We start from the raw sequence: 144,179 nt of genomic DNA on the forward strand, positions 1-144,179 counted from the left end.
TGATTTTTACAATGTTATGAAGATTCTTGATATGTTCATCCAACAGGTTTTGGAGTTTGACAGTGTTCATGAGTCTTGGGCATAGTGACATCTGCAGGAAATTTACCTCAACTACACCATTAAACATTTGTTTGCAATTTTGCATACAGCATCATGCAATTTAATTGTGACTGTTTGAAGTTCATTCCTGTTTTGAAAAGCTAATAATCCACTAATACAGATTTATGATACCAATATCATTAGATTCATTATAGATTTCTGGGGGCTTTGAGACTCGTCATACATAAGTTAATCAAAGAGTTTATTATTGAACAATAAAATAGTTTAAGTATCTTCCGTTCATATGATTTCTGTTCTTGCATGCAGCAAACATTCAGCATCATGGAACTTAGGAACCACTGATCATATCTTGTGCAGCCTAGTATCTAGCCCCAATCATGCCCAAACGCATGTGGCTCACCTAATCCAACAACCTTTCCTAAACGATAACCTTACAAGATAAGTTTAACCTATGTATCACGAGTATCAGAGCCCCCAGAAATCTATAATGAATCTAATGATATTGGTATCATAAATCTGTATAAATATCAGTATCATCCCTATGGATCATTCACATAACTCGTCCTCAGGTCTCTAACCGCTGCGTAACACGCAAGCATGAGGTTGGACACGCAGAACCCTCTTCCCATGACGTGCGGGCGCGGGGGTTTATTCACGGCATAAATTAAAGCCGATAAATGTCAGGCAGACACTCCGCTCCCAGTGACACTTACGAGGAACGAGCCCAGGACGTGTTTGTGTGTGTGTGTGTGTGCTGTGTTCATGGAGAATGTGTGTGTGTGTGTGTATATGTGTGCAAGGTGTGTTTATGGAGAGTTTGCGTGTGTCTTATCATACAGGAGATGTGATAAGCCTGCAGACCAGTTCCGGCATCGGGAGTGTGATTACTGCTGATTGTCAATTAGTCTCCACTGGTAATTGGTTTATGATAAAAGCGACAGATGATTAATTAAAGGGGAACATTAGGTAATATGGTGATGCATAGCAAGTAACAACCCATTCCGCCTTAGGTTTGTGTTGATATTGGGCTCTCTACAAAAATATCTTGAAAACAAAACACAACTTCACAAACCTAAAACAATACAACGGTTTACATTTTCATGAGATTTAATTTTACTGCATTTTGCTTTAATACATAAATCACAACACCAATGTGACACTAGTTGAGTCTTATGGGTAGATTGTACCTTTTCCACGGTATTGTAAGAAATGGTACGTCTTAAAAGGCAGATGTTTAGGGAGCAAACTAACACTGGTAAAGACTGAAAGAAAATAAAAAACACTACAGACGGACTGCCATACTGTACAGTACACACAACGTTCTATTTTGTTTTGTAATGACATAACTATAGAGTGCTGGTAAGGTTCTGAGCAGGCAGTTGTTGGGGCAGCCCGGTTGGGGCAGCGGCATCCTGTCGAGAGGAGTGTCGGGGTCCTGACACAGGGAGGTCCAGCAGGGCTTGGACGGTCTGGGCGACCCGAGACAGACCCTCACCATCCAGGATCAGCTGGGTGGGACACAGGGTGTCCTGGGGTGGGGGGGTGGGGGGGGGGGGGGACAGAGGTCACACACTGTACCCGAGCGTGCACATTAACAAAGAAAACACGCAGCGCACTAAAACCGCCTACCTAATGACTTAACATGTAGTCAAACACAACCATTACTCACACAATCACAATCAGTTACTCAAGGAGCAAAACACAGACGTTCACCATTCTACTTCAATACTTGTGTACTGTACACTCATGTCCACGTCCACTGCATGCTCAAATAAGAACCCCACTATAGATGAAGAACCCATTCCTTTATCCATGCACCATGGAAGAAGAGAGGGGAGTGGATACCATAAGGGGTAGGGTGAAAAAAAGGTAAATTTAAGCTCTTTTTCAATAGTATTTTCTTGAATTCTCCCGTCCTTCTCAAATCATCAGTGGAAAGTCAGAGGACACACACTTCCCACTTACCCTTTGAGGACGCGAGGGCTTTCTCAATTAATCTATCCTCGATTCCTCGCATCCTTTCTCCTCGCCTCCTCAATCGAATTGGAGGAAGTCCTTCCCCTCAGACCTTCTTCTCCAATGCATGTTGAGAAGTAGAGTAGAGAGCGAATGCAAGGAATTGATGAGCGATCAATTGAGAGAGCCGAGAGCTCAGTGGAATTTGAGGGCAAATGTGATTGGTTAGATAAAACAGCAGTCAGTGGGTGGAGCTTGTGACCAGTGACACGAGTGTAAAATAAAGCAGGGTTTCCCAAAACGTGCACCAGGGGAGGCACCAGGACCGGGTTGGCAAATCCTGAAATAAAGAATAAGCTTGTAGAGAGGCGGATTGAAGGTGGATGGAGGGTGTTAAACACGCCTGGTTTGAATCCCCATGAGTCTACTAACCTTTCTTTCCAACTTTCCTTTGTGTATTACCCAAGACTATTGATAAAGCTCTCTCTAATGGATCACTCTACTTAAGGCAAAATGCTCGGAGTGTTGGGTGAGTGGCAGAGGACGTAAGCCATGGGTTGACACACAAGGTACACTACATGACCAAAAGTATGCGGACACCTGCTCGTCAAACATCTCATTCAAAAATCATGGGCATTAACATGGAGTTGGTCCCCCCTTTGCTGCTATAACATCCTCCACTCTTCTGGGAAGGCTTTCCACATTGCTGCGGGGACTGATGTTGGGCGATTAGGCCTGGCTCGCAGTCGGCTTTCCAATCCATCCCAAAGGTGTTCGATGGGGTTGTGGTCAGGACTCTGTGCAGGCCAGTCAAGTTCTTCCACACCAATCTCGACAAACCATTTCTGTACGGACCTCGCTTTGTGCACGGGGGCATTGTAATGCTGAAACAGGAAAGGGCCTTCCCCAAACTGTTGCCACAAAGTTGGAAGCACAGAATTGTCTAGAATGTCATTGTATCCTGTAGCGCTAAGATTTACATTTTACGTTTACATTTTATTCATTTAGCAGACGCTCTTATCCAGAGGGACTTACAGTTAGTGAGTGCATAATTTTTTTTTCATTTTCATACTGGCCCCCCTTGTGGGAATCGAACCCACAACTCTGGCGTTGCAAGCGCCATGCTCTACCAACTGAGCTACACGGGACTGTAGCTTCACTGGAACTAAGGGGCCTAGACCGAACCATGAAAAACAGCCCCAGACCATTATTACTCCTCCACCACACTTTACAGTTGGCACTATGCATTTGGGCAGGTAGCGTTCTCCTGGCATCCGCCAAACCCAGATGAATCCGTCGGACTGCCAGATGGTGAAGCGTGATTCCTCACTCCAGAGAACGCGTTTCCACTGCTCCAGAGTCCAATGGCGGCGAGTTTTACACCACTCCAGCTGACGCTTGGCATTGCGCATGGTAATCTTAGGCTTGTGTGTGGCTGCTCGGTCACGGAAACATTTCCTGACGAACAGTTCTTGGGCTGATGTTGCTTCAAGAGGCAGTTTGGAACTCGGTAGTGAGATTTTTACATGTTCACAGAACGGCGGTCCCGTTCTGTGAGCTTGTGTGGCCTACCACTTCGCAGCTGAGCCATTATTGCTCCTAGATGTTTCCACTTCACAATAACAACACTTACAGTTGACCAGGGCAGGGCAGAAATTTGACGAACTGACTTGTTGGAAAGGTGGCATCCTATGACGGAGCCACGTTGAAAGTCACTGAGCTCTTCAGTAAGGCCATTCTACTGCCAATGTTTGTCTATGGAGATTGCATGGCTGTGTGCTCGAATTTATGCATCTGTCAGCAACGGGTGTGGCTGAAATAGCTTAATTCACTAATTTGAAGGGGTGTCCACATACTTTTGTATATATTGTGTATCTGGTTTAAATCCAGGTGTAGCAATTCACACGAAACAACCCAACTCCTAACCATAACAAATTGTGATTACTTGCCTAAACATACTTGCCAATCACATTCTTTGCCTAAACAATTCCATTCATTTCTGCCCTCGAGGCAGAGCTGGAGTCACCAATTTGTGGAGGGCTCAGGAGGACATGAGGAATTGATGAAGGACTATTGAGAGCCCATCGAATGGATCATCACCACCCTCTGCTAACCACCACAATCCAAACATGCAGGGTGCAGTCAAATTCATGTCATTACCTCTGCTTTGCGAGCTGCTTCACAAACTCACCTTTTCCACTAGAGGGCAGCACACAAAATTACAGTGGTAAACCTGGTATCAACAGGGCAGAACCGAGCTTAAAGCACAGGGCAGAATGGGTTTTGGCGAGATGGAATACAGCTACAGACCAAAAGTTGCATGTTCGAGTCGCGTCGGGGACAACTGTAGCTAACCCTTTTCCTAACCTTGACCCAATTATCTTAACCTGCTACATTAATTATCCTAACCTGCTGCATTAGTTGTCCTAACCTGCTACGTAGTCACTTCTGTTTGTAGCTGTACTCCATCTAGCTAGCCAAAACCAGCAGAATGCAACAAAAGCTTTTGACTGGAGGAATACAACAAACATGAATAGATTTTTAGCAGCAAGCGGACAACATAAAAGCAGACGATGACACCGGATATGGTCAAAAAGTTCATTTTTTTAATAATTTCTTTACAGCAGGAAAAAAATACGTTATAGATTTTATATAAACTCATATTTATCGTCTCATTTTAAATACATAGGTATAATATAAATATTACAAAATACAACAGTATTTCTGTTATTTTAAACCTTTTTAAGAATATAATTAAGTTCTATCCACCGTTTTTGTTTTTATAAAACATACATTTTGGTTGAAGCATTATTGCGAATTCAATTCCAACAAGGCTGATGACTATGTGGTTATGCACAAAACAATGGTGTAACAGACAAAGATAGGGAAAAAGACATGTCTACAGATCCCTTATGGACCCAGTCTGAAACAACCTAGCCTTGACCACCAAAATGTCCGCTCTTCTTGCCCACTTCACGCAAGGTGAATAAGCCCCATCAATATGTACAGTATATATTACGGTCCTCTGGAAAGTCCTGACTACAGTATTAGGATGACACCTCTGCAAGACACACACCTCAAATACAAGGTGTATGTTGAAATGATGCCTTCCATTTACATTGTGTGTGTGTGTTAAATGTAGTACGCCTCAGTATTTTTTGCTTGGACATCACATTTTTCACAGAGCGCTCAGTAAGCTACAACATAGCATTATGCTGGAGAAAGCAGAGGCCTCACAATGCACTAAAACTCAGCTTCCCAAGAGTACCCACAGCAATAGTGTACACAATAGGGCTGATGGGAAATGTAGTGACTAAACTGTAAGAAAGGATCACATTACAGTTCATTCAAACTTAAGTTAACTATCAGACTAACCATGATCTTTTCTTTACCATAATGGCTATTTGTGCAAGCTTTAGAAAAGTGGTCCCAATGAACAGCTAAGACAAGTAATCTGACTCAGTCAATCAGGAAGTGAATTAACCCAATTGATTTCAGTTCGTTTTTATCTATGAGGCCACTGCACTCTTTCAGCGAGCACTGCAACAAAAATAAAAAGGTTCTTAATTTTCTTTATAAAAAGACAATAATAATTCTATGAGTTGATTACGTTTATACAAACATGAAGAATGTTAAGCCGACCAAACAAACAAAAAACAGCACTAACCACAAAAATAAGCTTTGAAATGATTCTGTACCGTCGGTTTACACATTTAAAACATTGGGCATAGCAGTCGGTGTCCTGTGGCGTGTAGCAACACTACCCCTGGTGGTCACAGTCAGACATAGCAGACAAATAACAGTAGAAAGCATTGGTCAGTGAGTGGTCTTATAGTCAGTCAGTCATAGGAAGCACTAGTGATTTGTCTCATTTGCACAAAGTGGCTTCCATGAGAAAATGTCTTAACTCTTTCAGTGAATTTTAGAGTCTTAGTTACAAAATGTCCTCTTATTTGAAAGACATCGGGTGATATTGTCCTATTCTACCCTTTCTATCACCTCAAGGGTTACAACGGGGTGTTTACAGTTCTCTAAGTAGCTTTCCCTCACTGGAGACAGGACATAGAGACATTCTGTGCATCAGAGGGGTAAATACTAGGGCACTATGCTAAGGTGGTCATGTGGGGAAGCCCTTTAAAATGTCCATTATAGTGTTTAGTTTTACTGTTCATCTGTAGTGTTTTCACAAGTGTATTTCTCTGCTATTCATTCACATAGGTTCTCATGTCAGAAGGGACCTTTAAAGTTGGGTATTTTAGCTTATATAAATGCCTTTTCGGTGCCAATGGGCCAGAGGAGTACTTTTAACTTTAAAGGGCACATCTACTCAAAGGGTGCTGCTTTTAATATATGGTTTCATGTTGAGCCCAACCACATCAGCTGTTGTAAGTATACACAGTGTGCTCTACTGTGATGTGTGCAGTGTGGGTTGTGTATGTCATGTGTCATGTACACATGATGACATACAAGAGCAGCTGTGGGGTTGGAGGGAGCAGCTGACAGTCCTTCCTGTGTTGTGGGCCTCGCTCTCGCCCTGCATACCTCATGCCAGGGCAGTTGCATGTTTGCGTGTGTGTACGAGTCTGTTTTGCATGTGTGTTTTTCAACCAATTCACGGTGGATCATTTCAATCCTGGTTCTCTGAATGCTCGCATTAGGTGGTCAAATTCACGTCAGTGTCAGTCCAAGTGCGTATACGCACTCTCGCGCCCTTTCTCTCTCACACACTCACACGTAGCACACACAATCCCTCAGTATCTATGCAACCAGGTGGTAGTATAGTGTGTAGATCAGGGTCATGGCCAGGCAGTAGAAGACCAGGAAGCCCTCCGAGAGCAGTGAGAGGTGGGGGGGGTGGGGGGTGACTGTCTGGGGGGTATGAGTCTCACCCTTTGTCTCCCCCTCTGCCTCATATTTCACGAGGGCCGCCACACAGCGCAGCACAGCAGGCAGCTTACAGAGAAACACGTCAGAGTACACACACACCTCCGTCTGAGGGAGAGAGAGGGAGGGGGGAGATGGAGAGGGGGAGGATGAAGAAAGAAAGGAAGATTGGGTTGGCAGGAAGGTGGAGATGGAGAGAGCAAGGACGATTGGGTTGGAAAGAAGATGGAGGAGAGGAAAGGTGAAAGAAAAAGCAGAGAAATGGCGAGAAAGAGATGAATGGAAGATGATGGAAAACAATGAGAGATGCAAAGGCAAACAGAATTAGCTTTAAGCACATAAGGACATTGCAGCATGAAGCTAACAAAAATAGTTTGTAAGCATTACTGGATCATTGCAAAGCTGCAAAATATACTATGAACATAAGTGATCAGGGGGACGGGATCATATTTTTAGATCTGATGAACCAAAGAAGTCGACAAAAGGAGGAAAGAATGGGTGAAAAAAAATTACGAGAAAGGTGTTCTTACCTCAGGGACCCCCAGCTTGCGACAGGCAGCGATGAAGTTCTCCACATTGAGACGACACTTGGCAGTGCTCAGCTTTGGCTAAAGGGGCAGAGAGACTGAACATCAGACTGAGTCGACTACACAGTCACAACACAAATACTAACCATAACACAGACACAACATTAAAACAAATACCATATTCTTTACTTTTTCTTTTACCGGTACTCAAATCATCCAAAGTCCCTGTCTACTCATTGACAAATATATCCTAAGCTGAACCGAATTTTACAATAAATGTCTGATTGGCTCACCACTGCTGGGGAGGGGATGTGGATGATTGACACTGCGCGGGGCCGCACGTGATTGGCCAGCTGGCAGAGGACCGTGCCATTGGACAATGCCTCCCCTAGATCCTCTGGTAGGGTGGTCTTCAACCTCGGCTCTAGAGTCTGATAGAGAGAGATGGAGGGAGGGAGAGAGAGAGCGCGAAGAGAGAAAGAGAGAGAGAGTACAAGTGAATAGGAGAGACGTTAAAGAGAAAGAGAACTGTAGGGAAGGATATGATACAACATATACCTTGCGTAGCTGTATGACATCTAGTCTCTCCTCTCCTCGCAACGCGGAGCGCAACTCAGTACGGCCTGCCTCCACCGGACTCTGTGTAGAGCCTGAGATGGACACCTGACTCTTGACGCTGCAGCGAGACGAGGTGCGGAATAGGAAACTGTTGGGTTTCTGGGTCAGGCCTGGAGGGGACGATGCCTTGGGAGACGACGGACCGTCTGATAAACACACAAACGCATTTTGTGTTGACTAACATCGGAGTTGTCAATACTTGGAGATTGAAGGTGGACTGTTGGTGTTTGTGTCAGTGTGTGTGTGTACCTGATCGGCTAACAGAGCACTGAACGGGCGGCGTATGAGACGATGACACCTGATTTGATGTGCACATCTGATCTGCACTCTGTTGGAGAGGGAAAGACCAGTTACATTATTTACTTCATGTGTGGATTATATAGCCTGAGTGCCAGCCTGTTTATGCTATGATGCCAACTCCCTGTCTCTCATTGTCAATGTTTGGCTTGACAATGACAGCAATGGAGTTAGCAAGAGCAAAAACAGATCTGGGACCAGGAGTAATAAAGTCAAAGAATAGTAGAAGATAAATTGAGTATATGCCAGGGTTCCCTAATAGGTAGCCCGCTGGCCAAATTCGGCCCGCGGGTGATTTTATTTGGCCCCGCAAGTTCTGAGCAAAAAGATTAACAGGAAATCAGCTCAAAGTGATTTTAATTTAGGAAATCTATTCCCACGCATAATTAGAGAGGCATATGTGATCGTATCCCAAGGTTTGAAAGGATTCTGTTTTTGTCAAATACTGTACAGTATCTGTTTGGGCTTCTTGCAGTCAACTTGCAGCATACAAGTTATTTATAACTATGTTCTGGCCCCCCAGACTATCCGCTCAAGAAAACAATTGGCCCATGGCTGAATGTAATTGGGGACCCCTGGTATTTGCTGATGAAAGTTTTAAAGAGTGGGAAAGGTGGCTGAGAGACTGACTGCACATCGTTGTCGGAGGCTGTTCTGGGAGTGGCGGTTGTCTGGTGAGCCACCACTAGAGGGAGACAGAGATAACACAATCAGAAAGGAAATACTCTAACCACAACAGTCAAGCGCCGTGTACATTTTACATTTTAGTCATTTAGAAGACGCTCTAGAGCGACTTACAGTTAGTGAGTGCATACATTTTCATACTTTTTCCATACTGGCCCCCCCGTGGGAATCGAACCCACAACCCTGGCGTTGCAAACGCCATGCTCTACCAACTGAGCTACACGGGACCACATTCATCTGCTCCTAATACATATAGCAGGGCCTTCGAAAACACAAATACATTTAACACATGCATCAATTCAGGCAGTACAATTTCTCACTCCCTGGACTAGCTTGTTTCATGTAGGATATCTTACCTTGAGCTACTTCCCGTTTGTGAGAGCGTTGCCACATGACTTCCTGTTTTGGCCGTCGTCGTCTTCAGTAAACTGGAAGATGATGTTTATAAAAATCAGATATAAAAAGGAAAGGTGGTTGTTTCCATAGAAAGACCACTGTGATGTCTATAATCTGTGTTACGACTGTCATTTTGTTCACCGTTTGAATAAGTGAAATATTCACACACAGATAACCATAAGTCCTCCACCCCCACATAAATTGACTAGCAGCTGGTTCGATCTAGATTAGATGGTAGAATAACCCAAAAAAAACTATTTCATCACAACTTTTTAAAGTACAGATGCGGTCAAAGATATTGGCACCCTTGCACTTTACAATGGAATGCAATTTTATTTTCAAAACTGGTTGAATGGCTATTTTCACCCTGTAGGCACTTGCAATTTACCACAGGTGACAAGAATCATTGCCTCCAACCAAATTAATTTGCATTTTGAATAATTTATTCGAATTTTGAATAATTTATTCCAGGCCAGGGAGTAGATCAGCTTTTATATTGTAGATAGATTGTGGCTTCTGTCAATGTAATTTTCTACATAATTTACAATCCCCCATATATACAGTTGAAGTCAGAAGTTTACATACACTTAGGTTGGAGTCATTAAAACTAGTTCTTCAACCACTCCACAAATGTCTTGTTAACAAACTATAGTTTTGGCAAGTCGGTTGGGACATCTACTTTGTGCATGACAAGTAATTTTTCCAAAAATTGTTTACAGACAGATTTCACTTATAATTCACTGTATCACAATTCCAGTGGGTCAGAAGTTTACATACACTACGTTGACTGTGCCTTTAAACAGCTTGGAAAATACCAGAAAATGATGTCATGGCTTTAGAAGCTTCTGAATTGACATCATTTGAGTCAATTGGAGGTGTACCTGTGGATGTATTTCAAGGCCGACCTTCAAACTCAGTGCCTCTTTGCTTGACATCACGGGAAAATCAAAAGAAATCAGGCAAGACCTCAAAATTGTAGACCTCCTCAAGTCTGGTTCATCCTTGGGAGTAATTTCCAAACGCCTGAAGGTACCACGTTCATCTGTACAAACAATACTACGCAAGTATAAACACCATGGGACCACGCAGCCATCATACCGCTCAGGAAGGAGACACGTTCTGTCTCCTAGAGTTGAACGTACTTTGGTGCAAAAAGTGCAAATCAATCCCAGAACAACAGCAAAGGAACTTGTGAAGATGCTGGAGGAAACAGGTACAAAAGTATCTATATCCACAGTAAAACGAGTCCTATATCGACATAACCTGAAAGGTCGCGAAGCAAGGAAGAAGCCACTGCTCCAAAACCACCATAAAAAAGCCAGAGTACGGTTTGCAACTGCACATGGGGACAAAGATCGTACTTTTCAGAGAAATGTCCTCTGGTCTGATGAAACAAAAATAGAACTGTTTGGCCATAATGACCATTGTTATGTTTGGAGGAAAAAGGGGGTTCCTTGCAAGCCAAAGAACACCATCCCAACCGTGAAGCACGGGGGTGGCAGCATCATGCTGTGGGGGTGCTTTGCTGCAGGAGGGTCTGGTGCACTTCACAAAATAGATGGCATCATGAGGAAGGAAAATTATGTGGATATATTGAAGCAACATCTCAAGACATCAGTCAGGAAGTTAAAGCTTGGTCGCAAATGGGTCTTCCAAATGGACAATGACCCGAAGCATATTTCCGAAGTTGTGACAAAATGGCTAATGGGATGTTTTTAGCGGCAGGGATTCAGAGACCAGTCAGGATGGAGGGAAAGATCAACGGAGCAAAGTACAGAGATTCTTGATTAAAACCTGCTCCAGAGCACTCAGGACCTCAGACTGGGGCGAAGGTTCACCTTCCAAGAGGACAACGACCCTAAGCACACAGCCAAGACAACACTGGAGTGGCTTCGGGACAAGTCTCTGAATGTACTTGAGTAGGGGTGGGCGGTCACAAAATTGGCAAGCAAATAACTGTCGGTCTTAAGGTAATTGACCATTAATTAACATAAACACATTTAGCATGTCCTGGCTTCCACACATAGCCTTCAAGCCACTGATACAGACTTTTAGAACATCTACATTTTAGATGTAGTCTAATAAATAAAAAGTCTAATAAATCCATGTAATATAGCCTACACCTTCACAATAAATCCATGATTTATTTTAGACAGGTCTAAAGAAGCATGATATGAAGAACAGAATAGCATACTCTGAGTTGTCCTTATGTTAGGTCCTGATGTGGCTATGCCAAATGGCTGTGGCCTACACTAGTTCATTTAGCAGACAAGATTTGCTTAGAATTCTGTGGCATTATTTTATATTATTTTATAGTATTGTCGTTGGGCTACATGTTTTGATTTCTAATACATTGTAAGGCTGCATGATGCGACTAATGATGATTTGAAAAAAGTCGCTTGAAAGGCATGAACTCTGCTTGCTTTGTACACACTTCATCAGTCTCTCATTCAGAATTTGACAAGCAGTTGAAAATGCCTCGAATTTCACTGCGGCGTCGCCTTTGTATGGCCGTAATGCAACATAAAAAAATCCATGCCTTTTGTGGCCAGTGGCCGCTGTGCCCTTGGTCTGGAGTGCTGCGTTGTGCCCGTCTCCCTGAGTGCTGCGTGCTCCGAAGCACCTCTCACTCACATGGCTCTCCATCACGTGATCGGGTCTTTCTCATAAGCTACAATTGAAGACATACACTTAGGGGACGCAACTGCGCTCGTCCTTATCCAATTTCGAGGTGTATATTGAAGTTATTGGAAGAACTGTCCACATTTACTTTTTGTCAAGCTGAGTAGGCCTAAAGAACAGCAAAAGCACTAGCCTATGTCAATCTACTATCCCCCATAGTACAAAAGTTGACCTATTCTATTCTGTGCGAGTAAATAAATATTCCAAACATAGTCTGGGACAGTTATGGGATGCTATAGATCCCAAATTAATACAACCACTAGCATCAAAAAACCTTTTTTACACAATGTGGCTGACGCAACAGATCAGAACGTTTAGCTTAAAATGTTGATAAACTATTAAGCTATTTCTTTACATTATAAGCGCAGCAATGCGCACACAGGCTATAAGCAAACATTTTCCATTAGCGGGAAAACAACATTATCAAAAGTGACCGCAAATGAGATTATGCATGTAATGCTTTTATTATAAAGGTGCATTTTCATGGTGAAACTTGTCTTCCTCAAACTGGAAACTCATGCGCTGCTTATGTATGCCAGTTAGGCTCTACACCCCTTGTAAAGTGGATTCATGTGCTTAAGTTATTTGGCCACTTTAGTTATGATACAAACCTTATCAAAACATATAGGCCTATGGGCTAGGCTACATGAGGTGTGCGACTATGATTAGAAAAAGTCACACAAAAAAAAGCTGTGTTTCTTGCCTTATGCTGGGCATCATTCACAAGTGATAATATATAATTCACAAGTTCACTGTCACCCATCACACTATTCTTGATTTAATCTTGTCTTTACATATACATACCGTATTTTCCGCACTATAAGGCGCACCGGAGTATAAGCCGCAGCAGCTAAATTGAATGATATTGAATGATGTGACCATATATAAGCCGCACTGGACTATAAGCCGCAGGTGTTTTAATGTTTAATTACCATATGTAAGGGTTCGTGCACAGAGGGGATTGTCGGGAAAGAGACAAACTGTCTTGCTCTCGTAATGTCTGTCTGTCTTGCTCTCGTTCTGTCTCTCGTACCACTCTCGGTTCCACTTTTACGCGCTACCTGTCTCACTCTTTTCCGGCCTCCAGCTTTTCCTGCTGGAGCCCGCCGCTTAAAGGTGGGGGGCGCGGACCGGTCATAGAGCCCATAGAGTTAAAGTTGGTGGACTGTAACCTGTAAAATCCATAGATTTAGGAGGTCTTCTAGTGGCCGTTAGCTGTAAAAATCCATAGATTAGCCGCACCGTTATATAAGCCGCAGGGTCGAGAAATGGGAAAAAAGGCGCGGCTTATAGTCCGAAAATTACGGTGTATATATATATATATATATAGATATATGTGTGAAATTTGTTTTGATTTAGAATGGACCATTATCATGCACCTGTCTCGAATCAGGGGCAAGGGAAAAAATACATGTAATCTATGCACTTAAATAGCGAACGGAGGACGCTTTTCCCGTGGTTCATCTTCATGCCAGCCAGGTAGGCTATACTCCTGTTGTAAAGATAAGCAATGTACTTAATTTTAGGAAAGTTGAGAAATAAATATAGTAGGCCATCACTCAATTGCATTGCCTATAGAAATGTTGAGCAACATGAGCTCATGGGCTCTCATGAAGTGTTTGATTAGATTTTCGATTACATTTGCTTTGATGTCAGAATGATTAGAGGGACAATAGAGTGCGGAGTACCAGGCAGTTAGTAAGTTTGGTAGGCTACTAAAGACCATCAGCAGCATCAGAGCTTGGAGAAGCCTAATTACCGTGACTAAACGGTCACGTGGAATTTGACTGCGTTCATGACTCGTGCCCACCGGTGTGGCGGTAATACGGTCACCACAACGGCCCTATCCTTGAGTGGCCCAGCCAGAGCCCGGACTTGAACCCAATCGAACATCTTTAGAGAGACCTGAAAATAGCTGTGCAGCGACGCTCCCCATCAAACCTGACAGAGCTTGAGAGGATCTGCAGAGAAGAATGGGAGAAACTCCCCAAATACAGGTGTGCCAAGCTTGTAGCGTCATACCCAAGAAGACTCGAGGCTGTAATCGCTGCCAAAGGTGCTTCAACAAAGTACTGAGTAAATGGTCTGAATGTGATAGTTTTTTATATATATATATACATTTGCAAAACTGTCTAAAAACCTGTTTTTGCTTTGTCATTATGGGCTAGTGTGTAGATTGATGAGAGAAAAAACAACAATTTAATCAATTTTAGAATTAGGCTGTAACGTAACAAAATGTGGAAAAAGTAAAGGGGTCTGAACACTTTCCGAATGCAATGTAAACATCTTACATGTCACCCAACAGTGCTATTTGCAGAGTTAGCTCCAAGTAAATGTTGCATTTTTTCACCCATTTCTGAACTTGAGACCAGAAACAAGCTACATATGGGCAGTACCAAAACAAGTGATCTAATGATTCTGTCTCTTCGCAGCAAAATATGCAGAGCTGGGATGGTTGTATCCCTTGTATATAGAACATTATATTTGTTGCAAGAATTTTGTATATAATTTAAATTGAAAAACTCTACATTTTGAATCCGAAGTCATTTTGTGTATCAGTTCGTAAACCATGTGCCATGGAATCAGTACATCGAAAATCTCCTCCCAACTATTGTGCAACCTATATGGTGCAGCTGTCAATTTTTCGGTCCTTAAATTAAACTGGTATACTTTTTTTATTTACTCCAATTTTCTTTAGCCAATTTTGGTCTTTAATGCAGGGCTGACCGAAAAGTTCCTTACCTTCTCCCCATTCAACTTGGCTCCTCCATTTTTGCAGTAATGCTGCAATCAGTTGGTTGTATTTTGGATAGAGCAGACATTTTCATATATTTTTGTTAAATGTGTGATATAACTCCACCAGTACTATTTATTATATAATTTACAAAGATTATGGCGTAAAAAAAATAAAATAATCAATTCGTATATTTGAGTTTAACCATAATATTTGTTCAGTTTTTTTCTGGTCGGTTAAACTGAATTTACAACCAGCTTTCTATTGCTTGTTATAAAAATCGTAATATTTTGGAGATGATTTAAATTTTAAAATAACCAAAAGTGAGAGGTTGTAATCTGAATAAAGGGAAAAAGGCCATTCTTGAACATGGGTTGAGCCATTCTTATTAATCTGCTAGAGAACCAGTTCAGATTTAAGTATAGTTTTTGTATGACTGAAGCCTTTAGTGAGAGGTCCAATGATTTAATATTTAATCATTATATAAATAGGCCCATTTAATTTTGTCTGGCTTGCCGTTCCAAATAAAGTAGAATATTTTTGGCTCATATAATTTAAAAAACAAGTCGTTAGGTGTAGGCAGGGCCATAAGTAAATAGGTCAACTGGAATATGACTAAAGAGTTAAATCAGGGTGATTTTTCCACAAATAGACAGGTGTTGTCCATTCCATGGTAGCAAAATATTATCTAATTTGGATAACATTCTATTAAAATGTATTGTAGTGAGATCATTTCTTTCTTTCGGGATATGAATACAGAGTATGTCCACTTCACCGTTGGACCATTTTATTGGTAAACTACACAGTGATGTAAAAGTTATATTTTTTAGAGAACCAATACATCATATGGTGCACTTCTAATTCGGTTTTAATCCAGAAAGGTTAGAAAAAGTATCTTGATCCTCTATGAGGCTGTGCAGGGATCCGAATTGCAGATTTAAAAGAAAACATGAATTGTCACAGCGTACAATGACACCTTTGTTTTTAAGCCCTCTATTTCTATCCAAGCCATTTTTTTTACTTTAAAGTGAAAATCTAAATTTTCATATTTTCTTTGTCATGTGCAGTTCTAAGTCAAACAAATCCACGTGTAAACACCAAAAGTTCTCAATGTCAACTTATTTGAAAATAAATATGGAAATCATTAAAGGGTGCCGATATATTTAACTGCAACTGTATATGGGTTTGTGTGCAGCCTCAAACCTTCCATTGTACAAAGGATGATAAAACTCTCAGTCGCTCCCTCTACTAACCCGTTGTCTCTGGCCCGGTGGTCTCTCTTCTGCTGCTGGGCCCTCTCTCTCTCTTGCCAGATGAGCAGGGTGCCTGGTCTCCTCCTCTCCTCCAGGGTGGGACTGGAGGGGGGCAGGGGCCTACCTCCACAGCCCCCTACCTCCACACTGATACTGGACCTAGGGGGTGGGGGGGGCGGAGAGAGAGTGCGAGAGCAAGAGATGGAGAGAGAGGGAGAGCGAGGGAGAGAAAAAGGAAAAAAGGGAGAGTGATGAGTGATAAAAATATTGGTCTATGTGTTACAGAGTGGACTGATGGCAAACACCAAACATTGTATGACGATGTCATATTTTGTTATGCGTCAACATAGCCTCCTATTGAGTTCAAAACTGGCGAATGGTGGCTGTTGGTTGCAGTGGCTTTATGTCAGACAATAGTGTCAATGTCCTGCTAGCAGAAGCTTCTCACAGTCACAGGACTCCAACCTGTGACTCTTCAATCCACACTTTAACCACTGCAGCCAACAACCATAGGCAAACAGTTGGACCCCTCTGAATACAGCCTAAGACTACAATGTAAATCACTCATCCCCAGTCACCAAAATGAACACAAACTGTAGAGAAAGTAAGTAAGCAGAATTGTTGCGATTGCTCTTTATAAGCCTAGCAGTAGTAAGTGAATGATTTCCTCTGGTTGTGTGTGTGTGTGTGTGTGTGTTCCCTTGGTTAAGCCAGTCAGTCAGTGAGTGGTGTAAGTAATGGGAACCGCAGTCTGTTGACATTTCACAGCTCCTCAAACACTCCCTGAGAGGATGACCTTGTAAAACAAGGCAGCGAGAGAAAAACAGAGTATCTATCCTTTCCACTCTGAAAGACTGACTGTGGTTGCTGTGTATGAGACTGTGTACACAAAGCCAGCCAGTCAAACTGTTGGATCCACACTGAAACTGTCACAGGAACAGAGAAGTCGAAACTCATTGGCATTGGCACTGACACACAAACACACCACAATCACACAACCTTGTGGGAACATGGCTGAGGGTGCATTTTCAATGGTCACGCGACAATATGAGTGTTGAGTCGTGTGTGTGTGTGTGTGTGTGAGACTCACCTGCTTATAGAAGTGTCTTGTGTTTGGGGAGGTGGTGAGGACTTCTTGGTCTTCTCCTGAGAAAAACACCATGTCGCTGTTAGATACCCATCTACTCGCCATAAGACATTTATAACATGTTTATAATATTTAATAAAGCGTTTAAAAGCATTTATAAAAGGCGTCCTCCTAACCTGTGGGGGTGCTGTGAGCAGGGGAGTGGGATGATTCGTCCTGCACTCCTCTTCTTCCTCCTCGGTGACACTGCAGTCTATGGAAACCACCTGCTCTGCCTCCCCATTCACTGTGAAAACAAAGAAAAGAGGGGGAGGGAGGCGGGAGAGAGGGGGGGGGGGGGGAGGATGAAAGATATTCTAGACAGTAAAATAACATTAAGGATTGTCTGGGAGGGTATATAGACAGTATAGCCTTTATTAGAGGTCGGAGAGGAGGATATTAAGAAGATTTTGGAAAACAGAGTGCTGTCTGTCTGAAAATAAAATCCTGTTTTGTTACAATAAGCTTCTTTCTCCCTTTCTTTCCTCAGTGAGTGGGATAATATCAAATATCTCATGGTTTTGGGAGTGTATCAATACTGTGCATCTTTATTAGGGGATTGAGTATATTAACTATATGGCATCACAAGGAGACCAGTCTGAAAGATAAATCCCATAATTGACTCCTATGAGCTTCTCATTCTCCCCTCAGAGTATGTTTCTTTCCCCTAATGGTTTTATGGCTTGTTTCCCAGAAACATATTTCAATGGAGAATCTCCAGTGAGCATGCTTTTTAGTCCAGGAGTAGGCTTAATCTGTGTCTGAGAAAGCAGCCTATAATGTCTGATGGTTTTAGGGGGTTAGAGCTTGGCTGGAACCAAAGCCTGATCACCATGTAGCTCTGCAGGACCAGGGTGTGTAACTGACTGATGTCGTAACGTGTGACGGTTTTAAGTAGCTGGAGCCCGCTCCTCACCCCTGTTTGGGGTCTCGGTGAGGGGAGAGTCCTCCTCAGCCTCCACCTCTTCCTCCAGGTTCCTCTGGTCTCTGGTGAGCTCAGCCATGCGTAGGGACCGCTCTGAGAAGTCATCTGCAGACTGGACACACAGATATGGAGGGAGAGAGTGAGACACACAGTACACAACAGGTGAAGAGGGAGAGAGTGAGACATGTAGGTCTGAGACATTTGACCTAAGGTTAAAAACATCTGTGTAGACCTCTAACTGTTATGACTGTTCGGGCTATTATGATGGCCTCACAATAATAGACACAATATAAATTGCAAGGTATTAACACCACAGACTCTCGCTCTCTCAGATCCCTGTTGTCTCACCTCATTCCCAGACCATCTCTTGCTCCCACTGTCCACACTGTTGAAGCCAGAGTCCAGACCAGAGAATAGCTCCTGGTCCGACAGACTGCAGGGAGACACGGAAGATAGGACACGTATCAGTACATACACTGTATACCAGACACACACTGAACACCTTCCTAATATTGAGTTGCAACCCCCCTCTTTTTCCCTCAGAACAGCCTCAATTGGTCGAGGCATTGACTCTACAAGCTGTCGGAAGCGTTCCACAGGGATGCTGGTCTATGTTGACTCCAATGCTTCCCACAGCTGTGTCAAGTTGGCTGGATGTCCTTTGGGTGGTGAACCATTTTTGATACACACGGGAAACTGTTAAAAACAGTTGCAAAACTCAGCAGCGTTGAAGTTCTTGACACACTGAAACCGGTGCGGCTGGCACCTACTACCATACCCCATTCAAAGGCACTTAAATATTTTGTCTTGCCCATTCACCCATGTCTCAATTGTCTTTAGGCTTAAAAATCCTTCTTTAACCTTTCTCCTCCCCTTCATCTACACTGATTGAAGTGTAGTAACATCAATAAGGGATCATAGCTTTACCCTGGATTCACCTGGTCTGTATACACACACATATCAGACATGCACCCACCAGTACACACCCACCCACCCACACACCCACCAGTACACACACACACACCCACCCACAACAGTACACACACACACCAGTACACACACACCCACAACAGTACACACACACACACACAGCCACCAGTACACACACACACACCACAACAGTACACACACACACACACAGCCACCAGTACACACACACACACACACACCACAACAGTACACACACACACACGCCAGTACACACACACCAGTACACACACACCAGTACACACACACACCAGTACACACACACACCAGTACACACACACAGCACACACACACACACACCAGTACACACACACACACACACACACACACACACACACACACACACACACACACACACACACACACACACACACACAAATAGAGGTCTGTAATTTTTATCATAGGTACACTTCAACTGTGAGAGACGGAATCTAAAACAAAAATCCAGAAAATCACATTGTATGATTTTTAAGTAATTAATTTGCATTCTATTGCATGACATAAGTATTTGATACATCAGAAAAGCAGAACTTAATATTTGGTACAGAAACCTTTGTTTGCAATTACAGAGATCATACGTTTCCTGTAGGTCTTGACCAGGTTTGCACACACTGCAGCAGGGATTTTGGCCCACTCCTCCATACAGTCCTTCTCCAGATTCTTCAGGTTTCGGGGCTGTCACTGGGCAATACAGACTTTCAGCTTCCTCCAAAGATGTTCTATTGGGTTCAGGTCTGGAGACTGGCTAGGCCACTCCAGGACCTTGAGATGCTTCTTACGGAGCCACTCCTTAGTTGCCCTGGCTTTGTGTTTCCGGTCGTTGTCATGCTGGAAGACCCAGCCACGACCCATCTTCAATGCTCTTACTGAGGGAAGGAGGTTGTTGGCCAAGATCTTGCGATACATGGCCCCATCCATCCTCCCCTCAATACGGTGCAGTCGTCCTGTCCCTTTTGCAGAAAAGCATCGCCAAAGAATGATGTTTCCACCTCCATGCTTCACAGTTGGGATGGTGTTCTTGGGGTTGTACTCATCCTTCTTCTTCCTCCAAACACAGCTAGTGGAGTTTAGACCAAAAAGCTCTATTTTTGTCTCATCAGACCACATGACCTTCTCCCATTCCTCCTCTGGATCATCCAAATGGTCATTGGCAAACTTCAGACGGGCCTGGACATGCGCTGGCTTGAGCAGGGGGACCTTGCGTGCGCCCAGCTCTCTTCAGGTCATTGACCAGGTCCTGCCGTGTAGTTCTGGGCTGATCCCTCACCTTCCTCATGATCATTGATGCCCCACGAGGTGAGATCTTGCATGGAGCACCAGACCGAGGGTGATTGACCGTCATCTTGAACTTCTTCCATCTTCTAATAATTGCGCCAACAGTTGTTGCCTTCTCACCAAGCTGCTTGCCTATTGTCCTGTAGCCCATCCCAGCCTTGTGCAGGTCTACAATTTTATCCCTGCTGTCCTTACACAGCTCTCTGGTCTTCGCCATTGTGGAGAGGTTGGAGTCTGTTTGAATGAGTGTGTGGACAGGTGTCTTTTATACAGGTAACGAGTTCAAACAGGTGCAGTTAATACAGGTAATGAGTGGAGAACAGGAGGGCTTTCAAAAGAAAAACTAACAGGTCTGTGAGAGCTGGAATTCTTACTGGTTGGTAGGTGATCAAATACTTATGTCATGCAATAAAATGCAAATTAATTTCTTAAAAATCATACAATGTGATTTTCTGGATTTTTGCTCTTACAGTTGAAGTGTACCTATGATAAAAACTACAGACCTCTACATGCTTTGTAAGTAGGAAAACCTGCAAAATCGGCAGTGTATCAAATACTTGTTCTCCCCACTGTACATCAGTACACACACATACATCAGCACACACACGCACACACACACACACACACACACATCAGTACACACACACACCAGATATTCACAGTACACCCATCAGTATAAACACACACACACACTTGAGAAAACACCCAAGGTTTTTGCGCTCTGCTGCACTCTATAGTACACCGACTCTTCTTCAAGACAAGTTTTTCCTAGTGTCCCTAGTTCCCAACAGTAAGCACATTGATTTCTTCAAGTTGTTTCTCTTTTTGTCCCTTACCCTACTTTCCGTCTTTTTTCTTCTATTGGCTTACTAGCTGTTGATGCCAGTATATGTTTTAGTACTCACTCCAAGTCCACCTGGTTTTTCTTTCTCTTGTCCCTTACTGACCTGTTATTCATTCACTTTATCTTAATAATACATTTCCCCCCAACTGGGCCAGCCCCCTAGCAATTTGAATTCCAGCCAATGAAATTCAGCCCCTCACCATTTGAGTGACAGCTAGCAAGATGCACACACAACAGAGTGAAAGCAATGACGTGGTGCACATATCTGCACATATATGACGTAGCACGCAATTTTTGGGGACCACTTTTGGCTCGTTAGCACTACTTTCAGAACTATTGGTAAAAAAGTATACAAAAGTACAGGAGAATCTAAGTATTTGATCCCCTGCTGATTTTGTACGTTTGCCCACTGACAAAGAAAGTATCAGTCTATAATTTTAATGGTAGGTTTATTTGAACAGTGAGAGACAGAATAACAACAAAAATATCCAGAAAAACGCATGTCAAAAATGTTATAAATTGATTTGCATTTTATTGAGGGAAATAAGTATGAGACCCCCTCTCAATCAGAAAGATTTCTGGCTCCCAGTTGTCTTTTATACAGGTAACGAGCTGAGATTAGGAGCACACTCTTAAAGGGAGTGCTCCTAATCTCAGCTTGTTACCTGTACAAAAGACACCTGTCCACAGAAGCAATCAATCAGATTTCAAACTCTCCACCATGGCCAAGACTAAAGAGCTCTCCAAGTAACACACTACGCCGTGAAGTACTGAAATCCTGCAGCGCCCGCAAGGTCCCCCTGCTCAAGAAAGCACATATACAGGCCCGTCTGAAGTTTGCCAATGAACATCTGAATGATTCAGAGGAGAACTGGGTGAAAGTGTTGGCATCAACTCAACTCGCCGTGTTTGGAGGAGGAGGAGGAATGCTGCCTATGACCCCAAGAACACCATCCCCACCATCAAACATGGAGGTGGAAACATTATGCTTTGGGGGTGTTTTTCTGCTAAGGGGACAGGACAACTTCACCGCATCAAAGGGACGATGGATGGGGCCATGTACCGTCAAATCTTGGGTGATAACCTCCTCCCTCAGCCAGGGCATTGAAAATGGGCCGTGGATGGGTATTCCAGCATGAAAATGACCCAAAACACATGTCCAAGGCAACAAAGGAGTGGCACAAGAAGAAGCACATTAAGGTCCTGGAGTGGCCTAGCCAGTCTCCAGACCTTAATCCCATAGAAAATATGTGGAGGGAGCTGAAGGTTCGAGTTGCCAAACGTCAGCCTCGAAACCGTAATGACATGGAGAAGATCTGCAAAGAGGAGTGGAACAAAATCCCTCCTGAGATGTGTGCAAACCTGGTGGCCAACTACAAGAAACGTCTGACCTCTGATTGCCAACAAGGGTTTTGCCACCAAGTACTAAGTCATGTTTTGCAGAGGGGTCAAATACTTATTTCCCTCATTAAAATGCAAATCAATTTATAACATTTTTGACATGCGTTTTTCTGGATTTTGTTGTTGTTATTCTGTCTCTCACTGTTCAAATAAACCTACCATTAAAATTATAGACTGATCATGTCTTTGTCAGTGGACAAACGTACAAAATCAGCAGGGGATTAAATCCCTTTTTCCCCTCACTGTATCCTCCCATCCTCTCCCACTCGTCTCTCCCCTCCCCCTTAATCATCTCTTATCTTATAATGCTAATAAGATTAAGAAATTAAGCCATTTAGATAATCTCTCCCCAAATACCCCCCCTCCCTCCCTCCCCAAATATCTCCCTCCCTCCCTCCATCTCACCAGCTGTTGAACCCGGTGGGTCTCAGGGCTCTCTCCAGCTCCTCCTGGTTCCTCTTGCAGGCCTCGATGTTGAGGAACTTGAAGATGTGGTACTTCCCCTTGGAGCAGACCTGGGCAGGAGGCTGCTGCAAGGGGTTGTTGTCCAATACAATGGTCTGGAGTTGGCGCAGGTGGCGGTAGCACACGGGCACGTGGGAGATGTGGTTACAGGAAACATCTAACCGGACCAGGGGCAACTCGGACAACTCTGAGAAGGGGGAGGGGGTTAGGTGTAGTTTAGTATCGAGCAGATATCTAATAATCATAGAAATTAGCATATCAAGGGAAATAAAATACACTTGTCAGTATCAATTCAAATCAATGCATGAAATTTAAAAAAATTCTGTTTAATTAAATTCAAACAAGGCCTCGATCATCATTTCTCAAACCGCGTTGACTCATATGAAGGAGGTGCTACAGTGGTGGTGGTATCCTACGTTTTCTTGCATTGAGAGCCTGTAGTCAATAGGTTGGAGTTTTAAGGAGAGCTCAGGATTGGAGGATGGGGGGGTGCTGTGAGGCCAGAGCTATACTGGTATCTTACAGGGCATACCGTCACAGGCAGCCAGGTTGTTTTGCTGTGCAATTTCAGTGCTATGTTGTTTAATATTACTGTATGGTTTGTTTGGGCTAAAGCTTCTGGTAGTGGTACTTAGGCCTATACTTCTGGGGTTGTCTGGTGTGTTTAACAACAGAGTTAAAGAGTGGTTAAGCGTTAGAGAGGAGTCAGTGGTGGAAGTAGTGCGTCAACAACTAGGTTAGGAATTTTATTTTTTATTTCACCTTTATTTAACCAGGTAAGCCAGTTGAGAACAAGTTATCATTTACAACTGCGACCTGGCCTAGATAAAGCAAAGCAGTGCGATAAAAACAACAACAGAGTTACATATGGGGTAAAAGGGTGGACTTATAGGAAAAAAGGGGTGACAGAGTTTTCGGAGGCATTATAGAAGACTCGGAAAGTCAAGGGTCCAACTCTAGGGTCAACAACAACATTAGGTACCGAGTAGCCCAATTCTGAGAAAATAAGTTAAAAGGGTCAGACGTTCACATTTTAAGATTTGTTTTAAGAAGATTAGTAAATATACATGTCAGTAAATGTATTTAGGCAAAGGGGACTTTAAAGGTTTCAGAGAAAGACTACCATTTAGCTTGGAGAACTATCAAGGACATGGATGAGGTCTGTGTAGGGTTAGTGTATACAGTGTGTAAAGTATAGTGTCATGAAGTTGGAGCCACGATGGTATGCTTACTGTATGTAAGGGGTCAGAGACTGGTAGTGAGAGACTTAGTGGGGAGGGGGTGGATAGTGGTACAGTGAGGGAAAAAAGTATTTGATCCCCTGCTGATTTTGTACATTTGCCCACTGACAAAGAAATGATCAGTCTATAATTTTAATGGTAGGTTTATTTGAACAGTGAGAGACAGAAAAACAACAAAAGAATCCAGAAAAACGCATGTCAAAAATGTTACAAATTGATTTGCATTTTAATGAGGGAAATAAGTATTTGACCCCCTCTCAATCAAAGATTTCTGGCTCCCAGGTGTCTTTTATAAAGGTAACGAGCTGAGATTAGGCGCACACTCTTAAAGGGAGTGCTCCTAATCTCAGTTTGTTACCTGTATAAAAGACACCTGTCCACAGAAGCAATCAATCAGATTCCAAACTCTCCATCATGGCCAAGACCAAAGAGCTCTCCAAGGATGTCAGGGACAAGATTGTAGACCTACACAAGGCTGGAATGGGCTACAAGACCATCGCCAAGCAGCTTGGTGAGAAGGTGACAACAGTTGGTGCGATTATTCGCAAATGGAAGAAACACAAAAGAACTGTCAATCTCCCTCGGCCTGGGGCTCCATGCAAGATCTCACCTCGTGGAGTTGCAATGATCATGAGAACGGTGAGGAATCAGCCCAGAACTACACGGGAGGATCTCGTCAATGATCTCAAGGCAGCTGGGACCATAGTCACCAAGAAAACAATTGGTAACACACTACACGTGAAGGACTGAAATCATGCAGCGCCCGCAAGGTCCCCCTGCTCAAGAAAGCACATATACAGGCCCGTCTGAGGTTTGCCAATGAACATCTGAATGATTCAGAGGAGAACTGGGTGAAAGTGTTGTGGTCAGATGAGACCAAAATAGAGCTCTTTGGCATCAACTCAACTCGCCGTGTTTGGAGAAGGAGGAATGCTGCCTATGACCCCAAGAACACCATCCCCACCGTCAAACATGGAGGTGGAAACATTATGCTTTGGGGGTGTTTTTCTGCTAAGGGGACAGGACAACTTCACTGCATCAAAGGGACGATGGACGGGGCCATGTACCATCAAATATTGGGTGAGAACCTCCTTCCCTCAGCCAGGGCATTGAAAATGGGTTGTGGATGGGTATTCCAGCATGACAATGACCCAAAACACACAGCCAAGGCAACAAAGGAGTGGCTCTAGAAGAAGCACATTAAGGTCCTGGAGTGGCCTAGCCAGTCTCCAGACCTTAATCCCATAGAAAATCTGTGGAGGGAGCTGAAGGTTCGAGTTGCCAAACGTCAGTCTCAAAACCTTAATGACTTGGAGAAGATCTGCAAAGAGGAGTGGGACAAAATCCCTCCTGAGATGTGTGCAAACCTGGTGGCCAACTACAATAAACGTCTGACCTCTGTGATTGCCAACAAGGGTTTTGCCACCAAGTACTAAGTCATGTTTTGCAGAGGGGTAAAATACTTATTTCCCTCATTAAAATGCAAATCAATTTAGAACATTTTTGACATGCGTTTTTCTGGATTTTTTTGTTGTTATTCTGTCTCTCATTGTTCAAATAAACCTACCATTAAAATTATAGACTGATCATGTCTTTGTCAGTGGGCAAACGTACAAAATCAGCAGGGTATCAAATACTTTTTTCCCTCACTGTATATAGGCCAGGGAACTTTATTTTGGGGGGTTTCAGGGAGACACTGAAGCACGGCGGTGGGGTGTATAGGGTGTATGAAGGGGTTAAAGGTCAGGTGTGTGTGTCTTACCCTCGGGCAGCGTGGTGAGCCGATTCCTTCTCAGGTTGAGGTCTCTCAGGCACTCCAGCTGACCCAGCTCCACCGGCAGACACTGCAGATCATTACAACTCACATCCTACAGGAGAGGGGAAACCAAATCATCAAAAAGTGTAACTGCAACCCAGGCCTACACCCCAAAGACAAAGAACAAGCGAGGGGTGGGGGGGGTGAAGAAGCGAGAATGAGGAAAAAAGGGCTAAGTCAGAAAGGAGACACAGTATGACAGAAATGCAGGTGTGAGAGGAAGAGTGAGACAGGACTGTGAGAGCCAGCCAGAGAGGGCAGAGAAATAAAAAATGTAGAGCAGGAGAGTGTGAAGAGAGGAACAGATAGAGTACCTAAAGTAAACATGACCAGAGTTAAAGACTGCAAGAGATATAGCTAGAGCAAAGATAGCAAAACGGAGAATGAGACATAGTGAGAGATACCTAGAGAAAAAGAGAGAGAGAGAGATCAGAGAGCCCTGTGTGGTGGTGAGTAGTGGGTAACCTGAGGCATGGGTATGTGTTACTACGTACCAGCTGTCGGAGGTGTGTGAGGGTGTGTATGGAGGCGGGTAGGGCCGACAGCTTGTTGTTGCTGACGATCAGGACTCGCAGGAGGGGGAGCTGACACACCGAGGGGGGCAGGTTGGAGATAAGGTTACGGCTGCAAGGACGGACACACACAGAACAATGATGAAAAGTCATACACGCACAAGCAGGCAACTGAACGGGTGTAACGACTTGAAAAGGTGTTTGTGTGTGTGTATGCGACCGGTGTGTGTGTGTTACCTGAGGTTAAGGTAGGTGAGAGCCTGTAGGTGACAGAGAATGGGGGTGAGGGAGCGAATACAGTTGTGGTACAGGACGAGCGTCTCCAAGGAGATGAACTGGCACAGCTCCTCTGGCAGCTCACACAGACGGTTCTTAGACAGGTCTGAAACAAGAAGGACCAATCACAGTCAATAATCCAGATATATTGGACAACGACAACCACTCACATTCAATAATATTGCCATGAGAAACAAAAATAATCAATAACCATCAATGATACCGAAATAAGACAAATAGAACGAATCACAGACAATCATTATAAAGCCATGAGAAACAAAAAGGACCTATCACAATCAATGATACTGATGAGACAAAAAAGGACCTATTACAATGACACAGGAAAGGGGAAAAGGAATCACACTTGATTAAATAGGAGAAATGAAAAGATTGTCAGACCAGTAACAATCTGCGAGACAAAAGAGACCTACACAGAGGTCTGGGAGAAAGTCATCATTCACCATTGTCATATGGGTTCATGGGTGAATGAATCACTCAGGGAGAGACACACACACTGGCCGCTGACTATATCCATATAGCAGGGTTTCCGTTAAGAAAATATGGCACCCGGACAATGTGACCGGCAAGAATTGAATTTACCAGACATTTGAGAAGTTTACCGAACATCCATATGCATCCACCCATGGTGCTCAAAATCACATTTAGATTATTGTAATTCATCTTAACAGAATATAAATTCGCCTGTAAAGTTGTAATAAAATGAAGTAGAACGATGTTCTTATACCAACATGACAGGTTTTATTGAAAAGCAAAAAATTGCCTGTTGAGTCTTCATCCCTGCTACAAATCATAAATGAATTTGGGGCACAGAACAGGGGTTCCCAACATTTTTCACTCAGGCCCTCTTCCAGCTTTGGGAAACATCTCACGCTTGGGTGGCATACTGTATATAGCGGGTTTTTTGTAAATAGCCACAGGATGGTTTTTCCAATACCGTCAAAACTATTTATTTGAAGTTTTTCCAATACATGTTCATATGTGTAGCTACTTTTAATTAACATACCTGCAGTCAACTTGTGCAATACGTTAGGAGATAAAGCAGATCACGTTATTCATGTCACCTGTCTCATTCATTTACATTATGAAGCTTACTATAGTTCCCTAGAACAGTTGAGCCAGTCACATGTCTGTTTGTAAATAGCACAAATGTAATCTTGTATATCTTGTACCGGAGAAAAGTAGGCTGGCTACACCGAGAAAAGTACAGAAGGAAAAGTCGCTACACATCAGTCAGAGCACGGTCTGCTGATAGAATGCCCGTTCGTGAATTCAACTGAGTGGAGAAGTGCAACTGAAGCAACAATTTAGTCTAATGCCGAGCAGAAATGACAATAAGAAGCATCTTAGATCTGCGTTTACAAAATGCAGCAAGAGATCTTATGCGTTCTCCTTTTTTCCTGCGTAAAATATGACGAATTCTGAAATTAATGCGACCCCTAAGTTTAACTTCCTACTTATCTAAGTTACTGAATTAATAAGGTGACGGGTCATCATATTGTGTAAGCTTCTGCCATGTTTGAGAAGTCAAAACCCTTTGGATGAGTTATCTGTACAGCTGCCACTGCTAGCTTTTGATTTCTTGCCTTTTTCTCCTCTTCGTTCTTGGCCAGTCTGCTCTCCTCCCCCATCTTCTCCTAGCAGAGCATGCAGGCCCACTGCCCTAGCGACTCCAGATTCTTCCTTCGTTCATTTGCACGTCTCTCATTCACATCCGCTTGTAAACATCCAAAATGACATTAGATACCTCCTACCTATGTATAACTTCATGAGCTGATTTGCCGGTCTTTGCAATTTGTTTATTTTTGTTTGCGCTCGTTAGCATATTTAGCCAGCAGCCTCCATGGAAATTCGCTATTATTTCTGCAAATTTTGTTAGCATTCTAGTAACAGACGCCCCCTTGTGTACTAAGCCTGTAATACCGTAAATCCCGGGATGAGAGAATGACGGTATGAAAATCTCGAAATCGACCAACTCTACTGTTCATGGAACAAACTGTTCACACCCCTCTTGTTGGCGGAGAGAACATTTAGCAGGTTTAAAGCTTATTTCCTGCAATTCTACACATTTTGTCATGGGGTGCAGATAACATTTTGCCATTTTGAAGCTAATTTTCTTGCAATTCTATACATTCTGCCATGTCTAATGTGTATTCATGTGATATTTGAGTGAATCAAATATTACAACAAAATCTATGGGCTAAAAAACGTTAGCCGACATGGGCTAGTTGAGCTGGACATTTCTGACAAGTTATAAATAGCTCTCTAAGGTATGCAATGACATGCCAAGAGGAAAACTGATGATTCACTACGTAATTTTGAAATTGCACCTTGTGCATTCTACTATTACACCTTTCAAGAGTAAGGGTGTTTTCACATATAGTCCTCTTTAAAATAACCCATCTCAGAACTCAGTTCTCTTTGTATTCACACTGCCCTTTGTTATAGGCTTTGGTTTTTCCATTTATGTTTTGAGGTTGGACTTTAGCACGTATAGCTCGTAAGGCGCACCGATTGGTGTCACCTCGTTAGTCAGTATGTGTTACACCTGTGCTGGTTGCCATCTTGTTTAGTGGGAAGGTGTTTCATCTGTGCTGGGCCAGGTGCTATTTAAGAGTGGCTGGCCAGTGCTCCAGTTGTCTTGATAGATGCGGAGGGTTAACACCTTTAGTTGGCTCTCCCTATTTTTATTTCTAGACAAACAATCCTTTAACTGATTTCCCTGATTTAGTTTTGCGCCACCTTTTGGGTTCACTTCCTGTCTTTAAGTTTGTTGTGGGTTTTAATTTTGTTTGCCTGTTAGTGGGCAAATGTAGTGGGTAGGTAGGTAGGTGTCTTTTAGGTTCCAATTGTTGTTGCACACACACGTGTCTTTCAGACCCCCTCCTAAAACCCTGCCTATTTCGTTTTGGTTGTTGGTCAGTGACTTTGTTAGTTCCCCCTTCTGTTTGTGCGACATTTTTGGTTCTTGCTGGGGAACGTAACACCTTGCCTTTGAATGAGGACTCAACTTTTTTGCCAGTTCACATCACCTTTTTTTTTTAGGTCCGAGTCCTCTTTGCATTCACATTGCTATGTTTAGAAAGGAACCAAGATCTTTTTCCAACATTCACTCAATGCACTCTGTGTTTTTACAAAGTGCAGGATGCAGGACAAGCCATTCCATCTATACCTACTTACATTTTGGAAGCTAATAGATTGCATTTAGTTAAAAGACAGACCATGTAATCAAAAGATAGAAGCTAACTGCAGATTAAATAATGCTGTAATTGAAAATTGTACACCCAATGTAGGCTACTGCCCCATTAAGAGCTAGAATTGATTATGTACCCTACGTTGTTGTTTTCTCACACTATTCAAACCCCACAATTGAATAAATCAGCAAACGAAGCTCTCAATTTATAGATCACATATTGTAAACAAATAATCTTAACTAAAAACATTTTGGACAACCACTAATCAATATAAAAAAAAAAGCACACGTTTTTTTCTGCAAACCTGCTCTTCATCATCTTCACTCTTTTGTGGTACCAATGTGAGAGGTTATGGCAGGGGAAACGGTGTTGCAGTAGTCTAGTGTGTGGTGCAGGAATAATGACAAGCGAACCTGGGGAGCTTTGTGTTCAAATTGCCCTAAAAAAGGGAACCGGACAGAGGAATTCAAGCGAACCGAACTCAGACCACCTTCTCGAGATGGTCTCAGTTCAGTTCGGGGGCTCTTTTGAAGGGTCTGAGTTCCTTTGGAGTGTTCACACTGGATAAAAATGTAAGCGAACCGCACCGAGTTCACACTCTTCCATAAAGCCCAATTCTGTGGAGTGTACGGCTTAAAGTAATCCTATGGAAGATACTAATATCTCCGCTGTGGAGCTTTGCAGCTCCTTCAGGGTTATCTTTGGTCTCTTTGTTGCCTCTCTGATTAATGCCCTCCTTGCCTGGTCCGTGAGTTTTGGTGGGCAGCCCTCTCTTGGCAGGTTTGTTGTAGTGACATATTCTTTCCATTTTTTTAATAATGGATTTAAAATATGGTGCTCCGTGGGATGTTCAAAGTTTCTGATATTTTTTTATAACCCAACCCTGATCTGTACTGCTCCACAACTTTCACCCTGACCTGTTTGGAGAGGTCCTTGGTCTTCATGGTGCCGCTTGCTTGGTAGTGCCCCTTGCTTAGTGGTGTTGCAGACTCTGGGGCCTTTCAGAACAGGTGTATGTATATATACTGAGATCATGTGACAGATCATGTGACACTTAGTTTGCACACAGGTGGACTTTAACTAATTATGTGACTTCTGAAGGTAATTGGTTGCGCCAGATCTTATTTAGGGGCTTCATAGTAAAGGGGGTGAATACATATGCATGCACCACTTTTCCGTTATTTATTTTTTATACTTTTTTGAAACAAGTTATTTTTTTCATTTCACTTCACCAATTTTGACTATTTTGTCTATGTCCATTACATGAAATCCAAATAAAAATCCATTTAAATTACAGGTTGTAATGCAACAAAATAGGAAAAACGCCAAGGGGGATGAATACTTTTGCAAGGCAGTGTAAGTAAGCATTTTACTGTTAGTCTATATATGTTGTCTACGAAGCATGTGACAAATAACATTTGATTTGATTTGACTGACCTGGACAAATACACACAGAAAAAGGAGGGGAAGACAGAGACACACACAGAGTTGTTCCTGGGCATCGCCAGCAGTCATACTTTGGTATATCTGATTCCTCATCATGCAATATAAATGAATCTGCGCCCAAAACATAAAATAATAAATCCCTTTCCAAAACACTGGCCAAAAATGAGCAAAGCGCTCAAAAACAGATTACTGACAGATCCTGGCATCCTGGACTCAACCAAGGCCATTTGTGTCCATTTTTGACCAGACACACCATTTGGGCTTTTCCAAATATAGACCCCTTTGTCTGATTCTCAGTCTAGAATAAATAATGCCCTCATCCATGTCCTCTCCCTTTTTCTATCTTTTTCTGTCTCTCCTTTTCTCTGTCCGTCATGTTTTTTCTTCCTCATCCCTCCCTCCCCCTCCGTCCTGTAGCCCGCCTTCCCCTCGTCTCTCTGTAATGACAGCGGTCCTGGCAGTGAGTTCTCCACACTGAGCAAGCTCCGTAGAGGCCCTGTAATTAGCATCGCTTCTCTGCTCTCCAGAAATATCTCCATGACCCCCAGAACACACCGGGCCTGTGCGTGCATGTATGTGCCTGTGTAGGCCTACTGTACATACTTGTGCATGTGTGTATACAAGCAAGAGAGAGATAGAGGTACAGAAAGAGGCCACGATTTAGTTGCACAGCAGCACAGTTGAAAGTGTGCGCGCCGACATTCCAACAGAACATGCTATCCTCTGACTGTGTATGTGTGTGTGCGTGTCTTGTGGTCCACACAGTAGCTGAGGGGACTGGGGGAAGCCTATGCTAGTGTGCGTAAAGCAGCACAAAGGCTAGGCACTCTCCCCTTCTGTCTCGGACTCCATTGTCCCACTACTAGAGGGGTGCTGTGTGAACAATGGATTGGAGAGGGGTGAGTGGGGGAGTGATCCTCTGCGTCCCTGCACTCCCCCCAATAAATCCCTCCTCTCCCCACCACCCCCCCCCCATCTCTGGCAAGGATCGACACTGCGCTATCACACCCCAGAGCTTTTGTTCTGCTGTAGGGCCCTATACATTCATTTAAATGTTTAGCCCAAATTCCGTTTTGGTTTTCCAGGTTTCCATTTTTTCCTCTCCAAATCACACTTTTATAATAGAAAAACAACTAAATTGGATGTTCTACGTCAACAAGAACGCTAAAATCACATCTGGAGTCCACTTTTGGTTGTAGTTACCCTTTAATGCAAGTGTACACCATTAGCGGTGTTTCTGTAGCACTCATGTGATTGCAGAAATAGCTAAACAAATGGCCACTGCACTGATTCGAATAATCATGATATTATTCTGCCAGGTAGGCATAGGCTACTGTGTAGTTAACATTGAATTGGAGGTTGTAGGGAAAGCCTTTCCATCTACCAGCAGACGGTTATCATTAGCATCATCATGGCTCCACAAAGAGTAGACTAGACAGACGTGCGCAACGCACACAACACATACAGACAGGGGCATTCCTGTGCCGTTTCAGAAAAATACGAATCACTGATGCATTTTGTTAATATCTTATTATTAACTTGGGCAAATTAATGAATTGTCTATTAAGTTCACTACATTTAGTTGACAGTGAGCATTGAAGTGTCCAGCATCCGACTGGCCTTCCAGAGCAGAACAGAGCTGGAGAGGGAGAGAACTAGCCAGGGCAACGGAGGAGATCTAAGGCCATGTCTTTTGGAACAGGGTTCCCTGGAGACCAGAGATGGAAGTATTGAGTTTACTCAAGTCGCTACTCGCTAACATGACCAAAACAGAAAAGCTATCTACGGAACAAATGGATCACAGTGTGACAGCGTGCAGACTAGCAAAGATTAGCCCGAAACACCAAGACACACACACAAACGGTACAAACCCACTGTAGCGTGTAACCATCACAGTTACACACACCATATAGGCTAGCATGTAACTACACTAATCTATAGGCACTTTAAAAGCTCAGTTGACCTTGCTTGACCTCATACTGCGTAACCATGGTGACGATGCAGGTCATTTGATGGGCTTAACACCAAGATCACATGATTGGCCCTCGAACCCCAACAGACTGGGGAAGAAAAAAATCTTGACAAATGAGCTAGCTTGGTCCAATACCTTTTGGCTCTGACACCGTCCATACGCTAATTTAATCCACAGCCTAGTCCTAAATCATGTTAAACAACTAAGCTAACGTGGCTCAATAGGTCTACATCTGTCTCTGACACAGACACAGGCCTACTCACATTACAATCAATACACTAAATAATACAGCCTACATAACTAATCAACATTTTCCAACTGTCAAGGACTGTGTTATGCTATTCTAAAACACCTATTAGTTGACAAGGGGTTAGCCTAATTAGACAGAATTACAGAATTCTATGGTTAATTATAGGTTGACGAGTGTAGTGAAAAAAATTACCCTCATGTATCTGAAATTACATGATCAATTGATGTTTACTGATCATGAAAAGCATGCTGTTACTTGCTGTATAACTTACTACATTTGCACACACTGTATATAGATTTTCTATTGTGTTATTGACTTTACTTTTTGTTTATTCCATATGTAACTGTGTTGTTGTTTTTTCACGCACTGCTTTGCTTTATCTTGGCCAGGTCGCAGTTGTAAATGAGAACTTGTTCTCAACTGGCTTACCTGGTTAAATAAAGGTGAAATAAAAAATAAAATAAAAAAATAACTACGATAAAGCTAAATGTGCGCAATTGTTTTGCATGAAATGTGTAGTTCTGACTATGCTCTTCAAGAGGTGATGATATTACAAGCAAAAAGTTAACATTTATTTAACAATGCCTTAAACAGCACGTAGTTGTCAATGGTTTTAGCGGAGCTGGGGGTCTGCTTGCCCCCAGCAAACGCTCTGCACCATATTGTGACATTTTATTGATAACGACCTATACAAAGGCAGCCATTGCAAGTGTACCCATGAATTTACCACTCAAATTGCCAGGGTTAGAGGTTCCAAGCACATTCTATTCATTATTTTTCTATGGCCTAGCCTGTCAAGTTACAGCCAAAAACAACTTTCAAATTTCTACAGTATTTGCTTCATTGAAATGACCGGAGGTTGGGGAAGGATGTAGGCTAGCATACAAATAGAAGGAACATGACTATTCTTAATTGATATGACAATAGTTGAGTGTTACAACTAGTTACAGTTATTAGGCTAGCTAGGCTAAGTGTTCTTGAGCATCCTATGGTTATTGGTATGTCTTATTGAATTGGAAGTTATGCCCACTGCCATCATACCACTTCACAGCAAAATTCAAATAGACTTCATTACTGAAATAACTGTAAGTGGCTGTAAGTGTCAAAACAAATACTCAATCCATTTCAAAACCTTTTAAGCTTAAAGCAGGTATCCGCAGGTCATGGGCACCCCCGTGCCGCTTCTTGTATTGCGGTTTCACTTTTAATAAAAACAAGGGGGTTGAGCTCTGAGCCGCCTTGGGCTGGCCTTCTGGGCAAGGTGTGTCTTTGCTCCAAATCATACCTACTCGAGCGACCCTGCTGCACCATGGCCCCGGAGCTGGAGAGGAAGTAACTTGTAAGAAATAAACACAGAGCCGACGAAGCCAACAAGCAAGCTAACTTGTTTGCAGATAAACTGTCCTGGTAGCAGAGACAACATTTTCAGAAAATGTCGACATAAACAAGCATCATTCTCAGATTTTGGATCTGAATCAATTCGATCCCAAATAAATAAATAAAATATCCAGAAACTGGATAAACATTGGAATTAATTTTGAAAGGTGGAAGAATGACGCCGAAATGGCCACCATTCTCATGGACTGATAGGTAAGTGTTGGGTTGCATTTCTAGCCTGCTAGCTACATTACCTGCTAACCTTAGTGTGTTCAATGTTCAAGCTAGCTAACATGGCTACTTAGCTAGCTAACATCTTCTGTATTCGGACTGTTTTGTAACGTTAATCTAACGATAGCTACATCATGTAGCTACACTGCATAAACCCCACAAGATGCTCAATGCCTTTATTTCAACTAGCTAATGTTAGCTAGACATGCTGATTGTTGACATGATAGTGTGTTTGGTTTGTAGACGATAATTCTAGCTAGCTAGGCGGTCGACATCATTTGTCTGAGCACCACCCCAAAAAATGCATCTAGCTATAACATTTGGTACAGTAACATCACAACAAACATGTATTTCTCAGGGAGATACTGGTGGAGAGTCTGATTTTGACGGAACCTGAGGTTGTAGTAAGGCCGGGACGATTGCAGTATCGCGATACCCGTTAGTATCGTGGCAAGGAAACAAAACACAATCCGGATTTAACTTCTTTAGGAAAATAGCCTTAATGTTGGAAACAAACATCATTATGTTGTCATCCAGAGTCACCTTTATTTATTTTCCAAGCTATAGCACACAATATTTTGCATAAAGAGTTTAGTCTGCTTTTGTTTTCATTTCTGCCATGGAAAAAATATTGTGATTTTGGTATTGTCACAGCCCTAGGTTGCAGTAGTTGTGGAAAAATCAACACCAAAAGAGAGGTAAAAAAATGCAATGGAATTTGTTATGCTTTGTGATTCAATCATTATTTGGTTGGTAATCGATCAAAATAGTTAGCTACATGAAGCTGTTTGCCTGTTCAGCACATTGCCTATATAGCACTTTACTTCTCATTATTTCAATTCATAAGATAGAATGAACGCACGCCATTGAGAATTGAACCTCTGTAGCAGAGCCGTAAGGATGCATTGCTGTCATACCGGCTCTGATTACCTCCTAGTAAGGGGTGAAAGGTGGGAACCAGGAGCAGCACATAACAGTTTTAGGCCTGGAGGTGTGGGAACTGGCAACAGGGTCGTCATTCCAAGCTGCTGTTTGTGGTGAGTACTGGCTCTTTCTGTGATCCGCTGGGGCACCATGTAGGCTTTTTTCTTGGGAGCTGGTAGCTAGCTGTATATATGTCTAAGAAGTGCGGATTCCATCTTAACATATTAGGCTAACAAACAACCCCCTCTCTAAACTGATTGTTTGGACAAAGAGGTTTAAAAACTCTGGGATATGGATGAGGGTTTGGTCTCAGGCATCACGGAGACCTCAATTAACATCAAATAAAGTATTATTTGCCTTTAAGCTGTGTAACATAATGACACGTCTACAGTCTCTGAAGTTGCTACACAATGTATCCGACTCATATTTGTGCAGCTGATGAGACAAAGTGACAAAGTGAGAGAGTGAGTGAGTGAGCGAAACCACCTGCCAATCTCAGATCCTCTCCGCGCGCTCCTCCCATCCCCCTCTCACAGATGAAAGGGTGATTACTCAAAGCTGATTAGCCAGAACAGACTTAGATACACAGCATGAGAGCATGACTCAGTGAGTGTAAGTGCATGTGTTTGTGCATGCATCCATGTGTGCGGGTAGGTAGACCTACATCTGCGTACGTGTTTGTGCAAATGTCTGCACATGTCGGTCTTTGCTTCAATTACTGTGCATACGCATGAGTGTCGTCTGATCTGAGGTGTGTGTATGTGCGCTGACTGAACATTCGTGCAGTGAAGTCAGTTTCTGCGGTAACATGGACACTTAACGTGATTCAACTTTGTTGCTCCTTGCTGAAACAAGCAAGGTGTTGTAGCATACGAGTCTTTTGTTGCCACAATGCAGCAGCAGCATACATTGAAATAGAATGACTACAATGGGTTTGGAACCTCTAACCCTGGCAATTTGACTGGTAAACTCAAGGGCACACTCAATGGTTGCCTGGTATTGTGATGCAATAATTCAAATGATGTTAACTGATGTGGCTAATGCAATGGAATGTATCTTGTAATGTCAGTTGAGTAGAATGAACAAATCACAGCACATATTGATGGGTACACTTCCTGTTTTTACTTCCTGCTTCGCTCCTATGGGTAAACTCTCATTGGCCGCCAGTCCACCCATTATGTAATCATTGACTTGAATGGGGACGCCCGTTCTATTTCTATGGCAGCACATGCAGTCAGGAGTAAAGGAGAGGAACATGTATGTAAAAAAAAAAGAAAATGTGGCTGGCCAATCACCCTAAATTCCATGACCGTCATAGCCCTGTGTGTGTGTGTGTGTGTGATCTCAGCATGCTCATGCTGGCCCTGTCCATGATTAAGGAGAAAGAGCGTTGAGTCCAAATACGTCAGGACAGCAAGGCAATGTGATTTACTCTCTATCCCACAGCCAAGAAACTTCTCACTCCACTCAACCCTCAGCATGACACTGAAATCCAAGAAAATAGGGAACCGGGGCCTCTCATAATAACGAAAACTACAGTATGGGCTTTTCATCTGATCTTCCGTTACAATCACCATCATTACAATGATTCCAGACTGTCTTCTCTCCAACCCCCATCCCATTCACACCCTTTCCTTCACTGTACAGCAGCCTGTATGCATCAGGGGAAGAGCGAGCGAGATAGAGAGAGTGCCCCGCTCAGGAGTGCTATTATATGATCTGCTGCTGTTGTGTTTACCTTGTTTGTGTCAAACGTTGCCAATGACAATATCAGCCCTCAGAAACCTCCCAGACATTGATGCGGTGGAATTACGAAACAGGATGTAACAATGCTGTCACTTCCTGTTACAGTGGCTAGAGAGACTACATGAAGAGAGAGTACTGTACAGACAAGACCCAACGAGTGTGTGTTTATGCATAGTGTGTGTGTGTGTGATGTGAGTGTGTATCAGTGGTGTTTGATGCTGTTCAAGATTAGGGAGGTCACATTTTCTTTAATGAGCATGGCCTTAATTCTATTACAGCATATTGGATGACTGTCATTCATATTCCATTCACCCAGCTCAATGTAACATTGACAGGTTTAGGCTACTACATGATACTCAAAGTTGCTATACCCATCATGAGGTTGCTACAACCTAGCCTACAAATTAAAGTTTATAACGTAGGTGCCCAGGTCGAGAGAAACTGGAGTAATCAAGATGAAAGACAATGACACATTCAATACCTCTTTGCACACTCTTGCATGTATAATGAGCTTCTATTAGACAAATTCAGGTAGTTTCCTCCTCGTTCCGTTTGCTTCCGTTCAAGAAACGTTTCGCAACAGAACCGGAGGAATGAATACATCCGATCACCCACACACACAGTTCACTTTCATAGCAGCCACATACAGCATCATCACTTTGCTCGTTGTGTAATTCCTTCATCTCACCTTCTCCCTTCACTTGCAGCCAGGCGCAAAAACCTCTCCAAGCCAAACCTTCATACCATAACCGCTAACCGCTACACAGCCTATATCGTTGTTACCATATTAACGTTATAGTCCACAAACTAGAACTAACACATTAGTAAACCCACAATCCATGTGTACAATCACGTAGTACAGTGTAAAACAAGCAGTTTAGTAGTTACACCGGTGGCAATAAATTAATAAAACCGAACGTTTACCTCGACTTGGAAGAGCTGCAGTGTTGGATAGCCTTAGCCAGCTAGCTAACATAAATAGCATTTTTCTCTGAGTCAGATTGTTGAGAAGGCTAAATTAACTGCATTAGCTAAGTGAAAGGTAAACTAAAAATAATTTTAAAAATACAATGAAATAGACATCTTTCTGCTGCTTCTCCTTAACTTTGTAAGAATCTCTCCCTCACCACACTTTATGCACTGCAGTGCTAGCTAGCTGTAGCTTTCAGTACTAGATTCATTCTCTGATCCTTTGATTGGATAGACAACATGTCAGTTCATATTGCAAGAGCTCTGATAGGTTGGAGGACATCCTCTGGAAGTTGTCATAATTACTGTGTAGGTCTATGGAAGGGGGTGGAGACCATGACCCTCCTAGGTTTGTCCTCTGGCTACACTATGGTGCTACCCTAGAGGGTGGTTTTGAGGCTACTGTACAACTTCATTGCAAACCAGTGTGTTTTAAAATCAGTTACTTGGAAACATGACTAAAAAATTATATTTAGTAGTCTTGGGCGGTATACCGTATATCGGGTTATTTGGAAAAAGCTACGGGATGTTTTTTCAAAACCGTCAAAACTATATATTTGAAGTTTTTCAGTAAATGTGAATATTTGTAGCTACTTTTTAAGTTAATACCTGTAGCAAATGTGTCTGTTTTAGCGCCCCCTTGTGTGCTATGCCGGTAATACCATACATCCCGGGATAAGAGAAAGACGGTATGACAATAAGTCAGATTGGAATCATTGGAACATCAGCGCAGCAGCAGCAGTCAAGGGTCAAGCTGTGGGATTTGGCCATCTAAACATTCCGGAGGCCAGGGACTTAAAGTCTCTCCCCACGCTTTTTTCAAACACAAAAGATGAAGAAAATAGACTACTTTAAAATGGAGATAGCCTCAATGGTGCTGCCCCTGCGGCCACAGACACCATAATGGCACAGATACAAAGATGAGTCCTCCATCTCTATGAAATCACCTCACCAGTAGCAGGCTATACAGAATGGATAATAATAATAATAATAATAATAATAAATAATAATAATAATAATATAATATGCCATTTAGCAGACGCTTTTATCCAAAGCGACTTACAGTCATGCGTGCATACATTTAGGGTCTAGTCTAGTGGCAGAACATAGAGGTCAGATTAATCAACTGCTTCAACCAACTGTCAATCGTTGTCGGCTACATGTTTGGGCATGACAGAAAACAAGAGAGGAGTTGGCTGGAACACACATTGATCTGCTAATAGACTAGACGAGGACAGCAAGCTCACTAAAATAAGATATAGATCTAACTGACTGACTGCATGCAGATTAATTTCAGTTCGTCATACAGTGATTTGATGAAATATCACACTTAAATATCAAACCCCATGGACAGAACTGCAGAGGAATGTGACACCATATTATAGACTGAATCAGTGTGAACAGCCTCCAATCACCATGACGACTGCTGGCTAGCGTGCACAGTGGCGGGGTGTCAAAACTGGTTAAGCAGCAGGAGGGGAGAGTAGTGGAAAAAACTGTGGGGGAATTATTTGACATCATCGTCATCAACAACTGTTGTATCCCCTAGTCTCTGGCCGGAATTAGCTGTTGCTTTGGTTCCAATGGAAAACAGATGCGCGTTGTGGCCAGAACACTCACTCACCCCCAGTTGTTGCTTAACTTATTTTATTTGATCAGTTTCTATTCAAATCTGGATTAATAAGAAAGGGGTTATTGCAGATTTACAGAGTGTGTGTGTGTGTTGTTGGTTTGATGAACAGAAAGTGAATTCATTATCCTCACTATGGTAGCCCTGTAATCCTCTATGTTCTGTCTGACTGAACTAAGCCATGGCATAGGGCTGCTGGTGTGTTGGGGTCTGATTGTCCATACACACACACACGCACACACACACACACACACACACACACACACACACACACCTCTTTCTCTACACCCCATACCCTCTGCGCAGACACAGGCAGACACACACACCAGCCTAAACCTGCCCCGGCCCCGCCCAGCCCCCCTACAGTCTCTCTCATGTGGCAATAGAGGTGGCACAGAGCCCCAGTGAATTAACCCTTATACTACCCCAGAGGCATATTAAAAAAATCATGGCCCAAAATTCTTCAAATGTTTCATGACTTTTTCAATAAACTTGTTCTTAATACATCTAAAATCATTGTTTAGTGTTTCTGTTTTGGGGTCAGTTTGTATGGAAGCATTTAGCTGCCGAAACTCAATTGGAAAAGCAAATGGTCAAATGATGAATCCTTTTCCTAAATGTGTATGCATTTTTTTGACAAAATTCTTAATTGAAATGCAAAAAAAGATATTGCATTATAATTTCCATGATTGAGTATGCATAATGTCTGATAATTTGAAAAATAAATAGCAAAGTGTGTTTCATATTTAATTTCCATGGTACAATACTGACACATTTAAAAATATAATGTAAAATGATTAAATTGCTAATAATTTCTCATGATTGCCATTTCATTGCCTTGTTGTGATAGCATGAGTTGTGACAAAAATAAAAAATACCTCCCAATTGGCAATTGACAATGTTTTTCCATACTCCATGTGGTTTAAGACTGTTCAAATTCAACAGCTCAATCAAATCGGGTTAATCAATTTGGGTTATCGTTTTAGACATGTGTTGATTGTCAATCAAACACTGTGGGCAGGGTTTCGGTAATGTGAGGCGGAAGAGGCTGCCTGTGCTTGCTGGCAACAGTCACTTTCGGTCGTAACTGTATCGATGTGGCATGTTTTTAGGCTGTCCCGGCAAAAACAGCCAGTCTGAAACCCCACAGAAGAAGAACAGCCAGTGTGTGTGAGGAGTTTGCGGGAGGGGACTATAAAGCTCAGTGGAAGGGACACGGTGAGGTACTAGTAGCTAGGTAATATGGCTCATTAGCTATTATATGTAGCTAGCTACCGGTAGGTTAGATAGCTAGCTAGTAGTTAGCTGGTTATGAAGAGGCACTACTGGCTAACGTTACTGGCTAACGTTACTAGCTAACATTAGCTAGCTAGCGCACTGTCTAGCCTAGCTAGCTAGCTACCTTCACAACAAGACATTGTGGAATACCTTTAGGTACGATAAGTGGCTTGTAATTTGTTTTGTAATTTCACATTTGGAAGGTGCATTGAAACAATTAGCTGAATAACTAGCATGGTTATTTATTTTCTACCACAGACAGCTAGAAAGCTATGATGCACTAAAGTTACTCTAGAGGGGATCACTAATAGTATGTGTCTATTCAAAAACAACAGAATTATCTGAAAGCATGTCATCAGACTATATAGTGTAACGTCACATCCACAATATCACATTTTGTTTTGCTTTTGTTTCTTTTTTTGGCCCAGCTCTCAATGTGCATACAGTGGGGAAAAAAAGTATTTAGTCAGCCACCAATTGTGCAAGTTCTCCCACTTAAAAAGATGAGAGAGGCCTGTAATTTTCATCATAGGTACAAGTCAACTATGACAGACAAAATGAGAAAAGAAAATCCAGAAAATCACATTGTAGGATTTTTTATGAATTTATTTGTAAATTATGGTGGAAAATAAGTATTTGGTCAATAACAAAAGTTTCTCAATACTTTGTTATATACCCTTTGTTGGCAATGACACAGGTCAAACGTTTTCTGTAAGTCTTCACAAGGTTTTCACACACTGTTGCTGGTATTTTGGCCCATTCCTCCATGCAGATCTCCTCTAGAGCAGTGATGTTTTGGGGCTGTCGCTGGGCAACACAGACTTTCAACTCCCTCCAAAGAATTTATATGGGGTTGAGATCTGGAGACTGGCTAGGCCACTCCAGGACCTTGAAATGCTTCTTACGAAGCCACTCCTTCGTTGCCCGGGCGGTGTGTTTGGGATCATTGTCATGCTGAAAGACCCAGCCACGTTTCATCTTCAATGCCCTTGCTGATGGAAGGAGATTTTCACTCAAAATCTCACGATACATGGCCCCATTCATTCTTTCCTTTACACGGATCAGTCGTCCTGGTCCCTTTGCAGAAAAACAGCCCCAAAGCATGATGTTTCCACCCCCATGCTTCACACTAGGTATGGTGTTCTTTGGATACAACTCAGCATTCTTTGTCCTCCAAACACGACGAGTTTAGTTTTTACCAACAAGTTCTATTTTGGTTTCATCTGACCATATGACATTCTCCCAATGCTCTTCTGGATCATCCAAATGCACTCTAGCAAACTTCAGACGGGCCTGGACATGTACTGGCTTAAGCAGGGGGACACGTCTTGCACTGCAGGATTTGAGTCCCTGGCGGCGTAGTGTGTTACTGATGGTAGGCTTTGTTACTTTGGTCCCAGCTCTCTGCAGGTCATTCACTAGGTCCCCCCGTGTGGTTCTGGGATTTTTGCTCACCGTTCTTGTGATCATTTTGACCCCACGGGGTGAGATCTTGCGTGGAGCCCCAGACCGAGAGAGATTATCAGTGGTCTTGTATGTCTTCCATTTCCTAATAATTGCTCCCACAGTTGATTTCTTCAAACCAAGCTGCTTACCTATTGCAGATTCAGTCTTCCCAGCCTGGTGCAGGTCTACAATTTTGTTTCTGGTGTCCTTTGACAGCTCTTTGGTCTTGGCCATAGTGGAGTTTGGAGTGTGACTGTTTGAGGTTGTGGACAGGTGTCTTTTATACTGATAACAAGTTCAAACATGTGCCATTAATACAGGTAACGAGTGGAGGGCAGAGGACCCTCTTAAAGAAGAAGTTACAGGTCTGTGAGAGCCAGAAATCTTGCTTGTTTGTAGGTGAGCAAATACTTATTATCCACCATAATTTGCAAATAAATTCATTAAAAATCCTACAATGTGATTTTCTGGAGAAAAAATTCTCAATTTGTCTGTCATAGTTGACGTGTACGTATGATGAAAATTACAGGCCTCTCTCATCTCATCTCTCATCGCAAGTGCACACCATAAGAGAAGGGTGGAGAATTGGGATTTAGCCCTCATGTGAGCTCTCAACCACCTATACACCTTTTCCCGTAGCTGAGGGTTACAGCGACATTACAATGAAGGGGGGATTCAATGAGGGGCCCGGGTGGGCGGAGATTGCACCAGGTGAAAAGTGATTGTTTTGAAAACAGGGCTGCCTCCCGGGCGTGAGCCAGGTGCCCCGTTCAAAGCCCACGGTGAAGTCAGCTCAAAACAATGTGACCTATGGCAAGAACGCAGAGTAATGATTTAGGGTTCAGTGTTTACATGAAGTGTTGTTTGCTCTTGGTTAAAAAAAAATATATGTACTTCAAGTAAAACTAGTACAATTGTAACATATACTTTATGGAAAATACCTATTGTATGTTTCTGAACCATGCTATCTTGTTGTCAATATGACCTGGTGGCGCAGATTACTGTTCGATTTGAGCAGGGAGCTCCTCCCTCACCACTTTGCCCATTCACGTCACATGCCATAGCCCGGTGCATCCCGGTCCAGCTTAATTAAACTCCCTCAATATAAAAAAGGGCTACTCTACGACATGGTAGTGTCCAAAGCAAAATACAAAATTGTATTATATTCATATTGCAGTCCCATGATCCTCCCCCACTGAGTTCTTGTATGTGACATTTTGTTTATTACAAGTCAAGCTATTGTTTGCATGCCAGTAAATATTGTTAACCTTACAGTATTGAATTATTATATGTCAAAGGGGTCAGTAACAGAGACTATGTAAGTGGACAAATTATCTATGACATGGACTGGAATCAGTCTGATTCTTATGAGTTCCTGTTGTCTGATTTGAAGGCTACAATAGTTATTTTGGGAAGAAAAGCCTTTTCTATATTATACTGAACAAAAATATAAAACGCAACATGTAAAGTGTTGGTCCCATGTCTCATGAGCTGAAGTAAAAGATTGCAGAACCACAGGCACAAAAAGCTTCTCAAATTGGGTTTACATCCCTGTTAGTGAGCATTTCTCCTTTTCCAAGAAAATCCATCCACCTGACAGGTGTGGCATATCAAGAAACTGATTAAACATCATGATCATTACACAGGTGCACCTTGTGCTGGGGACAATAAAAGGCACTCTAAAATGTGCAGTTTGTCACAACACAATGCCACAGATGTCTCAAGTTGAGGGAGTGTGCAAATGGCATGTTGACTGCAGGAATGTCCACCAGAGCTGTTGCCAGAGAATGGAATGTTCATTTCTCTATACAAGCTGCCTTCAACGTCATTTTAGAGAATTTGGCAGGACGTCCAACCGGCCTCACAACCGCAGACCACGTGTAACCACGCCAGCCCAGGACCTCAACATCAGGCATCTTCACCAGCGGGATCGTCTGAGATCAGCCACCCGGACAGCTGATGAAACTGTGGGTTTGCACAACCAAATAGTTTCTGCACAAACTGTCAGAAACAGTCTCAGGGAAGCTCATCTGCGTGCTCTTCGTTCTCACCAGGATCTTGACCTGACTGCAGTTCCGTGTCGTAATCGACTTCAGTGGGCAAATGCTCACCTTCTAATGGCCACTGGCACGTTGGAGAAGTGTGCACTTCACGGATGAATCCCGGTTTCAACTATACCGGGCACATGGCAGTCAGCGTCGTGTGGGTGAGCGGATTGTTGATGTCAACGTTGTGAAAACAGTGCCCCAAGGTGGCATAAGCTACGGACAATGAGCACATATGCATTTTATCGATGGCAATTTGAATGCACAGAGATCCCGTGACGAGATCCTGAGGCCCATTGTCGTGCCATTCAGCCGCTGCCATCACCTCATGTATCAGCATGATCATGCATGTCGCAACGATGTGTACACAATTCCTGGAAGCTGAAAATGTCCCAGTTCTTCCATCGCCTGCATATTCACTAGACATGTCACCTATTGAGCATGTTTGGGATGCTCTTGGTCGACGTGTACGACAGAGTGTTCCAGTTCCCGCCAATATTCAACAACTTTGCACAGCCATTGAAGGAGTGGGACAACATTCCACAGGCCACAATCAACAGCCTGATCAACTCTATGCAAAGGAGATATGTCGCGCTGCATGAGGCAAATGGTGGTACTGACTGGTTTTCTGATCCACGGCCCTACTTTTTTCTTTTTAACGGTATCTGTGACAAACAGATGCATACCTGTATTCCCAGTCATGTGAAATCCATAGATTAGGTCCTAATGAATTTATTTCAATTGACTGATTTCCTTATATGAACTGTAACTCAGTAAAATTGTTGAAATTGTTGCATTTATATTTTTTATTAACTCTCAACATCTCCTCCCTTCGAGAGAATCGTTACATCCTTACTGGTTAGGCTTGGGCGGTATCCAGATGTTCATATCGTCATACTGTTTCTCTTATCCCGGGATTTATGGTGTTACCGGCATTGCTCACAAGGGGGTGCTAAAAACGCAAGAAAAGCCCATTTGGCCTCTATTACCAGAATGCTAACAAAGCACAAACTAATAGCGAAATCACAGACGCTGTTAGCTAAATGCTAACGAGCTGAAATGAATTACAAAGACAGGCAATTCCAGCTCATAAAGTTATACAAGCATAACTCTGTAGCTCAGCTGGTAGAGCATGGCGCTTGTAACGCCAAGGTAGTGGGTTCGATCCCCGGGACCACCCATACACAAAAATGTATGCACGCATGACTGTAAGTCGCTTTGGATAAAAGCGTCTGCTAAATGGCATATTATTATTATTATTATTATAATAACGAGTAGCTACTGAATGTCATTTTCCGTGAGTGTGGACATTTACAAGCGAAAGTGAACGAGAGAAATGTAGCAAATGAACAAAGTTGTGATGCATGCTTTTATGAAGGAAGAGCAGCATGTGTACATGGAAAAGAATGGAGAAGAAACAAAACGCTAGTAGGAAAAACAGGGAAAGAATGACAGACGTACAGATAACACATCCAAAGCTCTTTGACTTCTGGTATTCAGTCCCCTTGACTTTTCCCACATTTTGTTACGTTACAGCCTTATTCTAAAATGGATTAAATAAATAAAAATCCTCAGCAATCTACACACAATACCCCATAATGACGAAGTGAAAACAGTTTGTGTTTGCAAATGTATTTAAAATAAAAAACTGAAATACCTTATTTACATAAGTATTCAGACCCTTTCCTATGAGACTCAAAAATGAGCTCAGGTGCATACCGTTTCCATTGATCATCCTTGAGCTGTTTCTACAACTTGGGAGTCCACCTGTTGAATATTTAATTGATTGGACATGATTTGGAAAGGCACACACCTATCTATATAAGATCCCACAATTGACAGTGCATGTCAGAGCAAAAACCAAGCCATGAGGTCGAAGGAACTGTCCGTAGAGCTCAGAAACAGGATTGTGGCCTCCATCATTCTTAAATGGAAGAAGTTTGGAACCACCAAAACTCTTCCTAGAGCTGGCCGCCCGGCCAAACTGCACAATCGGGGGAGAAGGGCCTTGGTCAGGGAGGTGACCAAGAACCCGATGGTCACTCTAACAGAGCTCCAGAGTTCCTCTGTGGAGATGGGAGAACCTTCCAGAAAGACAACCATCTCTGCAGCACTCCACCAATCAGGCCTTTATGGTAGAGTGGCCAGATGGAACCCACTCCTCAGTAAAAGGCACATGACAGCCTGCAATGGAGTTTGGCAAAAGGCACCGAAAGACTCTCAGACCATGAGAAACAAGATTCTCTGGTCTGATGGAACCAAGATTCAACACTTTAGCCTGAATGCCAAGCGTCACATCTGGAGGAAACCAGGCACAATCCCTACGGTGAAGCATGGTGGGGGCAACATCATGCTGTGGGGGTGTTTTTCAGTGGCAGGAACTGGGAGACTAGATGAAGGATAGAGGAAAAGATGAACGGAGCAAAGTACAGAGAGATCCTTGATGAAAACCCGCTCCAGAGTGCTCAGGACCTCAGACTGGGGCAAAAAAAATCAATTTTAGAATAAGGCTGTAACAAAATGTGGAAAAAGTCAAGGGATCTGAATACTTTCCTTAGGGAATAGGGTGCCATTTGGGCCACAACCTAGGTAGAGAGGCCTAGATAAGCCTACATAGTCAGAACGAGTAACTGTCTAGCTAGTCTATATGACTACCCCTCTAGAAACCTGCAGGGCGTATAGACATACAATGACTACTTACTACCTGTCAAAAAGCTGGTTTGGGGTTTTGGGTTGCCAGACAACAACCCTTTATTGTCATCATGACTATTCTCAGGTCAGGGATGACCTTTCCAACATGGCAACCCCACAGAGCTACAGCAAACAGGCTGAGTGATGGGGAGGTTGTTGAAGGTGCAACTTCAGGGGCCTGTTCAATACGACGTTGCAGAATGTTCAGATATACATGTATGGTGTAGATGAGAACAGATATGATTGTCATGTAGAGTAGGGAATTGTCTGCTATAGTCATTCCACTTCTATTTGCAACGTTGAGAACATTTCACATCACTTACTGAATACACCCTTGGTTGTTCTGTTCCTATGGGGCTGGCTGACACTGACTGAATCCGAGTGTCCTGTCCAAGTCTTCCCTCTCTCCCTCCATCTACCGCCTCGCTCTCTTTTTCCCCTCTCCTCTTAACTCCCCAGGGAGCAAAAGGGATTCCCCTCACCATCTGCTGTGCTGTGAGAGAACAGACCAACAGGGCTTACAGAGAGAGAGATAGGGGGAAAGAGAGAGTGGGGAGAGGGAGAGAGAGAGTGAAACAGAGAGACAGAGCAAAATAAAAAAATGTCCACACCCACATGTACAGAATGTATGCCTACAGATAAGACAGTGAAACAGACAGAGAGAGGGAGGTAAAGAGCGAGAGAGACGAAGGACGATTCAGTTGAAAAAGGGGAGAGAAAGCAGAAGTTTGAGTGAGTGAGCATGCAAACCCACATCCGCAGTGTGACAGAAACAAGAGTGGAGGGAGAAGATGAAGAACACTGTGCAAGAGTTAAAGGCCCAGTGCAGTCGAAAATGTGATTTTCCTGTGTTTTATGTATATTTCCACAGTGAGGTTGGAATAATACTGTGAAAAGGATGATTGTGCCCTTTTAGTGTAAGAACTGTTTGAAAAGATGCATACACAGACGTTTCAGATTTACAGCTTTGTTTAGTGTGTAGGTATAATTTTCTTTTAATTTAAAACAGCATTTGTAGGGAACAACCGATGAGCAGCAGGTGCTTCTAATCAGTTGCCACTCATCTGCCAATCACGAATGTGGCTTTTCTGGTCTACCTGTATACAAGTTAGTCACAAAGAAATACAGAATTTTATACAATGGGTGGGTCTAATCCTGGACGCTGATTGGCTAAAACGGCATTCCAGCCGGTGTCTATTCCACAAGTTACCACAGGCTAAAGCTATGACGTTGAAATGCCTATTTACACAGTTCCATCTCACTGTGCTATCCACTGTCATCAGCCCAGCCAGACAATTTATAAACTTGATCTCCACTGTAAAAAGCATCTACACATTATCTCCCATTTCTTTTAGACTAGCAATTGGTTTTCAATAGCAGAGATTGTATAAGACTTGCGGTCTATCTCTGATATTTACAACATTGTTTCAATATTGAAATTCGATCTCCAGCTGTCCCATAGTAATGATTGTGTAGGGGTCGCGAGTCAGGATGAGACAGACAGGCAGCTTTTCTCAGCCAGTCAAAATCATGAATCCGCATCCTTTTTATGGACAGAAATGTCAATAGAAAACCAGTCAAACTAAACAAAATGCAGCTAGTTTGCAGTCTTTCCAGCTTCAGTTTGAAGTGATTGTGTTAGCTGTGTTGTTGGCTAGCTCCTCTGAACAACAGTGTCCTGATGAGAGCGCACATTTTTTATGCCAGGTGAAATTGTGCATCATTAGCTCATTCTTATAGGCTAAATGTATCCAAATAAATGTCACTAGAAACCACTTAAACAAATGTAAATGCAGCTACTTTGCTGTTATTCTGGCTGCACGGTTTGACGTGACTATAAGTTAGCCGTAGTTGGCTAGCTTGCAAGCAAGGGATAAGAACGTTGCCAGCCAGTATGGCAATAGAACATTTAGAACGAACGATTGGGTCGCGTCCATAGACACAGAACAAAGACACTTAACGACTGGGCCGTGTCTCTGGCAACCGAACAGATAGAATGAACAACCAACCGGCTTGGGTAGCAACCATAGATTTGTGTCAGGACTATATCTTGTGAAAGGATGAAATAGTATGAATAAATTAATCAAAATGAAGATTATGAAAATATATCAATCATTATTTGAATATGTTGGTAACCTGTTGTATAAAAGTGATAATGTCCTCAAAGCCAGTGTTTGGAGGATATATTGGCATGGTTTGCCGGCACTCAACTTTGTCTCGGGTCTAACGACACCCGTGCCAATATATCCTCCAAACACGGCTTCTTGGGCATTATCACTTAAATAGGGTATGGGAGCGGGAACGAAGAGCAATTCTTGAATCAATTGCCTTAAGTGTCTGCTCACTTGGATTCATTATATTAATTAATGAAATAGCTTACCACAAAGGAAATCAGGCTCAGCCGTTCATAAATATGTGGGGCTAACTCATAAACGATACGCAAAATCTGATATGGACAGTGTTCTTGTATAACAGTCTAAATTTGGCCTTTAGGAAGGTGAAATCTAAATTTTCGTTTAAACCGTCAACTAGTACAGTTGATGTGTCAAAAATGGAGAACATATTTTTTATAACAGACATTCCCCTCCCCATCTTCACAACAACTTTGTCAATATGACTTGCCCATGATAATTGAGCATCCAATATTATACCTAGGAGTTTAGCTTCCTCAACTTGGTCAATGGTCACACCCTTTATATACAACTCCAGTTGAGATTTAGGTCTTAGAGAATGTTTTGAACCAAATAAAATGCTTTTATTTTTATATGCATTTAAGACCAGTTTATTATTAAAACTCCCATTCTGACACTGACAACTCTTTATATAGAATTTCAGTGAGCTCACTGGCTTTGGGTGCTGACATGTAGCGTGTGGATACATAGTCATTCTAACTTCGTGTAAGACCAGTGGCAATTCATTTGTAAAAATAGGAAGAGTAACGGGCCAAGGCAACTGACCTGACAGACACCGCACATATCTGATGTTAGAGAAGCTTCCATTGAAGAACACTCTCTGGGTTCTATTGGATAAATAACTCTCCAACCATGTGATGGCAGGTTATGTAAAGCCATGGCAAGTTAGTTTTTTCAATAACAATTTATGATCGATAACATCAAAGGCTGCACTGAAATCTAACAATACAGCACCAACTATCATCTTATTATTTATTTTAACCAATCATCAGTCATCTGAGTCAGGGCAGTACAAGTTGAGTACCCTTCTCTATATGCATGAAAGTCGGCACTTAACTTGTTCCCTGAGAAATAGCATCGTATTTGGTCAAACAATTCTCTCCATCAGTTTAATAAGGTTACTACATGATTCCATTTGTGTTATTTCATTTATTTTTATTTAACCTTTATTTAACCAGGTAAGCCAGCTGAGAACAAGTTCTCATTTACAACTGCGACCTGGCCAAGATAAAGCAAAGCAGTACGGAAAAAAACAACAGAGTTACATATGGAGATAGTTTTGATGTCTTCACCATTATTTTACAATGTAGAAAATTGTAAAAATAAAGAAAAACCCTGGAATGAGTAGGTGTGTCCAAACTTTTGACTGGTACTGTATTATCTTATCTTTGAGATGATTGTGTCTTTGTTACGCAATCCATCAAATAGGGAGGGAAGCCTCCTTGATATATTCCCCATTAGTAAATGGTTTTAGCAATCCACTGCACAACTTTGTAGCTCCCCTCTGTAGCTTGATTTTAGCTTGGGAACTACAAAATTGCAGTGAATACTGGCGAAAAATAACTGCGATAATGAATGGCAAGCCAAGGCTTAGCACACCACAAAAAAAATTATAAATATATATATATATATATTGTGATGTCACGAGAGGCTGTGTCCTGGAGGGACGTTACATCCCCCTGAGGTGGCTGCAAACCCAGACAGCTATGGCTCCATCTGCTGGTATGGTCGGGAACTCCACCCCTCTATGGCCAATCTTCCCACGCAGCTGAAACAAATGAGGAGCTGATGAGCTGAAGGTTTGGGAAGGGAAGAGACACAGTCTCCAACCTGGGCTCTCTGGAGGACAAGAGTGCTGCACGTCCACTTCCATGAGGAATATAAGGATTTGAAGATACTTACCTTTGGGAAATACTCACCTTTGGATATATGCACCTGTGGAAATACGTGAGAGACATTTGGAAGGACTTTTTGCTGGGTTGGCCACTAGCTGCAACGTGGACTACAGTAAGGCTGGGGAAAAGTTATCTGAGCGAGTGAGAATTATGACTTTGGATGTGGAAGAGACATCCCTGAACTGTTAACCCTTAAAGAGCCACAAGAGAACAGAATTTTGTTATATTTTCGTTAATTTCCCAAGACCTATAATAAAATCCTTGTTTTGTTTGAACCTTGTCTCCTTGCACTACTTGAGCAATCCCGCTGAAAGCTGTGTGAGCCTCTCGTGACGCTCACAGATGGTGGAGAATACGGGCACGCTCAAGCGTTAATAGTGCATGTCAGAGGAGGATACCGAAGGTTTGATCACCCAGTTTTCCAAGTTGGCCGTAGGCTCCCCACGACTGAAATGGAGGACATATTGAAAGCCCTTGTTGCTGGCCAGCAAGCCCAGATGCAAGTAAACGTGGCTCTCTTGGAGGAGCAAAAGAAAGCCAACCTTCTGAAGGCAGAGGAATTGCAGTTGCAGAGACAGAGGGTGGTCCAAAATACCCGCCCAGTAAAGGCAAGTGACTTTATATCTAAGATGGGAGCTACCGATGACATTGAGGCATACCTGCATGCATTTGAGGCCACGGCCACTAGGAAGCCTGGCCCAAGCAACAGTGGGTTGGTCTGTTAGGCCCCCTTTCTAACCGGGGAATCGCTGAATGCTGTCCGGGACCTGGGCCCTGACCAGGTTACTGACTATGATGCCCTGAAGTCTGAGATCCTCAGCAGATATGGACTCACAAAGTTTGGTATGGCCCAGCGCTTTCACGGCTGGACCTTCCAACCAGACCAACCTCCTCGGGCGCAGATGCATGAACTTGTCCGAATCGCAAGGAAATGGCTGGATCCGCAGAGGAATACAGCAGCGGCGGTGGTGGGAGGCCGTTGTGGTGGATCGTTACCTACGCGCCCTGCCTTATGAGGCAAAACGGTTCATCAGTCAACAGGCCTTGACCACGGCTGATCTGACCGTGGAAGCTGTGGAAAAGTACCAGGCCACAGCGGAGATGCTGAATGCTTCCCGAAAAGACCCCAGGAGGGCGGCCCCACCACAAATGGGAAGAACCCGTCCAAAGGACCCCCAGGTCTCGAACCCAGCCACGTCAGGACTTATCCCGGCTCCAGGGGGAGCCAGAAACCCGGCGGGTCCAAGAAGAGTACACCAGGAGGGGGAGACTTCGACAGTGTTACCGGTGTGGGGGAGATGGGACATATCTCCTGGCAGTGTGGGAAACCAGCCGATGAACCTATGCCCACTGCGGAGTCCTCCAGCTCAGCACCCACACACCGTTTTGCCTCGCTCTTGGGAGTCGTAGATGGGCCCAGATCGACCCCCCACCTGCCCGGTAACTGTGAATCACCATGATGTGGAGGCCTTACTGGATTCTGGTAGCCGGGCCACCCTGGTGCGTAAGGATTTGGTGGGCCCAACGTGTCTGACCCCGGGGAAAGTCCTCCCAGTTTCCTGTGTCCATGGGGACACCAGAGAATACCCCATTACTGAACTTACAATGACCAGCACACGGGGAACCATACACACGACGGCGGGGTGGTTGATTCCCTCCCCGTCCCTGTCCTAATTGGACGAGACTGCCCAGCCTTTACCCACTCTGGGAGAGTCTCAGGAGAGGATAACCCGAGTACCTCGGAAACGGAGAGGCAAGACTCATCCTGGGAAGGCTCCGGTGCAATCCTCCGAGTTACTCACTCCCGCCCGGGCTCTGATAGGGATGGCAGGTGCCCAGACCGACACAGAGACGGAGCTACAGAATCTGGACAAAGAACTGTCTGGTCTGAAGGGGACCGCTGAGAGGTATCGTTTGTTAAAGCAACAGTTAGACATGAAGACAGAAGAGTTAGATATCCTCCAGGCTAAACTCCAACAGAGCTCCTTCCCTAAGCAACAGGAGGAGCTGGAGAGGCTGCGCAGGACCATCGAGGAGTGTGAGGAGACCCTGCGCAGTAGTAAGGAGGTCCAGAAGAAGGCAGAGGAGAAGTACAAGGTGTTGGAGAACAAGATGAAGAATGCGGAGGCAGAGAGAGAGAAGGAACTGAAAGCTGCTCAACAGAAGCTAAACTCTGCTAAAACCAAGGCTGATGCGTTCAGTAAGAAACTCAAGGAGAGACAACAGGAGGCTGAGTCCCTGGTCCTAGAGTTGGATGAGTTGAAGAGAGAGCAGTCTGGCAAGCACCACGGCAATGCGGACGCCCTCTCCCGGCGTGATGCCTTCTTCGCATGCCTTTACCCGACGAGGACGTCGGTCCCGAGGGGGGGATGTGTGATGTCACGAGAGGCTGTGTCCTGGAGGGACGTTACATCCCCTGAGGTGGCTGCAAACCCAGACAGCTATGGCTCCATCTGCTGGTATGGTCGGGAACTCCACCCCTCTATGGCCAATCTTCCCACGCAGCTGAAACAAATGAGGAGCTGATGAGCTGAAGGTTTGGGAAGGGAAGAGACACAGTCTCCAACCTGGGCTCTCTGGAGGACAAGAGTGCTGCACGTCCACTTCCAGGAGGAATATAAGGATTTGAAGATACTTACCTTTGGGAAATACTCACCTTTGGATATATGCACCTGTGGAAATACGTGAGAGACATTTGGAAGGACTTTTTGCTGGGTTGGCCACTAGCTGCAACGTGGACTACAGTAAGGCTGGGGAAAAGTTATCTGAGCGAGTGAGAATTATGACTTTGGATGTGGAAGAGACATCCCTGAACTGTTAACCCTTAAAGAGCCACAAGAGAACAGAATTTTGTTATATTTTCGTTAATTTCCCAAGACCTATAATAAAATCCTTGTTTTGTTTGAACCTTGTCTCCTTGCACTACTTGAGCAATCCCGCTGAAAGCTGTGTAGCCTCTCGTGACGTCACAATATATATATATATATCTCTCCCTGGATTGTAAACGATCAAGGTCAAAACATATTGTTACAAAAGTAGCTAAGATGGGGAGAAGTATGTCCATAATAAAGCGCTGCTCTACCTTCTTAACAGCACTATCAACAAGGCAGGTCCTACAGGCCCTAGTTTTGTTACACCTGGACTACTGTTCAGTCGTGTGGCCAGGTGCCACAAAAAAGGACTTAGGAAAATTGCAATTGGCTCAGATCAGGGCAGCACGGCTCAAAGTGGAGGAGAGATTGACTTCATCACTACTTATATTTATGAGAGGTATTGACATGTTGAATGCACCGAGCTGTCTGTTTGAACTACTGGCGCACAGCTCGGTCACCCATGCATACCCCACAAGACATTCTACCAGAGGTCTCTTCACAGTACCAAAGTCCAGAACAGACTATGGGAGGGAGGTGCACAGTACTACATAGAGCCATGACTACATGGAACTCAATTCCACATCAAGTAACTGATGCAAGTAGCAAAATTAGATTTAAAAAAAAACAGATTAAAAAACACCTTATGGAACAGCGGGGACTGTGAATCAACACAAACATAGGTGCAGACACATGCATATACACACACACACACACACACACACACGTACACATGGATTTTGTACTGTAGATATGCGTTAGTGGTGGAGTAGGGGCCTGAGGGCACACAGTGTGTTGTGAAATCTGTGAATGTATTGTAATGTTTTTAAAATTGTATTTACTGCCTTAATTTTGCTGGACCCCAGGAAGAGTAGGTGCTGCCTTGGCAGCAGCTAATGGGGATCCAAAATAAATACAAATACAAAAGGAAAGATGTAGCAAAAGCCTTCACAGATCATTTTGAGGAGAGGTGTCGATATTCAAAACATATTCACTATTACAACTGACGGTGCCCCCGCTATAGTGGGGTAACAAAGGATTCACAAAGCTGATTGAAGATAAGATTGGCCACCCCATGGTTAAATGTCACTGTATCATTCACCAAGAGAATTCATGTTCCAAGATCAAGCCAGACAACTTTGAGGAGACCGACTGGATCTGTTGGTGTTTCAGCGGATGGGTATCGATGACTTTGAAATGCAACTGATCGAGCTCAAAGCGTGCCCCTCTTTGGTCATCAAAATTCACAGAGCTGCGCAAAGAACTGGAAGGGACAGAGAGAGATAGGGGGCTACATTATCGACTGTTGGGAGAGCCTGCCAGTGAAATTTGACAGTCTGAACTAGGTCGCATGTGCAATGCTTTCAACATTTGGATCCACGTATCTACAGTGAGGGAAAAAAAGTATTTGATCCCCTGCTGATTTTGTACGTTTGCCCACTGACAAAGACATGATCAGTCTATAATTTTTATGGTAGGCTTATTTGAACAGTGAGAGACAGAATAACAACAAAAAAATCCATGTTATAAAATGATTTGCATTTTAATGAGGGAAATAAGTATTTGACCCCTCTGCAAAACATGACTTAGTACTTGGTGGCAAAACCCTTGTTGGCAATCACAGAGGTCAGACGTTTCTTGTAGTTGGCCACCAGGTTTGTCCCACTCCTCTTTGCAGATCTTCTCCAAGTCATTAAGGTGTCGAGCCTGACGTTTGTCAACTCGAACCTTCAGCTCCCTCCACAGATTTTCTATGGGATTAAGGTCTGGAGACTGGCTAGGTCACTCCAGTACCTTAATGTGCTTCTTCTTGAGCCACTCATTTGTTGCCTTGGCCGTGTGTTTTGGGTCATTGTCATGCTGGAATACCCATCCACGACCCATTTTCAATGCCCTGGCTGAGTGAAGGAGGTTCTCACCCAAGATTTGACGATACATGGCCTATCCATCGTCCCTTTGATGAAGTTGTCCTGTCCCCTTAGCAGAAAAACACCCCCAAAGCATAGTGTTTCCACCTCCATGTTTGACGGTGGGGATGGTGTTCTTGGGGTCATAGGCAGCATTCCTCCTCCTCCAAACATGGCGAGTTGAGTTGACGCCAAAGAGCTCGATTTTGGTCTCATCTGACCACAACACTTTCACCCAGTTCTCCTCTGAATCATTCAGATGTTCATTGGCAAACTTCAGATGGGCCTGTATATGTGCTTTCTTGAGCAGGGGGACCTTGCGGGCGCTGCAGGATTTCAGTCCTTCACGGCGTAGTGTGTTAGCAATTGTTTTCTTGGTGACTATGGTCCCAGCTGCCTTGAGATCATTGACAAGATCCTCCCGTGTAGTTCTGGGCTGATTCCTCACCGTTCTCATGATCATTGCAACTACACTTGTGGTCCTCTGTAGCTCAGCTGGTAGAGCACGGCGCTTGTAACGCCAAGGTAGTGGGTTCGATCCCCGGGACCACCCATACACAAAAAAAAAAAATTATGCACGCATGACTGTAAGTCGCTTTGGATAAAAGCGTCTGCTAAATGGCATATTATTATTATTATTACACGAGGTGAGATCTTGCATGGAGCCCCAGGCCGAGGGAGATTGACAGTTATTTTGTGTTTCTTCCATTTGCGAATAATCGCACCAACTGTTGTCACCTTCTCAGCAAGCTGCTTGGTGATGGTCTTGTAGGCCATTCCAGCCTTGTATAGGTCTACAATCTTATCCCTGACATCCTTGGAGAGCTCTTTGGTCTTGGCCATGGTGGAGAGTTTGGAATCTGATTGATTGATTGCTTCTGTGGACAGGTGTCTTTTATACAGGTAACAAGCTGAGATTAGGAGCACTCCCTTTAAGAGTGTGCTCCTAATCTCAGCTCGTTACCTCTATAAAAGACACCTGGGAGCCAGAAATCTTTCTGATTGAGAGGGGGTCAAATACTTATTTCCCTCATTAAAATGCAAATCAATTTATAACATTTTTGACATGCGTTTTTCTGGATTTTTTTGTAGTTATTCTGTCTCTCGCTGTTCAAATAAACCTACCATTAAAATTATAGACTGATCATTTCTTTGTCAGTGGGCAAACACACAAAATCAGCAGGGGATCAAATACTTTTTCCCCCTCACTGTATGTGAACAGATCTTGTCACACATGAAGTCTATCCTGAGCCCCTCATGCAGTCGGCTGACAACGGACCACTGGGAGGCCTATGTGCAGCTCAATGTCTCCAAATATAGGTCAGATATGAAGTTTATAATAATTCAGTTATGTTTAGGGCTGTTGGTAGGCCTAACGGTCATCTCAGTTGTGTTTTTTTATTGAACCTTGAACCTTGTATCTTTCAATAAATAATGTAATATTTGTATGTATTATTTGTCCTTTGTAGTTATGTAGCCTATATTGAAATGGGACTGTTCCACAAAAATACATAAATGAGAAGCAATTTATACACAATATTATTATAAACGAAGATGTATAAATCATATTTCCAAGTGTTCTAACAAAATGCCCATATATAATCAAATCGGAATGTCTGATAAATGCAATTGAAAACATCATAAGTGTCGCATCACAACCAAATCTTGATAAAACGCACCAAAGGAATATTGTCCATAAATCAAAACCATAAATAAAACCAACATTTAGACAGCTTTACGAAAAAAAATATACATAAAGCCACTACTACAGGCAATCAAGTCAAAATAAGGCCAACTTCAAATGATGACAACATTAAAATGACCATCACATTAAAACTGCTGACCACAACTGAATTTCAGACAAATACACATAATGCAATGGAATATGAGACATAACATCGAAATAATGACTTACAATTATCAAGGACGCTTGCCAAACAAACTCGACCAAACAATGGCGAACATCAGGAAGTGCATTTTAAAAGGAGCGAAGACCGCGCCGGATTCAACACCTTGGACAGCGCCTTGGTGCGGCATCGCTCATCTGATGCAGGCAGGCCTATAGTGGAGCTCCGTGGTGCTGATGGACAGCGCCTCTGTTTAGCGATTTATGCAATTCTTCCGTTTGTGGGCAATTAGATATTCAATAGACACAATTAGTTGTAATGCACATATGAAAATCATAACTGGCACGCAAGATCGTTAGAAATGGTAGGATAAATTGTAAATTGGCACTCCACACAAAATAGGTTGCCGACCCCTGGTGTAGAGTAACTTTACATTAGAAGAGGCGTTTGTGAGCAGGGAGGGGGGGGAAATAGAGGATCAAAAGTTTTGTAGCGAGGAAAAATGACTTTATGTTCTCGAGCCGGTACACACCTCCTCCTGTGGGCAATGTTCCCCTGACGGCAGGCTCGACACGACCAAAGCTGAACCTGAACACACTAGAATTGAATGATCTTGAACACATGCGCCATCAAAACCTAGCAGTGTTGCACGGTATACTGAAACCTCTGTACTTTTTTGATACTAGAACATGAAAAACGGTTCGTACTCGAATGTGTGTTACTTTCGTTACTTTTGTCAAATGTGTCTCATGGATGAAGCCTGTGTATCAGCGCAGCCAACCCCTTATTATAGCATGCAATGTGCCTGCTCATCTTACTCATTGCTAGCCTACACTGGGTGTCTGGGCTGCATCATGTTAGCTCCCCACTCATGCTGCACAGAAGTTAACACACTTGAATAATGCGACACCATGTAGAAATGTTGAAACTGTTAATTACTGTTTGCAAAACAATGTCCATACAGGCCAGAACACTTTACAATGCAAGAAGATACTGGTCGCTTCCAGCTATTGTAGGCTAACTTTCCTTGCTAGCTGACAGCTTAAGCTATCATCAATTCACTACTGTAGTACTTTGTGATAATATGCAAACCTTTATGCAAAAAATGAAGATTTCAAAGCTGATTGCCACCAAAAACGTTATTCATTCACTCTCTCATGTCTCTCCCAAAGATTATATTATCTATTTCCTCAGAAAACTGACAGGCCACCACCCCTCTTGCCTTGACGTCATTACTGGTTAAAGAGACAGCGCACATTTTTTCTATGCAAATGTTCAGTACAATAAAAAAGGGTCCCAAATGGAAGGGAAACAGATTGTCTGTAGCCCCATGAAATCAGCCAAAACAAGCTAGCTCAATAACTCAATGTATGCACACTCCTGTATTGTGGATAGGCCTAGGCTACATCTTGATTTACCCAGTTTATCAAGAGATTTACCATTCAAATAAATGATTACCATTATGTTGTTCGGTAGTTTGATTGGTAAAAACTAAGTTAAATTGATTATATGATTGATTAATTAATGCATACATGGCTGTCTGAAAATTTTTGACATAGAAAAGTCAAAATGTAATGATATTTAACTCAAAAGATGCCCAACGATTGAACAGAGCAGTAGATGAGTTTATCTGGCTGCATCAAGCGTTATTCTGTGGCTAATATGTCTTATTTTTTTTGCTGTGGTATCATTTTGGTATAGAGTATTGTGATGGTATCGAGTATTGTGATACTAAACCTGGTATAAGTATCAGTCGAAATTCTGGTATCGTGACAACACTAAAAGCTAGGGTTGTGAAGGAAGCTTTAAAAAAGGTACAGACAACTAGCGCAAAAATAATATTGCGATTTCTTTCCCCCATCACTATCAAAACTAATGCCATCTATTCTGTTCTGTGTATGAGATGTCATCAAAACTCCTCTACTTTGTTTAGTAACTGCCGAGACGTGATGAAAGGAAAACTGGCAGCAAATAGGACAGACAGACCACACGTCACTGAACAGAGCGATAGACAGACCAGACTGTGCTCTTTCTGGATCAGAGAGAGATGAAATGGGATGGGGGAAGGAGAGGTAGAGAAAACCAGAGTGGGAATGAGAGAGCCTGAGGGAGAGAAAAAGAGAGCCAGCCAGACAGAGCATGTTGAGAGACTGACAGAGAGCACAAGGGATAGAGGCCGGCACCATAAACTGGGAGAGCCAGGTTAAAAGCATGACTCAGACAAAGAAGGGAGGCGAGAGAGAGATAGATCCTGGCTTTAATGGTGAAACCCCTTCACGGGAACACGAAGAGCACAATGCGAGCAGCGCCAGCCCACTATCAAAGGGCATCCTTCCCCTCGCCGCCCATCCCTCAATCCCCCCCTTCCCTGTTCCCCTCCTTTTCATTAGTTCATATGTCAGCTGCTAGGGTGCTTAGTTGTGGTATGAAGTGTATCTGCGGTCATTCCAGTTCTCCTCTCCTCTCGCGGTCTCTCTATCGGTGTCACACACCCCTCTCTGTCTCCCTCGGTTTCCCTCTCCCTCTCAAAAATAAGCTTGTCTAAGAGTGCCTCAGGAGGTCATATGAGAGTGGATGGAGGTCCCAGCATTTATTAACTTTGTACCCACTCACTCCCCTCTCTCTCCCACTCCCTGAGCGAACATTATCACTACTAATGTTGCTACTGGACAACAGGGGCAGGGTCAGGTCACAGAAAACCCCTCCTCTCACTGTACCCCGCAAGCTATGTTCATAAAGTATGTCGTAATTCTATTTGGGTTAGGCACTGTCCCCTACAAGCTTTGTTTTGCTTAGGCCTAATTCTGTTTGGGTTATTGCTAGTTTTCAATGTCAGCTTGGGCTTGGGGGGCTAGAAACACTTGAATGATGAATGGGAAGCGCGCTTCAATTACCAGTTGAGTTTTTAACACGCAATTGCCTTTAGAATTGTTACGCAATGATTGGGCTTATAAAAGCACGTTTCACTCCAGCAGCAACAAAGGAGCTGTTTGAGAATCTGTAGCAGCAGCTCTCGCGCTGTCTGAAAGATTTCTGCCCATAGGCTCTGTATCTGTATGCTGTGCATGTGTGATGAACATAACGACTAACGAAAACACACACGTGCCAATTTAATTCCACTAAACTATGCAAATTAACCTCGATAAGCATGACTGGTCAAATGTATTTCCATCGACTGGTATTTCCATCAATGAACATGCTAAAAATAATTATTTTGCTATTTTATTTTTTATTCCAGACAATTGGCCGGCGCCTGTTTTATTTATCGCCTATTCATTTATTTTTTGGGGTGGGGGGGCACAAAAGCTGGCTATTGCCGGCTAACGGAAACGCTGGTGTGTGTGGGGAGAGGAGGGGGAAAAGACTGAACCATGACCTTCCTGAAGGGAAGTTGCTCCACAGTGTGTGTGTGCGAGAGAGAGACAGTGAGCGAGAGGGGGATAAGAGAGAGGGAGACTGTCACTGTTATCATAAACACCATAGGGCCTGCTTGGAGCCTTGTCCCAATTCTGCAATATCCCCACTTTCCATCCATAAGCCCTCGCTAGTGAGCTTCAGTAGGCCCTTTTCCAATATACCCATACAAAAATGGCACCTGAAACTAATTGATTCTGAAAACTCGTCTGGATTAGGACACAGAGCTGGCCTCTGATGGCGCCGGAGGGGGTGGCTGCCGTTTTATGGACTCTTAACCAACCGTGCTATTTTGTGTGTTTTTTCGCATCGTTTGTAACTTATTTTGTACATAATGTTGCTGCTACCGTCTCTTATGACCGAAAAGAGCTTCTGGACATCAGAACAGCGATTACTCACCTTGAACTGGGATTTGCTCCAGACACCCGACAGGGCCCTCATCCCTGTCATCGCAGTAGAAAGAAAAGGAGATATCGTGGAAGGAGATCGGGGTGCTTGGTAAGGAGCCGGTGACGAGTGGCTAATCTGCCTTTGCCATCGATACCATTGGCCAATTTACAATCGCTTGATAATAAAGTGGACGAACTACAGGCACGAATATCCTACCAACGGGACATAAAAAACTGTAATATCTTATGTTTCACAGAGTTGTGGCTGAACGAAGAAATGAATAACATACAGATGGCGGGCTATACACCGTATCGGCAGGATAGAACAGCAGCTTCTGGTAAGACAAGGGGTGGCAGTCTATGTAGAGATACTCTACCTCAGGTTTTGCTCACCTGAGGTAGAGTATCTCATGATAAGCTGTAGACCACACTATCTACCAAGAGAGTTTATCTATATTCTTCATAGCAGTCTATTTACCACCACAACCCGATGCTGGCACTAAGACAGCACTCAATGAACTGTATCCGGCCATAAGCAAACAGGAAAACGCTCATCCAGAGGCGGCAATCCTAGTGGCCGGGGACTTTAATGCAGGGAAACTTAAATCAGTTTTACCTCATTTCTACCAGCATTTTAAATGTGCAACCAGAGAAAAAAAAAAAAAAAAAACTCTAGACCACCTTTACTCCACACACAGAGACGCGTACAAAGCTCTCCCTCGCCCTCCATTTGGCAAATCTGACCATAATTCTATCCTCCTGATTCCTGCTTACAAGCGAAAACTAAAGCAGGAAGCACCAGTGACTCGGTCAATAAAAAAGTGTTCAGATGAAGCAGATGTTAAGCTACAGGACTGTTTTGCTAGCAAAGACTGGAATATGTTCCGGGATTCTTCCGATGGCATTGAGGAGTACACCACATCAGTCACTGGCTTCATCAATAAGTGCATCGATGACGGCGTCCCCACAGCGACTGTACGTACATACCCCAACCAGAAGCCATGGATTACAGGCAGCATCCGCACTGAGCTAAAGGGTAGAGCCGCCGCTTTCAAGAAGCGGGACGCTAACTCGGAAGCTTATGAGAAATCCCGCTATGCCCTCCGACGAACCATCAAACAGGCAAAGCGTCAATATAGGACTAAGATCGAATCGTACTACACCGGCTCCGACGCTCATCGGATGTGGCAGGGCTTGCAAACTATTACAGACCAGAAAGGGAAGCACAGCCGCGAGCTGCCCAGTGACACAAGCCTACCAGACGAGCTAAATTACTTCTATGCTCGCTTCGAGGCAAGTAACACTGAAACATGCATGAGAGCATCAGCTGTTCCGGACGACTGTGTGATCACGCTCTCCGTAGCCGATGTGAGTAAGACCTTTAAACAGGTCAACATTCACAAGGCCGCAGGGCCAGACGGATTACCAGGACGTGTACTCAGAGCATGTGCTGACCAACTGGCAAGTGTCTTCACTGACATTTTCAACCTCTCCCTGTCTAAGTCTGTAATACCAACACATTTCAAGCAGACCACCATAGTCCCTGTGCCCACGAACACTAAGGTAACCTGCCTAAATGACTACCGATCCGTAGTCTCACGTCTGTAGCCATGAAGTGCTTTGAAAGGCTGGTCATGGCTCACATCAACACCATTATCCCAGAAATCCTAGACCCACCTAAATTTGCATACCGCCCCAACAGATCCACAGATGATACAATCTCTATTGCGCTCCACACTGCCCTTTCACACCTGGACAAAAAGGAACACCTATGTGAGGATGCTATTCATTGACTACAGCTCAGCGTTCAACACCATAGTGCCCTCAAAGCTCATCACTAAGCTAAGGACCCTGGGACTAAACACCTCCCTCTGCAACTGGATCCTGGACTTCCTGACGGGCCGCCCCAAGGTGGTAAGGGTAGGTAACAACATATCCGCCACGCTGATCCTCAACACGGGGGCCCCTCAGGGGTGTGTGCTCCCCTCCTGCACGACTCCAACTCCATCATTAAGTTTGCCGAAGACACAACAGTGGTAGGCCTGATCACAGACGACAAGACAGCCTATAGGGAGGAGGTCAGAGACCTGGCCGTGTGGTACCAGGACAACAACCTCTCCCTCAATGTGATCAAGACAAAGGAGAGGATTGTGGACTACAGGAAGAAGAAGAAGCACGCCCCCATTCTCATCGATGGGGCTGTAGTGGTGCAGGTTGAGAGCTTCAAGTTCCTTGGTGTCCACATCACCATCAAACTAACATGGTCCAAGCATACCAAGACAGTCGTGAAGAGGGCACGACAAAACCTATTCCCCCTAAGGAGACTTGGCATGGGTCCTCAGATCCTCAAAAGGTTCTAAAGCTACTCCATCGAGAGCATCCTGACTGGTTGCATCACTGCCTGGTATGGCAACTGCTCGGCCTCCGACCGCAAGGCACTACAGAGGGTAGTGCGTACGGCCCAGTACATCTCCAGCCACCCTAGTCATAGACTGTTCTCTCTGCTACCGCAGGGCAAGCGGTACCGGAGCGCCAAGTCTAGGTCCAAGAGGCTTCAAAACAGCTTCTACCCCCAAGCCATAAGACTCCTGAACATCTTATCAAATGGCTACCCAGACTATTTGCATTGCACCCCCCTTAAAACTGCATTGTTGTTAAGGGCTTGTAAGTAAGCATGTCACTAAGGTCTACACCTGTTGTATTCGGCGCATGTGACAAATAACATTTGATTTGTTCTGCCTTTCCATAACAGTTGGCCACGCCGAATCAAATCTAAATGTCTCTCTCTTTGTAATCTTCACAGAGAGTCAGATCCATTCCTTGAGGTCTTCCCCCTGTCGTGTTTAGTCTGGTAATGTAAAAGACACACCGGTGGATTATACAGTTAAGACATGGACTCGACAGTCTGGGCAAGACCATACCTGACTATCAAGCTCCTAATCAGCACACACCACTGTCTGTGTCACCACTGGTAATTATATTAAATCAGCCTAAATCTCTGTCATAGGGGAAAGAGATGTGTGTGTCAAGCAAGCAAGCACCAAATACTGAAACGGAGGGTGCTATTATCTCAAAGTGCAGGTATGAGCTAAGCTCTGTCTATGTTTGGAGAAAAGTGTTATTACGACCATTCAAAAGGGAACTACATTGCCATCTTAACACCACCAGAAAATGAGTCACTGAATATATGAGAGAAACTGGACAGACTCAGAGCAGTTAGAGCAAACTTTGCAGGAACTGTCCTCAAGGCAAAATGTATTATTAAATGCAAACAATCTTTCATCAGAGGTGGTTTAGATGACGAAGAGCTCATTGGACACCAACACATATAAATGTTTATATGTATTCTATAGAATGTTTATAATCTGAGCTTCGTTGGATAAACATGTGCACATGAAGATAGTGTCGAAGGCCTTGGATACATTCATCACTACAGTATCCATTACCGTTAGTTGGATTTAGTTGGATTACAGATGGCAGCTGTGTGTGTGTGTGTGTCAGGCCTCAAATTTCCCTGACGGCATCGACAGCCTTGCGGCCACTGTGGCCGATGTGCCCTAATAACTATGGAGTCTATATTACTGGCAAAATATTAATTTCTGAAGCTGTTAAGTTTATTTATCACATGCACAAATAGCCTAGTTTTAACTGAATATCACCTGTCTGGCAGTGAGAATGTGCAATGCCTCCAACAGCTGGTTGATGTGTGGAAAGAAACGAGAGAAAGTCCAGGCATTCCACAACAATTCTAAATGCAATCAGGGGAAAACAGAGCTTTGATGGCCTGTATTGAAAAGAGGAGGATCCCAGCTTTCCATTCTTGTATTATTTATTTCTCAATTCCTATGCTAATATTGAGAATACGATAGTGTTTAATTATAGTCGGAGTATATGGCATGCTCCAATTAAAAAACAAACCATGGGAAGCGTATCGTCAGTGTTTCCTCTGTATTAATTTAGCAGCAGCGTACATCATAAATATGGAACTGGAAAAAAATTAAGCATTGCAATGATAACCGTCTTCTGGTAGATGGAAAGGCTTTCCCAAATATATTTCCCAATTAAATGTTAAGTAACTACAAAGTAGTCTATGCCTACCTGGCAGAATGATATGATTATTTCCATCAATCCAGTGGCCATTAGTTTTGCAAAGTCCATCACGTGCGCTACAGAAACCCCGCTATCCGAACAGTGTTAGATACATGCACACTTGAATTATTGTTGTTATCATTGTTGTGTACTTAAAACATACAATTGTATTGTTTGTCTATGAAATTGTTTTGTGAGCAAAAATAAAGGAATGGAAGACAAACTCTTTCAAAGATAGCTCTGATATAAATTGTTCACATATTTTTCATATCAGAACATTGTTTTTCTGTGTCCTAATCAACTTAATCGGCTATTTTGGTTCATAGTCTTGGCGCCCACTAAAATCACGAAATTTCAGGCCGTGTGTGTGTCCAAGGTCTCTCATCACTTTAAAAAGGCCTAGGTCCTTTTGAGCAGATGGTCATAATTACCAGAGAGCACAGAAAGTAGCCGAGGGGGGCGTTGTTTCAAAACGTTGTGTACTTTAGAATGTTTTCAGGCAGCAACCCGGAATGGGTAATCCTCATTCAACAAATATATTTCTCCTTAATCCGAACTGTCAATTAACCTCACTCACTTGACTGCAATTTTAGGCACCCTAAAACGTTACAATGTTATTATGCTGAGCATTGACACAATGACATGACCAGCATACATCATCATACATGATGCAAAGGGGAACTTGTGAAAGTTTGACAAGTAATGAGCCAGGACATGAATCTGAGCACGCATGAAACAAATGAAAATAAATGTCTCTTCGAAATTGAAAGAATAAACACAAATGTACAAATGTAATACGTTGTTGTTGAATTGGCAGTTCAACTTCTGAAGATAGGGTCAAGGAATCTTGAGACACAATCCGCTCGTCACATTTCAACTTCATGATGATTGTTAGCTAACAATAGCAGGTGACAAAAAAAAATAACACTGTCCACGGTGACTCCCCATCAGATGATTTGTCAACTCAATCGAACCACGTTATCTACACAAAACACAACTCACCTGCGTGCACAATATCGGACAGGTCATAGTTCCTGGCGGTTCGGGGAAACTCCTTCAATTTACGATTCGACAAGTTCAGAGCACCACTCGCTGCAGCTTCCTCGAGCGACTTCTCCACGCTCCGGCTAGCCGCTATTGTCGCTGGCAGCTGGGCACCGTCCCCAGCAGCCATGAACGTAGATATGCCTCTTTATGTTACTTTGTTTGAGTCTCAAAAAATAAAGTATTCCTTTACACTTTCATATCCCTCACAACTATTTCCAAAACCGTCCGCCTCTCTTCCGACAAACAACTTTCGAAGTAGCTAGGACAATGAATAAATCCTACAGACAATTATTTCGTTATCCACAACGACGATACAACATTCCGCGAAGCAAGAAATAGATGTACTAACTGAATCTCTTTCGGAAGGGGTGCAGCAGCCCGAGGTAGCTGAGGAGAAGTGGGAGTGGCTACGATGAGAAAGGAATTTGATTGACAGGGATTACACACCCATATTTCAAAGGAGCTGGATAACTCAAGGCGGGGTCTGAGGAAAAGGGCGTTCATGTTCTTCTTCTTCGTGTGGTTTTCCGGCAGACTAGACGCTTTGTTGCGTATTGCTGCAGTTCACAGCTCGGGGAGTGAATTGCACATTTTGTTCACAAAAAAGGGAAATGGGGAATAAAGCAATTGCACCACCATCTAACCCTAGCTATACACCACTATCCCCAACAATCCCACCACCCCTTCCCACTACTTTTGCCTTAACAGATCCTACACCAGGCCGTTGGCCTGGGAGCCTGGAACCCCTTCTCTCAAAACCCTGTGTATTTCTTCTGCACTAAAATCTCTGACACACATCTGCTGCTGCTACTACCAAATCAATCTTCTGGGATTTCCTTTGCAGTACAATTAATGACAATAGCAATAAACGCCAAGAAGCCAACTCTACTAAAGCACAAACTGTTTGGTTCACTCTGTGCTGGCCTACTACTCACAGCACAGGAGGTTGGTGGCACCTTAATTGGGGAGGACGGGCTCGTGGTAATGGCTGGAGCGGAATAGGTGGAATGGTATCAAATACATCAAACACATGGTTTTCATGTGTTTGATGCTAATCCATTTGCTCTGTTCCGGCCATTATTTTGAGACGTCCTCCCCTCAGCAGCCTCCACTGACTCACAGGGATCCTCTCAGGCTCCCTCACCCGTTTCCCACCATCCTCTTCTTTCCTAACTGCCATGCATGTGACACTTTCTGCACTGTTGGGACGCTGGTAACCTCAACCTGGCTCACTCGAACAGGACATTTCTGATCCCCAGCAACATGGGCACACAGACAATTGAAACACACCACTTTTTACACCGAAACTACACACTCCTTTGTCCAATGCACTCCTGCACACTTCTCATACCTCGGAATCTCCCTCCTACATACTGCTGCAGCTTGACCATAAGCTTGGCACCTGAAACGTCCTAGTGGGTCCGGAACAAAAGGTCTTACGGGATACCTGACATATCCTAGCATGACTTTATCAGGTAAACACTTAACATCAAAATTCAAAAGGATAGACAGGTTCTCATCAGTCTCGCGCTCGCCACCAGGTCTGCGTCGTACCAAACAGCGTGCAACACAGATACCAGGGATCCTCAACGTCAGTTGATCCACCTCAACACTCAAAGCCACCCCAGTTATCACTCCTTTCAGCGGTGCTCTGCTCCAGAGAGCAAAGCAAGACACATCTCTTGTCCTAAGGTGCGTGACGTGGAGCGCCCACTCCTTCTGGGTGGAAGACAAACAGAAAATCAATACATGTTCACTTCTGGATACTTTGACCGAGTTAACAATTCCCAGTTTCTCCTCCACACAACCTGATACTACAAATGGGTCAGCCAAAAGGCATGGATCCACTTTCTACACAAATCTTTCTCCCACTGGGCCAGAAACATCTCAGGCATTATCCTGATCATTGGGTTGAGGCTCGGAAGTCTTCACCCCACCTGTCACCGCAGGTACTTCATCCTCACTTTCCCGGGTTTGACTACTGAGTTTTCACTAACCAACTCCATCTCAAGGTTTTCAGGAGAGCAAATAGTTTTATAGGTAAGTCCAGTTGGTTTATAATCAGGAGACAAAGGTGGGTACACAGGTGACAAGGGATTGTACAAAGGTTTGGACATTGTTAAGCCTTCGCGTCATCGCACTTCCATCTCAAGCGTGATAATTACCTCTGAACCTAGAGCTGGATGTTTATGTTGAGTGATTTCAAAACGGCCGAGATGATACTGATGGGAATATACACCAATCAGATACAGTAGGAGGGTTCTGGGCAGATAAATGAAGAGTGAACCAATCAAGAGAGTGAGGCAGCATGGTATCCCCATTCATATCAAATTTTTCACCAAGACCCCCAGTCACAATGAAACAAATAATTCGCTGCATGCCAATGTCACATTTCCCAGATTGAATGTAGGTTATTATTTTTCATTAGTGAGATACAGTACGTGTGGCCTCAGGGAATTTCCTTTAGCAGAATTCCAATTTGTATCCTCTCTGGTTAATAATGTAACAACATTGTCTAGCCTCTTTGTTCTACATGTGTTACACATATTACTGTCCCCTGCTCTCCAGAGTTCCAGCCATGCTCAGTAAAACCATCTTAGACTAATGTGTCACCATATCATTAGTAGCCTAATGCTAATACTGTTTGTGTCTAGGTCTATGTGTGTGTGAGTAGGCATATGTGTTTACAGTGTATATGTGTGTGTGCACACGCGTATGTATGTGTGTGTGTACGCATACATATGTATGTGTGTGCATGCTCGTGTGTGTGTCAGAACTCCTATGTAAGTGCAAATGTTAGGCCAGCGGGTCTGCATTGTCCCCATCACCTCCTGTGGGGTTTTGGTTTTACCCTTCTCTTTTTTCTATTCTTCCATTCTTCCCCCTTGACCAGATGACTGCTCCCCACATCCCCTATTCCTCTTCTCTGTCTCAGGGACCATTAACATGGTATTTTCCCCCTCCCCACCCTCCCTCCTCCCTCCCTCCCCAGTGTCCCATTGGACCATCTGTCAATGTCCTGGTGTCCTGATCCCACAGCTGGGTCCAGAGAGCGATGGGGTCGGGCGCCTTATACACTACATTCTCACTGTACACTTAAACATATACCCTCCATTAGCAGCCGCTGTTAAGTTAACCCTGCGTCCGCATTTCATGACCCTCCGCTTGGCACTTGTATGTTTTTTCCTCTCATCTATGATGTTGTTGTAAAATGCATAGTTATTTACAAGACGGATACTGAAATTAACGAGTAAGATGATTTGTAGTAAAAGGGTTAAAAGGTAATTTTGTACCTGGACTGGACTTTTTGGTAGTCGTAAAGTGCTGATGCACCAACATGCAGTATTTTACAAAACAACAGCTGAAATTGACTAGTGACATGATTTGTTGGTAGAAAATTGTTAAAATGACATTTTGTATCTTGACCAGATGCTGGTCCCTTAGAGGTCATAAATCGCGGAGGCACCACATTGGTTTGGATTTTCTACATGTGTAGGCTATGTGTTAGTTAGATGTATTGGATGTGTGATTTGTCTGTTTAAATGGGGCATCAACAACCGATCCATTACTCCAGGGGTAAAGAGGAGGATGGGAGAGCACAGAGGAGAGGAGGTGGAGGAGCGGGGAGACAGGGAGCGTGAGAAAGAGTGATGTCAGAGCTGCATCCTCCAGCATCCACTGCACTTAGGACACTGGGAGTGCGAGAGATGGGGGAGGAGGGGAAGAGCGGAAATGATAGAGAGAGAGAGAGAGAGAGAGAGAGGGAGTTTGTAGAGCAAAAAGTAGAGAAGTCATATCCAGTAAATATGACTAGGTCATTGGCTTGCACAGAGCAAAACAAGACACGAACTTCACAAAACAAATTCACTCGGTATAGTGACAGAGCTTTGACAGTCACCACGATTCAGACACACAGTTCTTTGATTCCACAGTCTCTGAGGCCATGACCTCACTCTTAATGCATGTGGGTAAATGAGGATCAAGCATCTAAGTCCCCGGCGCAGCCGGGAAATGTCTATTCCCTTGGACAGTCGGCATGCAGCAGTGAAAGCTCATTTGAATAAATTTCCTCAACTGCACCCCTCTACTAGCTTGAACCAGAAAATGGCTGCTCATTGTTAGACTCCAGGTGACTGTAAATAGATGCGTGTCGTAACCAGAAAGATGGCCTCGCAATCTGCTTCGAGACACGGCAGAGGCCGGATCATTCTGGCGATTGTGATAGGAAGTTCGATGGTGAGGCATATATCTGTACCTGGGGCAATGACTTTGTGTTTTCCTGGGGCAAAAGTTCAGGATATCACCAGGTTGCTTCCTGAGGCAGTGAGTCAGTCACCGGGGGCTGATACTGTCATGGTTCATGTGGGGTCAAATTACATTACGAAGGGCAGCTCAGAACAGCTGAAGATGGATTTTGAAGAACTGATTAGATCTCTACTTGACACCAACAAATGCCCCATAATATATGTCCCTCTGCCCTCCCTAAATCGTGGCATTGAACAGTTCAGCAGACTTTTAGCCCTCCATAACTGGCTACGAGACTATTGCAGCTCTGTGGGTGTAACATCTATTAACAATATTGATACCTTCTGGAAGAAAAGCTCGTATTATAAGGAGGATGGGATCCACCCAAATCATTTGGGTTCCTGGATCTTTTCACAGCTTTAAAAGGCTGTGTTGAGACAATGACTTAGCAATGACCCAAGTCCAGCTCATTTAATCCCTACCATTGTGTCGCTGAGCTGTCATAATGCTTCAGCAAATGTACATTATCCTAGGTGCATTGGAAGACACAATGTAAGTAACCTAATTTATGTCCCTCTTACTGCCCTGAATGCCTCTGCTAATCATACAGATATTGTATGCAGTAATCATATGCCTATGAACCAGAGTAATACTGTTAGCACTGAGGTGGTGTGCCCTAGTAGGAAGTCCACTGTGTGCAGCTGACCCGGCACTTATAAAAATAACTTGATCATGTCTACCTATGCTAAGCTTCCCAGTAAAACAAGAAAAACAATCAAGGATTCCAGAAAAGTGTTAAAAATAGCTCACGTTAACATATGTAGCTTAAGAAACAAGGATCATCAAATCAATAATTTGCTAGTAACATATGACATTCATATTCTGACTATCTCTGAATCTCACTTAGATAATACCTTTGATGATACAGTGGTTGCAATTCATGGTTATAAGATCTACAGAAAAGACAGAAATGCCAAAGGTGGAAGTGTGGCTGTTTATATTCAGAACCACATTCCTGTAAAGCTTAGAGAGGATCTCATGTTAAATACTTTTGAAGTAATATGGCTACAGGTTCATCTGCCTCATCTAAAGCCCATTCTGGTGGGAAGCTGATATAGACCACCAAGTGCTAACAGTCAGTATCTGGATAACATGTGAGAAATGCTTGATAATGTATGTGATATCAATAGAGAGGTATATTTTCTGGGTGATTTAAATATTGACTGGCTTTCATCAGGCTGCCCACTCAAGAGAAAGCTTCAAACTGTAACCAGTGCCTGCAACCTGGTTCAGGTTATCAATCAACCTACCAGGGTAGTTACAAACAGTACAGGACTTAAATCATCAACATGTATTGATCATATCTTTAATAATGCTGCAGAAATGTGTTTGAAAACAGTATCCAAATCCATCGGATGTAGTGATCACAATATAGTAGCAATCTCTAGGAAAACCAAAGTTCCAAAGGCTGTGCCTAATATTGTGTATAGGAGTTCATACAATAAGTTTTGTAGTGATTCCTATCTTGTTGATGTGAAGAATATTTGTTGGTCCATGGTGTGTAATGACGAGCAACCAGATGCTGCATTTGACACATTTATGAAATTGCTTATCCCAACTACTAATAAGCATGCACCAATTAAGAAAATGACTGTAAAACCTCTGTGAATTGATGAGGAATTGAAAAATGGTATGGTTGAGAGGAATGAGGCAAAAGAAACGGCAAAAAGGTCTGGCTGTACAACTGATTAGCAAATGTACTGCAAATTGAGAAATCATGTGACTAAACTGAATAAAAGGAAGAAGAAACTACACATTGGCCACAGTGGCCGCAGAATTCCGTAAAGTAAGTGTGGAAAAGGTGAAACAATTATTGTTGTCTATCAAAAATGACAAGCTACCGGGGTCTGACAACTTGGATGGAAAATTACTGAGGACAATAGCGGACGATATTGCCACTCCTATTTGCCATATCTTCAATTAAACCTACTAGAAAGTGTGTGCCCTCAGGCCTGGAGGGAAGCAAAAGTTATTCCCCTACCTAAGAATAGTAAAACCCCCTTTACTGGCTCAAATAGCCGACCAATCAGCCTGTCACCAACCCTTCGTAAACTTTTGAAAAAAATCGTGTTTGACCAGAAACAACGCTTTTTTACAGTAAACAAACTGACAACAGATTTACAGCATGCTTAACACTTGCACAAATGACTGATGATTGGCTGAGAGAAATGTATGATAAAAAGATTGTGGGGGCTGTTTTGTTAGACTTCAGTGCGGCTTTTGACATTATCGATCATAGTCTGTTGCTGGTAAAACGTATGTGTTATGGCTTTACACCCCCTGCTATATTGTGGATCAAGAGTTACCTGTCTAACAGAACAGAGAGGGTGTTCTTTACTGGAAGCCTCTCCAACAAAATACAGGTAGAATCAGGAATTCCCCAGGGCAGCTGTCTAGACCCATTCATTTTTTAAATCTTTACTAACGACATGCCACTGGCATTGAGTAAAGCCAGTGTGTCTATGTATGCGGAGGACTCAACACTATACACGTCAGCTACCACAGCGACTGAAATGACAGCAACACTTAACAAAGAGATGCAGATAGTTTCAAAATGGGTGGCAAGGAATAAGTTAGTCCTAAATATTTCAAAAACTTAAAGCATTGTATTTGGGACAAATCATTCTAAACCCCAACAAAATCTTGTAATGAATAATGTGGAAATTGAGCAAGTTGAGGAGACTAAACTGCTTGGAGTAACCCTGGATTGTGAACTGTCATGGTCAAAACATATTGATACAACAGTAGCTAGGATGGGGAGAAGTCTGTCTATAATAAAGTGCTGCTCTGCATTCTTAACAGCACTATCAACAAGGCAGGTTCTACAGGCCCTAGTTTTGTCACACCTGAACTACTGTTCAGTCGTGTGGTCAGGTGCCACAAAGCGGGACTTACAAAAATTGCAATTGGCTCAGAACAGGGCAGCACGGCTGGCCCTTCGATGTACACAGATAGCTAACATCAATAATATGCATGTCAATCTCTCCTGGCTCAAAGTGGAGGTGAGATTGACTTCATCACTACTTGTATTTGTCAGAGGTATTGACATGTTGAATGCACTGAGCTGTCTGTTTGAACTACTGGCACGCAACTCGGACACCCATGCATAACCCACAAGAAATGCCACCAAAGGTCTTTTCACAGTCCCCAAGTCCAGAACAGACTATGGGAGGTGCACAGTACTACATAGAGCCATTACTACATGGAACTCTATTCCATATCAAGTAACTCATGCCATCAGTACAATTATATTTAACCCTCCCGTTGTCCTAGGGTCAAAATGACCCGCAACTGTGTTGAACCAACTTTATTTAATTTGTATATTTTGGATCATTTGTGAGAAGGAGGCAGTGATACTTTCTTTAAAGTCTCACTGACTCCTTCTCACAAATGATCCCAAAAATAGAAAAATTTAATAAAGTTGGTTCAACACAGTGGCGGGTCATTTTGACCCTAGGACAACGGGATGGTTAAAAAACAGATACAAATACACCTTATGGAACAGCGGGGACTGTGAAGCAACACAAACATAGACACATGCATACAAACACACGATAACATACGCACTATACACACATGTACACATAGATTTGGTGTTATAGATATGTGGTAGTAGAGTAGAGGCCTGAGGGCACACACTTAATATGTTGTGAAATCTGTTATGAATGTATTGTAATGTTTTTTAAAATATATATATACAGTGGGGAGAAGAAGTATTTGATACACTGCTGATTTTGCAGGTTTTCCTACTTACAAAGCATGTAGAGGTGTGTAATTTTTTTATCATAGGTACACTTCAACTGTGAGAGACGGAATCTAAAACAAAAATCCAGAAAATCACATTTTTAAGTAATTAATTAGCATTTTATTGCATGACAAAAGTATTTGATCACCTACCAACCAGTAAGAATTCCGGCTCTCACAGACCTGTTAGTTTTTCTTTAAGAAGCCCTCCTGTTCTCCACTCATTACCTGTATTAACTGCACCTGTTTGATCTCGTTACCTGTATAAAAGACACCTGTCCACACACTCAATCAAACAGACTCCAACCTCTCCACAATGGCCAAGACCAGAGAGCTGTGTAAGGACATCAGGGATAAAATTGTAGACCTGCACAAGGCTGGGATGGGCTACAGGACAATAGGCAAGCAGCTTGGTGAGAAGGCAACAACTGTTGGCGCAATTATTAGAAAATGGAAGAAGTTCAAGATGACTGTCAATCACCCTCGGTCTGGGGCTCCATGCAAGATCTCACCTCGTGGGGCATCAATGATCATGAGGAAGGTGAGGGATCAGCCCAGAACTACACGGCAGGACCTGGTCAATGACCTGAAGAGAGCTGGGACCACAGTCTCAAAGAAAACCATTAGTAACACACTACGCCGTCATGGATTAAAATCCTGCAGCGCACGCAAGGTCCCCCTGCTCAAGCCAGCGCATGTCCAGGCCCGTCTGAAGTTTGCCAATGACCATCTGGATGATCCAGAGGAGGAATGGGAGAAGGTCATGTGGTCTGATGAGACAAAAATAGAGCTTTTTGGTCTAAACTCCACTCGCCGTGTTTGGAGGAAGAAGAAGGATGAGTACAACACCAAGAACACCATCCCAACCGTGAAGCATGGAGGTGGAAACATCATTCTTTGGGGATGCTTTTCTGAAAAGGGGACAGGACGACTGCACCGTATTGAGGGGAGGATGGATGGGGCCATGTATCGCGAGATCTTGGCCAACAACCTCCTTCCCTCAGTGAGAGCATTGAAGATGGGTCGTGGCTGGGTCGTGGCTGGGCCAGGGCAACTAAGGAGTGGCTCCGTAAGAAGCATCTCAAGATCCTGGAGTGGCCTAGCCAGTCTCCAGACCTGAACCCAACAGAAAATCTTTGGAGGGAGCTGAAAATCCGTATTGCCCAGTGACAGCCCTGGAGAAGGTCTGTATGGAGGAGTAGGCCAAAATCCCTGCTGCAGTGTGTGCAAACCTGGTCAAGACCTACAGGAAACGTATGATCTCTGTAATTGCAAACAAAGGTTTCTCTACCAAATATTAAGTTCTGCTTTTCTGATGTATCAAATACTAATGTCTTGCAATAAATGCAAATTAATTACTTAAAAAATCATACAATGTGATTTTCTGGATATTTGTTTTAGATTCCGTCTCTCACAGTTGAAGTGTACCTATGATAAAAATTACAGACCTCTACATGCTTTGTAAGTAGGAAAACCTGCTAAATCGGCAGTGTATCAAATACTTGTTCTCCCCACTGTATATATACAGCTCTGTCGTAGCTGGCCGCGACCGGGGAGACCCATGGGGCGGCGCACAATTGGCCCAGGGTAGGGAGGGAATGGCTGGCAGGGATATACACAGGATGCTCAGTTGGTAGAGCATGGCGTTTGCAACGCCAGGGTTGTGGGTTTGATTCCCACGGGGGGCTAGTATGAAAAAAGACAATCATGTATGCACTCACTAGCTCTGGATAGGTGTGTAGGGGACAGAAGGTAGGCAGAGATACAGAGGGACAGAGAGAGAGAGAGAGAGAGAGTGAATGAGTGCCTGCTGAAAGAGGAAAATGCCTGAGAATGAGAGGAATGTGATTGGACGTGACCAGCCCACCACCAGCTGTGCGTGTCGTGTTGTGCGCACGCACGCCTTGATCACGCTCTGGTTTCATGACTCAAGGGTATCTCACTTCTCCAATTAAACTACATCTCAATTAACCATTTCCAAACTATGTGACCTACTGTGTGTGGCCTTTAAATAAAAAAAATGCTGATTTGTCATGGATATGATCTTTCAAGTTAACACAAAATGAGAAACATTATAGGTCATACATTTTTCCGTAGTTTTTTAATGCTATAATCTTTGCACATATTCTGTCTGCTACAGTATCTAGTTCAATGTGTTGATTTTTCATTAAAACTATTGATCAATTTATTTAATTTACTTTCTATCAATTGAGTGTATGTATAATGGATTCATACCTTAAGAAGATAGGGGCATTATTAGGAAGGTATCTGCTTGAAAATGTGTTGCCAAAAGGGCATGCAGTGAGTGGCTTAGGGCTAGACAATAAGTACAAGTTTAGGAACCACTGATTTAGAAGAAAACAGAAGCACCTCAGAATGAGTCATCATCAAAGTTCTAGAATCAGCGATCAATGCACTCAACAATGATTTATGATTCTTTAAAAAGGTTTACCATGATGATTTCTAGAACACTGGCTCAAAGAACAGACATTGTGAAAAATGTACTTTAAACATTTGCACACAGGCAAAGAAAGCTCTTAGTATTTTCTTAGATTCAATCTGTTTTTAATAAGAAATGGATGAGGCCAAATAAAAAGACAAAAAAACTCTGCTCCACATGTGGATACGACAGAACTGAGGCACCACCTAAGGTATCTTGAGATAAGTACAGTATTTTATAAAGTGTAATTAAGAGATAAAAGATTGTAAAAAATGTAAAATGAGCCCTTTTTTTCTAGCCAAAGAAGAAAAAGACTATCACACCAATTAAGGATGATGTTTAATTGGAAACATTCAGAAACTATTCAGTCTTTGCCACCTGAGCTGGTGAGATATCCACATAATACATTCACACTGTTTTGAGAGTATCATAAAAAATGGAAAAGCGCAAAATTACTACAAATTTAATAACATAGCCCTATACTTTAAATATAACTTTCTAATTCTAATCACATCAACTGTCAATGTATCCAGGTTTAAACTTTTCACAACACAGTATGCATATTGTGACATGATGGTCTCTATTTGCTGTATATATGCTCATAAACTGATCTATCTATCTCAATCTCCAACCAATCACACTCTGATGTAGGCTACTGTAGGTCACAGAGTAGATACAGATTGTACACCAGATAATGTGATCTAACCAAAGATTTTTGGTAACCATTACTGGACATTACAGGTTTGCCTATACAAAACGTTGCCATAGATTTTTCAACCTGTTAATGGCGATACTATCTTCGTTCTCGATTTGGCAAAACATGTATCTTTTAAAATGTCTAGGTGTTTCGTTTTTCAAATAAATAAATGTTTTGCTCCATGAAGTAATCCAACAATGTGTACGCCGCCATCTTGTCTATTTCAAATCTTCAGGTGGTTCCACCCCAAAGTGCCGCATGTCATGATAACACTCATTAATGAGAGAAGATTTGAAATAGACAAGATGGCGGCATGCAACTTCTGGAGATGTGTGAATGCCATCTGATCTGTAAGATGGTTCCGATTATGCTCATAAAACATAGGCCTATTTTGGAGCAGTAAAAGGGTGAGTGGACATTCTCCCTTTCTCTTTATATTAGATCTTTGTCCAGCTACTGTGAAAAGTTTGGATGTGCGTAAAACCCTCCATAGTCTGCGTTGTTATAATATTATATGCCCAAAGGGAGAAATTATGGTGCCTGTAAGTGTGACATAGCCTTTTTAAAACAAGTTGTTGTTTCATTTTGTTTAGGATTTTATTTGAATTATTCGTTCTCTTTTTAGGCCTTATCAATAATGAATTTAATGTCCATGCACAGTCATAATGCAATTTACAGTAGGCCTAGCCCCTATATCAGTGTGAATGCTATTGAAGCCATGTAATTACTTAGAACAATGTGGACTGCAAATGGGTTCAAGTTAACGTATTTAGCAAAGATTGGTCTACATTTTGTTATTCCGTTTCTGTAAGCCATTTAACAAACTATAACGGACTAACATTGGAATTGGAGTTGATTCCAAGGCAATATATAAAATACCTTAAATACACAACTTGAAGCAACCACATATTTCACCATGGAGCACGTTTTGATTGGCCATTGAGGGGCCAAGCCTCGACACACACATAACTTGTTTATTAATCAAAACCCAACCCTTTCGCACCAACGCTGATAATTGTGAAAATAGCACAAATATTTCGGACACACCCCTGAACCTATAATGCTACCGCCTGCGGTTTGATTTACCATTGCACTAGGCCAAAATCTGATATTTAGCACCACTGATTGCAGTCGGATCAAATTACCACAAATGTGACGTTCAGGGTCACAGAGCAGTGTACACAGCGGCTGTCTGGTGAAGTTCCGGGGAGAATTGAATCTCGTAAACATACAGTAAATATGCTACAGGAGTGATGTTACCTTTTGATTTAAAAACCTACCAGCGAAGGAAATATTGTTCTCCAGTAATTAATTGAAATACCCACATCAAGCAACGCAAGAAATTGAATAATGAAACCCAGATATACAACTATTATAATGCAAACAGAAGGTTGTAATCAATATCTATTATACTTCTTTAAATAAAAACTATGTTTTGTTTGTTTCTTTACTCTAAAATGCTATTTGGAGAACAGGTTGATATTATTTGTCCATTGATACAAATTATTTCATTATTATGCAGTCAATTACTTCAAATTGTCCACAAGAGCTCATATTCAAATCTTCCTAAAGTTAGATGTTTTTGAAGCAGATGTTTTACTTATGGGCAATTCCACGGTTGGAATTACGCTGAGAATCACATTTGTCACTTTTTAAATGAATGCCAAACAAAATCCATTGATTTCAAAGTTTAACAGACCATACAACTCAATGCACTTTTACAATTTACAAACAAACAATTTACAACAACAGATTTACTTGTGCAGATGCAAAGTGTGGTAACAGAATGGCAGTTTGTAAATGTGTTTTTGTAAAATGTTCTGTCTACATTTTTAAAAGTAGTCCTTTGTTTTTTTAACTTTGAAATCAATGGATTCTGTTTGGCATACATTTAAAGAAAACCTAGAGACCAATGACTAATATGACCATTCTATGGAAATATGAGACTCTCACAAACACAATGGTGATCTCCGTTTTGTTCTACGTCCCCCACAAGTGTCACGGAACTCGTCTGAAGGTAACCCGGTACCGGTTTAAAAAATGAATGGAAATATGGAAGTCATTTTGTGCCCCCCCCCAAAAAAGGGTTACAGAGGATGGCGGGACTTCTGAGATGCTGCATGGAGGCCCCCATGTGTGGCAGGTTGCCTCGGAGAAACGGAAGGAAGGGCCTCGTTTTGATAAGATATCATATCAATTTTTGGTCCAGTTTAACCCAGCGTAGACCTCTTCCGACATGTCTTCTCTCATTCCTTGTCGATGGTCTTTCTGAGTCTCTCTCTGTGTCTCTCTCTGTGTCTCTCTGTATGTCTCTCTCTCTCTGTTTTTGTCTCTCTCTCATCCCATAGTTCCCAGTGCAAGTCTGTCCTGTACTGTTCTGACCAGTGTTCCCAGGCAGATCAGATCCGCTGTCCAGAGGATGCCAGTCACCAGCACTGGTGTGACAAACTGGCCTGCTACATGAGCCACAACTCACAGCTGGCTGGACCCCTAACTTTTTTTGCTATTTTTATATAGGGATATAAAACTAAATCTGAGGGTGCTAAGCCATCTTTTGCCCCCTCGTGGGTACAAAGTACATGGCAGAATGATAAGACCAGCTTATGAATCAGTTAACCCTAAATATTGTGCTTATAAATCACTGGTCATAGTGGGCCTCCAAATGATCCTAGATTGGTTTGTTAAAGGCCCACTTCAGTCAAAATTCTGTTTTTCTTGTGTTTTATATTATATTATACAACAGCTGATGAAACTAACACTATAAAATTGTGAAACATTTTGATCAGTGTTATTTGCTGGTGCTTAATTTGAGCCGGATCCTGCCGAAAACTGATCCGGCACCTCTCCATTTTAGACTGTTCCGGTACCTCTCGTGGCATGTAAAATAATGTTTTACTTTTTGCAATATAAAAATTATAATAAAAGCAATCAAAGTTCATTCGAGTTGCCTCTTAGTTAATTCTTTTTTTTTAACGGAATGTGAAAAAGTAGATTTTCAGCATGGGCATGATATTGTAAGAGTTGATTCGGGTTGGGCCGGCCCGGGCTTATGGTTTGAGACCAACACGTGGCCTTGGCTGTGTGAGAAGCGCGCCTGTATCTCTCACAGAACTAGAATGAGATTCACTTTCCTCCTCTCTGCTCTGATAAACATGAGCCTGCAACTCTCATCTCTCCAGCGTTGCACTTCATCATGTATTTCCGTATAGAATCATAGCCGTGCGAAGGGTTCTCTTTTGGAGGAGCTGCAGCACACCTGATGAATTGAAATACATTTGCCAAAGTTATAGAGTTACTGCTGTCTGTTCAGAAATAAATTAAAACCTTTTATCTGTGGACAGTAGCCCAATAACAAGGCATAGCCTACAGTTGGGAAATCTGTCATTGAACAAACAGCATGCAGACAAAACAGGTGTTTCGCAATATTTTATACAATCACGGGAAAACACAGGTTGGAAAGCAAATGGCTCCTGCTGAAAAGAGAGGACTCTAATCTGTCTGCTGTAGGTTACCAAAATATTTGATCAACTTCCAAATATTGTTTTACAAAGTAAAACGAGAGAGAGAGGATTTTGGCACAAGCACACCAGCCATCACCAGCAAGTGAGCTGCGCATCATTGGGTGCTTCAGTGAAACTGGAAAGCATTTTTAGGACTATAATTTCCTCCTCATATTGTAGCCTATATATATTGTTACAGGAGGGGGGTCGCAGTTCCGGAGCGACCCACTAGGTGTCCTCCTCCGACAACCTTAGGCACCTACTCACTCCCAGTCTGGACTAATCATGATCCTATTGGTGTCACCTGTGTCTACCTGTTCACCTGTGTATTTATGTCCTCACTTCCCTGTGTTCCCTTGCTCAGTTTTCTCTGCTAGTTTCTCGATGCCAAGCAGTACGAATCAGTGTCTGATCGTGAGACGTACGTACAGGTACTTGAGAAGTGTTCTCCCTGTTTCATTGTTGTTTCAGTCGTAGTTAGTATTTTGTATTTTAGCTGTCAGCCTGTTTTTTGAGACCAATTTGCCAAGTCCGTTATTTTGTATCCTGGCTTTGGGACCACCAGTAAAGATCCTTGTTTCACCATCTCTGCCTACTGCCTACTGTCTATCCTGCACCGCACCTGGGTCACACCTCACACCAACCCTTACAATATACAGTGGGGGAAGAAAGTATTTAGTCAGCCACCAATTGTTCAAGTTCTCCCACTTAAAAAGATGAGAGAGGCCTGTTATTTTCATCATAGGTACACGTCAACTATGACAGACAAAATGAGGAAAAAAAATCCAGAAAATCACATTGTAGAATTTTTATGAATTTATTTGCAAATTATAGTGGAAAATAAGTATTTGGTCAATAAAAAGTTTCTCAATATTTTGTTATATACCCTTTGTTGGCAATGACACAGGTCAAACGTTTTCTGTAAGTCTTCACAAGGTTTTCACACACTGTTGCTGGTATTTTGGCCCATTCCTCCATGCAGATCTCCTCTAGAGCAGTGATGTTTTGGGGCTGTCGCTGGGCAACACGGACTTTCAACTCCCTCCAAAGATTTTCTATGGGGTTGAGATCTGGAGACTGGCTAGGCCACTCCAGGACCTTGAAATGCTTCTTACGAAGCCACTCCTTCGTTGCCCGGGCGGTGTGTTTGGGATCATTGTCATGCTGAAAGACCCAGCCACCCACCCAGTCATTCTTTCCTTTACACGGATCAGTCGTCCTGGTCCCTTTGCAGAAAAACTGCCCCAAAGCATGATGTTTCCACCCCCATGCTTCACAGTAGGTATGGTGTTCTTTGGATGCAACTCAGCATTCTTTGTCCTCCAAACACGATGAGTTGAGTTTTTACCAAAAAGTTATATTTTGGTTTCATCTGACCATATGATATTCTCCCAATCCTCTTCTGGATCATCCAAATGCACTCTAGCAAACTTCAGATGGGCCTGGACATGTACTGGCTTAAGCAGGGGGACACGTCCGGCACTGCAGGATTTGAGTCCCTGGCGGCGTAGTGTGTTACTGATGGTAGGCTTTGTTACTTTGGTCCCAGCTCTCTGCAGGTCATTCACTAGGTCCCCCCCGTGTGGTTCTGGGATTTTTGCTCACCGTTCTTGTGATCATTTTGACCCCACGGGGGTGAGATCTTGCGTGGAGCCCCAGATTGAGGGAGATTATCAGTGGTCTTGTATGTCTTCCATTTCCTAATAATTGCTCCCACAGTTGATTTCTTCAAACCAAGCTTCTTACCTATTGCAGATTCAGTCTTCCCAGCCTGGTGCAGGTCTACAATTTTGTTTCTGGTGTCCTTTGACAGCTCTTTGGTCTTGGCCATAGTGGAGTTTGGAGTGTGACTGTTTGAGGTTGTGGACAGGTGTCTTTTATACTGATAACAAGTTCAAACAGGTGCCATTAATACAGGTAACGAGCGGAGGACAGAGGAGCCTCTTAAAGAAGAAGTTACAGGTTCGTGAGAGCCAGAAATCTTGCTTGTTTGTAGGTGACCAAATACTTATTTTCCACCATAATTTGCAAATAAATTCATAAAAAATCCTACAATGTGATTTTCTGTATTTTTTTTTCTCAATTTGTCTGTCATAGTTGACGTGTACCTATGATGAAAATGACAGGCCTCTCTCATCTTTTTAAGTGGGAGAACTTGCACAATTGGTGGCTGACTAAATACTTTTTTTCCCCACTGTACATTCGTAATAGGCTGATAAAGTGAAACGTCACAACACCTACAAGTTCAAGTTTTATTACACTCATATAGCAGACAATAGAAACTGAAATCCATGAGCATAAAAACAAATATTACAGTTTTTTACAATCACTTTGGCACTAATTTCAGAACCTTGATGTCATTTTTCAAAACTCTAGACACAAAACTCACAACCAATGATCAAAATGCACATTTTTCAAAACTCTAACACTTTTTTCAATTGCTTGGATACAATACACATAAAACTAAGATCATTTGTTCATTTAACAAAAATCACCTGTTCAATATGACACAACTTAACATCAAAGTACTACTATTTCAAAAGGCAATTCACACATTACATTTCAGATGAGTGTCTATTCATTTCATTACAATTATCCAACTATCAATTGATACAACTGCTCAAAATGATAAGTAACTGTTGCATTACTCTTAATGCATAGTTGTATGAAACAGACAAACAATATTCCATGTTTAGATCATGAAAGCTTCAAGATAACGAGATTCATTGTCACCAATTAGCGTGGAGCATGAACCAATTAGACTACATTATCTATGGATGTAATATTTCATCATCATTCTTTATCAGACACCGTTTCTATGGTCCCATGTACCACCTTTTCAGACTATTTACAGTATTGACAGTACAGCACTGTATGGATGTAGGCCCTTGTAATTGCTTGTCCAATTCTTCCAACTCGTTACTGATGATTGAGTTCACATTGTGGAACGAGAATATAAAGAATTGATTGGGATCCACTTGCAACAACATAGCGATACGTACTGTAACATGGAGCCGGCAGGTGATCCAGGTCACAATAGAGGTCAAGCAGTGGTGGAAGGAAGACGAGGAAGATGTGTTGGTCAAAGGAATGGCAGGGGACAAGCACCCCTTCTGAGAGGTGGTCGTGGGCCTCGTTTGAGAGGTGTGGGGGAACGTGGTAGAGGACAAGGCCACAGACCAAGACAGCGGCAGCAACAGCAAAGAGTGTCCAATAAAATCCAAGCAATAGTTGTAGACCATGTCATAAATCATGGCATGACAATGACTGAGGCGGCTACAATGATACAACCAAACCTCAGAAGGTCAACCGTGGCCTCAATAATCAGAACTTTCTGCAATGAGAACCGATAAGTCGTCAGCATGCACTAAACATTATGCTACTTTGTCAATTGTCAATTGACTGCATACCAATGTGTATCACAGAGTAGGTGATGTGACCAAGTGTCTTCTTACTGTACTGTTCCCTGTAGAATTGAGACTAGGCCAAATAGGGGAGGCAGAGGCAAAATTCTGACTGACCAACAAGAGCAGGCTGTGGTCGATTTGGTTTGGGCCAGAAATGATATTCGCCTTACCGAAATTCACCAGCATATCTTGGACAATGAAGACATGTTTAACAATGTGGAATCCATAAGTTTGCCAACTATTGCACGCATGCTGAAAAGGCACCAGGTGTCTTTAAAACAACTATACTGTGTGCCTTTTGAAAGAAATGCAGACAGAGTGAAGCAAATGAGGACTGAGTATGTTCAGGTAAGTTCAGTTTCAAGATGGCTGTTGTAATAAAATTCCGTAGTAATTCTACATTGTACAGTAATCAGTAAATCGCTTTCCAAAATGTATTTTTAGAGGGTGATGGAGCTGGATGCTGACGACAACCATCACAAATTCATATATTTGGATGAGGCATGCTTTAACCTGGCCAAGACAAGGAGGAGAGGTCGGAATTTCATTGGCCAGCGGGAAACCATCCAAGTACCTGGACAACGTGGGGCCAACATTACCATGTGTGCGGCTATATCAGAAGATGGTGTGGTGGGACGCAGACATCGTATTGGATCATATAATGCAGCTCTCCTTGTAACCTTCCTTGATGAGCTCGATCAGGTCTGTAGAGCTGATGGCGTGACCTATGTCATTGTGTGGGATAATGTCAGGTTCCACCATGCTCATATGGTGCAAGCATGGTTTCAGGCCCATGCACAATTTACCACCTTGTATTTACCCCCATACTCTCCTTTCCTTAACCCGATTAAGGAATTTTTCTCCACATGGAGATGGAAGGATTATGATAGGCGCCCTCATGAACAAGTCACTCTTCTCCAGGCCATGGATGACGCATGCAATGACATCACGGCAGACCAGTGTCAGGCCTGGATTCGCCATGCCCGAAGGTTTTTTCCAAGATGTTTGGCTAATGAAAACATCCATTGTGATGTAGATGAGAACCTGTGGCCAAATCCACAAGACAGAGTTGATGAAAATGTAGAAGTACAGTAATCACTCCTATGTTTTGCTTTTTACAGTACAAGCAAGCAAGTTGAGGAACACTGCATTTGATGTTTTACAGTACTGTATTGTTTTTCATCAATATATTTCAGATTTTGTTCAATGACTCCACTGTGTCTGTAGTATTCTCTCTACTACTGCAGTACTTTTACAGGGATGTATTTACATGTAGTACCATAATGAAACATGTATCACCTATTTTGTACTACAATATTTAATGATTGTACGAACAATGACACAGTGAGACTATGGGTGATCTAAATTAAAGTTTCATTGGTATTTCACAATAAATTTGTTTTTTGAACCAATGATTGTGCAAGTGCAAGATTTCTTTAAAGATATGAATGCACAATGCAATGTTTTGAACATTGGACAGCCTGTGTTACAAGTGATGACCGTTTTGAGTTTTGTGTCTAGAGTTTTGAAAAATGAGGTCAAGGTTCTGAAATTAGTGCCAAAGTGATTGTAAAAAACTGTAAAAAACTAGATGCTAATTGTACATGAAGTACAATTGATGGGACTTGCTTTAACTCTTAAAAAATAAATTATATTATATATATATATACAGTGCCCTCCACAATTATTGGCACCCCTGTTTAAGATGTGGTCGAGGACTTCCAAAAATTCTAATTTTTTTTTAAACAACATAGAACCCAAATGCAAAAAAAGAGAAAAATCCAACCTTTTATTTAAGTACATTACTTTGGTGTAAAAAAAAAAATCACACATTTAGAAAAAAATAAACTTGAAATCATGTGTCCCACAATTATTGGCACCCCTGATGTTAATACTTTGTACAACCCCCTTTTGCAAACAAGACAGCACTTAATCTCCTCCTATAACATTTCACAAGATTGGAGAACACAGAGAGAGGGATCTTTGACCATTCTTCTTTGCACAATCTTTCTAGATCATCCAGTGTCCTGGGTCCTCTCTTATGCACTCTCCTCTTTAGCTCGCCCCACAGGTTTTCGATTGGGTTGAGGTCTGGGGACTGAGATGGCCATGGGAGGACCTTGAGTTTGTGACTGCTGAACCATTTTTGTGTAGATTTTGCCACATGTTTTGGATCATTATCCTGCTGAAAGACCCAATGACGACCCATCTTCAGCTTTCTGGCAGAGGCCATCAGGTTTTTATTTAAAATGTCCTGGTAGTTCAAAGCGTTCATAATGCCATGCACCCTAACAAGGTTCCCAGGGCCTTTGGAAGAGAAACAGGCCCACAGCATCACAGATCCTCCACCATACTTCACGGTGGGCATGAGGTGCTTTTCGGCATACTCATCTTTTGTTTTACCCCACTTAGAGTGTTTGTTGCCAAAAAGCTCAATCTTAGTCTCATCTGACCAAAGCACACGATCCCAGTTGAAGTCCCAGTGCCGCTTAGCAAACTCCAGACGTTTACATTTGTGAGTGTTAGTGAGAAAAGGCTTTTTCCTTGCATGCCTCCCAAACAGCTTGTTGGCATGTAGAGAGCGTCTGATGGTTGTTTTGGAGACTTTGTGACCCCAAGATGCCACTCTTTGATGCAATTCTGTGACAGTGAGCTTAGGACTTTTTTTTACTTCTCTTACCATCCTCCTCACTGTGCGTTGTGGCAAGATAAACATGGGACCTCTTCCAGCCTTGTTTGTCACTGTTCCAGTTGTTTTAAACTTCTTAATGATTCCTCTGACTGTAGATACGGGCAAGTTAAGGCGAGTGGCTATTTTCTTGTAGCCATTGCCTGACTTATGAAGGTTGACACAAATCTGCCTTACTTAAATGGTGTGTTCTCTTGTCTTTGCCATGTTGACAAATGGGTAAGAGAATTAGGCCTCTGTGTCACGTCATATTTATACCCCAGGGAAACAGGAAGTCATGAATTACTAATTAAAAGTTCCTAGATACCCTGACCAACTTTAGCAACTACAGAAAAATATATTTTTAAAAAAATCAATTAAAATTTTCAGCGGAATTGTTAGGGGTGCCAATAATTGTGGGACACATGATTTCAAGTTTTTTTTTCTAAATGTGTGATTTTTTTTTTACCACCAAAGTAATGTACTTAAATAAAAGGTTGGATTTTTCTCTTTTTTTGCATTTGGGTTCTATGTTGTTTAAAAAAAAGGAGAATTTTTGGAAGTCCTCGACCACATCTTAAACAGGGGTGCCAATAATAGTGGAGGGCACTGTATATATATATATATATATATATATATATATATATATATATATATATATATATATTAATATATAGTATTTTTGTGGTAGTGGTAGAAGTTTAAAAAGTTTTACTTTACTATTGGGATGGGCACAAAAAAAGGTAACTCATCATGAGGGGCCGCAGTGGCTCATGGGTCTGCGTACTCACATGTGGTCAGTAGTTGTGGTAAGTAGGTAGGTGGTTCAGTAGTTGTGGTCAGTAGCTGTGTGGCTGTGGTCAGTAGTTTTAACAGGAGTTATGGTAAGTAGTTGTGGTCAGTAGTTGTGTGGTTGTGGTCTGTAGCTGTGGTCAGTAGTTGTGGTCAGTTATTGTGGTCAGCCGTTTGGTGGTTGTGGTCATTAGTTGTGTGGTCAGTAGTGATCAGTAGTTTTGGTAAGTAGTTGTGTGGTTCAGTAGTTGTGTGGTCAGTAGTTGTGTGCTTGTGGTCAGTAATTGTTGTCAGTGGTTGTGGTTAGTAGTTGTGGTCATTAGTTTATGGTGAGTAGTTGTGTGGTTGTGGTCAGTAGTTGTGGTCAAGAGGTATGGTCTGTAGTTGTGTTGTTGTGGTCTGTAGTTGTGGTCAGTAGTTTTGTGGTTGTGGTCAGTAATTGTGGTCAGTAATTGTGGTCACTCTCATCATAATCTTTGCCTACGCTGTCACATGTGCTCCTCTGCATCTGTGAGTATCCATAGCAACGACCCATGCTCAATGATGAGACAGAGAGCTGTCAGCTGATGTTAGCTAACTTTTTGTCACTCTAAACTCCGACAAACAGCTGTAACTTTTCATTGGTAGAAGATATTTCTGTTCCTATTTTTTTATTTGAAAAGCAGAGAAGTAGAGGAAGATGTCATATGCTCTGTTGTCTTACTTGTTGGGGTAGTGGTCAAAATGGCAGTTTGGATAAAGTTGGGAAATTTTTTATTAATGGGTCTTTCTATAAATAATGGGGTCAATGTGTGACATTGGGATCAAAATTGGCAAGTCAAATTCAAGGACTTTCAGGGACTTTTTCAAGCTCTTAATTGTAATTTTCAAGGACCTCAATGTTATACACTTGTATAATTTATATAATTGTACATAGGGCCTAATATAGAACCCCCAAAAAGTGTTTAAAAAAAAGTAGGCCATTACCACTTTAGGAATAATGCATTTTTATGTGAGAATAATGTGGACATTGCCTGACTAAATAGATTGGATGCATGCATGGCGATTTTTCTGTAGCCTATGTGGCCGACGCAGGCACACATAATAAAGCCATGAATTGCAGTAGCATTAATCTCAGCATCGCTGTTTTTATAAGAGAACGTGACCAAAAACCAGGTTCCTTTTTTAATGGAAGGATTTGCATGGAAAGCCAAGTTGAAGCCAATATTAGATGTTGTTGTCCTTATAATAACCGTACGTGGTTTTACCGCAACAGAGTAGCGCAACACCCTTTCTTTGAAGCCGAGGGAAACAAACGAAAGTGGCCACATCTCTCACAAAAACGGATCAAAAATGCAATCACAGATTTTATAGGGGAGCATGAGAATTTACAATAATTACACTGACTTTTCAAGCACCATATTGAGGAAATGTCTGATTTTCAAGGTAGGCCTATTCCAGTAGTTGTATTTCTGAGCTCCTAATTGAAGTTCAAGTAGGCTACCTCAAGCCCTTGTATTGTTTAAAATTGCAGGTGTAACATGAAAACAAAATGTATTTGTCAAGTTATTTCATTACCATATTATATTGTGATTAAGCACACTAGCCTATGTAATTTGTTGTCATTATATCCAGAATAATTAATAGGAAGAGCATTGGGTGTTGCGCAATAGTCTATCCTACACAATTGCGCACACTCAACTCTGTGTCCAATCCGAGGCACAAAAACATATGAAAACATGAACTCATTACCTTGATGCTTTCTCTGTTAAATCTAACGAGACCCTGCTGTACTGTATATCAAGCATAGAACAACAGATGATCAACCTCAATTCGCTAGGGATATTAGATCCAACGTGGATCCAGGCACAACTGTCTTCACCGGCGTAACGAATGAGACACCAAAATATTCTGGACATTCCTTGCGAACATCTTTTTTCCAGCACTTGGGCTGTTGTTGCTATCACAACAGCTGTTCGTCACTTGGCTGTCGTCCGGAAAATTCCTTCCTGGATCAGATGATGATGTGTGAAAATATCACAGCGTAATTAAACAGCTCGACACCAAATGCGAATCCAACAAGTATTATGCATAATTATTGAAGAACCACGTTAATGACAGTATCGATTTAGGTTTTAAGTATCAAGGTAAGGTGACTATTTAGTTTAGAAGCTTTCGATTTTTCAATTACATTTATTATTTGGGATTTGTGTTCCCATGAAAACTGTTTTCACAATGTAACATGAGACACAAAATGTTACGTAGGTACACTGCATTTCCGAGATCTCTATACAAAAAACTGTCCGACAGCTAGCTCCAATATTCTTACAGGGTTCAAGTACAATGTCTAATTTAACTGATTAATGCTAAATATATGATATAATGACAATTTACACTGCCATAAATGCAAGGACAGAAAAGTAATGTTTTATATCACACGATTTTGGACAGATCCGTCAAGACACCAACCATGATAAAGGGTAATTAATATTTTTTTTTAATCAACTCGTGTTTTAAATCAACTCGTGAATGTTATTGAATATAGCTATGATACCCCCTTATATCTTAATGTAATGACATTAAAAAAATTGGAAGATTATTATCAATGATTTATCAACAGCTGTAACAAGACGTCCAGTGTGGGAAATCCTCACTGGTACCCAAGTTTATATAAAGTTACTAAAACAGCTGTATCGTTAGATCCGTAGAATATATTTTTGTTCCATGAACAGATTTGAATAGCAGAGACGTAGATGATGTCATACCCTCTAACTTTTTGGGGAAGTGGTCAAAATGTCAGTTGTTTATAAAAGTTACAGAACATGTTGTTAATGTGGTTAGTAAAACAGCTGTAACTTTTTATTGGAATAAAAAATAATCAAACCACCAGATTTCAATAGCAGAGAAGGAGACTCATATTTCATACGCTCTAACTTTTTGTCCTAGTTGTTGGCAAAGTGGTCAAAGTAGCTGATTTGTGTCAAACGTTGCATTTACAGTGAATGGATGGTTGGAAGTGATAATGTCACAATGGGGCCTTTTCGAATCTTGAGGAAATGCCATGGAAGTGAATGAAGATGGACAAAAAAATGAAATAATAGTTGAAGTATAAAATATATTTAAAATGTGTACACAAGCACACTATTCCAGACTTATCTGCACATTTTAAAGTTGGAATAATGTTTATAGCTTAAACAGTGTAGGAGGAGTAGCATTCCAAATAATAAGAAGTATGATGAAGATTTAGAATGGGACGTAAAATGTTAAACATCTAAAATGTCCTGCGGTCTTAAAGTGACTCATTAATTAATGAGCAGAAATATGGGATGGGTGATGTCTTGTACCTGTCATGATCGTCGATAGAAGTGGACCAATGCGCAGCGTGATGAGTGAACATACTTTTATTTGATTCACCACACGAAACAAAACAACAAAACGATACGTGAAGTCCTAGGTAACAGACACAAACCATACACGGAACAAGATCCCACAAAACACTGTGGAAAACAGGCTGCCTAAGTATGGTTCCCAATCAGAGACAACAAGCAACAGCTGATACTCGTTGCCTCTGATTGAGAACCACCCCGGCCAACACAGAAACACATGAGCTAGATAATCCGCCTAGACCACAAAACACATAGAAACAACACACCCTGGCTCAACATAACGGAGTCCCAGAGCCAGGGCGTGACAGTACCGTTCAGTTCTAGGCGTTCTAAACCGCTCTGAAGACAAACAAAAGTTGCTCTGTCTCCAATCGTCTACATGGCTGGCTGCCTTTTGAAATAATCTGGGAAAATGCCCATTATTTGATTTATTTATACACACTGTCCGACATAAGGCCACCTGCAATGGCTTTGGGTGGATAGGGGTGGGGGGCTTGGTGTACAGGGAGGGATGGGTGAAGAGTTTGTGGTTGATGATGTCACAGGGTAGTCAGCTAGATGGGATGGGTAGGGGGGCTATGGAGTTGCTTTATCTCCAATAAGTCACTTCACTTGTCTTGTCCCATTTTACGCATTGGTCATCAGTTACAACCATGTTACGTCTCATTTAAGTTGTACTTTTATGAGGTTTTGATTCTGGATTTTATGCTTGCAATGCATTCTGGTTTTAGCTGTTTACAGTGTGAGGCTACAAATTAACCAAATTATTTAAACTGCCTGCACACATTTCTTTGCTTCTTACAATCAGATAATTTGTATCACTCAGCTATGATTAGGCCTACAATGTTTCACTTTACTCAATAAATCTCTTGGTTTGTGAGTGCCTTTATTTAGTGAAACCTGAAATAACACAGCTGGGCAAGCAAATTGCCCACAAATGTATGACATTTTCTGTTTAACTGCCTTAAAAAGCAATGATATAGAGAAGTAGATAGCGAACTGCGCTGTGCAGTAGGAGGCTACAGTACTCCATTTGATTGACATCAGAGCTTTCATTTAACCCTTCCGGGTCAATTTGACCATTTTTTTTGTTTGAAATCACTAAAATGCTACTAGATGAAGGGTCATCACCATGTCCCTTCATATACTCTCCTAGATACTGTACGGGTCTTAAACTTGTAAATCACATAATAAAAAATAAAAAATCCTAATTTGACCCGGTACCGGAATAGTGACATCCATGATGTTCTGGGTCAATTTAATCCCCACAATGGTGCAACCATGCTGATCACAGAGATAATCTGTCAATCTGCCCTTGAGCAAGGCAATTAACCCTCCAGGGTCGCCGTCAATAATGGAGAGGAGAGAGAGAGAGAGAGAGAGAGAGAGAGAGAGAGAGAGAGGGAGAGTCCAACCGGCAGGTTGTACATTGCATTTTAAACAGATAGGGGCACAGACTTATCAGAGTCTACAACCAAAGAGAAACAAACAAACATCCCATTTTACCCAAGCTGACTGACTAACAAACGGGGGAAGGTAGCCTACCGCTACGCATGTCGACTCGCTACTCTGTCATTCCCCCGCAGTTCTCTCTCGCTCTGTCTGTCTTTATCAAGGACAAACAGGAAAATAAAAGGGTGAAGGTGTTACAGGAGTGAGTCGCTGTTCCGGAGCGACCCACTAGGTGTCATCCTCCGACAACCATAGGCACCTCCTCACTCACAGTTGGGACTAATTATCTGCCTATTGGTGTCACCTGTGGCTATCTGATTCACCTGTGTATTTATGCCTTCACTTCCCTGTGTTCCCTTGCTCAGTTTTCTCTGCTAGTTCCTTTATGTCAAGCAGTATGTATCTGTGTCGGATCACGTGACGGAGTTACAGGTACTCGAGAAGTGTTCTCCATGTGTCATTGTGTTTTCCAGTCAGAGTTAGTATTTCGTATTGTTTGCTGTCAGCCTGTCTTTTGGAGACCAATGTGCTCTTCATTTGTTTTCGTGTATAGTCCGTTGTTTTGTATCCTGGCTTTTGGACCACCAGTAAAGATCCTTGTTTCACCATCCTTGCCTACTGCCTACTGTCTATCCTGCACCGCACCTGGGTCACACCTCACACCAACCCTTACAGAAGGAGAAATCCGCCCAGATATTAAGCTAGTTCAGTCACCTGACCTACAAAATGTACAAGCTATACCAGTAGACTCTACACACTGCACGTTCTAAACACCGACTCACGTAATGGAAAAGAAAAGCCAGACAACAGAATAAGTGCTTTTAAGGACAGAACACGTAAAGTGTGTCCAACCCCTCAATAGAGATTTATTGGATCCAACCAATCATTAGACAGTACGTTTTTCTCCTCATCCAATCATGTTCTTGAGCTGCGGTCAATCGCTACCCCCCTGCTGCAGCACACTGATGTCCCGGCCCACACTACGGAGAGCTTCATCCTGTCAGGTTACCGCTTCCCCAACTACAGCCTCGTCCAATGCCTGCTCTCGGCCTTCCAGCCCACTAATGAGACAGGCAACTTCTGGACCAACTTCCTGCCAGTCTTCATCTTCGCCTTCTACTTCCTGGAACCATTCAGGTGGGAGGGCGCTCCGCTCCCCGGCGACCCCTTCTTCTACCCGCTGTGGACTTCCTTCATCGGGGTGGTCCTCTGTAGCTCAGCTGGTAGAGCACGGCGCTTGTAATGCCAAGGTAGTGGGTTTGATCCCCGGGACCACCCATACACAAAAATGTATGCACGCATGACTGTAAGTCGCTTTGGATAAAAGCGTCTGCTAAATGGCATATTATTATTATTGTGTCTGCTAATGGCTAGCAGCATGGCTCACCTCCTCAACTCCATCTCTGATCATAAGGGAGGTGTGCTTTATTGTGGATTATGGAACTATCAGTGCCTACACCGTTGGGTCTTCGTTGGCCTACTACTACTACATTCACCCCAGGGCGGAAATACTGGAATTGGGGGTTGGGGGAAACAAAAACACCCAACAGGACCCTTCTTCATCATCATCATCGTCCTCAGCCATGCCAGAGTTTAGCGTGTTCTTCGAGACCTTCTACATCCCCAGCTCCTGCCTGGTGCCCATCATCTGTGTCCTGGCCTGCTGCAACACCCATCAGCGCTGGAGGACATACCGCCATGTCATACGCACTCTCGTCTTCCTCCTGCCCTTCCTCGTGGCCTCCACCCCCATCTTCTACCACCTGCTCCATTCTTCCCCCTACCTCCAATCTCCTCCTCCTCTGCCTCCAAATCAAATCAAATGAAATTGTATTGGTCACATACACGTGTTTAGCAGATGTTATTGCGGGTGTAGTGAAATGCTTGTGCTTCTAGCTCCGACAGTGCAGTAATATCTAACAAGTAATATCTAACAATTTCACAACATATACCCAATACACACAAATAAATTGAGCGGTCCCCTGTAGCTCAATTGGTAGAGCATGGCACTTGTAACGCCAGGGTAGTGGGTTCGATCCCCGGGACCACCCATACGAAAAAATGTATGCACACATGACTGTAAGTCGCTTTGCGTAAAAGCGTCTGCTAAATGGCATATTATTATGTATTATTATCTAAGTAAGTAATGAATTAAGAATATATACATATATGGACGAGCGATGTCAGAGCGGCATGGACTAAGTTACAGTAGAATAGTATAGAATACAGTATATACATATGAGGTGAGTAATGCAAGAAATGTAAACATTATTAAAGTGGCTAGTGTTCCATTTTTTTAAGTGGCCAGTGATTTCTAGTCTATGTCTATAAGCAGCAGCCTCTAATGTGCTAGTGATGGCTGTTTAACAGTCTGATGGCCTTGAGATAGAAGCTGTTTTTCAGTCTCTCGGTCCCAGCTTTGATGCACATGTACCTACCTCGCCTTCTGGATGATAGAGGCATTAACAGGCAGTGGCTAGGGTGGTTGATGACCTTGATGATCTTTTTGGCATTCCTGTGACATCGGGTGCTGTAGGTATCCTGGTGGACGGGTAGTTTGCTCCCGGTAATGCGTTGTGCAGACCGCACCACCCTCTGGAGAGCCTTGCGGTTGCGAGCGGTGCAGTTGCCGTACCAGGCGGTGATACAGCCCGACAGGATGCTCTCAATTGTGCACATGTAAAAGTTTGTGAGGGCCAAGCCAAATTTCTTTAGCCTCCTGAGGTTGAAGAGCCTCTGTTACGCCTTCTTCACCACACTGTCTGTGTGGGTGGTCCATTTCAGTTTGTCAGTGATGTGTACGCCAAGGAACTTGAAGCTTTCCACCTTCTCCACTGCGGTCCCGTTGATGAGGATAGGGGGGTGCACCCTCTGCTGTTTCCTGAAGTCCACGATCATCTCCTTTGTTTTGTTGACGTTGAGCGAGAGGTTATTTTCCTGGCACCCCACTCCCAGATCCCTCATGTCCTCCACGTAGGCTGTCTCGTCATTGTTGGTTATCAAGCCTAGTACTATTGGGTCGTCTGCAAACATGATGTTTGAGTTGGAGGCGTGCTTGGCCACGCAGTCATGGGTGAACAGGGAGTACAGGAGTGGCCTCAGCACCCACCCTTGTGGGGCCCCAGTGTTGACGATCAGCGAAGTGGAGGTGTTGTTTCCTACCTTAACCACCTGGCGGCGTTCCGTCAGGAAGTCCAGGACCCAGTTGCACAGGGCGGGGTTCAGACCCAGGGCCTCGAGCTTAATGATGAGCTTGGAGGGTACTATGGTGTTGAAGGCTGAGCTATAGTCAATGAACAGTATTCTTACATAAGTATTCCTCTTGTCCAGATGGGATACGACAGTGTGCAGAGTGATGGTGATTGCATCGTCTATGGATCTATTGGGGTGGTAAGCAAATTTAAGTGGGTCTAGGGTGGCAGGTAAGGTAGAGGTGATATGATCCTTGACTAGTCTCTCAAAGCAGTTCATGATGACAGAGGTGAGTGCTATGGGGCAATAGTGGTTTAGTTCAGTTACCTTTGCTTTCTTGGGTACAGGAACAATGGTGGCCATCTTGAAGCATGTGGGGACAGCAGACTGGGATAGGGAGAGATTGAATATATGCGTAAACACACCAGCCAGCTGGTCTGCGCATGCTCTGAGGACGCGGCTAGGGATGCCCTCTTGGCCGGCAGCCTTGCGAGGGTTAACAAGTTAAAAGGTTTTACTCACGTCGGCCACGGAGAAGGAGAGCCCACAGTCCTTGGTAGCGGGTTGCGTCGGTGGCACTGTGTTATCATCAAAGCGGGCGAAGAAGGTGTTTAGCTTGTCCGGAAGCAAGACGTCGGTCTCTGCGACGTGGCTGGTTTTCCTTTTGTGGTCCATGATAGTCTGTAGACCCTGCCACATATGTCTCGTGTCTGAGCCGTTGAATTGCGACTCCACTTTGTATCTATACTGACGTTTTGCTTGTTTGATTGCCTTGCAGAGTGAATAACTACGCTGTTTGTATTTTGTCATATTCCTAGTCACCTTGCCATGGTTAAATGCGATTGTTCGCGCTTTCAATTTTGCGCGAATGCTGCCATCTATCCACGGTTTCTGGTTAGGGTAGGTTTTAATAGTCACAGTGGGTACGACATCTCCTATACACTTCCTGATACACTCAGTTACCATATCGGTGTATTCGTCTAAATTATTTTCGCAAGCTACCCGGAACATTTCCCAGTCAGCGTGATCAAATCAATCATGAAGCATGGATTCATAGCCCAGTTCTTCTGCCGACACTGCTTCTGGCTGGTGGCATCGGCCCTGTTCAACATCAGCAAGATCCCAGAGCGACTGTCACCGGGTAGGTTTGATATCTGGGGGCATAGTCACCAGTGGTTCCACATCTGCACTTTCTTGTCGATCCTGGATGAACTACATATGATCAATGGGGAGGTGGGGGCTATACGCTTGCACCAAGCCCTGGTGGTCCCCCCAGCCACCCCTCCACACCTCTCCGGCCCCACCTTACCCTCCACCTATGTGTTGATGCTGGTCCTCCAGGCCTCCATTGCCTCCATCATCGCCTGGTTCTCCTGGTACACCAACAGCATCTACGAACCCCAGAGAGGGCAGCTGGAGAAAGAGTTCTTTGCAAAGTATTACTGATCCGTTTTATCAAATGCTCTGAGAGCTCTAACTTTATTCCAAGACTAAAGCCATTAATTTAGTACATTGATTGATTTAATTTATTTTATCATTTAAATGCACATGCAGCACATACAGTGGGGAAAAAAAGTATTTAGTCAGCCACCAATTGTGCAAGTTCTCCCACTTAAAAAGATGAGAGAGGCCTGTAATTTTCATCATAGGTACACGTCAACTGTGACAGACAAAATTAGGAAAAAAAATCCAGAAAATCACATTGTAGGATTTTTTATGAATTTATTTGCAAATTATGGTGGAAAATAAGTATTTGGTCAATAACAAAAGTTTCTCAATACTTTGTTATATACCCTTTGTTGGAAATGACACAGGTCAAACGTTTTCTGTAAGTCTTCACAAGGTTTTCACACACTATTGCTGGTATTTTGGCCCATTCCTCCATGCAGATCTCCTCTAGAGCAGTGATGTTTTGGGGCTGTCGCTGGGCAACACGGACTTTCAACTCCCTCCAAAGATTTTCTATGGGGTTGAGATCTGGAGACTAGCTAGGCCACTCCAGGACCTTGAAATGCTTCTTACGAAGCCACTCCTTCGTTGCCCGGGCGGTGTGTTTGGGATCATTGTCATGCTGAAAGACCCAGCCACGTTTCATCTTCAATGCCCTTGCTGATGGAAGGAGGTTTTCACTCAAAATCTCACGATACATGGCCCCATTCATTCTTTCCTTTACACGGATCAGTCGTCCTGGTCCCTTTGCAGAAAAACTGCCCCAAAGCATGATGTTTCCACCCCCATGCTTCACAGTAGGTATGGTGTTCTTTGGATGCAACTCAGCATTCTTTGTCCTCCAAACACGACGAGTTGAGTTTTTACCAAAAAGTTCTATTTTGGTTTCATCTGACCATATGACATTCTCCCAATCCTCTTCTGGATCATCCAAATGCACTCTAGCAAACTTCAGACGGGCCTGGACATGTACTGGCTTAAGCAGGGGGGACACGTCTGGCACTGCAGGATTTGAGTCCCTGGCGGCGTAGTGTGTTACTGATGGTAGGCTTTGTTACTTTGGTCCCAGCTCTCTGCAGGTCATTCACTAAGTCCCCCTGTGTGGTTCAGGGATTTTTGCTCACCGTTCTTGTGATCATTTTGACCCCACGGGGTGAGATCTTGCGTTGAGCCCCAGATCGAGGGAGATTATCAGTGGTCTTGTATGTCTTCCATTTCCTAATAATTGCTCCCACAGTTGATTTCTTCAAACCAAGCTGCTTACCTATTGCAGATTCAGTCTTCCCAGCCTGGTGCAGGTCTACAATTTTGTTTCTGGTGTCCTTTGACAGCTCTTTGGTCTTGGCCATAGTGGAGTTTGGAGTGTGACTGTTAGAGGTTGTGGACAGGTGTCTTTTATACTGATAACAAGTTCAAACAGGTGCCATTAATACAGGTAACGAGTGGAGGACAGAGGAGCCTCTTAAAGAAGAAGTTACAGGTCTGTGAGAGCCAGAAATCTTGCTTGTTTGTAGGTGACCAAATACTTATTTTCCACCATAATTTGCAAATAAATTCATTAAAAATCCTACAATGTGATTTTCTGGATTTTTCTTTCTCAATTTGTCTGTCATAGTTGACGTGTACCTATGATGGAAATTACAGGCCTCTCTCATATTTTTAAGTGGGAGAACTTGCACAATTGGTGGCTGACTAAATACTTTTTTTCCCCACTGTATCACTTGTAAGGTGGTAACCATTCACATAATATAAAAAACAGTAACGTGTTTACATGTTATGTGTTCATTTTTTGTCACATTCACATATTCTGTAGTCTACATTGCTTTTACCTTTACCCTTTCGTTGGACTATGGGTAACTCTATGGGTGGGTATCTTTGCTTTGGAAGGATATGTGGGGGTCAGCCAAGATTCAAGTTCACCATAGGGGTGCTATTTGGTCAAGTCAAGTGGATTATGAGCTGTGTTTTGTGGAGTTGGTTTCTAGTGTCTCCGGAAGGTGGTCAGTGAATTCGCTGTCCTGGCGTCGTGGGGGAGCTTGTTCCACCATTGGGGTGCCAGAGCAGCGAATAGCTTTGACTGGGCTGAGCAGGAACAGTGCTTCCATAGAGGTAGTGGGGCTAGCAGGCCAGAGGTGGATGAATGTAGTGCCCTCGTTTGGTGTAGGGTCTGATCAGAGCCTGAAGGTAAGGAGGTGCCATTACCCTCACAGCTCCGTAGGCAAGAACCATGGTTTTGTAGTAGATGCGAGCTTCAACTGGAAGCCAGTGGAGTGTGTGGAGGAGCGGGGTGACATGAGAGAACTTGGGAAGGTTGAACACCAGACGGGCTGCAGCATTCTGGATAAGTTGTAGGGGTTTAATGGCACAGGCAGGGAGCCCGGCCAACAGCGAGTTGCAGTAATCCAGACGGGAGATGACAAGTGCCTGGATTAGGACCTGTGCCGCTTTCTGTGTAAGGTAGGGTCATATTCTGCAAATGTTGTAGAGCATGAACCTGCAGGATCGGGTCACCGTTTTGATGTTAGCGGAGAACGACAGGGTGTTGTCCAGGGTCATGCCAAGGTTCTTTGCACTCTGGGAGGAGGACACAATGGAGTTGTCAACCGTGATGGCAAGATCATGGAGCGGGCAGTCCTTCCCCGGGAAGAAGAGCAGCTCCGTCTTGCCGAGGTTCAGTTTGAGGTGGTGATCTGACATCCACACTGATATGTCTGCCAGACATGCAGAGATGCGATTCGCCACCTGGTTATCAGAAGGGGGAAAGGAGAACATTAATTGTGTGTCGTCTGCGTAGCAATGATAGGAGAGACCATGTGAGGATATGACAGAGCCAAGTGACTTGGTTTATAGAGAGAATAGGAGAGGGCCTAGAACTGAGCCATGGGGGACACCAGTGGTGAGAGCATGTGGTGCGGAGACAGATTCTCGCCATGCCACCTGATACGAGCGACCTGTCAGGTAGGATGCAATCCAAGAGTGAGCAGTGCCGGAGATGCCCAACTCGGAGAGGGTGGTGAGGAGGATCTGATGGTTCACAGTATCAAAGGCAGCAGATAGGTCTAGAAGGATAAGAGCAGAGGAGAGAGAGTTCACTTTAGCAGTGCGGAGAGCCTCCGTGACACAGAGAAGAGCAGTCTCAGTTGAATGACCAGTCTTGAAACCTGACTGGTTTGGATCAAGAAGGTCATTCTGAGAGAGATAGCTGGAGAGTTGGCTAGAGATCAAGAGTTTTGGAGAGAAAAGAAAGAAAGGATATTGGTCTGTAGTTGTTGACATCGGAGGGATCGAGTGTAGGTTTTTTGAGGAGGGGTGCAACTCTCGCTCTCTTGAAGATGGAAGGGACATAGCCAGCGGTCAAGGATGAGCTGATGAGCGAGGTGAGGTAAGGGAGCAGGTCTCCAGAAATGGTCTGGAGAAGAGAGGAGGGGATAGGGTCAAGCGGGCAGGTTTTTGGGTGGCCGGCCATCACAAGTCGCAAGATTTCATCTGGAGAGAGAGGGCAAAAAGAAGCAAAAGCATAGGGTAGGGCAGTGTGAGCAGGACCAGTGGTGTCATTTGACTTAATAAATGAGGATCGGATGTCGTCAACCTTCTTTTCAAAATGGTTAACGAAGTCATCCACAGAGAGGGAGGAGGGAGGGGGAGGAGGAGGAGGATTCAGCAGGGAGGAGAAGGTGGCAAAGAGCTTCCTAGGGTTAGAGGCAGAGGCTTGAAATTTAGAGTGGTAGAAAGTGGCTTTAGCAGCAGAAACAGAGGAAGAAAATGTAGAGAGGAGGGAGTGAAAAGATGACAGGTCTGCAGGGAGTCTCGTCATGCCACGGAGCAGGAGGGGAGGACCGAGCCGGCCGGGAGGATAGGGGACATAGAGAGTCAAAAGATGCAGAAAGGGGGGAGAGGAGGGTTGAGGAGGCAGAATCAGGAGATCGGAGGGAGAAGGATTTAGCAGAGGGAAGAGATGATAGGATGGAAGAGGAGAGAGTGAGCGAAGGTTGCGACGGCACATTACCATCTGAGTAGTGGCAGAGTGAGTAGTGTTGGAGGAGAGTGAGAGAGAAAAGGATACAAAGTAGTGGTCGGAGACTTGGAGGGGAGTTGCAGTGAGATTAGTAGAATAACAGCATCTAGTAAATATGAGGTCAAGCGTATTGCCTGTCTTGTGAGTAGGGGGGGACGGTGAGAGCGTGAGGTCAAAAGAGGAAAGGAGTGGAAAGAGAGGCAGAGAGAAATGAGTCAAAGGCAGACGTAGGGAGGTTAAAGTCACCCAGAACTGTGAGGGGTGAGCCATCCTCAGGAAAATAACTTATCAAGGGGGTTTATAGGTACAGTGGGGGAAAAAGTATTTAGTCAGCCACCAATTGTGCAAGTTCTCCCACTTAAAAAGATGAGAGAGGCCTGTAATTTTCATCATAGGTACACGTCAACTATGACAGACAAATTGAGGAAAAAAACCCAGAAAATCACATTGTAGGATTTTTAATGAATTTATTTGCAAATTATGGTGGAAAATAAGTATTTGGTCACCTACAAACAAGCAAGATTTCTGGCTCTCACAGACCTGTAACTTCTTCTTTAAGAGGCTCCTCTGTCCTCCACTCGTTACCTGTATTAATGGCACCTGTTTGAACTTGTTATCAGTATAAAAGACACCACCTCAAACAGTCACCCTCCAAACTCCACTATGGCCAAGACCAAAGAGCTGTCAAAGGACACCAGAAACAAAATTGGGAGCAATTATTAGGAAATGGAAGACATACAAGACCAATGATAATCTCCCTCGATCTGGGGCTCCACGCAAGAGCTCACCCCGTGGGGTCAAAATGATCACAAGAACGGTGAGCAAAAATCCCAGAACCACACGGGGGGACCTAGTGAATGACCTGCAGAGAGCTGGGACCAAAGTAACAAAGCGTACCATCAGTAACACACTACGCTGCCAGGGACTCAAATCCTGCAGTGCAAGACGTGTCCCGCTGCTTAAGCCAGTACATGTCCAGGCCCATCTGAAGTTTGCTAGAGTGCATTTGGATGATCCAGAAGAGGATTGGGAGAATGTCATATGGTCAGATGAAACCAAAATATAACTTTTTGGTAAAAACTCAACTCGTCGTGTTTGGAGGACAAAGAATGCTGAGTTGCATCCAAAGAACACCATACCTACAGTGAAGCATGGGGGTGGAAACATCATGCTTTGGGGCTGTTTTTCTGCAAAGGGACCAGGACGACTGATCTGTGTAAAGGAAAGAATGAATGGGGCCATGTATCATGAGATTTTGAGTGAAAACCTCCTTCCATCAGCAAGGGCATTGAAGATGAAACGTGGCTGGGTCTTTCAGCATGACAATGATCCCAAACACACCGCCCGGGCAACGAAGGAGTGGCTTCGTAAGAAGCATTTCAAGGTCCTGGAGTGGCCTAGCCAGTCTCCAGATCTCAACCCAATAGAAAATCTTTGGAGGGAGTTGAAAGTCCGAGTTGCCCAGCGACAGCCCCAAAACATCACTGCTCTAGAGGAGATCTGCATGGAGAAATGGGCCAAAATACCAGCAACAGTGTGTGAAAACCTTGTGAAGACTTACAGAAAACGTTTGACCTGTCTCATTGCCAACAAAGGGTATATAACAAAGTATTGAGAAACTTTTGTTATTGACCAAATACTTATTTTCCACCATCATTTGCAAATAAATTCATTAAAAATCCTACAATGTGATTTTCTGGATTTTTTTTTCTCATTTTGTCTGTCATAGTTGACGTGTACCTATGATGACAATTACAGGCCTCTCTCATCTTTTTAAGTGGGAGAACTTGCACAATTGGTGGCTGACTAAATACTTTTTTTCCCCACTGTAGAGAAAGGGTGTTGTTACCCAAGGAGACCTAAGATCCAAATAATAACACGTAAACAACTCTCTTTAAATGTCACAGTGATATTTGAGAATCGCTTTCTTACTGTGCTGTCTTTGAACGCTCACTCGGTTACTCTCCTTCAGCTTTCCCCATGTCTCTCTGACCTGATGTTACCTCTCTCTCTATCTCTCTCTCTCTCTCTCTCTCTCTCTCTGTCCGCTCTCTATCTCACTATTTATCCCTCTCCCACATTCTTGATTACATTTTCCTTAATGTTATGTTTAATCTCTTTCTTTTTATATTTTTCTTGATACACTATATATACAAAAATATGTGGACACCCCTCAAATTAGTGGATTCGGCTATTTCAGCCACACCAGTTGCTGACTGGTGTATAAAATCGAGCACACAGCCATGCAATCTCCATAGACAAACATTGGCAGTAGAATGGCCTTACTGAAGAGCTCAGTGACTTTCAACGTGGCACCGTCATAGGATTCCACCTTCCCAACAAGTCAGTTCGTCAAATTTCTGCCCTGCTAGAGATGCCCTGGTCAAATGTAAGTGCTGTTATTGTGAAGTGGAAACGTCTAGGAGCAACAATGGCTCAGCCGTGAAGTGGTAGGCCACACAAGCTCACAGAACGGGACAGCCGAGTGCTGAAACACGTAGCGCATAAAAATCGGCTGTCCTCGGTTGCAACACTCACTACCAAGTTCCAAACTGCCTCTGGAAATGGGTTTCCATGGCCGAGCAGCCGCACACATGATCACCATGCGCAATGCCAAGCGTCGGCTGGAGTGGTGTAAAGCTCGCCGCCATTGGACTCTGGGGCAGTGGAAATGCGTTCTCTGGAGTGATGAATCACGCTTCACCATCTGGCAGTCTGACGGACAAATGTAGGTTTGGCGGATGCCAGGAGAACGCTACCTGTCCCAATGCATAGTGCCAACTGTAAAGTTTGGTGGAGGAGAAATAATGGTCTGGGGCTGTTTTTCATGGTTCGGGCTAGGCCCCTTAGTTCCAGTGAAGAGACATCTTAACGCTACAGCATACAATGTCATTGTAGACGATTCTGTGCATCCAACTTTGTGGCAACAGTTTGGGAAAGGCCCTTTCCTGTTTCAACATGACAATGCCCCCGTGCACAAAGCGAGGTCCATACAGAACTTATTTGTCGAGATCGGTGTGGAAGAACTTGACTGGCCTGCACAGAGCCCTGAGCTCAAACCCATCGAACACCTTTGGGATTAATTGGAACGCCGACTGCGAGCCAGGACTAATCGCCCAAAATCAGTACCCGACCTCACTAATGCTCTTATGGCTGAATGGAAGAAAGTTCCCGCAGCAATGTTCCAACATCTAGTGGAAAGCCTTCCCAGAAGAGTGGAGGCTGTTACAGCAGCAAAGGGTGGGACCATCTCCATATTAATGGCCTTGATTTTGGAATGAGATGTTCGACGAGCAGGTGTCCACATACTTTTGGTCAGGTAGTGTACCTCCTCATAGCTCTCTCTCTCTCTCTCTCTCTCTCTCTCTCTCTCTCTCTCTCTCTCTCTCTCTCTCTCTCTCTCTCTCTCTCTCTCTCTCTCTCTCATGCCATCCACTATTTCATTTTCTCACCCTTTCTCACGAGCACTCTCAACACGAAGTGGGGTAGCCTAGCCTAGCCTTCACGACACAACAGAAATAGACCAAAACATCACAGTAATGAACTTTGAGGGGCGGACTTCATATGCAGCGACGTTATCAGTTTTTTTTACATCTTCAAAGGACTTTTATGTACAGCATATTTCTAATGTATTTCTGATGATGAATTGTTGATTTAATGTAGTAGACAACATTTATTGCTATCAATATCCTTGACCAACTTCATACAATCAATGCATGTTCTGTACACTGATTGCACTGAAACACTTTCTATATTTTATTTATATTAAATAAACAAGGGCCTGAAACGGTCATTGATAGAACTTGCCTATATTTTTTCTGAGGATATCTATATAACAAAAACCATAGTGTGTGGATGGATATACACTGCTCAAAAAAATAAAGGGAACACTTAAACAACGCATCCTAGATCTGAATGAATGAAATAATCTTATTAAATACTTTTTTCTCTACATAGTTGAATGTGCTGACAACAAAATCACACAAAAATTATCAATGGAAATCAAATTTATCAACCCATGGAGGTCTGGATTTGGAGTCACCATCAAAATTAAAGTGGAAAACCACACTACAGGCTGATCCAACTTTGATGTAATGTCCTTAAAACAAGTCAAAATGAGGCTCAGTCGTGTGTGTGGCCTCCACGTACCTGTATGACCTCCCTATAATGCCTGGGCATGCTCCTGATGAGGTGGCGGATGGTCTCCTGAGGGATCTCCTCCCAGATCTGGACTAAAGCATCTGCCAACTCCTGGACAGTCTGTGGTGCAACGTGGCGTTGGTGGATGGAGCGAGACATGATGTCCCAGATGTGCTCAATTGGATTCAGGTCTGGAGAACGGGCGGGTCAGTCCATAGCATCAATGCCTTCCTCTTGCAGGAACTGCTGACACACTCCAGCCACATGAGGTCTAGCATTGTCTTGCATTAGGAGGAACCCAGGGCCAACCGCACCAGCATATGGTCTCACAAGGGGTCTGAGGATCTCATCTCGGTACCTAATGGCAGTCAGGCTACCTCTGGCGAGCACATGGAGGGCTGTGTGGCCCCCCAAAGAAATGCCACCCCACACCATGAATGACCCACCGCCAAACCGGTCATGCTGGAGGATGTTGCAGGCAGCAGAACGTTCTCCACGGCGTCTGCAGACTCTGTCACGTCTGTCACATGTGCTCAGTGTGAACCTGCTTTCATCTGTGAAGAGCACAGGGCGCCAGTGGCGAATTTGCCAATCTTGGTGTTCTCTGGCAAATGCCAAACGTCCTGCACGGTGTTGGGCTGTAAGCACAACCCCCACCTGTGGACGTCAGGCCCTCATACCACCCTCATGGAGTCTGTTTCTGACCGTTTGAGCAGACACATGCACATTTGTGGCCTGCTGGAGGTCATTTTGCAGGGCTCTGGCAGTGCTCCTCCTGCTCCTCCTTGCACAAAGGCGGAGGTAGCGGTCCTGCTGCTGGGTTGTTGCCCTCCTACGGCCTCCTCCATGTCTCCTGATGTACTGGCCTGTCTCCTGATAGCGCCTCCATGCTCTGGACACTACGCTGACAGACACAGCAAACCTTCTTGCCACAGCTCGCATTGATGTGCCATCCTGGATGAGCTGCACTACCTGAGCCACTTGTGTGGGTTGTAGACTCCGTCTCATGCTACCACTAGAGTGAAAGCACTGCCAGCATTCAAAAGTGACCAAAACATCAGCCAGGAAGCATAGGAACTGAGAAGTGGTCTGTGGTCACCACCTGCAGAACCACTTCTTTATTGGGGGTGTCTTGCTAATTGCCTATAATTTCCACCTGTTGTCTATTCCATTTGCACAACAGCATGTGAAATTTATTGTCAATCAGTGTTGCATCCTAAGTTGACAGTTTGATTTCACGGAAGTGTGATTGACTTGGAGTTACATTGTGTTGTTTAAGTGTTCCCTTAATTTTTTTGAGCAGTGTATTAATTGTATGAACTCTTATCAGCAGATCTGAGCGATAGTTGAATGTTGACAATGTGGATGATTGGATGAGATTAGACCATGAAGGCTGATTGTTTATTTGTCTCTCAACCAATCATGCAACTATTTGTATTAATTAGCCTCCTTTAAGATAGATCATTAGCAGTAGCACTTTTAGATACTCCAAGTGAATGTAAGAGAGACATGCTTCTAACTTCGACAGACATAGATTAGCTAGCATAAACATTGATTTGCTATGCTCCAGACATTCTCATGTCTCCCCCATATCTCTGGTCTCCTCTCTTTTCCTTGTAGTACTTTGTTATGGATTCTACTGTAATCTGTGTTTAGTTCTGTCTTCGTTTGAAGGATTATTGAGAAAATAAAGATAAATCATGTCATGTCCCACTGTTTAAACCTTTGTAAGAATCTGATCTGATCCACATCTTTATATCAGAGCACTCAGAGCCATAGATATACATAACACATTTCTGCAAACTATCGTCCATTTTAGCTCCAAATGTTCAATGACAATAACCAACATGGCGCCATTGAAATTCACAGTTTTCCAAACTCTATAGGTAATTCTATTGATATCTTGGGCTCTGAGAGTAATGGTTTTGCCCTCTCCCACGCTCTGAGTTTCTTTGCACAGTGGACCAGACCAGTCCCGTCTTAGAGATGTCGAAGTTTATTTTGTATTTATTTATTTATTTATTTCACCTTTATTTAACCAGGTAGGCCAGTTGAGAACAAGTTCTCATTTACAACTGCGACTTTGCCAAGATAAAGCAAAGCAGTGCGATAAAAAACAACAACAACACAGAGTTACACATGGGATAAACAAAACATACAGTCAATAACACAATAGAAAATCTATATACAGCGTGTGCAAATGTAGTAAGTTATGGAGGTAAGGCAATAAATAGGCCATAGTGCAAAATAATTACAATTTAGTATTAACACTGGAGTGATAGATGTGCAGAAGATGATATGCAAATAGAGATACTGGGGTGCAAATGAGCAAAATAAATAACAATATGGGGATGAAGTAGTTGGGTGGGCTAATTACAGATGGGCTGTGTACAGGTGCAGTGATCGATAAGCTGCTCTGACAACTGATGCTTAAAGTTAGTGAGGGAGATAAGAGTCTCCAGCTTCAGAGATTTTTGCAGTTCATTCCAGTCATTAGCAGCAGAGAACTGGAAGGAATGGCGGCCAAAGGAGGTGGCTTTGGGGATGACCAGTGAGATATACCTGCTGGAGCGCATACTATGGGTGGGTGTGACCAATGAGCTAAGATAAGGCAGGGATTTGCCTAGCAGAGATTTATAGATGACCTGGAGCCAGTGGGTTTGGCGACGAATATGTAGTGAGGGCTAGCCAACGAGAGCGTACAGGTCACAATGGTGGGGAGTAAATGGGGCTTTGGTGAAAAATGGATGGCACTGTTATAGACTACATCCAATTTGCTGAGTAGAGTGTTGGAGGCTATTTTGTAAATGACATCGCCGAAGTCAAGGATCGGTAGGATAGTCAGTTTTACGAGGGCATGTTTGGCAGCATGAGTAAAGGAGGCTTTGTTGCAAAATAGGAAGCCGATTCTAGATTTAACTTTGGATTGGAGATGCTTAATGTGAGTCTGGAAGGAGAGTTTACGGTCTAACCAGACACCTAGATATTTGTAGTTGTCCACATATTCTAAGTCAGACCCGCCGAGAGTAGTGATTCCAGTCGGGCGGGCGGGTGCAAGCAGCTTTCGATTGAAGAGCATGCATTTAGTTTTACTAGTGTTTAAGAGCAGTTGGAGGCTACGGAAGGAGTGTTGTAGCATTGAAGCTCGTTTGGAGGTTTGTTAACAACACAGTGTCCAATGAAGGGCCAGATGTATACAAAATGGTGTCGTCTGCGTAGAGGTGGATCTGAGAGTCACCAGCAACAAGAGCGACATCATTGATATACATAGAGAATAGAGTCGGCCCGAGAATTGAACCCTGTGGCACCCCCATAGAGACTGCCAGAGGTCCAGACAACAGGCCCTCCGATTTGACACATTGAACTCTATCTGAGCAATAGTTGGTGAACCAGGCGAGGCAGTCATTTGAGAAACCAAGGCTATTTAGTCTGCCAATAAGAATGTGGTGATTGACAGAGTCGAAAGCCTTGGCCAGGTCGATGAAGACGGCTGCACAGTACTGTCTTTTATCGAGCGTGGCTTAGGTGCACCCATGACCAGCTTGGAAACCAGATTGCATAGCGGAGAAGGTACGGTGGGATTCGAAATGGTTGGTGATCTTTTTGTTAACTTGGCTTTCAAATACTTTCGAAAGGCAGGGCAGGACGGATATAGGTCTGTAACAGTTTGGATCTAGAGTGTCACCCCCTTTGAAGAGGGGGATGACCGCGGCAGCTTTCCAATCTCTGGGGAAGTCAGATGATACGAAAGAGAGGTTGAACAGGCTAGTAATAGGGGTTGCTACAAAATTTTTTTAGAAAGAAAGGGTCCAGATTGTCTAGCCCAGCTGATTTGAAGGGGTCCAGATTTTGCAGCTCTTTCAGAACATCAGCTATCTGAATTTGTGTGAAGGAGAAGCGGGGGGGCATGGGCAAGTTGCTGTGGAGGGTGCAGAGCTGGTGGCCGGGGTAGGGGTTGCCAGGTGGAAAGCATGGCCAGCCGTAGCAAAATGCTTCTTGAAATTCTCGATTATCGTAGATTTAAGGGTGATGACAGTGTTTCCTAACCTCAGTGCAGTGGGCAGCTGGGAGGAGGTGCTCTTATTCTCCATGGACTATACAGCGTCCCAAACTTTCTGGAGTTAGTGTTACAGGATGCAAATTTCTGTTTGAAAAAGCTAGCCTTTGCTTTCCTAACTGATTGTGTATATTGGTTTCTGACTTCCCTGAAAAGTTGCATATCACGGGGGCTGTTCGATGCTAATGCAGTACGCCACAGGATGTTTTTGTGCTGGTCAAGGGCAGTCAAGTCTGGGGTGAACCAGGGGCTATATCTGTTCTTAGTTCTGAATTTTTTGAATGGGGCATGCTTATTTAAGATGGAGAGGAAAGCACTTTTAAAGAATAACCAGGCATCCTCTACTGACGGAATGAGGTCAATATCCATCCAGGATACCCGGGCTAGGTCAATTAGAAAGGCCTGCTCGCTGAAGTGTTTTAGGGAGCGTTTGACAGTGATGAGGGTGGTCGTTTGACCGTGGACCCATTACGGACACAGTAGCAAGTGGCAACAGTGAGAGACTGGAAAGGTGGATTTTTAGAAGTAGAAGCTCAAACTGTTTGGGCACAGACCTGGATAGTATGATAGAGCTCTGCAGGCTATCTCTACAGTAGATTGCAACTCCGCCCCCTTTGGCAGTTCTATCTAGACGGAGGTCAACATGGATATAATGTAATTCGTCATTTCTTTGTTGTTATTGCTGTCATTGTCCGATTTGCGCTTCACTGGAGAGTCAGAGATTTGGATTGTTTCCAAAATTGTGTGCTGTATGTTGCACCTAGCCTGCGTGGTTGCCAGATGTGCTTCTACAGTCGTGGTCAAAGGTTTTGAGAATGACACAAGTATTGGTCTTCACAAAGTTCGCTGCTTCAGTGTTATGAGATATTTTTGTCAGATGTTACTATGGTATACTGAAGTATAATTACAAGCATTCCATAAGTGTCAAAGCCTTTTATTGACAATTGCATTAAGTTTATGCAAAGAGTCAATATTTGCAGTGTTGACCCTTCTTTTTTTGACCTCTGCAATCCGCCCTGGCATGCTGTCAATTAACTTCTGGGCCACATCCTGACTGATGGCAGCCCATTCCTGCATAATCAATGCTTGGAGTTTGTCAGAATTTGTGGGGTTTTGTTTGTCCACCCGCCTTTGTGGATCTACCGCAAGTTCTCAATGGGATTAAGGTCTGGGGAGTTTCCTGGCCATGGACCCAAAATGTCGATGTTTTGTTCCCCGAGCCACTTAGTTATCACTTTTGCCTTATGGCAAGGTGCTCCATCATGCTGGAAAAGGCATTGGTCGTCACCAAACTATTATTGGATGGTTGGGAGAAGTTGCTCTTGGAGGATGTGTTGGAACCATTCTTTATTGATGGCTGTGTACTTAGGCAAAATTGTGAGTGAGCCCACTCCCTTGGCTGAGAAGCAACCTCACACATGAATGGCCTCAGGATGCTTTACTGTTGGCATGACACAGGTGTTTTCCAGATGCCCCAAACAATCGGAAAGGGGATTCATCAGAGAAAATGACTTTACCCCAGTCCTCAGCAGTCCAATCCCTGTACCTTTTGCAGAATATCAGTCTGTCCCTGATGTTTTTCCTGGAGAGAAGTGGCTTCTTTGTTGCCCTTCTTGACACCAGGCCATCCTCAAAAAGTATTCGCCTCACTGTGCATGCAGATGCACTCACACCTGCCTGCTGCCATTCCTGAGCAAGCTCTGCACTGGTGGTGCCCCGATGCCGCAGCTTAATCAACTTTAGGAGACGGTCCTGGCGCTTGCTGGACTTTCTTGGGCGCCCTGACAACTTCTTCACAACAATTGAACCTCTCTCCTTGAAGTTCTTGATGATCCGATAAATGGTTGATTTAGGTGCAATCTTACTAGCAGCAATATCCTTGCATGTGAAGCCCTTTTTGTGCTTAGAAATGATGACGGCACGTGTTTCCTTGCAGGTAACCATGGTTAACAGAGGAAGAACAATGATTTCAAGCACCACCCTCCTTTTAAAGCTTCCAGTCTGTTATTCTAACTCAATCAGCATGACAGAGTGATCTCCAGCCTTGTCCTCGTCAACACTCTCACCTGTGTTAATGAGAGAATCACTGACATGATGGCAGTGGGTCCTTTTGTGGCAGGGCTGAAATGCAGTGGAAATGTTTTTTGGGGATTAAGTTAATTTTCATGGCAAAGAGGGACTTTGCAATTAATTGCATTTTATCTGATCACTCTTCATGACATTCTGGAGTATATGCAAATTGCCATCGTCAAAACTGAGGCAGCAGACTTTGTGAAAATTAGTATTTGTGTCATTCTCAAAACTTTTGACCACGACTGTACTTTAGCCCACTCATTTGTCAGCTACTTTGTTGACAAAAATAGAAACATATCTGGCATCCAGGCTTTAATGCACCCATACAGTGGGGAAAAAATGTATTTAGTCAGCCACCAATTGTGCAAGTTCTCCCACTTAAAAAGATGAGAGAGGCCTGTAATTTTCATCATAGGTACACGTCAACTATGACAGACAAATTGAACATTTATTTTCCAGAAAATCACATTGTAGGATTTTTTATGAATTTATTTGCAAATTATGGTGGAAAATAAGTATTTGGTCACCTACAAACAAGCAAGATTTCTGGCTCTCACAGACCTGTAACTTCTTCTTTAAGAGGCTCCTCTGTCCTCCACTCGTTACCTGTATTAATGGCACCTGTTTGAACTTGTTATCAGTATAAAAGACACCTGTCCACAACCTCAAACAGTCACACTCCAAACTCCACTATGGCCAAGACCAAAGAGCTGTCAAAGGACACCAGAAACAAAATTGTAGACCTGCACCAGGCTGGAAGACTGAATCTGCAATAGGTAAGCAGCTTGGTTTGAAGAAATCAACTGTGGGAGCAATTATTAGGAAATGGAAGACATACAAGACCACTGATAATCTCCCTCAATCTGGGGCTCCACGCAAGATCTCACCCCGTGGGGTCAAAATGATCACAAGAACGGTGAGCAAAAATCCCAGAACCACACGGGGGGACCTAGTGAATGACCTGCAGAGAGCTGGGACCAAAGTAACAAAGCCTACCATCAGTAACACACTACGCCGCCAGGGACTCAAATCCTGCAGTGCTAGACGTGTCCCCCTGCTTAAGCCAGTACATGTCCAGGCCCGTCTGAAGTTTGCTAGAGTGCATTTGGATGATCCAGAAGAGGATTGGGAGAATGTCATATGGTCAGATGAAACTCAGATGAAACTTTTTGGTAAAAACTCAACTCATTGTGTTTGGAGGACAAAGAATGCTGAGTTGCATCCAAAGAACACCATACCTACTGTGAAGCATGGGGGTGGAAACATCATGCTTTGGGGCTGTTTTTCTGCAAAGGGACCAGGACGACTGATCCGTGTAAAGGAAAATGAATGGGGCTATGTATCGTGAGATTTTGAGTGAAAACCTCCTTCCATCAGCAAGGGCATTGAAGATGAAACGTGGCTGGGTCTTTCAGCATGACAATGATCCCAAACACACCGCCCGGGCAACGAAGGAGTGGCTTCGTAAGAAGCATTTCAAGGTCCTGGAGTGGCCTAGCCAGTCTCCAGATCTCAACCCCATAGAAAATCTTTGGAGGGAGTTGAAAGTCCGTGTTGCCCAGCAACAGCCCCAAAACATCACTGCTCTAGAGGAGATCTGCATGAAGGAATGGGCCAAAATACCAGCAACAGTGTGTGAAAACCTTGTGAAGACTTACAGAAAATGTTTGACCTGTGTCATTGCCAACAAAGGATATATAACAAAGTATTGAGAAACTTTTGTTATTGACCAAATACTTATTTTCCACAATAATTTGTCTGTCTTAGTTGACGTGTACCTATGATGAAAATTGCAGGCCTCTCTCATCTTTTTAAGTGGGAGAACTTGCACAATTGGTGGCTGACTAAATACTTTTTTTCCCCACTGTATCTGTGCGTTTACATGTCTCAATGCACTGAATTGCACAAGCTTGTGAGAGAGGTAGCTTTTTGAGGAGCACTCTTACTATAAGGAAGGTTATTTTGTTATGGTCCACAATAAAGCTACTTCTCCACATAACATTGCTGTAATGTCAAGGTTGCCGTAACATTACAGCGCTGTAATATTTCGGCAACATATAGGCAACACTTGCTTGCAGGAACACAAGTCTACCTTCAAAACCCTACACTGCTCTGTGTAGGTAGGCTAACTATGCCAGACTTGAAATAATTACACACATTACAGCATTGTGGCAATAATGTTTCCATAAAGTCAACATTAGGCTCTTTATCTTGTCTGTCTAGGCAGGAGACGCCAGACTTAAAGTTATCAGATCTAATGCAAAGCCAAGGTGGATGTAAGACCTTACCTACATTATCGCATTCAAGGTTTAAAGGCCAATTCTTATATATTATTTATGAGTTTGAATATAATATATTTTAATGACGATTAGCAGATATGATATCACATTAATTCCATCCTAAATCATTTATTGTAATTTTTTTTGCAATATTATTATTGTATATAGAGAGAGACCTCACTATCGAAATGTAGAGATTAATTACATTAATTAAACTGAATTGAATTAACAAAATGTAGTGCTTAGTGTTTTGTACACTTATGTGTATTTTGTACATCTATTTTCAGTCTTGTGTGTATTTACTGTACAGGTATGTGTTGAGATAGCGTAGGCTCTGCCCTAATTTATGTGCTCTCTGACATTTGGAGTTGGAAGACAGAGGACAATGCTAAAGGAATAGTAAGCCTTTCCCCACTCTGAGGGGCCAAAATGTTTCTCTCTGTTACAGTATTCAGAGGACTGACTATTGAATGTGATAGAATAATGCTATAGTATCCATGTCTGGTATCTATCTGAAACTTGTTCACTGAGGATAACTCTGATGCTAACTATATGTACAGTGGCTTGCGAAAGTATTCACCCCCCTTGGCATTTTTCCTATTTTGTTGCCTTACAACCTGGAATTAAAATAGATATTTGGGGGGTTTGTATAATTTGATTTACACAACATGCCTACCACATCGAAAATGCAAAATATTTTTTATTGTGAAACAAACAAGAAATAACACAAAAAAAACAGAAAACTTGGCATGCATAACTATTCACCCCCCCCCCCAAAGTCAATACTTTGTAGAGCCACCTTTTGCAGCAATTACAGCTGCAAGTCTCTTGGGGTATGTCTCTATAAGCTTGGCACATCTAGCCACTGGGATTGCCCATTCTTCAAGGCAAAACTGCTCCAGCTCCTTCAAGTTGGATGGGTTCCGCTGGGGTACAGCAATCTTTAAGTCATACCACAGATTCTCAATTGAATTGAGGTCTGGGCTTTGACTAGGCCATTCCAAGACATTTAAATGTTTCCCCTTAAACCACTCGAGTGTTGCTTTAGCAGTATGCTTAGGGTCATTGTCCTGCTGGAAGGTGAACCTCCGTCCCAGTCTCAAATCTCTGGAAGACTGAAACAGGTTTCCCTCAAGAATTTCCCTGTATTTAGCGCCATCCATCATTCAATTCTGACCAGTTTCCCAGTCCCTGCCGATGAAAACCATCCCCACACCATGATGCTGCCACCACCATGCTTCACTGTGGGGATGGTGTTCTCGGGATGATGTGAGGTGTTGTGTTTGCACCAGACCTAGCATTTTCCTTGATGGCCAAAAAGCTCAATTTTAGTCTCATCTGACCAGAGTACCTTCTTCCATATGTTTGGGGAGTCCCCCACATGCCTTTTGGCGAACACCAAAAGTGTTTAGCTTTTTTTTCTTTAAGCAATGGCTTTTTTTCTGGCCACTCTTCCGTAAAGCCCAGCTCTGTGGAGTGTACTGCTTAAAGTACAAAGGGGGTGAATACATATGCACGCACCACTTTTCCGTTATTTATTTATTCAAATTTTTTGAAACAAGTTATTTTTTTCATTTCATTTCTTCACCAATTTGGACTATTTTGTGTATGTCTATTACATGAAATCCAAACAAAAATCCATTTAAATTACAGGTTGTATTGCAACAAAATAGGAAAAACGCCAAGGGGGATGAATACTTTTGCAAGGCACTGTATGTATGATCTCTGTGGTTACTTGTTTCTGTATAGGGTGAACTCTGAATTACTATATGCAAAAAGATTTGATAGTCCTCTCAGGAATTCTGTCTTATTTACACTGGTCTCATCCCCCACACAAGCATTTAAATGCTGTGACATCCTGTGGAGACTGGGCCTAGGCGGTCAGGTTACACTGTAAACTTAGTATCGTTTGATTGGTCAAAGGTGGTTGGTCTTGGGTTGAAAGGTTACACCTTCAGATGTTATAAATGGAATTCAATGCCTTTGTTCTCTCTCTTATCCTGTTTCCAGCCATAGAGGAAGGTTGTATGATCAATTCTCATTTCCTAGGCTTTTAAGCCTCTGGCCTAGTAAGCATCTCTTTGTTCATGCTTTGTCCTGTAAATTACCCTTAGGATCTATATGCATGGAATAATGGCTTGTAATGCTTGTTAATGCTTTGTAATTTAAGCTTTATGTCTTGTATGTGAATCCATTCATTGTACAATGTTAATTAAATATCTGCCTTTGATATAGACAATTCTCAGACCAATTCTTGCTAGTCAACGTCAACTCATTGCCTAATGTTTGCTTGTATATTTTAATTATCTTTAAGGAGTCAGATAATCATTTTAATAGGCTAATTGCTTAGTCTTATTACGAGTCACATGTGAGGTATTTATAATATCATATATAGCCTACTTTATATACACATGTAGAATATTACTGTCCACTACAATAGCATAGTGCTTCTTCTTTGAATAAGCCAAGATGCATTGTCCGGCTGACTCACTCTGAGTCAGATTATATTTATTCAACTGTTTGCAAATGGGTTTGGAGAACAGGTTTGCAGGTATAGTGTGCCAAGCTGTGCTGTATTCCATCTCTGTGTGTGTGTGTGTGTGTGTGTGTTTCTGTCTGTTTTCTGCTGTGTCAGTGCTGTGAGGAGCAGCTGGCCATTACATGGTTATGTCACACATACAAGCACACACGCAGAGAGACACACTCATCGAGTTCTTCACCCCCAAACAGACTCTTTCCTTTCCTCTCTTTCTCTCTCCCTCTCTCTGTCTGCCCTCTTTAACTCCCTGCCAGCATTCAACAGATCACTGAAATATGAGATGGACAGACAAAGGAGAGGAGGAGGAGAAATAGAGAAAGGTGCAACTGAGGAGAGAGTGAATAAAAATGAATGAGAGAGGGAAAAAGAGAAAGGTGTCCTATTGCCCATCCATCCCATCTATCTTTTCATTTTGGCAGCAGTCCAAACTCTCTGTGTGCACTCCACCTCCCCCCAGCATTGTCATCTTCCCTTATTTAGCCAGTGAGCCACCGTAACAGAGTGAGAATGATAGTTTGGCGGGAGAGAGAGAGAGGAAGAGAGAAAAAAGGGGGTCTGAAAGCAGGAGAGAGAGAAATAGAGAGGAGAGAGAGAGTGATTCTCCAATTGACCACCATATGGCGACACAACCTGAATAGTCTGTGAGACGTGTCCCCATGATTACAGATTTTGTCTTGATGGTGACCACAGGTTACTTGTGTCAAGGCCATTATGTAACACTCCATTGTACTGTATATGATTGTTCTGATAAACAGGTTTTTATTTTATTTATACATCCCATTAAAGTTATGTAGGAAGGAATAGACTGATTGCAAATATAACAGTTATGCTTCACTTGTAAGATAACAGGCTACAGTTTACATGAGTAAGACATTAGAAAATTAGCCAGCCATAACAAAATAAAGGGATTTCAATTCAAATCATTGTCATGGAGTGTCCCTTGAGTTTTCGATATCATGAAAATTGAGAATGTGATATCATGCCATGCCAAACCACAAACAACCACCAGGTGCAGCCATTGACTTGTATTTGGCAGAGAAGGTCAAATGGATGGAGGAAGTACTGTTGCTGAAACATGGGCCACGTTTTAGTCGTGGCTTTAGAAAACTACATTTGATGTGACACACAAAAGACCTGAACCTTAGTGATATACATCATTTTTAATCACAGAAATATAATAATTTATGTACAAATACAAATAAGTATATCTGAGTGTATAAAAAAATATCAAATGATACAACAATATAAAAACAATTTCAATACTGTACGTAATGGTTAGCCCTGTACCCCTGCCTTTTTGGCAGCCATCTTTGGTAGTTTTTCACAAAAGCATTTTGTAACGACTCCTCATTTTGATTCACTTGTTTAGAATTAGAATCCCGAGTGGCGCAGTGGTCTAAGGCACTGCATCGCAGTGCTAGCTGTGCCACTAGAGATCCTGGTTCGAATCCAGGCTCTGTCGTAGCCGGCCGCGACCGGGAGACCCATGGGGCGGTGCACAATTGGTCCAGGGTAGGGGAGGAATGGCCGGCAGGGATGTAGCTCAGTTGGTAGAACATGGCGTTTGCAACGCCAGGGTTGTGGGTTTGATTCCCACGGGGGGCCAGTATGAAAAATTCCAAAAAAATAATGTATGCACTCACTAACTGTAAGTTGCTCTGGATAAGAGCGTCTGCTAAAATGTAAATATTTAGCATATTTGGACTGCTGTTGTGCAGTTGTTGGTTAGTCAGAGGAATGACAGGTTTCCTGCTCAGTGATTGGTGGACTGGGCTGTGAGATCAGCATTGCGTGCGAAAGTAATAATGAATTAACCTATTTATCAGTCAATTAGTCCATCCACCACATAGGCCAGACAGTTATGTAAGTAGCTTGTACAATGGATTAAAATAAGCTAATGATCTTCTCAGGTGTGTGTGCTTGTGCATGCTCCTTTGTAGGTATGTGTGTTTATGTGGCCAGTGTGTATGTGAGACTGTACTTTGCGTAGGCCAGGGCACGTCTTGCAGGTGGAGGCGAGTTTGATGGACATGGTTAGTCCTGATTGGGTGATGGACAGGCGGCCACTCCTATAGGCCTTGATGAGAGACACGTCCACAGTCACACTGCCCCTGGGGCCTGGGACCAAGGATGTCACCTTCCCTGTGATCACCGGTAAGGGAGAGAGAGGTAAGGTGGGGGGAATAGATGGATGTAGGTTGGGGATGAGGGAAAAAGGCGACAGAGAGGAGTGGAAGAGATTAATACAGGGTTTGTATCATGATTCTATTTCTATGGTTTGTACATTCTGACTCACTGATCCCACTCCCTTCTCTGGGATTAAGTGATGTGGGGGATGTCAGTTTGTGTAGGCAGAGATAAGATATAATTGTCAAATAAAGGCTTATGACAAACATTTTCCCATGGCTGTTCTAGTGTGTGTCTCAATATTGAGTGACAGTCTGAGAATGGCGTAAATACACTGAGTATACAGAACACCTGCTCTTTCCATGACATAGACTGACCAGGTGAATCCAGGTGAACGCTATGATCCCTTATTGATGTCACCTTAAATCCACTTCAATCAGTGTAGATGAAGGGAAGGAGACAGGTTAAAGAAGGATTTTTAAGCCTTGAGACAATTGAGACATGGATTGTTTATACGTGCCATTCAGTGGGTGAATGGGTATGACAAAATATTTAAGTTCCTTTGAAATGGTTATGGTAGTAGGTGCCAGGTGCACCGGTTTGAGTGTGTCAAAAACTGCAACGCTGCTGGGTTTTTCACGCTCAACAGTTTCCCGTGTGTATCAAGAATGGTACACCACCCAAAGGACACCCAGACAACTTGACACAACTGTGGGAAGCATTGGAGTCAGGGCCAGCATCCCTGTGGAACGCTTTCAACACTTTGTCAAGTCCATGCCCAGACGAATTGAGGCTGTTCTGAGGGCAAAAGGGGGTGCAACTCAATATTAGGAAGGTGTTCCTAATGTTTTGTACACTTAGTGTAGTTATTTATATATATACTGGATATATATACAGTTCCAGTCAAAAGTTTAGACACACCTACTAATTAAAAGGTTTTTCTTTATTTTTACTATTTTCTACATTGTAGAATAATAGTGAAGACATCAAAACTATGAAATAACACATATGGAATCATGTAGTCATTCTTCAAAGTAGCCACCCTTTGCCTTGAAGACAGCTTTGCACACTCTTGGCATTTTCTCAACCAGCTTCATGAGGAATGCTTTTCCAACAGTCTTGAAGGAGTTCCCACATATGCTGAGCACTTGTTGGCTGCTTTTCCTTCACTCTGCTGTCCAACTCATCCCCAACCATCTCAATTGGGTTGAGGTCGGGTGATTGTGGAGTACAGGTAATCTGATGCAGCACCATCACTTTCATTCTTGGTAAAATAGCCCTTACACAACCTGGAGGTGTGTATTTGGTCATTGTCCTGTTGAAAAACAAATTATAGTCCCACTAAGCACAAACCAGATGGGAGGCGTATCACTGTAGAATGCTGTGGTAGCCATGCTGGTTAAGTGTGCCTTGAATTCTAAATAAATCACTGACAGTGTCACCAGAAAAGCACCCCCAAACCATCACACCTCCTTCTCCATGCTTCACGGTGGGAACCACACATGCAGAGATCATCCATTCACCTACTCTGCATCTCACAAAGACATGGCGGTTGGAACCAAAAATCTCAAATTTGGACTCATCAGACCAAATGACAGATTTCCACTGGTCTAATGTCCATTGCTCGTGTTTCTTGGCCCAAGCAAGTCTCTTCTTCTAATTGGTGTCCTTTAGTAGTGGTTTCTTTGCAGCAATTTGACCATGAAGACATGATTCACGCAGTCTCCTCTGAAGCAATTATTTGGGCTGCAATCTGAGGTGCAGTTAACTCTAATGAACTTATCCTCTGCAGCAGAGGTAACTCTGGGTCTTCCTTTCCTGTGGCGGTCCTCATGAGAGCCAGTTTCATCATAGCGCTTGATGGTTTTTGCGACTGCACTTGAAGAAACGATGAAAGTTCTTGAAATGTTCCGGAATGACTGACCTTCGTGTCTTAAAGTAATGATGGATTGTCGTTTCTCTTTGCTTATTTGAGCTGTTCTTGCCATAATATGGACTTGGACTTTTACCAAATAGGGCTATCTTCTGTATAGCACCCCTCCTTGTCACAACACAACTGATTGGCTCAACCGCATTAAGAAGGAAAGAAATTCCACAAATGAACTTTTAACAAGGCACACCTGTTAATTGAAATGCATTCCAGGTGACTACCTCTTGAAGCTGGTTGAGAGAATGCCAAGAGTGTGCAAAGTTGTCATCAAGGCAAAGGGTGGCTACTTTGAATAATCTAAATCTAAAATATATTTTGACATGTTTAACACTTTTTTGGTAACTACATGATTCCATATGTGTTATTTCATAGTTTTGATGTCTTCACTATTATTCTACAATGTAGAAAATAGTAAAACTAAAGAAAAACCCTTGAATGAGTAGGTTTGACTGGTACTGTTTATATACAGTGGGGAGAACAAGTATTTGATACACTGCTGATTTTGCAGGTTTTCCTACTTACAAAGCATGTAGAGGTCTGTAATTTTTATCATAGGTACACTGCAACTGTGAGAGACGGAATCTAAAAACAAATATTCAGAAAATCACATCGTATGATTTTTAAGTAATTAATTTGCATTTTATTGCATGACATAAGCATTTGATTCATTAGAAAAGCAGAACTTAATATTTGGTACAGAAACCTTTGTTTGCAATTACAGAGATCATACGTTTCCTGTAGGTCTTGACCAGGTTTGCACACACTGCAGCAGGGATTTTGGCCCACTCCTCCAAACAGACCTTCTCCAGATCCTTCAGGTTTCGAGGCTGTCGCTGGGCAATACAGACTTTCAGCTCCCTCCAAAGATTTTCTATTGGGTTCAGGTCTGGAGACTGGCTAGGCCACTCCAGGACCTTGAGATGCGTCTTACGGAGCCACTCCTTAGTTGCCCTGGCTGTGTGTTTCGGGTCGTTGTCATGCTGGAAGACCCAGCCACGACCCATCTTCGATGCTCTCACTGAGGGAAGGAGGTTGTTGGCCAAGATCTCGCGATACATGGCCCCATCCATCCTCCCCTCAATACGGTGCAGTCGTCCTGTCCCCTTTGCAGAAAAGCATCCCCAAAGAATGATGTTTCCACCTCCATGCTTCACAGTTGGGATAGTGTTCTTGGGGTTGTACTCATCCTTCTTCTTCCTCCAAACACGGCGAGTGGACTTTAGACCAAAAAGCTCTATTTTTGTCTCATCAGACCACATGACCTTCTCCCATTCCTCCTCTGGATCATCCAGATGGTCATTGGCAAACTTCAGACGGGCCTGGACATGCGCTGGCATGAGCAGGGGGACCTTGCGTGCGCTGCAGGATTTTAATCCATGACGGCGTAGTGTGTTACTAATGATTTTCTTTGAGACTGTGGCCCCAGCTCTCTTCAGTTCATTGACCAGGTCCTGCCGTGTAGTTCTGGGCTGATCCCTCACCTTCCTCATGATCATTGATGCCCCACGAGGTGAGATCTTGCATGGAGCCCCAGACCGAGGGTGATTGACCGTCATCTTGAACTTCTTCCATTTTCTAATAATTGCGCCAACAGTTGTTGCCTTCTCACCAAGCCGCTTGCCTATTGTCCTGTAGCCCATCCCAGCCTTATGCAGGTCTACAATTTTATCCCTGATGTCCTTACACAGCTCTCTGGTCTTGGCCATTGTGGAGAGGTTGGAGTCTGTTTGATTGAGTGTGTGGACAGGTGTCTTTTATACAGGTAACGAGTTCAAATAGGTGCAGTTAATACAGGTAATGAGTGGAGAACAAGAGGGCTTCTTAAAGAAAAACTAACAGGTCTGTGAGAGACGGAATTCTTACTGGTTGGTAGGTTATCAAATACTTATGTCATGCAATAAAATGCTAAATTAATTACTTAAAAATCATACAATGTGATTTTCTCGATTTTTGTTTTAGATTCCATCTCTTACAGTTGAAGTGTACCTAAGATAAAAATTACAGACCTCTACATGCTTTGTAAGTAGGAAAACCTGTAAAATCGGCAGTGTATCAAATACTTGTTCTCCCCACTGTATATATATGAGAGAGAGAGATATGGTTATTTTCCTACAGAACATTGTTTTTAGTCATATATAATAATTGTTCTTAGTGCTGTGGCTTATTCCTAACTGTCTCCCATTAAAATGTTCCCATGAAGGTTACACACCACTACTAACATTAGGACAACTACAGTATCCATGACAACCAAGACCGCTACTTAAAACCATGCCAACGAACATGTGAGACAGAGGGAGGGAGAGAAATAAAGAAGTAGTGGGAGTGAAATCTGTGGGGAAGACTGAGAGGAAAATAAAAGATAAAGAGCAAGAAGAGGGTATATGAGAGTGTGACTCACCAAAATCATTAGGGCTGCAAAATACACACACACATACAGTGCCTTGCAAAAGTATTCATCCCCCTTGGCGTTTTTCCTATTTTGTTGCATTACAACCTGTAATTTAAATTGATTTTTATTTGGATTTCATATAATGGACATACACAAAATCATCCAAATTGGTGAAGTGAAATGAAAAAATAACTTGTTTAAAAAAATTCAAAAAAATAAAAATAACGGAAAAGTGGTGCATTCATATGTATTCACCCCCTTTGCTATGAAGCCCCTAAATAAGATCTCGTGCAACCAATTACCTTCAGAAGTCACATAAAGAGTTAAATAAAGTCCACCTGTGTGCAATCTAAGTGTCACATGATCTCAGTATATATACACCTGTTCTGAAAGGCCCCAGAGTCTGCAACACCACTAAGCAAGGGGCACCACCAAGCAAGCGGAACCATGAAGACCAAGGAGTTCTCCAAATAGGTCAGGGTCAAAGTTGTGTAGAGGTACAGATCAGGGTTGGGTTATAAAAAAATATCTGAAACTTTGAACATCCCACGAAGCACCATTAACTCCATTGTTAGAAAATTTAAAGAATATGGCACCACAACAAACCTGCCAAGAGAGGGCCGTCCACCAAAACTCACGGACCAGGCAAGGAGGGCATTAATCAGAGAGGCAACAAAGAGACCAAAGATAACCCTGAAGGAGCTGCAAAGCTCCACAGCGGAGATTGGAGTATCTGTCCATAGGACCACTTTAAGCCGTACACTCCACAGAGCTGGGATTTACGGAAGAGTGGCCAGAAAAAGCCATTGCTTAAAGAAAGAAATAAGCAAACACGTTTGGTGTTCACCAAAAGGCATGTGGGAGACTCCCCAAACATATGGTAGAAGGTACTCTGGTCAGATGAGCTTATGGGCCATTAAAGAAAACGGTATGTCTGGCGCAAACACAACATCTCTCATCACCCCGAGAACACAGTGAAGCATGGTGGTGGCAGCATCATGCTGTGGGGATGGTTTTCATCGGCAGGGACTGGGAAACTGGTCAGAATTGAAGGAATGATGGATGGCGCTAAATACAGGGAAATTCTTGAGGGAAACCTGTTTCAGTCTTCCAGAGATTTGAGACTGGGACGGAGGTTCACCTTCCAGCAGGACAATGACCCTAAGCATACTGCTAAAGCAACACTTGGGTGGTTTAAGGGGAAACATTTAAATGTCTTGGAATGGCCTAGTCAAAGCCCAGACCTCAATCCAATTGAGAATATGTGATATGACTTAAAGATTGCTGTACCCCAGCGGAACCCATCCAACTTGAAGGAGCTGGAGCAGTTTTGCCTTGAAGAATGGGCAAATATCCCAGTGGCTAGATGTGCCAAGCTTATAGAGACATACCCCAAGAGACTTGCAGCTGTAATTGCTGCAAAAGGTGGCTCTACAAAGTATTGACTTGGGGGGGGGGGGAATAGTTATGCACACTCAAGTTTTCAGTTTTTTTGTCTTATTTCTTGTTTGTTTCACAATAAAAAATATTGTGCATCTTCAAAGTGGTAGGCATGTTGTTTAAATCAAATGATACAAACCCCCCAAAAAATCATTTTAATTCCAGGTTGTAAGGCAACAAGATAGGAGAAATGCCACGGGGAGTGAATACTTTCACAAACCACTGTAGGAATACCTATTTCTTTGTTAACTGCTCAACACAGAATAACCGCATGTACGCACTCCCTCAAATCATTTGGAGAAAATATCCTTTCTATTTTACTCAGCTTTGTTTAATTGTATTTTTCTTAATATAAAATAATGCCACAGAATTCTAAGCAAATCTTGCCTGCTAAATGAACTAGTGTAGCCCACAGCCATTTGGCATAGTCAGATCAGGACTTAACATAAGGAAAACTCAGAGTATGCTATTATGTTCTTCTGAAATAGACTACATTTTCTTCATATCATATTTTTTTAGACCTGTGTTATGATGTCTTTTCATGGTGTTGTGGGAACAAGGTTAAATCTAGTAGATAGGTGACTCTTGGTGCCACACAGTCTGGAGGCCAATGATTCCAGTATGTCGAGGGAGCTTGAGTTTTATCTTAGAATGATTGATGGACATGATATACTGACTTGGAGTACAAGGTAATAACATCAAAGAAGGGAGTGCCCATTGATGGTTAACACGTGGGTACGCAGACCCACGAGCCACTGCATCCCCTTATGATAAGTTCTGTTTTTTGTGGCCCCCACCCCCATCAAAGTTGCTGTTCTAAACCTAACCATAACCTTAGCATAACCATTAAACAGGTTGAGAGCTTCAAGTTCCTTGGTGTCCACATCACCAACAAACTACCATGCTCCAAACACACCAAGACAGTCGTGAAGAGGGCACGACAAAGCCTATTCCCCCTCAGGAGACTGAAAAGATTTGGCATGGGTCCTCAGATCCTCAAAAAATTCTACAGCTGCACCATCGAGAGCATCCTGACTGGTTGCATCACCGCCTGGTATGGCAACTGCTCGGCCTCCGACCGCAAGGCACTACAGAGGGTAGTGCATATGGCCCAGTACATCACTGGGGCCAAGCTTCCTGCCATCCAGGACCTCTATACCAGGCGGTGTCAGAGGAAGGCCCTCAAAATTGTCAAAGACTCCAGCCACCCTAGTCATAGACTGTTCTCTCTGCTACCGCACGGCAAGCAGTACCGGAGTGCCAAGTCTAGGTCCAAAAGACTTCTCAACAGCTTCTACCCCCAAGCCATAAGACTCCTGAACAGCTAATCATGGCTACCCAGACTATTTGCACTGCCCCCCCCCCATCCCCCCGCTCTGGATAAGTTGCAGGGATTTGATGGCACAAGCGGGGAGCCCTGCCAACAGTCCAGACGGGAGAGGACAAGTGCCTGGATTAGGGCCTGCGCCACTTCCTTTGTGAGGTAGGGTTGTACAGTCGTGGTCAAAAGTTTTGAGAATTTACATTTAGTCATTTAGCAGACGCTCTTATCCAGATCGACTTACAGTTAGTGAGTGCATACATTTTTTATTAATTTTTTCATACTGGCCCCCCTTTGGGAATCAAACCCACAACCCTGGCGTTGCAAGCGCCATGCTCTACCAACTGAGCTACACGGGACCCAAGTATTGGTCTTCACAAAGTTCGCTGCTTCAGTGTTATGAGATATTTTTGTCAGATGTTACTATGGTATACTGAAGTATAATTACAAGCATTCCATAGGTGTCAAAGGCTTTTATTGACAATTACATAAAGTTTATGCAAAGAGTCAATATTTGTAGTGTTGACCCTTCTTTTTCAAGACCTTGCAATCCGCCCTGGCATGCTGTCAATCAACTTCTGGGCCACATCCTGACTGATGGCAGCCCATTCTTGCATAATCAATGCTTGGAGTTTGTCAGAATTTGTGGGTTTTTGTTTGTCCACCCGCCTCTTGTGGATCGACCACAAGTTCTCAATGGGATTAAGGTCTGGGGAGTTTCCTGGCCATGTTTTGTTCCCCGAGTCACTTAGTTATCACTTTTGCCTTATGGCATGGTGCTCCATCATGCTGGAAAAGGCATTGGTCGTCACCAAACTGTTCTTGGATGGTTGGGAGAAGTTGCTCTCTGAGGATGTGTTGGTACCCTTCTTTATTCATGGCTGTGTTCTTAGGCAAAATTGTGAGTGAGCCCACCCTCTTGGCTGAGAAGCAACACCACACATGAATGGTCTCAGGATGCTTTACTGTTGGCATGACACAGGACTGATGGTAGCGCTCACCTTGTCTTCTCCGGACAAGGTGTTTTCCGGATGCCCCAAGCAATCGGAAAGGGGATTCATCAGAGAAAATGACTTTACCCGAGTCCTCAGCAGTCCAATCCCTGTACCTTTTCCAGAATAACATCTGTCCCTGATGTTTTTCCTGTAGATAAATGGCTTCTTTGCTGCCCTTCTTGACACCAGGCCATCCTCCAAAAGTATTTGCCTCACTGTGCGTGCAGATGCACTCGCACCTGCCTGCTGCAATTCCTGAGCAAGCTCTGCACTGGTGGTGCCCCGATCCCGCAGCTGAATCAATTTTAGGAGACGTTCCTGGCACTTGCTGGAGTTTCTTGGGCGCTCTGACGCCTTCTTCACAACAGTTGAACCGCTCTCCTTGAAGTTCTTGATGAACCGATAAATGGTTGATTTAGGTGCAATCTTACTAGCAGCAATATCCTTGCCTGTGAAGCCCTTTTTGTGCAAAGCAATGATGATGGCACGTGTTTCCTTGCAGGTAACCATGGTTAACAGAGGAAGAACAATGATTTCAAGTACCACCCTCCTTTTAAAGCTTCCAGTCTGTTATTCTAACTCAATCAGCATGACAGTGATCTCCAGCCTTGTCCTCGTCAACACTCTCACCTGTGTTAACGAGAGAATCACAGACATGATGGCAGCTGGTCCTTTTGTGGCAGGGCTGAAATGCAGTGGAAATGTTTTTTGGGGATTAAGTTCATTTTCATGGCAAAGAGGGACTGCAATTAATTGCAATTCATCTGATCACTCTTCATGACATTCTGGAGTATATACAAATTGCCATCATCAAAACTGAGGCAGCAGACTTTGTGAACATTTATATTTGTGTCATTCTCAAAACTTTTGACCACGACTGTACTCTACGGATGTTGTAGAGCATGAACCTGCAGGAGCGGGTCACTGCTTTGATGTTTGCAGAGAACGACAGGGTGTTGTCCAGGGTCACGCCAAGGTTCTTTGCACTCTGGGAGGGTGACACTGTGGAGTTGTCAACCGTGGTGGAGAGGTCTTTGAGCGGGCAGGTCTTCCCGGGGAAGAAGAGCAGTTCCGTCTTGTCGAGGTTGAGCTTGAGGTGGTGGGCCAACATCCAAGTTGAGATACCTACCAGGCACGCAGATATGCGTGTCGCCACCTGGGTGTCAGAAGGGGAGAAGGTGAAAAGTAGTTGAGTGTCATCTGCATAGCAATGATAGGAGAGACCATGTGAGGATATGACGGAGCCGAGTGACTTGGTGTATAGAAAAAAGAGGAGAGGGCCTAGACACGAGCGCTGGGGGACACCAGTAGTGAGAGTACGTGGTGCAGACACAGATCCTCTCCACGTCACCTGGTAGGAGAGGTCTGCCAGGTAGGATGCAATCCAGGAGTGTCCATAGCCTGAGACGCCCAGCCCTGAGAGGGTGGAGAGGAGGATCTGATGGTTCACGGTGTCAAAGGCAGCGGATAGGTCTAGGAGGATGAGAACAGATGAGAGAGATTTAGCTTTGGCAGTGCGGAGAGCCTCCTTGACACAGAGAAGAGCAGTCTAGGTTGAGTGACCCGTCTTGAAGCCTGACTGGTTAGGGTCAAGAAGATCATTCTGAGAGAGATAACGAGAAAGTTGATCAGAGACAGCACACTCAAGTGTTTTGGAAAGAAATGAAAGAAGGGATACAGGTCTATAGTTTTTGACGACAGATTAGTCAAGTGTTGGTTTCTTGAGGAGGGGAGCAACTCGGGCCATTTTGAAGTCAGAGGGGACGCAGCCAGTGGTCAGGGATGAGTTGATGAGGGAAGTGAGGAATGGGAGAAGGTCTCCAGAGATGATCTGGAGAAGGGAGGAGGGGATGGGGTCAAGTGGGCAGGTTGTCGGGTAGCCAGACCTCACTAGTCGCAGGATATCATCTGGAGAGAGAGGGGAGAAAGAGGTCAAGGAGTAGGGTAGTTCTGTGTGAGTGAGACCAGTGGACTCAATAGGCTGAGTCAATGAGTAGCGGATGCCGTCAACCTTTCTTTCAAAGTGGTTGACAAAGTCGTCCGCAGAGAGGGAGGAGGGAGGGGGTGGAGGATTAAGGAAGGGAGGAGAAGGTGGAAAATAGTTTCCTAGGGTTAGAGGCAGAAGCTTGAAATTTAGAGTGGTAGAAAGTGGCTTTAGCAGCAGATACAGAGGAATAGAAGGTAGAGAGGAGGGAGTGAAAGGATGATAGGTCCTCCAGAAGTTTAGTTTTCCTCCATTTTCGCTCAGCTGCCCGCAGCCCTGTTCTGTAAGCTCGCATTGAGTCATTCAGCCACGGAGCAGGAGGGTAAGGCCAAGCCGGCCGGGAGGAAAGGGGACAGTGCGAGTCATAGGATGCGGAAAGGGAGGAGAGGAGGGTCGAAGAAGCAGAATCAGTAGACAGAAGTGAGAAGGATTTAGCAGAAGGGAAAGAAGATAGGATAGAAGAGGAGAGAGTAGTGGGAGAGAGAGAGAGCGAAGATTACGATGGCGCATGACCATCTGGGTAGGGGCTGAGTGGTTAGGTTTGGAGGAAAGGGAGACAGAAAAGGAAACAAAGTAGTGATCAGAGACCTGGAGGTGGGTTGCAGTGAGATTAGTAGGTGAGTAGCCTCTAGTAAAGATGAGGTGAAGCGTATTGCCTGCCTTGTGAGTTGGAGGGGATTGGGAAAGGGTGAGGTCAAAAGAGGCAAGGAAGGGAAAGAGAGAGTTGGAATGAAATTAATTGAAGGCAGATGTCGGGAGGTTGAAGTCGCCAAGTACAAAGAGCGGTGAGCCATCGTCAGGAAATGAGCTTATCAAGATGTCAAGCTCATTGAGGAACTCTCCAAGGGCACCTTGTGGGCAATATATGACAATAATGTTCAGCTTGAGTGGACAAGTGACAGTGACAGCATGGAATTCAAATGAGGAGATGGACAGGTGAGAGAGGGAGAAAATATAAAATCTCAATTTAGGAGAAATGAGTAGACCTGTGCCACCACCGCGACGACTAGATGCTCTCGGACTACTTCCTATATCAGCTAGATGCAGGCAAGAGTGTGCAAGGCGGTATTGAATGTGTCACTATCTGTCCATGTGTCACTGTCTGTCACCTCACATTTTTCTCTCAACCTGTGTGCACCTATGTTGTAAACTTTCATTCATAGGCTAGGTTGTACCAACCTCATGATGGGTATAGGGAAACTTCATAATAAGAACGCACAATGTGAGTTCATAATAATGTAACTCATATAGTATTTGGACTCTATATGGACATACAGGTTATGGTTAATGTTTAACATAATTGAATTCCCACAGGGGACCAGGGGCCCAGAACGAACAAGTATCCCAAAAAATAAGTCACTCTGGATAAGAGCGTCTGCTAAATGATTATAATGTATTACTTTAGTATTAGTTGTGAGACAAATATCACAAGTAATTTTGTAATCCCTTCCCAATCCCTACAAATGTATATTTCTTTAGCCCTGATTTGAGCCTGCATTGTCCACCATTGTCCATACTGTAGATAGAGGGTTAGACAGAGTTGTAAGACTGTGTGTAGTAGGCTGCATACGCACACACAAATGCGCACACACACGCACACAAACACACATGCACACACACACAAACACACACACATACAGTTGAAGTCAGAAGTTTACATACACCTTAGCCAAATACATTTAAACTCAGTTTTTCACAATTCCTGACATTTAATCCTCGTAAGAATTCCCTGTTTTAGGTCAGTTAGGATCACCACTTTATTTTAGAATGATTTATTTCAGCTTTTATTTCTTTCATCACATTCCCAGTGGGTCAGAAGTTTATATACACTCAATTAGTATTTTCTAGCATTGCCATTAAATTGTTTAACTTGGGTCAAACGTTTCGGGTAGCCGTCCACAAACTTCCCACAATAAGTTGGGTGAATTTTGGCCCATTCATCCTGACAGAGCTGGTGTAACTGAGTCAGGAATGTAGGCCTCCTTGCTCGCACATGCTTTTTCAGTTCTGCCCACAAATTTTCTATAGGATTGAGGTCAGGGCTTTGTGATGGCCACTCCAATACCTTGACTTTGTTGTCCTTAAGCCATTTTGCCACAACTTTGGAAGTATGCTTGGGGTCATTTGGAAGACCCATTTGCTTTAACTTCCTGACTGATGTCTTGAGATGTTGCTTCAATATATCCACATAATTTTCCTTCCTCATGATGCCATCTATTTTGTGAAATCCACCAGTCCCTCCTGCAGCAAAGCACCCCCACAGCATGATACTGCCACCCCTGTGATTCACAGTTTGGATGGTGTTCTTCGGCTTGCAAGCTACCCTATTTTTCCTCCAAACATAACGATGGTCATTATGGCCAAACAGTTATATTTTTGTTTAATCAGATCAGAGGACATTTCTCCAAAAAGTACGATCTTTGTCCCCATGTCCAGTTGCAAACCGTAGTCTGGCTTTTTTATGGCGGTTTTGGAGCAGTGGCTTCTTCCTTGCTGAGCAGCCTTTCAGGTTATGTTGATATAGGACTCGTTTTACTGTGGATATAGATAGTTTTGTACCCGTTTCCTCCAGCATCTTCACAAGGTCCTTTGCTGTTGTTCTGGGATTGATTTGCACTTTTCGCACCAAGTACGTTCATCTCTAGAAGACAGAATGCGTCTCCTTCCTGAGCGGTATGACGGCTGTGTGATCCCTTTAGTGTTTATAGTTGCGTACTATTGTTTGTACAGATGAACGTGGTACCTTCAGGCGTTTGGAAATTGCTCCCAAGGATGAACCAGACTTTTCTGAGGTCTTGACTGATTTCTTTTGATTTTCCCATGATGTCAAGCAAAGAGGCACTGAGTTTGAAGGTAGGCCTTGAAATACATCCACAGGTACACCTCCAATTGACTCAAATGATGTCAAAATGCCTATCAGAAGCTTCTAAAGCCATGACATAATTTTCTGGAATTTTCCAAGCTGTTTAAAGGCACAGTCAACTTAGTGAATGTAAACTTCTGACCCACTGGAATTGTGATACAGTGAATTATAAGTGAAATAATCTGTCTGTAAACAATAGCTGGAAAATTTATTTGTGTTGTGTGTTACGCCCCTGAAAAAGGGGAGAAATAATCACGAGAGTGATGCAGTTGTTTCCTCACTGAAAACTTTAGTATAATGATTTTTACAAAAATACCACATTTTACAGAACAACAGATCTACAGGAACCAGAGTTTTGTAGGGTACAAAGCTTATTCAAGTCACAACAGCATAAACTGTAATTCACTAAAACATATACAAATGTTTCAATATAACTGTCAAACACAAAGTAGCTTTAGCTCAGTAACCCATAACTACATTTATCAACCATGTCAACAAAGTATTCGAAACACATTATACAAATAACCCCAAAATATATTATTAACAGCGCACATGCTCATTCACAATTAGCATAAAATGGCAGCTACTCTCAATACGAAGCTATTTCGCTGCAACCAAGAAGGTTTCCCTCACACACGCACCTAGTACTCCCTTCAACTTAACTCTAACTTACTCAAGATGTTACTAACACATACCTTAAACTCTCTTGACATGTTAGCAAGTTATTACATTCAAATTAACTCGTTTTATATCAATAACGTACCTGAAAAAGGGGAGAAATAATCACGAGAGTGATGCAGTTGTTTCCTCACTGAAAACTTTAGTATAATGAGGAAAAAAGACCGCGATTTCCCCAGAAAGTTGGGTGGAGACCAGAGCAATCGATCTCAGGCTCATAGATTAAGAGCATTTAGTAGATCACAGATTAACACTTTTACCCTTAAATTAGGCACCACAAAATAAAGTAGTCAATATAACGTTTACACATTCCTCTTACAATATTTACCCTTTTACACTTGACGGATTTTAACACATTTATGAATTTTATCAATCTCTATGAACTAGTACTGGATGCATGATCTTTTTAACCTTAGATATTTTAAGATCCTTACATACCATGAACTTACTAATACTTTTTAGTGTATAACAGGCTATGAATATGTCCTTTAACCTGTCACACTCTCCCCGACAAAATAAATGTTGTCCCAACATTTTACCAACATTGTCTTTTTAAACAGTCTATAAGCACTGGACGTAGAAAATCCTCTTCTGTAAGCTAGTCCTTGAGCAGAGGTCAAAGTTCACAGTTCAAATAGAACCAAGAAGTTATATTCACAGTCCATATCTGTTGACCAGCTGTATAAACAGTCCATAAGCAGTCTTTTCTCATACTATTGTCAACAGTCCATCAGTTTTAATGATCTATATGCATAGTCTGCTAATTGTCTCGTGAAAGTCTGTGAAATCAGTCAGTAGTCCATGGTCAAACATGTCAACTCTGTCTGTGGCCTCAAGTTTGCTGAAGTCCATACATGTAGGGTGGCTGAAGGTAACATCGCTGTAGTGATGGCAGCCATGGAACCAGTCCTGGTGCAGGGTAGACAGGGAACAACTGTGGCTGTGGCTGGATACTGTAGCAGGAAGGGATACCAAGCTGATCATAGGTGATACGTCTTGGAGGGTGTCTCTCTCTTTGTGGCAGCTGGTAAGCTGGTTCCTCAGGTTCAGCAGCAGCAGTTAATGAAGGAAAGGCACTTAGTGGACGATCATCAGGCACATTTTCAGCAGGCAAGTTCATCTCCTCAGCAGGCAGTTCTTTAACTGTTGTTTTCTCCTCCAGCTGATTTTCAACAAGAGGCTGTGCTGGTAGCGTATCAGGAACTGGCACCGCAACTGTCTGTTTCACTGGTGGGGGCCTGTTTTCCGACTCTCTCGCTGGTTCAGCATACCTCTCAGGTACTGTAGGAGATGTGGGGACCTGTAGCGGCTCATGATGAAGGTCATATTCATCCCTGCTGTCTTCATCAGAATCTAGAGGCTGTGATCCAGGCTGATGTCTCTTTTTCTTACTTTTGTCATCTTTAGTCATTTCTGGTTGTCTCTCAAAAGGTAAGTGGTCACAGGACATGAGCAGGTTTCTGTGCAGGACCCGGGAGCGTCCCCTACCCTTTTCTGGTCTCAACTCATAAATCGGCAGGTCTGAACCCATTTGTCTCACTACTGTGTGAATTTGATCTTCCCAATAGTTACGGAGTTTGCCTGGTCCTCCTCTTGGTGTCAGGTTTTTAATCAGAACTCGCTCGCCAGGCTGTAGCACTGAACTCCTAACTTTAGTGTCATAGTACTTCTTACTTCTTTCAGCAGCTTTCTGAGCATTTTCATTTGCAATGGCGTATGCTTCTTCCATTCCTCGTTTCCAGTTCTCCACGTAGTCTCGCTGGTTACTGGAACCTGCCTCTGTGCACAATCCAAAGAACATATCAACTGGAAGCCTGGGTGATCTCCCAAACAGAAGATAAAATGGTGAATAGCCAGTCACTTCGCAACGGGTGCAGTTATAGGCATAAACCAGTTTGTTTAGAGACTCCTTCCAGTTTGACTTTTGTGTCTCAGTTAGTGTCTTTAGCATTTGCAACAATGTTCTGTTCATTCGTTCCACTTGACCGTTCCCCATCGGGTGGTAGGGTGTTGTTCTGGACCCCGCCATGCCACTGAGTTTCTTTAACTGATGGAACAACTGATTTTCGAATTCTCCCCCTTGGTCATGGTGGATGCGGGAGGGGAACCCAAACTTCAGGGCAAAGTCATTGAAGATGAGATTTGCAGCAGTTTTTCCTGACTTTGATGTGGTGGCGTAGGCTTGAGTGAAACGTGTAAAATGATCAACAATCACGAGGATGTACTCATATCCCCCTTTGCATCTGTCGAGATGGAGGAAATCTATACATACCAGTTCAAATGGCTGTGTTGTCACAATGTTTGTCAGAGGAGCTCTTGTTTCATGGCCTGGCTTTTTCTGCTTGACACAGCTACAAGTTTTAGTCACATAGTGCTCGATGTCAGATTGCATATAAGGCCAGAAGAAGCGGTCACGTACTAGTGATACAGTGCGGTCGGTACCTTGGTGTCCCATGTTATTGTGCAACTCTTCCATCACTTTACCTTTGTACTGCTCTGGTAGAACTAACTGCTTGCGGGCTGTAGTGATTCTGTAAAGAATACCATCATTGTCGATTGTCAATTTGTCCCATTCTCTGAATAGGCATTTTGTCTTTGGACTGAATTCCTTTTGCTCTTTAACTGGCGGTTTGGAACCAGACAGCTTGAAATCGAGCACAGGACGGATGACCGGATCAGACTCTTGTGCCTCTCTTATCCCCTCTTTTGGGATCGAGCTGATTGTTGCTGTAGTTGTCTCACCTTCAGCTGATACTGACATAGATGCAGCTGAAATTGACCAAGGCACAAAAGGCTCTTTCTGTACCTCTACTGCTTGTATCGTGGCGGCAATGGTGTCTGGTGGAAGCTCCTCAGAACATTCTCTCATCAGTGACTCTACATCCAGTGGCATCCTCGACAAAGCATCTGCATCACCGTTCTCTCTGCCTGGCCTGTACTTTATTGTAAAGTGGAAATCAGCCAATTCTGCAACCCACCTGGAAGTGGTTGCGTTCAGTTTTGCAGTAGACAGAATGTAGCTGAGCGGGTTGTTATCACTGTATACAGTGAAGGTCGGAGCATAGTACAAATAATCATGGAACTTATCAGTGATTGCCCATTTTAGAGCTAGACATTCTAGCTTGCCAGAGTGGTAGTGATAGTTCTTCTCAGCTGCTGTTAAGGTTCGAGAGCCATAAGCAATGACCCTAAGCTTCCCATCTTGCTCTTGATAAAGAACTGCTCCCAAGCCTTGGTGTGACACATCAGTGTGTACAACAAATGGCTGAGTGAAGTCAGGGAAACCTAAGACTGGTGGGTGAAGCAGACACTCAATCAGCTGTTCAAGTGCCTGTTGATGCTGGTCAGTCCACAGGATTGGCTTGTTTGAGGGCACCACATGACTTACTTTCTTTGTTTTTGCTTTCCGTGGGTGGTCAGGTAATTTCTCTGAATCTGCTTTCAGGAGGTCATACAGACAGCTGGCCCTCCTAGAAAAGTATTGGATGTACTGTCTGTAGTAAGTGAGTAAACCAAGCATTTTTCTGAGCTGGCCCACAGTCTGTGGTCTGATCTCTTTCAATGCTCTTACTGCTTCAAAATCGTCTGGGTCAACTTTGCTGCCGTCTGCAGACACTATTCTGCCCAAATAACGGACCTGGGGTTTAAAGAGATCACACTTACTTGGCTTGAGTTTGATGCCATACTCTCTGAGACGCTGCAAAACCTTTTGCACATCATTCACATGGCTGTCGAAAGTTTTACTGAAAACTAGCGTGTCGTCCAGATAAGGAATGCAGATGTTGTCCCGGAGCCCTTCCAAACATTCCTCCATACAACGCTGAAAAGCTGCAGGAGCGTTCATGAGGCCGAATGGCATACGTATCCACTCATAGAGTCCCCATGGGGTCACAAATGCTGTCAGTGATCTGCTTTCTTCAGAGATGAACCCTTGGTGATATGCTTTTCCCTGATCTAAAAGGGAGAACCAGGAATTACCACCTAAACTGTCCATGATGTCCTGGACCCGAGGGATGGGCTGGCGGTCGGGATGTGTCTTTCTGTTCAGGTCTCTGTAATCTATACACAACCGGAGGGTCCCGTCCTTCTTCCTAACGCAAACGACAGGTGAAGAATATGAAGAGTTTGACTTCCCTAACCCAACCCTGGGCTATGAGGTCATGAAGGTAACCCTTCATCTCCTGATACAGTGGCCTGGGCACTGACATGTATGTGCGCTTGACTGGTTCAGAGTCCTTTAGAGAAATAGTCATTTTCAATCGTTCAATGCAGCCAATGTCATTGTCTGATCTGGAGAAGGAGTGACACTCTTCTCTAAGCATTTTCCTAACAACCTCTCTCTGTTCTTCGGTTAGGTGACTTAAACCTACTGGTGGATCCCACTGTTCAGTAGCAGTACATGGGGTTTGAACACTGGTGTGATTCACTGTGGCTGGGGTGACAGCTTTTTCAAAGACTTGGGCAGGTAACACAGTCATAATGGTTTGTACTGTACCGATCATGGTGCGTCCTAGCAGGGCAATGTCGTGGTCAGTGGGGTTAGAGACATCAAGCATGACAACTGGAAAAACACCTTTCTTAACTCTGACTAGTGTGTCAAAGAACTCAAGTTCATCTGGCCACTGCGGGTTCAGGTCTGGCTGGAAAAGCATTGTCATGTCGTCTTTGAAAGGCTGGAAAGCTACACGGCACTCAATCTGAATGCTACTGTGTTTTGGTACAGCAACCTTCTCTTTCTTGGTTTTCACTGCGTATTCATCTGTCTGTTCTGCGCTAACAGCCTGTATAAAAGCCCTCACCTTATTTCTTTTGAGGCTTGGGAAAGCTTTTTTCACTGTACTGTACCGTTTAGTCTTTTCGGTCCTTGTCAGGATGTGCTCAATAACATTGAAACCTATGATGGGATGAGATAGGTGACAGCCTTTCATTACCAGCACTGGGATGATCAGTTCCTTCGTTTGGTCAGTTTCAGAGGCTAGCCGAAAAGTTGTTTCGATCCATCCCAGGTACGGCATTTCAGTCCCATTTGCTGCCGTCAATCTTAGATCATCAGGTGAGTCCAGAATTTCTGAAACATCCCTCAGCCTTGCGTTTGGGAGAGATTCCGCTTTCCATCGTTCGTCAATGACCGATACCTGAGAGCCTGTGTCCCATAGAGCTTGGAGGTGGTGGCGATTCAGGTGACACTCAACAAGGCACTGTCTACCGACTAGCGAGGTGACCTTATGGGGGTGGCAACCTTGAGCTAGGGATGGTAAAGAGTGGGCATTTTCTTCTGTACAGGAAAGCTTTTCACAGGTAGAGTCAATTTTCAGGTGAGTGCATTTTTCCTTATGTTTAGTCCAATGTTGGTTTTGACATCCTTTGGAACAGTACAGTGTCTCTTTACATGATGAACATTGTTTCAGGTTCTCAAATGACTCTTCTCTGGCACAATTTGCACATTTCTGGGACTTTTTGGTAGCTACGGTTAACACTTGTCCCTCAGCGGTAACCCTTCCCCGTTTAAAGGGGTCTCTTTGGATGGTCTGACTCCCCGGATTTTACATCCAGCTTGAAAATGTTCTCCACTCCCACATCGGAAGCAGTGTGTGCAGCGTGCATCTGTTCTGGCCTGTTGGCAGACAAAACACCTCCTTGGAGCTTGAGCAGAGCGGTTGGTATACAGGTTAGGTGCATATTGATACTGCGCAGGGTCAGGTGCTTGGGGCTGACTGTAGTTGCTGTAATACTGCTGCTGGGAAACAGGTGGCTGGGGGTCCCTATCTGGCCTCCTAACTGGAAGTGGGGCATGGGCATAAGGCGATGACTGAAACATAGGCTGCTGTAATGTCTCCTTAATCTGAGCAATCTCTGCACTGAGACCTTTTAGGGAAGCTACACCTGTCTTAAGTTCAGCTAACTCTGTTAACAGTTCTGCGGGTATCTTAGCTTTGGCTTCCTTCACAGTACACTTTGCAGATGGCGTATCTTCTAACTGGACTACACTTACAGTTGTAGCAGGCTGTGGGGCATTAAAACGCTTTTTGTTTCGTCTTTCTATCTCATTAACACAAGCAATGTTAAGCTTCTCTAGCAAAACCTCATCTGATGTTTCGCTATCAAGCAGGAGAGGCTGCATGTCTATCCTGATACTGTCACTCTGGAGACCTGTAAGGACTGTGTGTAAACACATGTGCTGGACTAGGGCAGGGTCATACTTAAGCCCTGATTCTGACTCCTGGGACGCAAATAGTACTTTCTGCCTCAAATCTAAGACGCGCATCAGGAAGCTTTGAGGGGTCTCCTTGCTATGCTGTGCTTCTGAAGCTAGCTGTTTGTAAAGCTCTGTTGCACTCTTCTCTTGGAAGTGGGAACGCAGGATGCATCTAAGTGTGGGAAGAGTTAGCTGGGGTTTACCTTCCAAGTAGCTGCGTAGCTGTGAGCCTGGAGAAATAGCCCTGATTACTGCGTCTACTATTTCTACCTCAGGATAGCCTCTGTTAAGTCCATTCTCAATCTGATGGGCAAGGCTGGAAAAAGTCAGTTTATCTTTCTGGCCCGGTTCACCTATCTGACCAGAAATTTTTAACTCTTTGCGCCAGTATGAGCCGGGCTGTGCACTGGGTGAGAGCTGCATGCTCCTCTGAAGATGGGCAGGGGGTTGGGGCTGGCACAGAGAATCACTGGCTTTGTCTGCAGTACTCTGCTCAGTTCCCACCCCTTGTTGTGGGGTTACAGTTCTCAGTCCCTCTATTCTGTGATGTGTTCTGGCCGTTTCAATATCATGGTCAGTTTGCCCTGTCTTGCTATCTATGCCACTGATCATCTCCGTCATTTTGTCTTTAAGTAACAATAATTCCGACATGCCGCCATCTTCTAACTCTGCAACTTCCTCTCTTTCAAGGAACATCATAATGTGAGTCATCAGTGATATGCGGGATTTGTCTTGAACAACTCTTCTCTGTTCGCCTGATATGTCAAGGAAATCACATACGTCTAGTAACTTGTCTTTAGTCAGGGTGTGCAATTCTCCTACTACCTCTTCCTGTAGTTCTTCCAAGGCGGTTGTCATGTTGACAGGACAGGAGGAACCTTTACTGTGCAGGAGTTGACTCTGAATTAGATGGTCCTTACTGTCTCTGATGGTCTCTCAACGGCCTCAGTTGACACGTACTTAACCCCCAACTTCCAGCTCCCCTCGAACAGCAACACTTTCCTCACTGCAGCCTGCCTGGGTTGTTATGTAGGGATTTAGCTGGCTCGGAATTCAGCGGCCAGGATGTGGAAGCCGGATATCTGAGCAGCAATCTCAGCGGAGCCTCCAAAATGTTACGCCCCTGAAAAAGGGGAGAAATAATCACGAGAGTGATGCAGTTGTTTCCTCACTGAAAACTTTAGTATAATGATTTTTACAAAAATACCACATTTTACAGAACAACAGATCTGCAGGAACCAGAGTTTTGTAGTGTACAAAGCTTATTCAAGTCACAACAGCATAAACTGTAATTCACTAAAACATATACAAATGTTTCAATATAACTGTCAAACACAAAGTAGCTTTAGCTCAGTAACCCATAACTACATTTATCAACCATGTCAACAAAGTATTCGAAACACATTATACAAAGTTGGGTGGAGACCAGAGCAATCGATCTCAGGCTCATAGATTAAGAGCATTTAGTAGATCACAGATTAACACTTTTACCCTTAAATTAGGCACCACAAAATAAAGTAGTCAATATAACGTTTACACATTCCTCTTACAATATTTACCCTTTTACACTTGACGGATTTTAACACATTTATGAATTTTATCAATCTCTATGAACTAGTACTGGATGCATGATCTTTTTAACCTTAGATATTTTAAGATCCTTACATACCATGAACTTACTAATACTTTTTAGTGTATAACAGGCTATGAATATGTCCTTTAACCTGTCACATGTGCACAAAGTAGATGGCATAACCGACTTGCCAAAACTATAGGTTGCTAACAAGAAATGTGTGGAGTGGTTGAAAAACGAGTTTTAATGACTCCAACCTAAGTGTATGTAAACTTCCGACTTCAACTGTACATGCGCACACACACGCGCACACACACAAATAACAAAATGCCACTTACTGCAGTTTCTCCAATTTACAGTGTGGATCCTCCAATCTAGCAGAGATCTGTCTCATTGCTGAGTCTCCAGGGTAATTGTAGCTTAGATCTAGTTCTCTCAGGTGGAAAGGGTTTGAACACAGGGCTAAAGCTAGAGATCCAAAGCCTTTCCCTGTGACAGCACAGCCTGACAACCTGATGAGAGAGTATGATTCAACATGAATACTTAAATATACTATCCCAGAGATACTGGATATAATGACGAGATGCTTGTGCCTCCGCCCTAACAATGGGATTCATTGTCCACAGAGCGGAACAGGGGCTGTCAATCTCCCGCCTATTCCTCTCTTTGGATTGGTGGATACATCTCATTATTAGAATCCTTTTTTGAGTATTCGATAAGGGGTGTTGACGTCAACCGCCTGTATTCAATGGAGAGTGAGATGCTAGCCTCATGAATATGCATAGACCGTCTCGAATTTCAACAGGGACAACTCCGATATAAAGTGTTTTTTCTCAAAGTTGCCGGGATGTCATGTGCATCACACTTATATCAGTACACTCTTAACAATCTAAGCATTACAAAACGTATATTAGATTAAATAAGCCTCAGGTATCAAAAGCTATACATTTTTATGTGGACTAAATTTGAGGCTCATTGCCCCTCATACAAAAACTCCTCACTTGCGTAATAATGAATGATCTGCTTAATGTGGACAGATTTTGGTTGGAGTAAACCCTCTCACTTTGCCTCTTCCTCTCTGACAATACATAACTTTTGCCTCTGGGAGTGCTCTTTGGTCAAAAAAGGGGTCCCCTAAATGGACAGAAATATTGTCAAGATATGACCATAGAAAGTGGCACACCTCCCCATGCACATAAGCAAACATTTATATTGTATATATTATAGGCTTAATATTGTGTGTCTAAATGAGATAAGAAATTGATTCATATATGTCTACATGAAACATACATGGACCATACTATGTCAAGGCTTATGTTATCCAGATTTAGATTTTTGTTATGATAAATTATATAATTTCTTTATATATGGAATATAAGGACATATGGAATGTAAGGAATTGTTATTTAATTGATGACATTTGGTCTTAGTGAGCAATCATCTCTTGTGTGAACACAAAAGCACTCCTCTCCCATTTGATTTCCCAGTCAAGCAGAGAGCAGTTCGACCCCTGTATCTTGCAGGTCATTGTTACTCAGGTCCAGTTCTCTCAGGTGAGAGTCTGAGCTGAGAGCTAAGGCTTTACATCCTTCCTCATGGAAACAGCACTGACTCAACCTTCACAATTGAAAATATACATTATTCTAAAACAAACAACATTTGAATAAATTCATCCAGGGTCACTCATGCTATTCATTCACACAACAATATTTTAGGCCAGGATTCAATCTGATCAGCGGTAGATCTGCGTTATAGCGCTCTTGACATTCAAAAGGTAATTTCCGATTGCACCGACATATGCAGCGTTTCCTGTGAATGTGGGAATGCGGGAACATTGCCTTTAAAAGGTGCAAAGCTGACGAAGCGCGATCGGATTGAATCCTGGCCTAAAAGTCTACAAGGAATACTAATGAACAGTCTACTGCTTGTCCTCCACAACACATACAGGCTCCAACTTGGTCTCACAAGATTAAAACAAATATCTTGGACAAACATCAAAAGAAAAAGGGGATGCTAGTGACCTGGCTGAAGGCCCTAGATTTTAACCAACCTTTCGGTGGCTGATCCACATCTCTGACCAGTGATAACAGTAACATGTGATAACACAAGTCTTAGGCAAATATAGGTACTCACCACAATATTTCCAGTTTACAGTGTGGACCCAACAAAACACCACAGATCAACTTCACTCCTGAATCTTGCAGGTCATTGTCACAGAGGTACAGTTCTCTCAGTTGTGAGGAGTGATTCAGCCTACAGGCAACAGATAAATACACAAAACTGTGATTAGCATCATTCAGTGTGGCTTCTCCAGCCCAGCAGACATCAGCTTCAGTTTGAATCATTCAGGGCATTTTGACTCAGCAGCCCAGCTAGCACATAACTTTCTGAGAACCATATGTTTCTTAGAGCTTGGTGAGTGTGGTTGTCTTATGGTTATTTAGCATACAATCTTCCCACAACGTTCTGGGAATCATGCAGGATAGTTGCTTGGCTTTGGAAAATTTTCAGGACATTGGCATTTCATTTCTTTAACAGAACGTTTCCTAAAAGTTCAAACATGGTTACATTTAATTATATTTTTGGTAATGTTCTAGGAACGTTCTCCAGCTGGTTTGACATTGGGAATGTTCTCAAATAGTTCAGAGAACATTAAGAAACAACGTTCTCCTGTGGGAATTTCAATACTTCAGCATAACGTTTCCACCAGGTTTCCTCATGGTTTTATTTAAAGTCATTCTTA

General features: G+C 43.2%; 1 protein-coding gene and 1 pseudogene across 2 annotated transcripts; one reads left to right on the forward strand and one right to left on the reverse strand.

Annotated features, from left to right (window-relative positions):
* Nucleotides 1-1,149: 1,149 nt before the first annotated feature.
* Nucleotides 1,150-68,208, reverse strand: LOC121554267 (leucine-rich repeat and calponin homology domain-containing protein 4). Of its 2 annotated transcripts, none has more exons than XM_041867737.2 (17): nucleotides 67,782-68,208; nucleotides 26,921-27,065; nucleotides 26,666-26,795; nucleotides 26,118-26,223; nucleotides 23,055-23,301; nucleotides 18,491-18,575; nucleotides 18,134-18,254; nucleotides 17,355-17,464; nucleotides 17,182-17,237; nucleotides 16,092-16,250; nucleotides 9,383-9,454; nucleotides 8,973-9,027; nucleotides 8,295-8,373; nucleotides 7,986-8,191; nucleotides 7,721-7,858; nucleotides 7,431-7,508; nucleotides 1,150-1,589 (listed from the first exon to the last, which is right to left on the reverse strand). In XM_041867737.2, the coding sequence occupies exons 1-17, from the start codon at nucleotides 67,951-67,953 to the stop codon at nucleotides 1,407-1,409; spliced, it is 2,142 nt and encodes a 713-aa protein (XP_041723671.2). In that variant the 5' UTR covers nucleotides 67,954-68,208; the 3' UTR covers nucleotides 1,150-1,406. The 2 variants fall into 2 exon arrangements, with proteins under 2 accessions (XP_041723671.2, XP_041723670.2); XM_041867736.2 differs by lacking the exon at nucleotides 1,150-1,589 and adding an exon at nucleotides 3,833-7,008.
* A 26,905-nt stretch (nucleotides 68,209-95,113) lies between these two features.
* Nucleotides 95,114-98,834, forward strand: LOC121554234 (annotated as a pseudogene).
* Nucleotides 98,835-144,179: the final 45,345 nt, after the last annotated feature.

This window comes from Coregonus clupeaformis, unplaced genomic scaffold (genome assembly GCF_020615455.1).
Source record: "Coregonus clupeaformis isolate EN_2021a unplaced genomic scaffold, ASM2061545v1 scaf0023, whole genome shotgun sequence".
Lineage (NCBI taxonomy): Eukaryota > Metazoa > Chordata > Actinopteri > Salmoniformes > Salmonidae > Coregonus > Coregonus clupeaformis.

What these genes read in the sequence shown, in the direction of transcription:
- LOC121554267 (XM_041867736.2), bottom strand. Translation starts at nt 67,953, where the DNA reads ATGGCTGCTGGGGACGGTGCCCAGCTGCCAGCGACAATAGCGGCTAGC. An exon ending in TGCTCACAGCACCCCCACAG is followed by an intron (nt 17,238 to 17,354) that starts GTTAGGAGGACG and finishes TGTTTTTCTCAG; the next exon opens with GAGAAGACCAAGAAGTCCTC. An exon ending in ACATCCCCTCCCCAGCAGTG is followed by an intron (nt 7,509 to 7,720) that starts GTGAGCCAATCA and finishes CTGCCCCTTTAG; the next exon opens with CCAAAGCTGAGCACTGCCAA.